The sequence below is a fragment of the Scophthalmus maximus genome, chromosome 10 (assembly GCF_022379125.1).
Source record: "Scophthalmus maximus strain ysfricsl-2021 chromosome 10, ASM2237912v1, whole genome shotgun sequence".
Taxonomy (NCBI): domain Eukaryota; kingdom Metazoa; phylum Chordata; class Actinopteri; order Pleuronectiformes; family Scophthalmidae; genus Scophthalmus; species Scophthalmus maximus.
The window spans coordinates 22,290,039-22,403,248 of record NC_061524.1 but is presented as its reverse complement, the minus strand read 5'-3'; the positions used below and the strand labels follow the sequence as shown (position 1 = coordinate 22,403,248).

Below are 113,210 nucleotides of genomic sequence, written 5' to 3'. Positions count from 1 at the left end.
TGATCAACCTAATTTAATAATTACTCGATATGCGAACATCAAGCTGCACAAGTGAAGAATATTCAAACTGGAGTCAGGAAGAAACTGTTCCATTCTCACTGAGACAGATGCTGTAGATTCACCTTGTTTGTCCCAAATTAAATTATGGGGCTGATTGAGTGATTGGCAGGAAACATTCTCCAACCAATGGACGAAAAAAAATGTAAAGAGTGAATACCCTGGAAAGTATTCCCCCACCCACCTCCATACCTGCCTTTGTTGTTTTTCCCTTTTTTAATCATTACATCTTCGTCTCCTTGATTTATATGTTTGATTATTTTTTTCCATCAGATTGTTTTGTTTGAATAATTTCAGAGGCTTTAATTATTAAAACTGTCCAGTTTTCACAAGAAAATATGAGAGAAAAGTCAGAAACCACTGTGATTTGTGTAGGAATCGTCTGAGGTTTTAGTCCATCACAGGACAAAAGCTATAGGTTGGCAAACACAACACTAGCACATGTTGAATCCTCCTCCTCCAGAGTTCGTGGCTATGGGAGTTTTTGAATGAAATAAACACAGGTCACGTCTTCAGACTGTGTAAATGCCCATTTTTGTATTTTAAAACTGCATTAATCCACGTTTTGTTTTGGCCACTATAGGGGACAGATGGACTCAACTGAGAGCTGCCACACACCGTTGGTTGGGGCGGCTGTGGCTCAGGACGTAGAGCGTTTTTCCACCAAGATGAAGGTTGGCGGTTTGATCCCACCTCACGCCAGTACACATGCCGTTGTGTCCTTGGGCAAGACACTAAACCCTAACTTGCCTCTGACGGCTCTTCCGACAGTGCATGAATGAGTATGAATGTGACAGAAAAATGTGTGGTAAATAGCACCGCTGTGTGAATGGGTGAATGTGACTTTCCTGTAAAGCGCTTTGAGTGGTCTATATGACTAGAAAAGCGCTATATAAATACATATGTAATCCATTTACACCCTGACATGTTCTTAGCAAACAGTTGTCCACCTCCTTTTCCAGTACACAAAGAGCAACATGGTCAGGCTAACTGAAGTGGCATAGTTGTCCACCAGGTCAAAGTGAGTCCGACATTCAATCTCCTTTTAGGTCTCTACCAACACCTGTGCAGTTGTTCAGCTATGTTCACCAGTCTCTAACTGTGTGTGTCTGTTGTGTGCTGCTGAGTAAAGTCCAAAGTAGGTTTATCAGAGCTTGTTGGATGCCCACCTGCTGCTGAACCATTCATTAAATGTGCCAGTTGTTGCTCCATTAACGTCTGAAAAACATCCGCACAGGGCCGGCCCCAGGGCGCAATGTTGGTGCCCTAGCCCTACCCCCCCCCCCCCCCAATTAAAAGTCTGTTTTTGTTGATAATGTTGTTGTGTAACAATGATTAATAAAAAAATGTTACTGCCATTTTCCGCTGCAACAGAAAAGAGAGGGTGCAATTCCGCTGAAAAACAACAACAAAACCTCTCTTGCGGCAACCGCTTTTGTCGCCTATATCACGGGCCTCCCCTGCATCCGCGGAGAATTGAGCCTTAAAAAATCATGACCACCTGGACAAGTTAAGATGATACAACCTCCAGCATCATACAGAAATCCTGGACCTCACGAACACTGATATCAATCTTGTGGATGAAGAGAGAAAAATTTGAATAGTGGGGGAAACAGAAGAGATGTGGCTGAGAATTCTTTGTGTGCGCATTTCACACCCGCTGGTTCAAAAAGGACCTAATGAAAACAACAGCGAAAGCCTCCAAAATCCTTGCCTGGCGAGCAACAAACAAAAGGCACAGCGTTAACAGAAAAAGAAAGAAACAACGAGGAGGGGGGAGCAAAGATAGAGGGGAAAGGTGAAAAGTGTGACTGTCAAAAGATAAAGAAAGATAAGACAAGAAAGAGAGAGAGAGGAAACAAGATAAGAGGATGGGGAGTCAGACTGAGAGAAAGTCACAGAAAGGAGACCATTTTAATCTTAAATGAGTTCATGCTTTAAATGTGGCAGCTTGTTAGTTTTGCCGTGACAGGAGCAAGAATAATGCAAACGAATAAACAGTAACAGACACTAATGAGAACAAGATATTAACGATGTAGAGGGAACAAATTCCTGATGAATCTTCAAAAAGCACTGTGAGATCACTGCTAGAATCACCTTTATCCTCTCTCTGTCTCAGCTGATAGTTATCTGATCTCTTGTCATGATCTTCTTCACTAACATGGAATATCACCGGAATATCGTTATGCTGGAGTCTCCCCGGACTCCTCTGGGCTGTTCATGTCATTTTAATTTCATGGACGTCAATGTTGGTCCGTCAGTTTGGTCCAAACTGAAATATCTCAACAACCATTTAAACTGTAAACCGTGATTCCATTTCGAATCGATTCGATTGTAACATGTTGTACAAACTGGAAACGCCATTAACATCGGGAGTGTTTCCATGGACTTCAAGGGGGCCACAATCGTCTGTACATGGACAAATATAGAATTCAATGGGGCTGTCACAAAATTGCATCAGCTGTTCTTGGGGCCCCATGAAACTGCCTGCTTTGCCTACCCAGTTGCGCTGCCCCCGAAGCATGCAGGGGTGCTCCTGGCCTGTAATGATGTTTAGGTAAGTGGATGTCCACATGGGGTTTACCAGAGCAGCACACTCCCACCACTGGCTTGTCTTCTTCCCACAGTGTATGGTGGAAGGTGGACACGTACCTGCCCATTTATGTGACGTAGAGGAAGACGGGACCCGATGACCCTCTTCCATAGCTCACATGCTCGCTGCAGGTGCTTTAGATGGCCGAGAGGGATCAGCACAGGGCCTGGTCTGCGGCCACCGAGACCCATATGCAAGGTGTGTTTCACTGTGTGTGAATTCTTCCCATGATCATCATGAAAATATTCTGCATCTTGTGACACAGTAGCTCCTCTGTCGGTTCGGACAGCATAGAACAGCTTTGGTTGCCCTCGCACATCTATGAGCCTTGAGCGCCCAATACCCTGACACGCCGGTTTGTGGTCTCTCCGTCAGAGGTCCACTGTCGGAGTTCAATGACCTTTCTGTTGTGGAGACGCTCGATCCCTGTTTTCTAGATTTGGACTGTCAAAGTTAACACACCTTTTAAACACATTTCTCCCACATCCAACACACTGACTTTTCAGTGACTGTTCACATACTGTCTTTGTCAGAGCTTCACATGTGCCGTTTTAATGAGATAATTGACTTTATTCTCTTTATCTGTGATTGGGCGAAATGTTTTGGCTCATCTGTGCATACATCTCTCTCTCTCTCTCTCTCTCTCACACACACACACACACACACACCGTTGCATCAATTTGTCAATGTATAGAAAGCCAGGTACAATACAGCAAGATGCCCGACTGTTATATACATTACATCCATAGCATTACGTTTCCTAATGCTTTTTCTCCCTGTAAAATAAACCAACACACACACACACACAGATTTATTACATTTTGTAAGGACATTCATGGCCTCAGAGGATCAATAGTTGATGGATTGCCAGAAATGTGAAAAACAAATCTTTAGAATTTAATAAAATACAAGCACAGTTAAGCCGTAGAGTAAATAAAAAATAGATATATATGTGGAAGCTGGATAAAGCCGTTGCAGAATGAGTCTTTGCACTCATTCAAGTTAGAGGTCATTCTAATACAAACACTTAAATGTGATGTTTCGGTCAGAGGAGGTGGAGTCAGACGCACTAGTGCATCTTCGCAATGTCCAGATGAAAAAAAATACTAATCCAGCCGCTCCACATTCGCAGAGCTGCCGGTCCCAAATGGTGAGGTCACGGCCCTCGTGTGAACCGACAACACGGATTCCAGGGTCACGGCTTAAGTGTTAGATTTGGGTAAAATAAATGTACATGAAGGTCTTTGTGGTAGCAGAACGTAATAGCGGATGTGTGTTGTTGCAGTTTAGACCATTTTTGAAATGCAATACTGCATGATTATTAAAGTGCTCGAGGATTTCAGCTTATGGAATTTTGAATGTACAAATGTTCATCATGCAGCGGGAGTTATGAAGCCATTAGTTTGCCTGCATGCACATTAGTTTACACATATGGATGCACCAAAAAAAAGGCAGTTAAAATGGTTTACAAGTACAACTGAGTCTTGGATCATTGTAAGGAAGCAAAAACAAACACGTTCACTCCATAACTTCTGGACTCAAAGCCTGATATATCTGATTCCTCTGTGCTGTAGAGCTCTGTAACTCACTGTTAAACTTGGTGACATGCTACTTTGTTACTATGAATACAGTTTATTTTGACTCAACCCCTTGTGCACTGGAAATACTCAATTGGAGCAACACATGTAATCCCCACTTTTGGCCAATTTTCGTATTTCCATAACTTTTCATAAGAAAATGCATTTAAACGTACAGAGCCAAGATGGCGACAAATAAGGTTGTTTTTTTTGTGAGGAAAAAAAAGGTTTTGGAACCATGGATAATGTGCAAAGACTGAGTTGGCTGTTTATTTATGAAACAGTTAAATTAAAAAAACTTACTTACTTTTTTTTTGTGTTCCAGATGTTTTGTATGTTTAATACCAGAAGGTTTTATTTTTTGGTGAATGAAAGGTGTCTTGTATTCCCAGAAAGGGATGACCTAATGTATCGGCCAATTGAATGTGTCCTTCAGACTCTTGGTTTTACTTTACGTTTAAACAAAATAGCACAATGAAATATAAAATAAAAAATCATCAACACATTTTCTCAGCTGTACAGTGAGGTGACACTTCACTGTCTGCAAACTTTACCAGATGAGCTGCCGTTCACAGGGGAAAATTATTCTGCAGTTCTTCAACAGGGGGCGCCAAACAGTTACCATAGTAGTTTTTGATTGGGCTGAATGAAAAGTCCTGCACATTGACATTGTTTGAGCCGAAATATGAAATTAAAAAATATAAAACTAAACTATATATTAACTATAGCAGGACACAGGCTGCAGGTTGTTGTAGGTTCTTTATTACTCCAAACTCGATGGCACTCCCATGGCATTTCCCTGACCCCTAGGGCCAAGTGGCCGGCCACTGGACTACTCAGCTGTACACGCAGGGCGGCACGAGAGGAAATTAGTGGGACGTCCATTTGACTGCTGCAGTTCTCCCTCGAAAAAACCCCGTCGCATAAGCTTCTTACGTAAAGCAGAAAACAACAGTGTAATCTGTGTCTGTGCTGTTCTGTCTCTCAGTCTCTGTGTCTGAGCTGTTCTCACCACTACTACTGCACCACCAGTTTCTTTATCACACCCAGCTCCTCACAGCAGGAACTGTTCTCCGTGGCCTCTTCCTCCTCAGTAGGTCAGGTTCCTTATCTTATCATATCTTATCTTGGATCTGATTTCATGCAAACAAGGGGATTTGTTTTTGACTGTGCAGAGTCACAGAGTCCTGCGAGCCCCTTCCCGATGTCAGAAAAGTTGCACATCGTATCAGTGAAAATGTGGGAGCGGAGCCAGCTGTCCGCTACCTGCTGCGTGCTGCTGTTTGCACATGTTGTATTGTGTGACAGGGCAGCACACACTACGTGCCTGACGCATTCCCTGATGACCACACATCACAAGCAGGCCTGTGTCAGTGCACAAGCTAACACCAGATGCATGGATATGAGTGTGCACATGAGCTGATATTAAGACAAAGTTGTGTTTAGTGGAATATAAATTTAGGCCATTTTCTGATTTATACTCGTTAGTAACAACAATGACCACCAAGCTATTGTTGGATGTTTTAACTGTTCGTGTTTAAATGCTTTAAAAAGTGTAAAATCAAAGACAATACGAGAGATGTAACATCGTTGCAAGACATCTTTGGAATTTCAGGAGACGCGACAATGCACAAGCAGTGAACCAATGAACGAGCTCATCCTTACTGTGTTCTCAGTACCGTGTTTTCGGCCTCAGGTTGGATTGGGATTATCCTTCCTCTCGTCTTTTCATATCTTCTATTCCTTGACCTCAATGGGAAATGTCATGAGGTCAAGGAAAGGTGTAAATAGGACTTCGAGAATTCGACTCCACTTACACTGTACTACGTCATTATGGGACGGCGGATGTTATTGTATGCGTCTGCCGTTTTTCTGAAGATGGACTACAAAAACATCTCCTAGGTGACTTGGCCTTGTGCGTTCTTAGTGGGTTGATTCATGCTAAACATGCACAACACAGTGAAAAATATTTATTCATTACCAAGGTCGAAATTGAATTACTAACATTACATTTACAAGCTATGCGAAACTGAAAGGAAAAGGTTGTCACATTGAGAATGTTTGCTTGTACACAAATCATGATGACTTATGTACCTACAGGGTCATATTCATACTCTTCTTTTTCTAGTTCTACTATGGATTTAATCGTATGCATGGCGCATCACGTTAAATATCGCTGCCACAATGAATTGCCAGCAGCTATTTCTCCTTTCCTTTCTCATAGGAGTTGAAAAAGACCAGAATTATAAAGAATGTGCCAAACTCAGCAACTTCTTTCAAACAAGCTTGCGGCTTCGTGGAGGTGATCGATAATTTAATGTTAACTAAAGTAGGCTGGTCAGAGGTATAAACTCCCGGGCTGAACATGAATCCCACTCTTGCCCTGGTCATCATCATTTCATTTTTTATTCTGCTTTTATCATCTTAGCAAACTCTTGTATATTCTATAGTGAGTCTTCATCATGTTTTTTCCTCTTAGGTTTGATCCGAGGTAAAATTCTTGATTGCTTACGGCCATACCGCCTGGTTCACGCCCGATCTCGTTTGGTCTCGTAAGCTAAGATAGATTGGGCCTGGTTAGTACTTGGATGGGAGACCGCCGGGGAATACCTGGTGCTGTAAACTTGGGGGCGGCTGTGGCTTAGGACGTAGACCCGAAGGTTGGCGGTTCGATCCCACCTCCCGCCAGTACACATGCCGTTGTGTCCCTAACTTGCCTCTGACGGCTCTTCCGATAGTGCATGAATGAGTATGAATGTGACAGAAAAATGCGTGGTAAATAGCAGCGCTGTATGAATGTGTGTGAATGGGTGAATGTGACTTAGAAAAGCGCTATATAAATACAGTCCATTTACCATTGACCGGAAACAGCTCAAGTTGACCCTGCACATAACGAACGCTTTGGACAGGAAAACTGTCGTGAAAATAAAGTGAGCATGTGCAGCTGAGTCTAACTTTACAAGTTGACGGAAAGTAACTCTACTGTGAGTATTTCCATTTTATATGCCACTATATATATTTTTTTTACTGAACTACATTTGTCTGACAGCGGGAGTTATTGTTATAGGCCTGCCCATATACGAACATACTCCTAAAGTTTAAACTCTGCGATTTAGTGCTTTTGATTTTTATATTTTATATATGAATTTATATATGTGAATATATATATATATATTCACATTGAAATAATGCCAAGCCATTAGTAAAAACTGGAGATAATAATAATATTTAGGACAAACTTTGTGCCTCCGCTGCTTACCATGATGCTTCTCAAAAGCCCGAGCTCGTGTGAAAAGTGAATTTTGCAACATGTGCTGCTCTGACACGCCGACTCGCTCGGTCCGTCACTGCGACGTCACTCCTTCTCCCTCACTGTAAACATCGTGTTCCTCCGCCGACGGTAGACAAAGTAGTACCGGCGGGCGCTTGCACTTCATGCTGCTTTGACATGGAGTGAGAGAAAAAACCTGCGACGGTGACTATTACATATTCAATAACAAAATGTGAATAAAAAGAAAGAGTAATGTAAAGTAATGTTGTGGTGCTCATGCGTGTGTGTCCCGCTGGGAAATGTACAACTTCCATGTCGATATGGGATCTACTTTCTTTTAATTCTGATACATAAATGTCCCAAAAAATAATTCATATAAATGTTTTTTACAAAGCAATATTTGAGGTTATTTCCCACAGAAACAACAGACTCGCTTGATGTCAGAGACGCCGTGAAAGTGGACTCACCGCTGTCAAAACATGACAGGCGGAGGGATATAGAGTCTTAACACATGATGTCGCCGTCAGCCCTTCCTACCTCGCGGCTCACCTTCCGCCAACTCTGCGCCGACAATGCGATTGGTCTAAGCGGCGCGGAGCGCTCGCTTCCATTGGGCCTCACTCCTGTCAGTCGCGCCGCGGTGCCACTCAGGACAGATTAGGCTCCATTTGCCACAACTAAATAGTTACATTGTACATCAAGTAGCAAGGTTTTTGTCCTAATTGGCGCCTCACCGCGCGCGGCGGAGAGTAACTGTTTGCGAAAACCTCGTCAGTGCGATTTGAAGGCGGCAAAGTGCGACTTGATCGTGTCATCGAACAGATGTGGAGAAGCTGCTCGGGTAAGTGACTCTTCGGCGGCTTGTGTCCGTCGTTCTTTTTAGCCTCTTCCTGCGTCCGGGCAGCGCTGACAGCTGCGAGTCCACGCACCGTGGCGGCGTTTGCGTGTTCGCGCCGGAGTTGAGAACCGGCTGCGGGGACTCTCCGCCGGGGGCTGCGCTCGGTGCCGTGGAGGAGACCGTGATGCCAAGTAAAATCGCTGGAGCAGTCCGAGCTTTATTCCTCACTCACGGTCTTGTTCGCACGTTTCTCTCCCACGGTCCTTCCGTTAATAACGTGTCGCAGCGCTGTGCGTGATGCCGCTCCACCAGGAGATGTCAGGGGGCGATTAACGTCAAGTGTCAAGACAGTTTCTTTTATTTCTTTTTCACGCCATCTCCCCCCAAATTCTGCAAACGGATTTCATCCCAGCGAAACGGCACGTCGAGTTTATCTGCAACTTTTATCGCGTCATCAATCTCCTTTACGCGTTGACTGGCAGATTTACATGCAGCTGAAAGTGCAGAGAGGAGCGCGGAGTGATTGGAGAAATTGTTTATACACATTGTGTATGTGTGTGTGTGTGTGTGTTATGTGTGCGTGCGCGCGCGCGCGCTTTTCCTCATATCCTTTAAGCTGTTGTGTCGCCGAAATAATTGTATGTCTCTTTCATGAGCCCATTTCCGACAATTGTTCTCTCATCGCTGCGCGTAATTGCTTCTCTCCCGGGAGAGAGTGACATCAAACTTCTAATTTCCTCCTCAAACCCGGAAACCATTTTGCTCGTGGAAGCTGCTCTGTAATGATGATATCAATAAACCTCCTGTCAAGTCAGCTCTTATTTTTTAATTCTTATTTTTTTCCCTCCCAGTTCCTCCACATGCAGCTCCTGTTTTTTTTTTGTTTTTTTTTGGCAGTGCGACTGGGATTAGAGGGGCAGCAAGACAATGAGAATGTGTCTCTGGAGAGAAGTCTCACATGTCAGGAGGCAGCAGGAGGAACTGTTATCTATTACATCATTATCTAGTGCAGCAGAGGGATGTGCTGCGACATTGGGCAGACGAGTGCTTCGGCAGCGCCTGCAGGTATAAAGTCCAGGTTTGCCAAAAAGATGTCACCGGATCTCGTGGGAGATGGGGTGCTGAACAGAGCAGACGGGGCCGAGCAGATTAGTGGTTCTTCGTGGGTGTTTGGCAGTGGGACAGGTTCGCCTGAGAGGGTCAGGGTAACCACAGATGAGTGTTTGTCCAGGTAAGGAGGGTAATGCAGAGATGTGGCAGATAAGTGGCTGATGGACAGGATGGCAGGATGATTGTGTGATCCAGGACGAGGTCTCAGATTTTTAGCAGAAATGTTCCTGAATCCCTCATATCAGAGTGCCACAATGTATCCATGAAAGATTAGTGATCACAATCCAAGATCAGATGATAAACCTGTGTCATCGCGGCTTGCTTAGCAAAGGGAAGAGTTCAAGCTCAGACTTCACATCAGGACTTTGAGAGTCAGAACTTCCATCCAGAGAACTCTTCAAACTCATACCCGAATGTTCAGTCTGCAAATTCACACTTTAGGTTGTGTGGCGACATAATTCAATGTGGGTGAAGTTACATCGAATGACGGTATTCGGGGGTTTGCAACGTCTCTGTTGGAAGTTCATAATCTTGAAATAAATTGAACAAAGCTTTAAGACCATGAACCTTTTCCCTTCCGTTCATCTCATGAAATACTAGAGCGATGGAAGACAGGGTGTTTATCACATAAATCTCTCCTTTTTACATCACACTCATTCTTCACACTCTCCCTTCCCTCCTGTACTCGCATAGCAACACAATCCATAAATTTAAAAGAATGTTGTAACTGGACTTGTTCAGTAAAAAAAGTGGCTTTAAGTGCCAGAAATCTCATGGGCTCAGCTCCAGCTATGGGCTTTTGTGTCTTTGCCAAGCGTGACTGCAGGCCAAGCTGAGTAAAGCACCATGCCAGGACCAAACTTTACATGTCCGTTATCATTTTCAAGTGAAAATCATCTTGGACGTCATCCTGCAGAGGAGCATCCGTCCGAGAGTCAGAGCATGGAGGTTTGTGGAGAAACGGGACCGGGTTTTGGTTTCTCCACACGCTGAAGCTCAGCCATGTGCTGCGTCCTGTGCTCTGCTGGCTTCAGTCAAACATCCCCCCTTTCCCTCCGCCTCCTCTCCCTCACTTCTGCTAATTCATTTGAGGAAGTACAATCGTTCCCTCCTGCTGCAGCTTCCTGCTGAACTGCAAACACAAGCCGTGGTGCTCTCCAGACATTACAGAGAGCGTCAGTGTCTGTCGGAGGCGTGATGAAGTGGCAGAGAGCGCCAGAGTGCACAAAGAGTATGTAGTTTCTTGTGTGTGACAGCGTGTACAGTGTGTACCTGTGTGTACAGGTTCAGTGTGTGGTTGTTTCTTTTTAGTATTTGTGCGTGAATGTACAACAGCTTATTTTCATGATCGATTCGCCTCCTGATCGACTGATCATTTCTCTGCTCACACTGATTGCCTCAAGTGTCTTTAATTGACTTTTATATGTGACAGAGAAAAACTTAAATTCCTCTCACCGGAGAAGCTGGAACCAGAGAGTGTTCGACAGCTTATTTGACTTCAACAAGTCAATCACATGTCAAAACTTTTGCTGGTTGATTTTCATTCAATTGATCATCTTTAAATCTAATCGCTCACACACTTACATTTTTTTACATGTAATAGATTGTTATAAGCATTTACTTTTGGGACAATCATTTTTTTTAACGAGTCTTTATTTTATCAGAAAAGGAGGGGGGACTCCTCGGTCTCACCATTGTCTTCGTCAGAGGCTGCTCTCGAGCTCTTGATTCCACCACATCAACTTCTTCTTCTTCAGCTGTCAGTAACTTCCAGATGTTCAAATTTTCCATTTCCTCTCCCACGTTGAATGCAAATATAAAAAAAAGCCAATCAGGACAACATGGACAGGAAGTCCGTAAGAGGCCCCTGGGGGAAAAAAAGTAATGTGATGTGATTGAAAGCTCCAGTACAGCTACTAAAGGAACTTCCCCTGTTGTATCGTATTCAGGAAGTTGTTTCCATTTTAGGTGTTTAAGTTAATTTCATTCCCGTCTTTTATTCAAAATATCAAAATAGTGTAAATACAACAGAAAAAAGGTGATCAAAGGTAAATGATCATAAGCTCCTCTGAGTTTATGTTTTTTAGCAGGATTACGCAAAAACTACGGAACGGATTTCCACGAAACTTGGCGGAAGGATGAAAAAATCATGGATCATGATGGAAAAAATCGGCGTATTAGTGTACTGATATAGACAGATGGATGTACTTTATTGATCCCAAAATGGGAAATATTTAGTAGTGTGTGGATCCAAATAAAAATTGTTTTATTTGAATGTTGTTTCATAAGGAGACTGTTGGGCGTTGGCGGAGGTTTGAGCTCTACTGAGTGGTTAAGTTGTTCTTCAAGCAAAAGTTTAAAACAATCAGTTACTCAAATGTTTGGTTTTTGACTCATGACAATGACAATTATAATTTCTGAGTCTGAGATTTGATTAAACGGTATTAGGTCCCAGCCCTGCACGCTGGCGGTGTTATAATGAATTGACACTCAAGTAGTGATGGTCTGTGGAGCGCTGAGTAAGGTCCCAACTAAACCTTTCATAATGCTAAAGAGCGTAAGGAGCAGTGGCGTATGAATTCCCTGACAGTTTCCAGAGCTCTCCATTAGTCAGGAGCCTTCCGCACTTCCACAGTGGAAACCCAGGACTTTGGCTTACTTTGTAATTCTAACGGGTCTAATTTTCACTAATCAATGTGTTTGTCGGCCAGGCTGAGTATTGACGGGCTTTAATCACAGATGAGGCCCATGCTGCATTAATGAGTGAGAGCAGAAAATGACATCAATTTGTTTTATATTCCGCCACCAAAGGGGAAAAAAGCTGCTGGTGCTGAACAGAACCGAGCTGTGCCACTGTAGCTGTGCCACTGTAGCTGTGCCACTGTAGCCGCCTCATTGTGGAGGGCAAGTCTCCTGCCAACTCGTTGATATGGTTGTTTTAACCTTTACGATGTGTTTGCCGTGTGCTCGCCTTAAGCTGACCCATGCTCTCGTCCGGTGATGGCGATGAGAAAAACCGGGCGAGCCCATTTGGACAAGCCTGCCCCCCTTCACTGCCATCGAACTGAAAGCTTCACATCACTCCTTTTGAAACGGACGCATCATTTCAGCAGAAAGGAGCAATTGCTACCTGCTCCGGTCATGTTGCTTTCACGGCCTCTTTGTGCGGCGATTCCACGGCAGATTTTGTCCACGGCTGTTCCCACACTGAGCGAGGAGAACAGGAAGAACTCAGCTACACAGCAGGCCTCTGCCTTCTGCCATTATGGCGATGATTCAATCATGGCAGGGCAGCGCTTTGCCCCTGCACATTGAAAGAGGGAAAGAAATGTCCTACCTCCCTCTCTGTTAATGGAACTTAAAGGGTTTTTTTTGCAAAGAAGAGACCAGCAGCCACTTAATGTGGGAAGTGGCAGCAGCGAGCCTCACCTCACAATCCACTCTCCAACCTGCTGCGATTTCAAAATGGCCTCCCTCCTGTGCCTGCAGCCAGAGAAGTACCACACAGGGTGGAGTAACCAGACAACCCTGTTTGTTTTCTTTGCCCTGAACTGGAGAGGCAAAGATCAATGTCCGTTAGTTTTAGATTTGATTCATTTTCACTTCCACATGCTAAAAGCAAAGTAGAAGCAAAGGCTACTAACTGTACAGATCACAGGTTTAAAGAGCTCTGCTGTCAATTCTACTAAGAGAGCAACAGAAAATTACTTTGCAGCAGTTTTATCCTCATTAATCATTTGACACAAAAAAATACTCTTGGGAAAACCGCCTGTTAATGAAGGCCACAAGATGTGGGTGAAAGCACTGGGAAAAAACAAGTAAGCCGGCAGTGTGAGAGGAATGTTTTATCAAAACTACAATTTCTAAGGAAGTTCATTTCACTAGTAGTTTGGATAATGGCTCTTTATCAAATAAGGGTAGCAAAGATTTGCAGCTTCCAGCCTCTGAACTTGCTGCTCTTTTGTCTTTCTTATCATCGTAAACTGAATCCCTTTGGATTTCTGGAGCCAGTCCCAGCGGAAATTTCGGCGAGAGGCGGGGTTCACCCTGGACAGGTTGCTAGCTCATCACAGGGACGTACAGAGTCACACAACCATTCAATCTCACATTCACACCTATCATCAATTTGGAGTCTCTGATTAGCCTAATCTGCATCTGTTTGAGCTGTGAGATGAAAGACGGAGAGAACTGCACACAGAAAGAACCTTCTTGCTGTTAGAGGACAGTGCTAACCACTGCACCCCCGCGCCGCTCGTCCATGAATTATTCCCTGCAAAATTGGTGAATATGTTAAAAAACTTTTTATCTCAAACTTAAAAATGTGAAAAAAATTTCCTGGATCTGCCCAACATTTATTGGATTCTTTCCTGGTCCATGTCCCATCCTTCCACAAAAATTTTGAGGAAAGCTGTACTTTTTGCTTAATGCTGCTGACAAGCAAACAAACACACAACACAACGTCCTTGGCGGGGGTAAAAATGTCAAAATGCCCAGACCAACATGGTTGGTGTGAAGTCGAAACCATGAGGTATTTGCCAACATGGCATCCCTGCTACGACCCCTCGGAGCTGGAATGAAGAAACAGGATCCAGAGAGGTCATGGCTGAAAGGCAACAAACCGCCTTGCGTTCACGGGACTAATCCCTGTCCTCCAGCAAGCTCTTAATTGAGCTGCTCATCAGCAGCTAATCTACGGGTTACACATCAATTAAGGTAATGGGCAGATCGAGGGAGGAGGAGGAGGGGCATGCTCTTCAGACCAGGGACCAGGGAGGTGATGCAGGCCCATTCTGAGGAGGAGGAGGAGGGGCATGCTCTTCAGACCAGGGACCAGGGAGGTGATGCAGGCCCATTCTGAGGAGGAGGAGGAGGGGCATGCTCTTCAGACCAGGGAGCAGGGAGGTGATGCAGGACCATTCTGAGGAGGAGGAGGAGGAGGAGTGAAGTGTGTGTGATGTTGGAGCCGTGGAGTGGGAGCAGTGCTGATCACGGCGGAGCAGGACGGAGGCTACTTCAAACAGCCTGTTGTTGGTTTAGCTGTGTTGTTTTTGGACCGGCTGCAGCCTGGGTGAGCTCCTCAGCTGCTGCTGGACACTCACCAGGATCACTACCTGATTTCATTCTTTTTTTCCCCCTTTCTCTGTTATGCAGTGAAAAAAAATCTGATCTTCAGTCGACGTTGAACCTTTGCAGGGATCATCAGTTGCCATGTCTCCATTTTGTTGTTTAGGCATCAGAGAAATGTACAAAGCATTGCGTTCTTATTTTTCCCCCATGCAAATAAATCAGTTTCTTTAATCTCCGTCACCAAGCACTTAACTGATCACGCCTTCGAATAAGTGAACAATTGCTTAGTTACTAAAACTGCAGAAAATGTTCTGAGCTCAACGTGACTTCTTCAAATAGCTAGTCTTGTCCAATTTGTTGAATGAAGAGTGATATGAAACAGAGAAATGCCGCTGAACGTTTGGCATTTAAAAAAAATCTGAATCCATTGAAGATGTTTTTGTTTTTTAAAACTTGTTTGATCCTGCTGCATTTCAATGAGATTATGAACATGATTATTTACCAATATTTTCAGATGTCATTTAACAATTGTCATATAAACATCTCATAATACTTTCTGAGGATTTTTACTTGTTAATTTTCTCTTGAAATCTTACTCAGTTCTAAACACATTAGGTCAGGAAGCTTCTGTTTATTTTTTTCAACGGGAAACTTTGTTTTGAAGGAATATATGATGCGCTCTGTGTTTCTGGATTGTTGGTGTGTGTGTGTGTGTGTGTGTGTGTGCGTGGGTGGTTTGCGGTTGTTGAGACGAAGGGAAAACTAAAATCCTCAAACGAAATTGCGTCGCTGCTGCCCACACTGTTTGATTGACAGGTGATCTGGAGCAGTGCAGTCACAGCAGTGAGCGCTGAGCCACACAGACTGAGACCAAATTAAAACGCGGTCTTGTAGATTACCACTTGAAATTTCATTTTTCATCATATCATATCTGTTTTTTGTTTTTTTTGCTCTGAGCATTTGCAGAAGTGGATAATTGAGTCTTAAAAGCCTTTCCTGCAAACAAATCACACTTGTCTGTGAGGAGGGGTGCGTTTAAGGAAGTCATCTTTCCTCCGAGAGCGTTGCCGTGTTGGTTTATTTAACCAGCGCTTGGTGAGGGTTGGGAATGGAATCGTCAGACGGCCCCTGGAACTTTTTTGTTGTGATGACAGAAACCACCATTCGATAACATTACTTCATAATTATTTCATATCGTCATTAGAGAAACTCATTAGGGTTTTGATGCTGCAACACATTGCAATTAGTCTTTCTGCTCATTTTTATTATTCAGAGATGCTGTTGTATCTGCATCTAAGGGGTCAATTAAATGTCAAACATGTCCGCATGTACCCGTTTGGAAATCTTCTGCCATGTTAAATTCATCATTCAGTTATTACCAAACATAGAGGATTCAATCTATACATACAAACATCTTGTCTTTCACATCAGCAGTCATTTCTTTCGGCTCGACATCCCATCGTTCAAAGAAGAGCCATGTTTCACTTACAAAAAAGACTTTTAATTTATATGGAGTTTGTTGGGGGGAGGAATGTGTATGCCAATTTCCGTGGTTGTTTTTTTCCAAAACTGATCACAAAGAAAGAAATATCCAGGTTATAGTTGAGCTTTGAAACTTTAAAGGGCTTGAGGTGGCTACACTTGTACTGTCTCCATTCAAATACAAACTGCATTAATCAACACATAATTCTTGAAATAAGATATGATATTTAGGGCTGAGTAAAGTAAATGCATGTTGATCGTCATGTAATCGACGTCCAAATAAGTATTCAAATACTAATATTATAATTATAATGTAAAAATATACATGCTAATATTTTTTGGGATGAAATCCCAAAATCCATTGAAGAACAAAATATCAATACGATGTTATTAATAACTAATCAACATTCGAGCACTGTCAGACAGGGGCATTTTTAATTTCATTGATAGTCTTGTGCTTCTCAGAAACATTAGGAAGTTGTGTTGCTGTGAAAACAACCTGACACATTTTGGCACGGGACGCTGGAAGCGAAAGTCGGATCCCGTTTGTAGGAGTTTGCTCTGACCGTTGAATGTCAGCACAGGCCTAAATTATGACCAACCTTCTGTGGTCGACCACAGACTTTTCCATTCATCTTCCAGAAAAAAATGAGAGCAGCAGAGAATTCCTCTGCTCTGTCCTCAGACGGTGGATCCTGGAGAAGTAGGGCAGCAGAGTGGCCTGGACTTTAAAGAGAATGTCTTGTCATACGAAAGGTCACAGGATGAGTGCAGCCGAATGTTGCGCCAAAGTGCCCTTGAGCTTGATGCTGAAGTCTTACCTGCTCACTCCAGCTGAAAAAAAGACACCCCTCAGATATTTACGTAATTATGGAATAATTTCCGTTTGGCCACACGGCTCACCAGAGCTGTTCACTGTGATCATTCTGTGATCACACAGTTACATAAAAGTCAAACAGAATGAGAAAAAAAAAGACAGAGTGGTAAATCCCTACTCGGTCGTTGATTTTTGCTAAAAATATCTTACCCAGCGCACTAAATTTATCCGATCCGCCTCGGAAGAAATTGCTGAAAATAACCGGCTTTGGAGCCAAAGTGGAAATCTGGGCTGACCTCGTTTTTTGCCATGAGGTGGAAATGGATGAGCAAATGAAAAGAGTGAATGCACATAACATTTATTTTGATCAGGGATTATGGAATCTATAGGGATCCGGCTCTATTATAACATTTCATCTCCGGTTGGTTGTGTTTGCTGTTTTGTCATCTCTCTCTCTCTCCTCCCTTTAGCTTGCAGCACTTTATCCAGATTAAGTTGTATTTTCCTTCTTTAATAAACTCTTTACCAACCAAAGAGGTCATCCGATGCAAAGCTAGCTAAATTGACATTGTACCGAGTGTGTGGTGGGATCAGAGGCCAGTGGTCCTGGATCAAGACACAACCTATGGCCTCTATGTAGGTTAAATGCAACTTAAACCCGACACAATTTGTAGGATTAACCTTGAATAACAGGAGCTTTGAGTGGTGAGTCGCAGCGCTGCACAAAAAACAGGCCCGGTGTGACCTTGAATGGGCTGTGGTGTCAAAATCCACTTACATTCAATTTGAATCCATTTAGTTCAGCTTCTGGTAACCTTCAGCTTTATAGCCCTTTTATTTAAAATTCCATTAAGTTCTCGGTGGACTTGGAGCTTTTAAAAGAGAGCGAGAAGAAAAAAAAGCGATATAACTAAATGAGCAGCACTGCAAGTAAAAGCAGAAATGGTCAGAGAAGCATCCCGAATATTTCTCTAATAGAAATACCATTTCTGCTCCCATTATACTATTCATTCATCGTAACATATGCTGCACCGATTCGTACGCTAAGAAATCATATGCTGCATGTGCAAATACACATTGGTTTGAAATCTGCATCACAACCTCCTGATTTACTTCAGGAAGCCTTTAACTCTCCCTCTTCAATACGAAAGGTCAAGGTCATCTGGGCTCAGCTACAGTAACCTTGAAGGTCGGGGGTTTAGCGTCTTGCTTGAGGGCAACGGACGACTGATGCTTCAATGAATTTTTTTTACATACAAAGTCAATTCAAAGGCGCCGCATGACACGGGTGACACAAAATACACGTCTACTTGTGCTGGGCGACGCAAATAACGCTTGAAATATTTGAAGTCAAGCAAAATATTTGCGTGACGCGATGAAGCCAATTAACGCCGACATCCTGGAGGATAAAGTCATTGTCGCTCTTTGTGTGGGCAGCCCGAGCTTTTTGGCACAAGTTGCTATTTGTAACGACACAGGGCGAAGACGGGTCGTGGCCGAGGAAGTTGGACACTAGCCCCAGTTAACACAACCGGTTTGTGTATCAGCATTCTTTGTCCAGAAGAGGTTTGTTGGAGAAAGTGGAAGGAAGTACCAGCGGATATTCGCGGGTTGTGATTATTAACGCGAATAAGCACAAATGATCCTGCTGCCAAGCCCGTGTGAGTAATGTCGCGCGAATATTCGCTTCGTGTTTGCTGTGAACACAGCATTACGGTTAAAGATGTTTAACCCGCTGCTCATGTTCGATAGAAACACAAGCCTTTTTTATCATTGCATCACTTGCACAGTATGTGAAACCTACAGTATTTCATAACACAGTTGCACTCGAAGGTGACGTCCATTGCCAGAGATCCAGTAAGAGAACCCCGGGGATTATTGAGAATCAGAATCACAACGGGCAGCAATCGGCAGCATTATATTCAGCCCGGATTAAGCCGCCTCTGTCCAGTGAGTCAAGCCGCAGTCTCCACCGTGCACACTGAGGGTTCACTGGAGGAGCTAAGAGAACGATTTAATGCTTCGTAAAAGATCACGGAGGAAGAAGTGAGCAGAAAAAAAGGAGATGCTGGGATGAGGGTCAGGCAGTGCTGAACACCTACAAGGCAGGAGGAAGCTGCGAGAGAAAAGAGATGCAGGAGAGAAGAAGTGTTGCTACCTCAGATGCATCCTCCAGAATTGAAAAAACCTGGAAATGTTTCATAATCAAAGCTCTTCTCCAGAGTCTGAACTCGAACAGTAGCACGTACCTTGCCAGATATTGTTTTGTTGGTGGGACTAAAATTCAACTAATTAATTCAACTTTAATTAATTCAAATTAATTTTATTTTTTATTTTTTTTTGACCCCAGTGATGCTGAGAAATTGGATTGGCACATACGAGAAATCAAACACGTCATGTCATTGTCTGTAGCCTCAAGTCCAATACATTTTAATAAGTGACTCAACACCTTTTTTCTATCCACGATTTGTCTGAATCGGGGCGTGTCTCCACGAATACCAGACAAACTTTTTTTGGCCTCCGTTCCTGGTGTGTTTGCTCTTTTTCTTCTGTGCCAAAGTGTATGACGATCATCAGATGAATGACGTGAGATTAACTCGGCCTCCGCGGTGCTTTTTGAGCCTTCCGTTAAGTCTCATCGAGGCTTCGAACTCTGCCACAGGTCCACGTGGTCCAGGTCTGACCTGAGGACAGAAGACGCCATGAATCCAGTCAATGACACGGAGGAGGAAAAATGAGATCTCTGTGAATTTGAGGGACGAGGGGGGGTGTTAAGAATTGTGAGACTTTCAGCTGCGGCCCAAGTGCCGTGCCACCATACTGACGGGGTTACAATGCCGTGAGAGCAGGGGCTGCTGGCCAGTTCTCCAGCACAGCTGAAATAGCAAGCAGCAAGAGTCAGGAGCTGAAACACTACACCCAAGCTTCTCACACTCCTCCCCTCCCCTCTCTCGCCTTCTCACTTCTCTCTCTCCCTCACCCTGCCTCCCTTTGATCTGAGGACATGGCGTCTTCTTGCTCATCGTCATCATCAAGCCTTCATCCATCCCCTTGCTCCCTCTGGCCCTGTCTCCCGTCGAATTCCTCCCACACCTCTCTTCCCCCTCCAGCAGAGCGAAGCGCGGTGGAGAGGTTACAGCTTCATTTGAATATTTGAATGTATATCACCCTCCTCCTCGCTGGGGCGTGGCGCCGTTTTACGGTTGCACAGCTGTGGCGGCGTTATGGGACCATCTGCGCAGGGCTCATTAAGTTAGCTCGGAGCTAACATGGAGACAGAGAGTGTAGAGATGGGGGGGGGGGAATGGGAAGGGAACTTATTCCTATTCATTCTTCCTCTGTTGTAGAATAGCTATTGGCCTAATGTTTCTAGGGAGAGAGTGCTTTACTTTCCGGAATATGAACATACTTTTCACCTAAATGATTTTTTTTGCGTTGACCAAATTTAAATTTAGCCTGAACATAAAACAGCCTCACACGGAGATATAGATTTGAAGGAATTCTAAAACATTTTAGAAAATTTGCTTAAAAAATTTGGCTTAAAATAACCCAAAAATTTAAAATTGACGAATAACTTTTCCCCGATAGAAATATAATACATGGTCGATATGACGTCTATAAAAAAATGTTTTGACCCGCAACACGAACAGCCAAACGGATTTATTGCTGAGGTGATGTTGCGTGTCCACCTTTTTGTCCTAACCAGGTGCTGTCGGCCTTGTATTGCTGTACTGTAATGGCTCCTTCACACACAGGATGTGGTTTTTTTTTTACGTTTTGAGCCAACTGTATCTATGCTTCTTGTCTTTTAAGCCATGGAAATAGTTTTTCTTATTCGTTTGGAGCTATTAAAAAGGTCTGACAAGTCGTTGAATCTGTGCTCGCAAAGTGTGCAGATACACTTACGGCTCTTTAAAGTGCTGTTGAAATCTCAGATCTCTGCTCTGATGTACGAAGCCAGTTCAGCGCATCAGCGAGGAGTGTTTTTCGTGGCCAAAAGCGCAGCTGCGCTTTCAGTCGATGGAGAGTGTTCTTGTTTTCTGGCGGGCCGTGTCAGCGCAAGCATTAGATAACGTTTTATTTGATGGTGTTCAATGGCTGACTCGTCCTCACCTCTCGCCCAGGCCTCTCCCGCTCTCCAGCCCACACACACACACACACACACACACACACACTCACACACACACACACACACACACACACACACACACACACACACACACACACACACACACCGACCGACACACTCTCATGTAAAACCAAAACGCACACACCAACATCCACCCACTGACTCATGTACACGCTCATCAACACACACACTCTCTGAGCATCCTTCCTCTGGAGGATTCTGGCCGATGTTTATGTTATTGAACTGGTTATCACATTACAGCTGGAGCAGCACCGAGCTCGGAGAGAGAGAGTCCTCCAGTTTTCTCAAGAAAGGAAATGAAGGCAAAGGGAGTGCAGGGAAAAAACAGATAGACGGGAGGACAGGATAAATATATGCTGAAATGTGTTTTGCACAGCTTTGATCAGCATCATTGGGCTTCTTTACTTATTTTGAAAACCACGCAGAATGTTCTCCTCACTAAAGAAGTCAGTTTTTTTGCATCTTCAGTTCTGCACATTGACCAGACACAGTCCAGACACTGAAGTTTTGACCCAGTCTTGTTCATCTGTTTTCTTTCTTTCTGGCAAACAGAGAATAAAACCTCTAACCCTCACGGTGTTGTGCCTGAGCTCTGTGCTTGGGCCAACTTGGGACAAATGCAACAACGCATCGGTTCAATGCCTTTGTATATTGAGTTATACTATGCTTATGCTATGCTATACTTTGTTTTCTATTTAATGTTATTTTTTGTTGTATTTTGTACATACTAACCCTTTTTTGTAAATTTCTTCATATATTCTTCTGTCCACTTTGCAGCTGTAATGCCCAAATTTCCCCATTGTGGGACGAATAAAGGTATATCTTATCTTACGGAATGTAAATGAATCCTTTGCCACAGCGGTATCCTGTGAACGACGAAAGAAAGGGAAGATTTGGTGGTTAGCAAGTCTGCACTAGAACTTATGGAAACTTCTTCCGTCTTGTGCTCTGTTTTGCACACCCGGCAAGAAAACATAATCCAAAGATGTGTTGTTGTTGTTTTTTTTCCATTTCACCCCATGGTTTTTCTCTTCCGATCCAAAGAAGTGCTGTGCTTTCAAATCCCCTCTCTTCTTCCCAGCTTTGCTCCTTTCTACAAACCGATAGTCGGTGGCCTAAAATATCCCGCCCACGCTCAGCCACAATTCACTTTGCAGGAAAACTTTGTCTGACAAAAGCATTGAGAGAATGTTCATGGGGGGGGGGCACAAATTCCTAAATAATACTTCAGTGACGGAGCCTGTTAGGCTCCATCAAAGGAGCCGTCGTGCTGTGTTGCTGCAGAATCTGACTGGCAAAAAGGTTTTACTCTCGACGGTCGAGGAAACGCTAAAAACATGTGACTGTGAAACAAGTTGACTAAGAGGTCAATTATTCCCTGACTCAAGCGTGACCTCTAGATTATTACATCCACATCATATGGTTTAAACTGTGACAGTGATTGTACACAGCGGTGATTGAAGTGAAAACCTGGGTATTGTGGGTTAAAATGATTATGGATTATCATGACGGCGTGGTTTTCTCCTCGACGTAATGCCGCCACCGGCTCCGCTCAGGCAAAGCAAAGGAGCTTAGTGCTTTTAGCCCGTACTTCTGTGCTGCGACAGCATCTGTTGTTATAGTCGGACACAGCATACACACTCGTGAGCCACTCAAACACATGCTGGAGGGTCATAAAGCCTGGTTTTAATGCACTGAAGGGAAGTGTGTGTGTGTGTGTGAGTGAGTAGGTGATACAGTATGAAGGAAGGCTTTTCACAGAGAACAATTCCTCTGGAGTCACAACAGGTGTGTGTGTGTGTGTGTGTGTGTGTGTGTGTGTGTGTGTGTGTGTGTGTGTGTGTGTGTGTGTGTGTGTGTGTGTGTGTGTGTGTGTGTGTGTGTGTGTGTGAGAGAGAGAGGAGAATTATGAGCTGGGCACTAAAGGGAAAGGGGGGGGGGGGGGTTGGAGGCTTATGAAGAGTCCCCTCTGCCCCACCTGTAGCCTGTCAGCTGTTGTAAGCCTGTTAAAACGTCAGCTGTTTCTGAGGAGAAGTGTGTGCGTGTGCGTGTGCGTGTGTGTGTGTGTGTGTGTGTGTGTGTGTGTGTGTGTGTGTGTGTGTGTGTGTGTGTGTGTGTGTGTGTGTGTGTGTGTGTGTGTGTGTGTGTGTGTGTGTGTGTGTGTGTGTGTGTGTGTGTGTGTGTGTGTGTGTTAGTCAATGTCAGGGAGCTTGTGGAGGATTTGGGGGGGCGGCTCCGTGTGGCCCTCGCCGCCCCATTGCACATCAAACGCCTCGTCGCCTTTGGGGATTCGTTTGTGCACAGAGCAGCACCTCGTTCCTGCGCTGAGCACCATTACAGCCCGGTCTCGCTTTGCCTCTTTCCTGCTCATGTAGCAACTCAGGCTTAAAAAAAAAAAATCATACCTTCAGGACACGGAGCTAGAAATTTGTGAAAAACACAGAACTGTTGAATTTCGTCAATTTATCTCTTATCTTAGTTTGATGTGTGATAAGTTTCTCAAATTATTTGGTTTCACCTAGGGCTGCAACTAATGATTATTTTCAATTATCGATTAATCTGTTGATTATTTTCTCGATTAATCGATTTGTTTGGCACATAAAATGTTGTGAAAAATGTCGATCGTGTTTCCCAACCCCCAAGATGATGTTTTGTTTTGTCCACACACCAAAGATATTTACTGACTATGTTTACTGAGGAGCAAAGAAACAGGAAAATATTCACATTTAAGGAGCTGAAATCATAGAATTTGGACTTCATCAATTATCAAAAATAGTTGGCAATTAATTTAGTAATCGAATACCTACCGATTAATCGATTAACCGGAATTTCTTTCTGTACTATTGTCAGGACCGTATCTTAGTCTGTGCGCCTTTGAGTATGTTACTCTACCAAACCTGAAACTTTTCTCTATTCATCAGAATGTGTGCCAGAACTTAGAAAAATAGAATCCAAAATAGAATATAAAGAAATAACTAAAAGATTTGATGACAGTCTGAAGTGGTCCAAATGTTGATTTCAGTTTAAATCTGAATATGCCTGATGAATGAAACAAGACGGAGAACTCAGCCCCGGCTTTCAGCTGTGGATGCTTTTCAACATTTGGTGCTAGGGAAACTTTTTGGCTGGTGCAGCTAAAGAGGTTTCTTGTTTCTGGAAACGAGTACAAACAGCTGGACAGTTTAGCAGCAGCACTTGCAGATCTGGTGAGGAAAGTTTGACTCGTGGCATCAACGCAGGATTGAGATCCAGCAGGAGACTTGGTGGACTCCTTGTGTCTACAGCTGTTTCTTCTGTCTTCAGACGGTCGGCTTCATATCTTTTCTCCTGTTCTACAAATGATTTTTATGGACTACTGCTTCCGATTGTTGAACGAAAAAAAAGACCAAGGGGGCATCTCAGGACATCTTGTCTTATCTGACCGACAGTCCAGATCACAATATAATAAAAAGAACTCTTATATGTGACAACAGAAAAGCAGAAAATCTTCACACAGAAGAAACAGAAAATATGTTTGTGTGTTTGAGTTGCTGAGTCATTTTCTGTCTGTTGAGTATTTGACAAATTGTCTCAAATCTATATCATGGTCAGGGAAAATATACTTGTTTAAAATATCTATTCTATCTGTTTAAACTCCACTGGACTTCAACTTGGTTATGAGCAGTTTCCCTTCATTTAAAGGGGTTGAAGATATGTTAATATTCTACTACAGTGTTGAGAAAAGTCAGAATAAAATGATTTTTATCTTATTCCTTAAATTGTCTCCTGACCCATAATCCAGGGGCTTGATGGGGGATCCTGACCCCAAGGCTGGGAACCACTGGTTGCAGTTTAACCACATTTCTGAATTAAAAGTCACAGTATATAAAACTGCTGAAAACCATAGCAACAGAGCCTCTACGTTGAAAGGTGACTGACGGTGGTGAAAAAAGCTTAAACTTAAAACAAATGATCTTTCAAAAAATTAGACCCAGCTTCTCTTTCACCCTGGGATTTTTTGCCAAACTAAACTTTATTTGATAGAATAGAATCAATCAATCAAAATCAGAAGTTTTCAAATATGAAATGTTGTCTCAGGCCAAGCAGCTGTGTGTAAAACTACATTATGTATATATATATATATATATATGTAATTTAAAAAAAACTATTTTTGTTCGCGTGAGCGAAATGTCTCTCTAGTCGATCATGCTGCTGTGGGAGCCACAGGTGTTGAGTGATTTATGGCTTTAATTTACTTGATAAATTATAATATAATATAGCAACAAGCAGAGCATTAATTACAATACAACACTGATGTACTGTTTACTGCTCCAGTCGCCTGGCATTGAGACCGAGAGAGCATATTACGAAACTTGACACACTAAAGTAGTAAGGTGTTCACAGAGAGGCATGTAATCAGTTTAAAGATACTTGTTTTCCTCATTATCAAGTAGAGAAATCAATGGACGTTCATTGAATTCACCTTAAACAACCTTTAATCAGAAATTAAAAGAATAGGAGAAAAGCTTAAATGAGTATTTTGAAACAATGCGAGACAAAGATTCAGACAAAAAAAGTGTCAATGCCCGTCTGGACGCTAATACTCGGTCTGTGAAACTGTTCCTGGCTTGTGGAGGGGCCGGAGCCTTTGTGGTGGCAGCTGAGCGAGGCTGACAGTTGAAGGGAACAGGTTGCTGCGTCTGTTAGAGCTCGTCTTGCTGCTCTTGACCTTTAACCTTTAGCTGTGACACCTCTGGGGGACGGCAAACCTCCCCAGTCAGGCTGGGCGACGTGAGACAGAGTCGCACAGTACTTGTTAATGCCATTAGATAAAACTTAATGGTATTTTTTTTCTTTTTTTACAGTTATGTTGTGTCACATCTTCCTTTTTGAACAAATGTTATTGGCTTGTTTAATCCTAAAAGTTCCTAAAACCAATACTTGTCATTTCATAGACAAAGTTCTTAAATCATTCATTTGGAAAGTAGTTGGCAGATGAATCAATTTGGATGATTTGGGTGTCTCACTGTAGTGAAGTTAAATATTTTGCTTCTCTGTGTTTCCGAGTGTTTTTGATTTGAAATGACAGGAAGTGGTGAGGAACAGAAAATGAAAGGTAAGCGTGAGAAAAGTAGATTTGTCTAAACTAACCTGAACATTAAAGGTAGATGTAGTTTTTATTACCCAATGATCTGAATGCCAATGAACTGTGTGCGCGCACCAACCATTTGCGCTGTGGAAGTGGCTGGTCACATCTGTGGATTCCCACCATGTTTAATTGTCAACATGCAGAATTGTCTTGTTTTCCGTGTAAGACAAGTTTTGGTTTTAAACTCGTGACTTTTTGGCATTTACACCTGCCGTCTACACTGCTCTGGAGTTCTCCACCCACCACAACATCTGCTTGACTTTAGTTTGAAACTTTGGGGGTTGCATTTTAGTTCGAACAAGCAAACATTTTGATTTATAAAACACATTCGCTTCCTTTTTGGGTTTTATCAGTCACGACTTGTTGCTCACACTTAAAGTGGCGGTAAGCGATTTTGGAGAAAGCTGGCTGGACCTCGAACCCGCAGCATTAGGCTATGAGAGACCGATGCGCTCACCACGAGGCCGAAACCCCTGAGATGTAGCGGTATCCGCTAGCACGTCTCTTAAGGTGTCGGGGAGTGACGTTTGCAAACTGCACACATGGTGTTGTGTGCTGTGGTCTGCAACATTTTTTTGGTTTTCGATTTAAAGAGCCAGGGCTGAGCCGAAAACCCAGATTTTTTGGGGGAGCGCACACAGAACCGACAGTTAGGGGACGGCATGGAAAGATTTGCTGGTTTTCACAAAACGTGGATTGCTATAGAATCATTTACTGCCCCTTTAAGCCGTTCACATTAGACGAACGCAGCGGGAGATTGTCCGAATCCAGACAAGTTCACATAAAGCAGTCATCTGGGATCTGGGATAACTGGGCTGAGGAAAACAGTGTTTTTGATCCGCCGCTTTGTCTGTAGCCACGCCAACATTATATACGTTCTTACTTGGCCCATGTCCCGTCCTTCCCCCAAGTTTTGTGGAAATCTGTTCTATAGTTTTTGCATAATCCATCTGACTGACAGACAAACAGTCGGACAGGGGTGAAAACATGACCTCCGTGGTGAAGGTGATGAGAAGTAGTTGCCTCCACAGATGACCAGGACCAGACAAGGAGAACTGATGAGTATCAGACCTTGTAGCAGCATTTTAATAAACCACAACCTTAAGCATTCATACAATTTTGCAGAGCCACAGCGATTAATAGTTGTATTCATCAAGTGTGTAGGTGTTTGTTTTTTTAAATTCCAGGCCAGTTGACTCATTAAAACCCCGCTAGCAGTCCTGTGTTGATATCGGATCACAACGTTGCCTTTGAGGCCGCAGACTTAAGTAGAAGGCAGTGGGTGAAAACGGACTGTAAACCAGTTCGACCAACTGGAACACGAAGCACAAGCAAAATGTTAACTGTATCATCTTTCCAGACATTGTGGTGTGGCACAGTCACGCTGTTAACGTGTTGATTAAGAAAAAAGCCTGGACAGGCATCTGCTCTGACTTCTCGTGCTGTGAGCTCTTGTGACGCGACATTTGTCAAGAGTGTGACAAAAATGTGGAGAATTCCTCAATGATGTAGGTCACACAGCAGCAGAATCTTTTTAAATCTGCCCCATCCTTGGGAGGGAGGCAGATTTGCACAAGCAGGGGATTCACTGTCAAACCCTTGAAAAGCATATTGTGTTTATTCACAAACTCTTCTCGTACAAAGTACCAAATAAGCTTGTCTGTAACAAAAGCTCGAGTTTTTCTTTGTGATGGCACGACACTTATGTGGCACCAGAAACACAAATCTTTTTGCCTTTTCTACAACTGTTCCCAACTTTTGGCCTCTATGTGGATGGAGGTTTATCATTGCGAGACTTGGGCTTTGTACGCTTGTGTGTTTCCTTTCAACATAAATACACTTGCCTCTGGGCAAAGTAGCTGCTTCCTCTCACTGCTCTGTTGAAGAATAGAGAATAGATTTCCTCTCGCTCAGTGTTTGTGCCTCCCCCACCTCTCTCCTCGGTGCCGGATCCCCACCGCATGTACCACACAGTCTTGGCCAACGCTCGTGTTTGTCTCAGGAAGAGCGGATCCCCATTTCAGGCTGCGGGCCAACACCGTGTGTTCAACACGGAGGGCCCACATGCAGCCGCACACACGGACGACAAATGTGGATGGAGTGGGGGGGGGTCCGGGGGCTTGTGAGAGCTTGTGTTTGTTGTGGAAGTAATTGTGTCATCGGTGCTCTGACATTAGGATTGTTGTCTTTAGTGGTGTTGTTTATTTGTCCCATCCATGGGCAGATTTCCTGCTCCAGATAGTTGGAGGCAGTTAATATTTTTCCACCCTACCCTCACAGATTTATCCATATAAGTTACTGCTTCAGGACGAAATTGTTCCTCGGAATTTTCGCCCCTTGTTTAACCCGCAGGGCTCTGGGCACAGACACGCCTGCACCCATACATACAGCAGCACTGTACAGTCGCTGCGTTGTGTGGAAACTCAATGACACAACTGTTTAGCGGACTCCTGGCCTCCCATTTCCCACACACACACCCCATCCGCCCCCCAGCCCCCTCGGAGATTTCAAGGTCAGGAAAGGGCAAGGGCTGGGAATCATTCCTTGGGAAGCAGGGCGACTGTCTCAAGCGGTCATGGACAGCGAACCTCTCCTTTTACAGTCGTCTCTGCGGTCATCTTTCTGCGTCTCACCGAGTTCAGCTCTGTGAGCGTTTAGAATTCATCAGCGGCGTTCCTCTTCGGAGCCGACGGGGACGGTAGATGTGGCGCTGCAGCCGGCTAAGGTTGGTTGACAGCAGAGGAGTGGTTTTAAAGTCAAGTGTTGGGGGATTTTGACTGAGTGGCACGAGACATTACCAGTGTGTTTAACTCTCTGACAGCTGAGCATGCAAATGTATGTGTGTGTGTGTGTGTGTGTATAGATGTCGGGGGTGGGAAGGGGGCCTTCAAGGGTCCACTGGAACAAAAGGTATGCAGGCAGCTGTCGTCCCACTGCCAGCAGCACATGATCCAAATGTAGGATGTACACTCGCATGTGCGCAAGGGACAGTTTGGTGTCCAACAAGGTTCAGACATCCTCAGCTAGTGACACACACACACACACACACACACACACACACACACACACACACACACACACACACACACACACACACACACACTCACACACACACACAAGGTCAGACACACATCACATTCTTGTTGAATATTGTCAACTTCATCCAGTATAGTTTCAGGTTCTGTGTGGTATTTTTCCCTCCATTCCTCTTAGTTTCCATTCATTTCGGTACAATAATACGTCTACTAGTCCAAACTTGATTGAGTTAGTAATCCACCAGTGTATGGCTGCACCAAATGATTATTATTAATCTATGTACATTATTTAATTTGTCAGTTATTTTGGTTACAAAATGTGATTTTGTTTTTACAAGTTCACTATAACCTCTGCGGAGCTCGGGAGGTGACATGGGCATAATATTTTTTATAAACCAAGTGTGTGCTTTATAACTCCCGTGGACTACCAATTCGCACTTGAGACTTAACAAGGTGCATGCCCCCCTTACCATCAGCATAGCGGTTAAAAATTCGCTAGCGCTTGGCTGCAGTGATGTGTACTTTGTATCTAATATGTATATAAAACACAGGTAGGCTGTAAGTACCCCTTACTGTTTTCTTAAGTTGAGCTGCAGCCAGGCGCTAGCTAGCGCTATGAAGCAGTTTATAACAAAATTATGCCCATGTCACCTCGCAGGCTCCTTGGCCCACAAAGTCCAGTGTGAAGTCTTCAAATGTCCTTCATCTGTCTGAACAACATTGCAAAGACCAAACATATTTCATTAACAATGATAGGAAAAAAAAAATATATATTCACTTGAGAAGCTGGAACCTAAATGCCTTTTGCCTAAATAAGTAATTCAAATGAGTATTCGATCAATGAAATTAATGTCTTCACTTGGTTATCTCCATAATCATTTAACTTCAGAGGTCAAGGGATTTTTCAAGAGTCTGCAAATACATTTTCTTCTCACATGAATTAATAGAAGCAAACAATTTCAGGTGAAGAAAGACGTTATTGTCCATCATGAGTAAAATAATTGCAGTGCTGTAAATACAAGAAGAGATGTAAATGCATGGCTTGTAAAATGATCAGCCAAGACGTTGACACGTGATTTGTAATAAATGGGCTGAAAAACAACAACAGCACTGGGACTTACGTGTCAAAGAGACGATCAACAAGCAACAGGGCAAAACAGGGACGCCGATGAATTGGTGGCAGTTGCTGAAGGCATATTAGGGCAAAGAGTGACCTGGGAGGGGTTTGCTGGTGGGGAGTGTACTGAGTGAGTGTTAGGATGGTGGGGGGGTGACAAGAAGCAGGAGCATTAGGGAGGGGGTGTCCAGTGAGAAGGGTAATTTGGGGCGTCCAGAGTAAGGCGTTCCAGCAGCAGTTGTCACTTGAGCAGCCGATAGTCGAGTGGCACATGTGCTGCTCTGAGTGGGACGCTCAGTTTCCCTCTGTGATCAGTGACTTGGACTATCTTGTACGTGGACGTCTTTTCAAAATCGACTGGCCTAAATCCAGAATCCAGACGTTTTTCCCCCTCTTCGCGTCAGAGATCTTCCATAACGCCTTTTGGTATCTTTAACCTTTGACGGTAAGAGCGAGCGACGGGGAGATTGTGTGCCATTCCCCTGCCGTGTGCTTTACTCAAATCCATAATTGTTTGAAGTGAAAATGTCATTCTTGATGGCTGTTTTTAGGAGTTCACACTGCCTGGCTAAAATTAAGCATTGTTTCCCACATTGCTCATGCTTGGTTTAAGCTGAGGTGGCATAGAGGAGGTCTCAAAAATGCTTTTAACTTCCTCTAATCAGTCCGGTGAGTGGGGTGCCCTGCTGGCGCCTCTGAGGACTTTTCAAGGCAGATAGCGAGGAGTGCGAGGCGACTTTGTGTGTGTGGCCTGTTCTCTGTCGTCAGCCGCCAAGCTGACACCTTACCCCAGCCACGAAATCGTCTGAGCGAGGGGGGGGGGGGCTGGACTGTTGTGAAGATTTATGGCGGATAGCTTGTGTTGTCGTGAAGCTCATAGCATCACACCTGTTCTTTTTCTTTCTTCAATTGAAGGCTTACGTGGCCATTAATGTGTGGAGTGATCGCCCTTGACACATGGTAAAAGCATGTCTCCAGTAGAACCACAGATGTGACTCGTTGATGGTTTACTTTGACTTTCCTTTTCTTTTTTTTTGACTTTTCTCTTTTCATATCTTGTTGGGTTTGACGTCAGTCGGACAGGAGGTAAATAACAGGACGTATTTCTATCCATGTTTGCTGACCTGGGGTTATTTTCCTTCAGAGCTTCTTCTTCATTTTTACGTATTTGAAAAATAGTTTGTCTGCCTCGACAACTTCCATAGAAAATCTCAGGATCACTATCTCAACCTACAGATGTGTGAGAGAGGGTTAGTGAATCTTCTCCCTTCAGAGTTATAATAGTGCTCCACAGGCCGGTTTCTACAAGTTCATCGGCCTGCCTCATTTTAAATTGCTCAGAAGTCGGGCGGACGGACTCGCTCGGTCTCCGAGCAGCTGCTCGACTCTTGTTTTGAAGGGCATCTTGACAACAAAGCTCTCGATCTCCTGTGGCCAGATAGATAGGAAAAGTGCCTCTTTGTGGGAGCTCGTGCCTCTAAACGACCACACGTTTAAACAGTCATGACGAGTCGTTTCTTTCAGTGTCTCGACCTGTTTTCTTCAGGGATGGTTGATCTGCTGAGAGGTTTGCAGTTGGCTTCTCAAAGCAGCGGAGTGGGAGCCATACTCTCGGCTGAGTGTTTATTATTATTATTAAGCTCCTTCAGCATTACTCGCGGTGCCCACATTTCATAGTTAACGATGGATAGATCGAACAAAACATTTTGTAGTGCGTGCCAAAAATAGAAAGGTTTTATTGTGCTTAAAACGACAGCATTCCTCCTCCCACTCACCTGTGTCCAAGAAACTAAACCTGATGGCTTTGTCGTCGGGGCCTCGCCAATGAGAACGTGTTCGACTGGTGGTGCCAAACTTTCACATACGCATGTCGACTCCGGCATGCGCAACTCGTGTCCTCCCATGTCACATTGATGTCATCAGTGTTTGGTCTTGAGGGCATTTTTCTCTGTCGCAGATCTTTTGTTGTTGCGCCGCAGCAGATTTAAGACAAAGGGAAAAGCTGTGTGGGAGTAAAATCCATCCCAGTAAGTTCACTTCGCCTCTCAAGAGGTGCATTCCGAAAACAATGTTCTGTTTGTCCTAAGGAAAAACATTCTAGAGATTATATATCATCTGACAGCAGGATGATGAGTAGTTAGAGTAAATACAGGAACTTGTTTAATCAAATTATGGTTAAGATAAGATGAACCTTCATTGATCCCTGTAGGGGAATTTAAAAAATTGACACAGCACATGAGTGTAGCAGCACAGGGGAAAATGAATGAAATAAAGTAGTATACAACCAGAATCTAAGATAAAATAGAAATATATTTAATGCAATAACAAACAATATATACAAAAGTGATTTATTGATTGAGCAGTTGTTTTTTTTATTGGTTAAATATTTTTTAGTCTAACATGGAGCTAGCACAATGACAGAGTTAAAGACGAAACTATTAGTCAAACCAATGGTAGGATGTAAAAAAGAATTCATGGCTGCAGCTAAAAAAATATTCATAATATCAATTTATCTGGCAGCTAATCACACTATGTTCAAGAGCGTAACTTCGTCCAACCAACAGTCCATGACCCAGACATATTCAGTTTACAAGGACAGAAAAAATAGAACAAATTTCCAATTCCGATATATCAGCTGATATGTTTATTTAAAAAAAATGGCGTAACAGACCCTTATGACAAATAAATGTCACTGAGGCTTCATATTTTACACTTAACCATAAACTTTTTTGTAAATAGAAATAGATGAAAAAATAAAACAACATGAATTAAGAAAATAAACAACATGCAACAAACATATATGCTCATATCGATTCAATTTAATTCAGTTTTATTTGTGTAGCGCCAAATCATAACTCCAGGCTCTTTACATAGTGAGGTCGTGACCTCACACTATTACAGAGAAACCCAACAGTTCCCACAATAAGCAGCACTGAGACTGTGGAGGAGAAAAAATCTCCCTTTTAACAGGAAGATATCTACTCTTTCACATGTCTGTGAAAGGGCCATACAGGCCAATTTTTATCGTCAGCCATTAGTTAGACTCTATTTGAGACACTATGAGCAGTGATTGATCCTCATTAAGGATAAAATGATTAGTGATGATTTTAAAAACGGTTGACTTTAACTTTTCTATAAATTAATAAATTTCCTCAGCACTAGATTTGACCAGATTATTGACCGACGGCAGGTTTTCGCTGAAGTCCTCTCAGCTCTTGGTGCTGGGGACAACTTCATTAATCTGAAAAATAAACAATAGTTTAATCGATATTGAGAATTCTCACTAATTTACAGCGCTACACAAGTGGGACAAGCGGATGCTGCTGGGATTCAACCTGGGACCTCTCGAAACACACAAGGCCTCCCGCAAGAACCAGCAGCAATGGGACGGGATATGGGTCAAGAAAGAACCCATTACTAAATTTTGGGGCACAAATATTTTCACTGATTTCCCCAGGGAATGATTCATGTATCTTGATGAAACAAATCAGGCATTTTTAGGTGATTTGGTGCGGCAGAGGTTTACGCTCTAATGGAAATGTAAAAGAAAACGTGGGCAGGTGAACCACTGTGGTGACAGTGAACATAAAAATCTTTCCGTCTCATTGTTCCACTGGCTCCTGCAGTCGTCCCACACCTCTCTGGGATGGGCGCGCCTCTTCAGTGCGTTAAGTGCGTCTACCGCCGGCAGTGATGTAACCTGACAGGTCAAACCACATAGTCCAGGCTGGTAATGCAGCACGGACGGGCAAGTCTCAGAGTCAACAACTAAACACACTACAAGTATTGTGAGTCCTCTCTGCTCCACATGCTTTCTGAGCCGATGGACAAAAGGCACCATTCTCTGTTTGTGTGTGTGTGTTGGTGTGTACACGCATGGGGGTATTATGGGTATTTTTGCTGTATTCAAGCTGGAGGCTATGAGCACAACCGGTAGATCAGTGACAGTTAGGGCACGCTGTGTTAAGTGTATGTGTGTGTGTGTTTTTCTTTGCGTGTGTGTGACTGTTTGTTTTTATATTTTGTGTGTGTGTGTGTGTACGTAGACTGCGGTATTGACAGCGGCCCAGCAGCGCGGGCGTGATTCACGAGCCGAGAGGTACACATCTCTTCACCACACCACCCATCCCGTCTCAACCCCCCAACCACCACCTTAGAAGTGCTGCCCTTGCACTGCATCAGCCTTCCCCTCTCTCCCCCACCGCTCCAAAGTCTCACCCATGATTGGTTAAGAGGAGGAGGGGGGAGGGGAGATCATATTCCACTGCCTGGGTTGGCAGCGCAGACGCACAGGCACAATAACAGTCAGACTTCAGATGTAAGGCCAGCAACTCCGTCCGCCATCTTTCCCCCTCCTCCACTGTTTGTCAGGGAGTGGCTTCACCCCACCTGCTGATGCCTCTACCCCAATATCAGCATTAGGGTTTTGTTGATATAGCGGAGATGCATGCTGGGTCACTGCAGCCTGGGTGTGGCAACAGCCGTGTCCAATGGTTGCCCGGGAACATGAGGCAACAGGCTGTAAATATCACACAGCTGGTGCTGGCAGAACACCCTCAAGGTTGGGCCGCAAACCGAGCCTCGCTGGGTCACATTAGGGAATTCAGCGGCCCAGTTAGACGCCAACCCCCCCAGCCCCAAGCCCCATGCCCACCTGTGAGCCAATGAGGAACAAGCCCATTCGATTTTTACCTCCTCCCTTCTAAAACCTGATTCATGATGCCAGTGAACTTCGACGCTGGCAAGTTGTGTATGAACCTTGGCATGATCAAAGTAGCTGGAAGACGTACTCCAGCAATTTGGTTTTGTTCCTTCATAAAGTGGAGTTACTTAAGATGCCCTGTCTGTCCTGGAAAAAAACTAACAATAAAAAAACATGGATCAGTGAGGCTGTTTTGTTTCATGAGATCCATGAATTTAAAAGTTCATCAGATGGCAAAACATAACATACAGTAATGATATTACAGGAAGAGATTTGAAGACTCTGGATGGTACTCGTGCAAATTTGGCCGCCGGATGATTTATATTTACTTGTGCGAAGAAGGCAGGTTAACACAACCCGAGACTATCCGCCCTTTCTCTGTTGGACGTTGGGAGGATCAATCACTTCATTGGCTTTCGCACAAATGTTCTGCTTGAGTTTGAATATTTCAACTCGAGCATGTGCAGCGAATGACACGAATCGTGCATGTAATCTTATCGTGCATAAAAAATTTGCGTTGTGTTTGGCTAACGCAGCATGAAAGTGTGATTTTCTGCCTGAATGTGACTTCATTCATTAGCTAGCTTGCTAACTCTTGAATCTACATAATGAAAGCCGTGGAGCATCATTTCATCAGACACCTCGCAGCCTGGTAAACTCGTCCACATTTCACCTCCACAGTCCAGGGTTTCTCTTATGTAACTGAAATCTGATTATTATTGTCATGACTGATCAATATGACGATTATTTTCATACTCAAATAGTAAGTCAATATTTTATTATTTTTGTCAGACGAAGAGACTTGTGATGGTTGAAGATGTCACAGACACCTGCTGATTTGGTTTCATGTGATTCCCAGTTGAGCGGAGCATCATTTGTCATCTCCTGTTTCGTCCAGCGCGTCAGGCCGGTTTGAGTGATGAATGGATATTGGTGAAGTATTGATCTGCCCGGACTTCAAACTGAGGGGCAGATCAGTCATTTTGATAGCCTGCTGCAGAGGTCATGACTCCTGCAGCTACATGCAGGCAGGTTGCCCGAATATTGAAACCCGAAGCCTCAAAGTCCTCTACGGATTCTCGAGGTGACTCCTGTGATATTTTGCCAATACAGCGTGCAAACCGATATGATAGTTTTCCATACACGCCGTTGACGGGTAACATGATTTGTAAAGATATCAGTTAGCAAATGATGTGATATGTTTTTTGCTGGGGTCTGTACTAAACAAGCATTTTCTCCAAAACCTTGCGCCTGATTATATAGCACCACAATGCTTCAATTATAATTATATAAAAAGTTGCATCTCCTGCAATTTAAAAATTCCACCTGCCTATATGTTTTCACCCCTGTCCGTTTGTTTGTTGATTTGTTTGTCATAAGGGTGGGAGCAATAATCGATTCTTAGATGCATCGCGATTTGCTTTTGAAGGATGTTTCAATGCAGAAAACAATTATCGATTTTCAACATTAAGACGCAACTAAACACCACCGAGCTTCAGACTGTATGGCGGAAATAAATGTATAGAAATAAAAATATAATAGAACATTTTTGGGAATATTCACAATACTTTCGGATTCGAATCTTGAGGTGCTTAAAGATTCCTACCCCTAGTTTGTCAGCAGGATTAGGCGACAGATTTCTGCGAAACTTGGTTTCCCAGGGAATAATTCATGGATCTTGATTGGGAAAAAACAGACCTATTGGCCTAACTGATCCAGGGTTTCGCTACATTCATTTCGTAGCAGTTACCTGCCGCAGCTCCTACAACATTTTATGAAATGTCATGAAGTCACAATTTGACGACTCTGCGAGTGCTTTGATATATATATATCTATATAAAATCCTATAGGAAACACTGTGATGCAAATAAAAAATGGGAATCTAGCAAACTTAAATGTGCTTTTATAATGTGTATGTGCTCTAGTGCCATTCTAGTTTCAATGATATTTCAGTTTCAGTGTAGCCCTCTGCTATTTCTTGGTACACTTTCATCCGCCGTTCCTCACAGTATCGAATATTTTTAGCTCGGTATGATTTGGCTCAATAACAGAGGGTTTTCCTGAACTCCTCTCCTTTAAGCAACACTATCAGCAATATTTATGTATGCGTCCATTCTTTACTCACTTCTCAGTGAGTAAAGAATTCACATTACATGGTCTGTAATTGTTTGCTTCAGCAAATGATTAAAATTTGATTTGGATCAAGATTCATGTATGAATTAAAATACGTGAGCATTTATTGACAAAGTTAGTTTTTTGCAGTAGTATTTTGGGATATTAAAATGTAAGCCAAGAGACAAATTACCCCACAGTTAGGGCTGGTACGTTGAGGGTCTGCAGTGCAGCTGGTTGTGGCCAGACTTGGCGCAGATGTTGGTGCTGAGTGGGAAAAGTGATGGATTTCCCAGCAGTCCCCTGGCATGACTCCAGCAGCCGAGGAACCATCTTCACCACCGCCCTCCCCTGCAACTACCAGCCCCCTACCACTGAACAACTGACCATTATCTCTCTGCTCCAGGCTCTGCTCTGCTGCCACTTGACAGACCAGGGCAGGACAACAAACACACACACACACATGCAAGAGCACAAACGAATAACAAACACTTGTACTGACCAATATATTGATACTTCAGTGATGTTGTAGAGACTTATGTTAGCATACTGACAACGCTCCTCTAAAATGATTGAAAATGAATGGCGGACTCAGTGGAAGAGGACCCTCTCCTGACGTAGATATAAAGGCTCATTCCGAGGAAACGAAAACATGATTCTTTGTTTCACCTCATTATACACTGATTAAAACTGAATATTATATTACCTTGAAAACATGCCACCCTTAATTAATGTTAAGGTTTATTTACTTAATATCGTAATGTTAAGTTTACCAAGAGTGTAATTAGTTTTTACTTTTAGATTGATACAAAATAGAAATATTTGAAAAATAAGAACCTTGCTCTCTCCAAGTGTCGGCAACCTAATGGCTCTGTTTACTCAACGTAATTTGGCTCAAATGTTAGTCAGCAGGGTTTCTCTCTATTTCAGGAAGATGTGATTCAGTGTACCTGAAGACAAGACAAGTGAGGCTAGTGTTTGTGGAAACAAACCAAATTATGCAATGAAAGCAAAACTATTTTGACACCTTTTGAAATGTATTAATGCAGGATGGTTCAAGTTGAAGGAATAAAGGGGAGTTGAAAAGATGAGCCAAACATTATCCAAGCAAAAACCTTTGGCTATCCATGCAATCTTTTTGAAAATTCGGACTGGACAACGTCACAGGACATTAGTCCACATTGCTACCAGATCATAGGTAGATCATAGGTAACTCTGCAACAACACATACATTTAAAGGTGACTGCAATATTCGTGTGGATTCATTGATAGCGTGTTTTCAAGAACACATTTCCATTTGGATTTGCAGGCTGTAATCTGAAGTAACATGGTCATATACAGTATACAATTCAATTTTGTTTTATTTGTATAGCACCAAATCACAACAAACGTCTCAAGGCATTTTAAGTGGTGAGGTCGAGACCTCACAATATTACAGAGAAACCCAACAGTTCCGACAATGAACAGCTCTGAGACTGTGGCGGAGAAAAAAACCCTTTTCAAAGGAAGAAATCTCTAACAGAAACAGACTCATTTGTGGGCGGACATCTGCTGTGACCGGTTGGTGAGAGGAGAGAGATGGGGAGAGAGAGACGGAGAAATATGCATGATGGGAGTTTCCCCCAGCAGTCTAGGCCTATAGCAGCATAACCAAGGGTTCAGTAAACACCTGAGCAGCTATACTACTATGAGCTTTATCAAAGAGGAAAGTTTTAAGTCTGATGTAGAGAGGGTGTCTGCCTCCCACAGTACTGTATGATTTATGAAAGCACGAGTTACCTCAGAGAGTGCATGTAAGCTGTTTGTTTCCTGTGTGTCATGAGTCAGTCACAGCGCTGTGCCGCTTCCCTGCAGGTTGTGACACATTGAGCCTGTGGCAGAAACACTGGTGCCGATGTATCAGTAATATCGAGGGCAGCGGTAGCCAAGAGGACAGAAGGGCAGGTTGTCAGGAGAAAGGTCAACAGTTCACGAACCGGCTGGGAAAATCTGGGGGACGTGCTCTTTAGCTAGTCACTTAACCCCTGATTGCTCAAGGGAAGCTTCTTATTGTGCAGCTGCAGAAGACTGTGGTTGTACTGGGGAGCTTCCGGGGGCAGCTGTGCCCAAATGTGAAGCCTGTCATATCTGAAAAATAAATCCCTGTTAACGTTCTCCTTGTGAATTAATGTTACAATCCGAATATTGCCCTTGCAGCTCATGGCTTTCCACCCACATGTTTGGAAAAGACGATTGCAGCTTTGAAATATTTAATGGCCGCAGCAACAGATGTCATGGATAATGATGCCATCATTTTCTAACTGTTCTTTTACAGACTAATGTTTGATGCAGGCAGACCCGAGACTATGACCTTATGTGGCCTCTCTAAAGCTTAGTGCACACATTAGTACATTCATGGTTTATATTAAATTTTTATACCATTTCTGATGCTAAGTTATATGCTGACATACTATAGGCTGTTATGACTTGTAAATACTATCTTTCTAAAATAAAATGTATGATTATTCTTTTAATTTTTTACCAATTATGCGTCTGATATTTCATGCTTGAAGACATTTTCGTAGATTTAAAGGTTCCTTGTTTTGTCCTACACAAACCCAAGATACATTTTGTATAGACACTAGAGGCTGTCCAAAAATAAGCCGAATCAAATTCCAGAAAATGGCTGAAAAAACTTTGAAAGTATGAGGAAGGTTTTTTTTTCTGCATGAAAACATGTCTTATTAGAAGGCGAAGAGGCATCAAAGAGCTTTATCAACATAGAGTTGCCCGTTCATCCACAGGAATCATACATTTTTCATAAAAGCCGTAACATTTTAGCATCTGTACTTAAAAGTGTTGAAATAAAGTGGATGTAGCAGCTCCTCTTTTAATGTTTGTGCAATTTCCCCAAAAGCTCTGAATTCCTCTACAAACAAGTTGAGCTTTTATGTCATTAATCCCAGTTATAAAATGTTAAAGGAGAACTTTCCATTGGCCCCATGGGAAATAGACGTTTTAGGTGTTCCCCAGGGTTCTAATCTGGGTCCGATGTAGACGCCTAATTATCAGCGTTTATCTTTTCATTGTCCAGAGCCTCTCTGTCATTCTTGCCTGCTCGGCGAGGCAGCAGACACACTCCAGGCCCTCCGCTTCCCATGTGAGAGCAGAGACTCTGCCTGACATCAGACATGGGAAGCAAGCTACGACAGCGTGAAGGGTAAAAGGTCGAGAGTTTAGCACCCCAGGCAGATAAAGCAGCCTTTTCATGTGCGATCAGCTCACAGCCTAAAGACAAATCCCTCAGCACGCTGCCTTTGAGCTTCACCACAACTCCAGCGAGTCCGCTGCTCCCTCTGTGGCTAATGAAGGCTGTGAGAGTGTATGAACACACACCTTGTTATTATTTAGGTAAAATACATTACTGACATCTCTTCACTTGTCCAATTTGAAGCTGAATGAAAAGAATGAATGCACAACATATTGGGAACACCTGTTCCTCTCTAGAGGTGCACTAATGAGGTGATGTAGGAAGAATTCATTATCCTTTACTGACATCTTATATGAAATGTGTGCCAGTCAAAAGGGAGGAGATGCAGACGAACAGCCGAGGAGTTAAAGACAGATAAAAAAAAGAAAAATGAATAATGGTGAAGGGGAAGGAACTGAATATTAGACTGAAGTTGCCAATAGTGTACATTCAGTTCCTGCAGCTCGCTGTAGAAACCAGGCTCAGGCTCAGGCAGCCTCCAGTTCTTCATCAAGCTTTTTTACAAAACAATTATGACACTCATAACACCCTCTTTCTTTAAACCCCCCCTCCACTCTCTTCCATCAGTGCATTATTCATGAGCAACTCATCGCCAAAGCTAAGTCAATTGCATCAACTCTAACCGAGTGTGCAGCGCAGCGCCCACAGCAGCACAAAAGGACTGTCAGTCCCATGACGGACAATTCTGCATTCTTTGTTTCATAAGAATAGATGTAAATGGAGGGCGTTCTTTTTGTGCTGCTCTCCCAGGTAGATGGAATGCAAACAATGCTGGAGAGCTGGTATGGAGTCTGTACTCATTTGGGCTCAAAGTGGGGTTGATCAGATTTGGAAGTGACGTCAACATAGTCTGCAGTGGTGTGATGCGACTTCATCCACCACCCAGGTGGGTCTGCAGACATACACATTACATCTTCCATTATGTTTCTATGACATCATCAGACATAATTATTCACACTTGGTCCCGGAATAGCCGTGCTGTCGGCCATCTTGTAAATGTACCTCCGGCAGAGATGAAGGCAAAGGAAGCCACTTTGTAATTAGGTTGTCATTGTCCAGTCAGGTTCAGGAGCACAGACTGGGTCAAAATTGCTATTGTAGCGAATGTGGGAACTTTGAGTATTACAGTTTTCTAATTTGTATCCGTACACAGATATTCACAAAATCATTTGTCACTGCTGCCAAGGTGGTTACAATATGTTTTCCCCTGGTTGTTTGTTAATATGTTTGTTCGTCAAAAACTCCTGAACAGATTCCCTCCAAACTAGGTGGAAGGATGGGACATTGGTATAGGAAGTTTTGGGGACAATTTCATAGATTTTCCAGTGAATAATTCATGGATAGTGACTCATAAAATCCGGCATATTTATAAAGGTTGATTTACAACTATCACTTTACAATCTCAAAATCGTATTGACCTAGATTTGAGCCCATGTACTTTCGTGACGATTCAGCTCTCATGCTGCCACTTGGCTCCCACTGCCGTGTGTGTGTGTGTGTGTGTGTGTGTGTGTGTGTTACGCTGTACTGTGTGCACAGACTGTCTGTATGTATATATAGAGTGCTATTTTTAAAGCTGAACTGAAATAGTTGCAACAGGGCCTAAAACAGTCCTCGTCTGTGTTGCCATTCCTGCGCTGCGACTGCCTTCTAATTCATTCATGAGTTTGCATGAATTTGCTGAAACACTCTTTCTTTCTCTTGGCTTTGCCAATTTTGAAATTTGAAATTTTCCATCTTTGGGTTTTGATCAGGCATCGTTGCGTATTGCAAACCACTTTTATTTCATAGTTAGTTAGATGCATGGCTGAATCAGACACACATTTTTTTTTTCTCTGTCACGGGGCATTAGGCAGTGTTCAGGTTAGTTAATAAGGCATAATGTTATTGCCATAAACAACACAGCACAGGCCAGCCAGTCTTTAGTGGTGTCATGGGTGGAAATCAGCTTTGCTGACATGTTGGGAATCCATCTTGAGAGTTTGGAAAACCTGAAAATGGCTAATTGCTTTTGAATTCCAATGTGTTTGGATTATTTAGTGTAGTTGAATGTGGAATAATTTCATCCATGTAGGGACTATGTCAACTGTGTGTCATGTTGAACCCAGACTAAAACCTGTTTCCTGTCAAGAAACGTGAACACACCAGGACAGTATTAGGAGATGGAAAATATGTAATCCACAGACCTAGTGACTCCTCTCCGCACTGCTTTCGATTGGGGGGATTCACATTCGGCGTGTCAGGCGGCCCCGGCCGGGCAGTCGGCTGCCGCGGGCGACCAGCAGATCAGTGATGTGGCGGTGATGCCTCTAATGAAGCTGACACAGCACAGCCTCCCTCCTCGCGGGCCCCTGAGGGCCTCCTGCTCTGCATGTAGCACCACAAACACCCCCACCCCTTCATGTTTCAGCCCAAAGTGCCTCTGATTTGATGGCGCCTCCGATGCATTGCTGCATCATTTATTCTCTCTTATATGAGGGGTCAAGGCAAAGACTGTTTGTAGTAGCTTAAGTGGGTCACGGTAGACAAAACCCTCAGAGTTCTCAGAGTTTTTCGCTCTCAGTCCAATGAATGCCTCTGTGTTGTTTTCCAGGAGCTGCCCAGCTGAGGTGAAGGGGAGGGCAGAGAATCCCAGTTAAGCCTGAGTGTGGATGACCTGCTCCCCGGAAAGAGGACCATGATCTGAAGAGGGCGCCGCACACCGAACCCCATTTTTCCTCTCCTCCTCCCTCTTTTTTTTCTTTTTCTTTTTTTGTTTTTGAATCTACACGGTGACATCCTCTCCACCCAGCCGCCTCAAACGGAGTCAGCGTGCACGGAGAGACTAAACTGAGAGACATCAGGAGGAGGAAGAAATACAGCGACCGTCATCTGCGACCTCTGACCTCGCCACTTCCCCTGCTCCTCCCACCACAACACCGGAAACATGGGGAGGAAAAAGATTCAGATTCAGAGGATCACAGACGAACGCAACAGACAGGTCAGTACACACTCTAATGCTAACCGCTAAGTGAACCAACAATAACTGAAAGTTTAAAAACTTCCTGCTTTGTTTATTTCTATTATTTTGTCCTCCCTATGTGTACCAACGTGGGCAGGCTAAACAAAGAAACACTAACAGCAACACAAACGACCTTCTCTAAAACTGAACATTATAACCATGGTTTCATTGCAGGCCTTCTGTATGTTGCACAGCATTTGGTAGGATGTCATTTTATAGACTTTCTCTCAGCACAGACTTCCAGCGTCCCTGTTTAGTTTGCAACCTGCAAGTCATTTCAACCTGTGACACGAGAGCGGTCGTGCCATTGACCTGCTCTCGACCCCAATGTCGAATGCCTCAACTTTTCAGAATGCCTTAAACTTTTCAGACGCCGCACATCCCATAAATACACAATGCAGCAAACACACACACGGGTCCAATGTTGCATGACAACATATAAGCTTTTCTCTGAGCAGTTCCACAACAGAAAAGTACAATAGCATTGTGTTTTATGAGACTTATATGAGCAATCGTAGGGTTTCTCAGCCCCCCCCCCCCCATACTACCTACAGTGAAAAAGAGCAGAAAGTATGATATTTCCCCTCGCCTAAAAAAACAGCCTCAGTCCCAATGATTACATCAGTGGCATTGTCAGAGAGGATGAAAGGGTAAATGATCCATCTAGAATGAGTCAACTGGTAAATGGGCTTCACTCCATTGAACAGATTGAGTAATGGATTTGACGTGCCCACCTTCAAAAGCGGAGCGAGAAGGAAAAACAAGACGGAGGGAGGCAAACAAGGTGCCCGGCTGAATGAGACCTGAGCATTGTGAGAGCGAGGCGGCCGCAGGGTCTAGAAAATCATCCTCACTTTTCTCCTCATCAATCCAAGCAGGTCGCGTCTCCATAAAGGGGAGGAAACGCAGGGGGTCAGTGGAGTATGATGTTGTGTTATTCATCAGTAGACAATTGGACATAAAGGAGAAGAGGTTGGGGGGTGGGGCGGTGGGACGCAGCTATTTCTAGTCTGGCAGCATTTGTATCAGGTGTCAAACAGTTTGTCAATAAGGTGACGCTCTCTGTGGTAGAATGTGGTCATAGTGTCAGAATCAAAGATTTCTCATCGACCGCGATCGGGTGATTAACAAGCAGCGATTGGTTTCGTAGCAACGACTGCCATGTGATCGGGGTGTTGACTTGTTGATGCCCATATTCAACCAAAATTTCACTCTTATATCAGCAAAAAGGCTGCTTGTGTTTGAGGTTGAACATAGTGTTGCTGCAGCTAATGAACAGTGCAGCTCCTAATCAAATGAATTTTTTTTTGGGAGTACATGCAGCCCGTCACCCTCCTACGTGTTGATTCAGAGATGCTGCCATAAGCTCCGCAAAATAAACACCGTTCAGCGTGTGGGCCCCGGCTGGAAACATGACAGCATCACATACACAACATTTCTTACAGAGACAAAGACACGAGGCAAGAGAAAGAGCAGGACTGGAAATGTTGGACAACTTTGCTCCTGTCCGTTTGTTGGTTGGTCGGTGAGTTTGTTAGCTTGTGTATTTGTTTGTCATCAGGATTACGCAAAAAGTACTGAAAGGATTTCCACCAAATCTGGTGGAAGGATGGAACATGAGCCAAGAAAGAATCCATTAAATTAGGGACGGATCCAGGATTTCTTTTTTTATCACTATCTGTAAAGGTGACATATTATGCAAAAACAACCTTTTCAGTGTTTGTGCACACACGTGGGTATCTGTGGAGTCTGCCGGCCCCAAAAAATGTGAGAAAGACCACCCTATCTTTTATTTTGTGAGCTGGCTAAATCCTACAGCCTTGCTCCGAACAACTGGTTCAGATTTCTCTCCCACTCTGATGTCACAGTTGGATTCTTTTGGGGTAACCCCATCTGCAATCTGAGAATTTCCACTTTTCTGGTGAAGGGGCATGACATTTCGTACACATTTTTAAAGCGGTTGACCAATCATAATAGACTGGGCCAGTTGGCCAATAAGAGCAGACTGGGGTTTATCGGGGGGGGGGGGAATAATTCATGGATCTTGATTTAAAAAAATAAAAAAAACATACATATCTAGTGGACTGATTCTATGAGTGCGGAGTTTTGCGCTCTACTGGGTGACATTCTGGTTTAAAGATAGTGTTTGTCAAATCAATGTGTCAAAGTGTTGCCTTTTAATCAACACTTTTCAGCAGGAAATGGTCAGAGGAAAAGGTTTTTCTTTCCAGAAATCAAAGAGCCAAACCAGATATTTACGAGCACAGTTCTTTGGTTTCATGTCCATTTACACCTTGGAAATGCTTCAATCTATTCGGTCATCTAGTCAGGAGACTGAAACAAATCTCTCTCACTAAAAAAAAAAGAAAAAAGATTGAAGCAGTAGTTAAGAGAAAATGTTAAAATTGAAATTTATCAGAAACAATCTGCTTATTCTGTCCCCTGTGTGCGTGGCTCTAATCGTGTGCAGACAGCTAAACAGATGCTCTCTGCACTGAAAGGTTTAAATGTTGACTCAGATGAGGAAGTAAACTGTTCTTAACATAATTAAAATACTGCATGATTAGACAGATGGTCACACGACACACATGCGACTCAGGTAGTTATCTACAAATTTCTCTGAAAATGAATTAAAACAACGAAATATGCATCAATCCTTATCCATAAAGATACAACCTGCAAACAAAGCAGACAAGAGTTCTGTAGCACCTCACCGTGCGAGCCATGATTTTGGCCCTACATGTGTAATGTGATTGGTTGTCAAATTGGTTGATTTGTAGTTTTGTTTAATTCTTATTCTTCTTCGTTTTTAATGGGGGTTGGCGACCAGCGTGATAGGTGCATTATCTGCTCCCCAGTTTTTGGTTTCCTCTGCCAGTGGCAGAGTGAAAATGAGGCGGAAAAGCAAAAGTTAGTTAGAGGCACCGATGTTAACTTTATAAAGATGTAGTGATAATTTATTTTAAATACCAATATATTTGTTATTTTGATAGCTTCTTCTGATGTTCACTTAGTCTGCATTCCAGGAGACGTGACAATACACATGCATAAGCCGTGAACCAATGAATGACCTCGTTCTTATCGTGTTGTCAGTACCTCAGACATACCTCCACTGCACAGTGATGGCTAACAACATGGCTGCTTTCGAACTATGACCCTGTTCTAGTTAAATGACCAGTAAAGAACAACATAATTGAAAGCTACGGTACATTGAGCTTACCGCGGTCTTTAAAGTGATCACTAGGAGCTGCTAAAACACATTTCAATTACATGTAAAATCACAACACCTCCATGTAAAGTCTGACAAATCAGTACATGAAATTTGGCAGTTCACAGAAAACTAAGGTTTAATGTAACCGTAACGATGTAACTGAGCAGAGTTTTTCTACTTGTCTGTCTGTCATTCTTTCTGTCGTCCCTCCTCCCCACACTGAGGATGTCTTATTCTTCAGTTGCCATTGGTTACCCAGCAATTCTGCTCTTTATGTCAATTACCTCCAGCTTGTTTTTCCTTTGTGGAGATCGAAAGTCGGGGCCAAAGTTGCAGCCACGCTACTTTTTCTAAGAACTGAAAAAAGATGGAAAAAGAAGGGGTGGGGGAGTTTGGGTGTTTGGACCCATTCTGGTTATTTTCAGCACTAAATGATGACCTTATAATTCGTTTGTTTTCAGTGGCTTGTCTTTTCATCACCAACCCAACTTGTCATCGTACACAGCCGTAATTTCCTCCCTTTCCACATAATTTATCTGCTCATTCTGTGTGTGTTAGAGAGGGAGAGAAAGAGGAGGGGGAGATATGTAGATGAGCAGAGAGATAAAATGGGGGGGGTGAAGGGAGGTAAGATGATGGTAGCAGTGTGTGATGAGGTGGGAAATGTGTGGGGGGAGGTGGAGGGGAGTCCGTTGCCCATGGATACGACCCCGATATAATTTGATTTGTGGCAGCAGGAAGCAATGAGTGAGCGAGCGCGAAAGTAGGGGAGGGGAGGGGAGGGAGGATGTGGAAAAAAAGGCAAGAGAGGAAGAGAAAACAAGGGCTAGAAAACAAGGGGTGATGGAGGACGAGAGAGAAGGAGGGATGAGAGAGGCACAAACAAACAAAGCAAAAAATGATGAGATAAGAAAGATGGAGAGACCCATGGTGTAATATGACTGCGTTTCTCACTTTCATCCCCCGTGTCTCCATCTTTTCTCTACGTCTCTATCTTCCTCTCGCTTTTTTTTTACTTACCGTATTCAATTCATTGCAGTTACGTTTAGCCCAGTGCAGCTGTGCGCCCTAGAAGCAATATCAATATATAATGAGTACATTGATTTGCAGACAGTATTGTAACAGTGCAGAATAATTATCAGATCCAGGAAACCTTAAATGCTGTCTTCATGTTAACTGACACCTGCCTCTAAACTCCTTTTGACTCCCAAGTGAAATCTGCTTTTTGCAGGCAGTAAAACTAAAGTATGATTTCCCTTTTGCCCTGAATGAAGATGGAAAGGAACAGGTGCATTTAGTCCTGGTCTGCACTTCAGGACAACTTTGACACATTTTGGCTGTTTGAAGTTTGCCGTTTGCACGGTCAGCTCTAGCAACACCTGATTCACAGCTTTACACCAGTGCTTTACATTTTAGGAAAATCAGTAATTAAGATTCTAATGGTGCCTTCACACTTAATGTTAACTTAATTCTTGTATGAGCCTTTTCACCTGGAGTTCAGTGAGTTTTGTAGAATCTCAACGCTAATTTGCTTTTGCGACATCACGCCCCTCGCGAAGTTCGAGTTCAAATATTTCAACTTTTTCAACTCGAAAGTGTCTTTGCATTGACTGTTATGTGATGTCATTGCACAAGAAATTGATAACTCCAGGGTTGTGTTTTAGTCTGGACCAACTGAAAGTGAGACTTTTGGAAGCAATGATCACCCACAATCACTCCCTGTGTGGGTGGAGTTATTTGGGTGAAACTACTTTAAAGACATGTTATCGAATCAGTACATAGATTTGCGTATTCAATGATTCCCAGTCTGGCATTTTTGGTAGTATCTAAGACATTTTCGATACTGGTATCATAATTGGGACATCTGTAGCCTTAAAGGCTTTAATGTGTCTTGGCATAGATTCTATTCAAGTCTCTAAACTCTTCTGGAGCTGGAGGCGTGACCAACTTTCTTCTAAAACATATTCCCTCATTTGATGATGGGGCTGGAGTGCGCTGTCGAACACTTAAGCCCGAGAATCTCCCGTACAGTAGATGTTGAGATCAGGCCAAAGCATATGATTCACATCATTGTCATGGTCCTCAAACTGTTCGGTGACCCCTGATCGCCCCCTTAAGTGATGTCACAGGAGGTGTTATGGCTTTTACGTCAGGTGAAAGTGTTGCGTCACTTATGGAGCAAGGAGCCGCATGCTTCAAAGCTTCGTGCCTTTTCCTAACACCTTCGGTTAACTGCTGCATCCCATCTGTGCACACATTTACTTTCCATTATAACCGAATCAGACGCCAGATATTGTACCAGCCACTGAAGGTTTTCCTTCTTTTCTCTTCACTTAATGTTTCCCTCCCCGTGTGTGTTTGTGCATTTGTGAGTGTGTATTTGTGTGTGTGTGTGTGTGAGTGTGTGTGAGTGTGTGTGCGCAATTCTGTGTTTAATCCAAACAAAGCCAAATCTCTGTGGATTGTAAATACCAGTTGGTTATACCAGGGAAGCACTTCTGAAGCCAACCAACAGACAGCGAGGGAGCCTGAGCTACAGCAACACTCCCAGCTCTGTTCTGCTTGTTCACAACTGAGGGGCTTGTGTGTGTGTGTGTGTGTGTGTGTGTGTGTGTGTGTGTGTGTGTGTGTGTGTGTGTGTGTGTGTGTGTGTGTGTGTGTGTGTGTGTGTGTGTGTGTGTGTGTGTGTGTGTGTGTGTGTGTGTGTGTGTGTGTGTGTGTGTGTGTGTGTGTGTGTGTGTGTGTGTGGGAAATAACATGTGACAGAAGGAGAGTGTGGAAAAGAGAGCAGGATAGAGTGTGTGACATAGGAGAGCATGGAAAAGAGCATAACAGTGTGAAAACCACGAGGGGAGTGAATGTGACAAGAGAGGTGTGTGTGTGTGTGTGTGCGCGTGTGCGTGTGTGTGCGTGTGCTTTATAGAGAGCATGTTTTGACACTGTCTAGAAGTATGTTTCCTAAAAATGTCTCTATGTTGAACACAATTCATTTCCATACAGTCGTTTACATTTCATTCCCATAATATTAATACATGAGTATAAAATGGTGACAGCGGCTAATCAATGAAAAACAAGCTCTAAATATACAATATGTTATGTTTAACTGGGGAAAAACTGGTCCCAGTGTGTTTGAGACCAGAGTCACAGAGAGTGCATCTCAAGGGGCTATCCTCAAATAAATTAAAATCAGTGAGCAAGAGGTTTCCACTGCTCCTGAAATACTAATATACAAATGTTGTTGTGTTATTGGCTGCAAAAAAAGGGAATGAGGGGTTATTGATTTACTTTTTCTCTCTGTGAGGTGTAAATTTGCCAGGTCTGCGTAATTCATGAACGTCTGCCCATATGTGAACATATCCGCCTACAATAACAGATGTTGTATTCAAATACTCATGTCCACTGTCCAACCTGCTGTCAGAGACTAAGGGAACTCAACTGATGATGATGATTGACCTAATAGCGTTTTGCCAACCTCAATCAAATTGTGGTTCTAATTCATTATGTATCTGGAGTTTTAAATGGTGGTGTGGTCGTCTGACAACAGGAGCAGAAAAACATGTCACTGACAACACATGAAATAATGATGATTTATTCATACTTTTTTAATATAGAGCACTTTTCCAAATCTACATTACAAAATGCTCCACACAAGGCAATGGCTTCATAACAAGCAGATCATAGAAACTGTTGTGTGTGTAATCAGCTCTGCTAAAACACAGACAGTTGGCTTCTTTGCTGACATGTCGTGAAAAGGCTTCACGTCTTACTTTGTCTGTTTATGTTTATTTAGTTTGGAGGGAAGTTTGAGGGGAAATGAAGATGGCTACCAAGTCAGTCATTTCTAGATGTCTGCAACTTGTCCGTTTGTTAGATTCGACACTCTGCAGTCCCATGAGAAATGCTTAGCCCCTCCCAGAAAAAACGCTCTCACAATTATGACAAAATGTGTGATCCCCTATCATTGACACAGGGGCCCCTTCAAAATTTTTCTTTAGAAGAACATTTTCTTTAGAACAATGAAACCTGTTAAGAGGGAGATAATTCCACTCACCATTTTATTTTATTTTATTTTATGTTAAATTAAAAAAGAGTTAAAATATGTATATTATTATCAACATCTTGAGCCCACATAGAATAAAGCAGATACCTACGGAGCCCTGGAAGGTACATAGCGGGGAGGGAAAAAAAAGGTTGACAAACAAGAGATGTTCTTTTTCCTAGAAAGCAGATACAAACCTAACATGTGCACATCCGTGGGAGAGGTTTATTGAGTTTCATTTTGAGATCGTCCTCAAATATAAGACGTTAAATCAGTGACTGGCAGTAGACACGATTTTAACATAAGTGAAGGGACATCTGATGAGACTCCGTGCTGCTCCCTAGAGTCCTGTACTAGCAAACAACACTTTTTCTGGTACTTAAATATGGAATGTAAATGTCTCAAGACTTTGTTAATTCCAATTTCTATCTTGTCTTGCCCCACCTCTCCGCCAGGTGACTTTCACCAAGCGAAAGTTTGGTCTGATGAAGAAGGCCTACGAGCTGAGCGTCCTGTGCGACTGCGAGATCGCCCTCATCATCTTCAACCACTCCAACAAGCTGTTCCAGTATGCCAGCACAGACATGGACAAGGTCCTGCTCAAGTACACGGAGTACAACGAGCCGCATGAGAGCCGGACCAACGCCGACATCATCGAGGTAAAGCGCGGGAGGTGGGATGCTGTGTCTGAAACAATGGGAAACAACTGTGCCTGTATTTCCAGACCAAAAGAAACAGTTGTGCGACAGCAGTGACAGTGACTTGTTTCTAGTCACCTCTTCCTTTTCTGTCTTACATTATGTCTAAATGTTGAAAAATGAATTAGTTACTGTTCCTGGTCTTTGTTGGTGCAGCCTACCAATACTTGGTACTGGTTCCCACTTTTCCCAGTGGGCTCATTAAGATTTAATCTGATTTGATCTAACGTAGTTCCCTCCAGACTCATTGAGTCGTAATTAGGTCAAGTCCACTTTATCAAATCCAGTCCAGTTCATTGTAGTCCGGTCGTCAATGTCTTTGGTCCAGGACGATCTGAACAGCTGTTGAACGTTAAAACCCAGTCTCATCCTGTGGATGAATCTTTTATAGTTTTTATTGATTTTTCTGTCGCGTGTTGTTGCATGTTGTTTCCTCCTACTAGAAGAATCCGATTGCCATCGTTTACAGACATTTCGGGCCCGTTGACTTTCTTGCACAGTTTTAGGTCAGACAATTGATACCACTCGCATCTCTAAACTGCGATGAGAGGTGGTGTCAAGAGTTACTTAGCTTGGGGGCTAAAAAAAAAACCCCCAAAAAACAACTCACTAATAAACCTGTAATTTTTTGTTGTTCGCTATGCACAAATTCGTGCTAGCTGTTTCCCTCCTGTTTCTAGTGTCTATATTAAGCAAAAAATAAAAATAATTTGTTTATAATTTATATAAACATAGATGCACATTATTTGTGCTTTGTTTATTCTGTACAATGGAAGATTTCATATCGGTAAACATAAGCGCTATGTCTGTGACAGGCTTATCGGCCGATGTTATTGGCCAGCTGATATATCGGTCGGGCTCTAGTGCAGTGTATTAAGTTCACTCTAGTCCGGTCTGCTCCAGTCCCGTCCAGTCCAGTTTATCCCAGTGTTGTTCATGGCTATACTCTACCTGAGTGCCTGCTAGCTTACAGGGAGGGCAGCTGGGCCTCACCCCTCTGGCATCAGCCCCTCCGTTACCCAGAGACCTCTACAACAACAACAAGAACAACAGCAACAAGCCAAAGTCACCCACCTCGAACCGATTCCACCTCGGCACAAAATGGCCACCAAATAGTGGAAGAGCCCGCCGACCAGCTGGGAAGGAGAAATACTGTTTGTTCCTTTGCATACTGTCTGGAAGAGAGGTCAGCGGTGAGGTTAGAAGAGGAGTTATGAGGGCAATCATTTAGTTCTGTTTTTATTTTGCTGTAATAGGAATAATTATTTTTTTCCTAACGTCTTCACTCCCTGTGGGAAATAGCCTTACTGGAGCTCGTCAGGCGAACGCGGAGCACATTCACTCGCCTTACTGACCTTTTTATACATAATGGCCCTCTCATGAATTGAACACGAGATGGTTGGGTATGATTCAGCGAGCCGTGTGCGCTGCAGTACAGCACTTAGGCTTCGTACGGAGCGTCGACCTAAAGCTGTTTTTACACATATAGCTGCAAGAGATCATGATCGGTCTGCCACAAACACTGTCAACATGTAGACATGAAGAATCGTCCATGTTTGGGAATTTTCCAATCTGAAATTCCCTTCGGTCTGGGAGTTTTTTTTCCCAATTGGCCACATTATTTTGGAAGGCTTGCATAATTTTCCTATTTTCTGCCAGTGCCCTCAGCCACATTACTGTACATGTTGGCATAATGTCAAATGAGAACTGCACGATTACCCGCTAAAGCAGTGACAATATTCCAACAGAATTAAATATCAATTTCAAACTTTTGCCCCCTACCAGTTTTTTTTATTCACACCCTCTAAGAACAAGGCAATAGCTGCTATCTGTGTCCCAGGAGAGGTGAACTTTGACTCTGACTGATGAGTGCTTTTTCCCCCTTTCAGGATTTTTATCAAATGTTGTATGTTATTGGAAGAGGCCCAGAAGCTTCAAAGATTGTTTGATTCATCTCCTGAACACCTAGGAGCTTCCTCTGACCTCGAACAGCTGCCATAAGGCATCATTCTTTATTCCAAGTCTTCTGAAGCTGTCCACACACACACACACACACACACACACACACACCTTGGAAATCGGTTGCTTGCTTGTGTGTTGTGTGTTTCAAATACAGCTGAGAACATTTTTTTTTTCAATGAGCCCAGTTGGTTTTGACCAGTTTGGTCCAACAACCCAAATATTGAGTTCCTGGCCCCCCAAAAGGTCCCAGCTCTGGATTGGTATCATATTGTATTGGATGATTATACCCTGGATATAAGACGAATACACCCCCCTTCCACTTTTTCATACATGTTTGAATGAAGACTTTTTGATGATCAACACTCTTTCAGACGAGTCCTGTCAGGAAAGTTGAGTGTCCTCACCCTTGTAGCCGTATCCCTTGTAAAAGTGAAACATGATATGACGCACCAAATTCTAAAATAGATAGAATGTCACTGAGATTTCCAGCCAATCAGGGCTGAAGTCCAATAACTGCTGAAATCTCAATGCGAGTGTTGGTGAAGCAGTTTGGGATTTGAGTGGGCTGTAGGCAAAGACAGAAGGAGCAACAGTTCGATGCCATATTTTCCACCTCCACCTCTCTCTGCCTGTCACGTCCCATCTTCCTTTCACTGCTCTCCCGCTCTTTCCCTGATCCTAATCTCCCGATTCGCTCGGTCACGACACTTTTCTCCTTCTTTCCTTTCTCCCTCTGTCTGTCTGTCTCAGAGTGTCAGCAGTAAAGCCTTTCTGTGGGCTGTATCTCCAGCTGCAGATGGCTCGAGTGTAGTCAGGGCGTTGGGCTGCTCCAGGCCACATCAGCTCAAGCTCCACTGGCCCTGTTTGTGTGCGCACATGTGTTTGTGTTTCCAAGTGTGTCACTCTGTCTCTTTCTTTCTCTTAATGTGTATTCAGTGTGTGTGTGTGTGTGTGGGTGTGTGTGTGTATTTGTGTGTGTTGGTACATGTGTATATGTCTCTCTCTGTTTGCATGCTCTGCAGTGGCCCATGAGAACGCCTTATACAATATTCAGGCCTGCTGAGCCTCTCGGTTGTGTGTCAGCCTGCATGTGTGTGGGTCCGTGTGTGTGTCTGTGTGTGTGTGTGTATGTGTGTGTGTGTGCGTGTCCTACATGGGAACTTCTCTAGTATACCGGCCTGGATACTGCCCACCCCCCACTCAACAAACACACACACACACACACACACCTCACCCTTCGTCCCTGCCGGCCGGGAGGCATTAAGCAACTGTCTCCAGCGTTTGTCCTCAGCTGTCCCCTTTGCCAGATGTGCTGCAGCACACACACCTCCTTGCTAAGCGGGTGTCAGCATGGTCTGCCCCGACCATTTTCCATTAATCCTTTTTATCTTGCATCTGCACTGGCATCAGACTGCCCCCCCCCCCCCCCCCCCCCCCGGCTTTTAAAACCTGCAACAACTACGCCAGAATGCTCAAAATCAGTCTCAAACTGCAGCAACACATTTGATGTTTATATACGTAAAACTTAAATGTACTCCGTAAAGAGACAAACATAAATGTCAGGGAGAAACGTCTATCATGTTGAGCTTTGATATTGTGGAGAATAGGAAACCACAAATCTCTATTTAAAGGATAAGGCCGGTATTATTTTATGTTTTTCTTATTGTCAACAAATCCTTTCCAAAAGACCAAAACCAACGATATGTTAGTTCGTCACTATATGCATTCGCAATACATAATTGTGTCTGTGGCTCCAAAACTCATGGGTTTCTACTGAAGACCTAAATCGGCTCACAAATAGATAGTTTCATATACACAGTATATAAATAAGGTAATTTCCTGAAACATCGAGGAAAACAAGGAGGAAACCGTTACACTTGTTGAGGACTATTTTCAGTGGCAGATTGATCCACATTTACAGTGCTAGTATTTGGGGCAGCAGGAAGTGTGTGTGTACGCATGTGTGTGTACGCGTGTGTTCGCATGTGTGTTCATTCATGGTAATTGAGGAACATGTCAGTGCAGCAGCTCACTGATGTGTTTTTAATAGTGTTTGCACAACAATGGAGCTCTTTAGCTCAGAGATAAGATAAGACTGTATATCACACACACACACACACACACAATACTTGTTAGTAGGAGACATTCAGTGTTGGTTTTGTGGGGTTTGTTGACAATAGGAACATGTATTTACAGTAAAACACGTACTTACCATAATTTATTGTGACCTTTGATTAATAATAAGGATTAACTGGCTGTTAGGGAACAAACAACCCTAATCATTTCACTGACACATTTGTTTTATGCTTGTTTCAAATCAAGCAGCAACCTTCTTTTTTCTTTGTATGTATTTTATTTTTTTCTCTGTTATGTTTCTCTGTCCGCCTCTCCGTCACAATGAACGCTCATGTTGTACTTTGAACGGGTGGTCACATTTACATGAGGCCATGTTCAGACTCTCTGGAGAATTCAGAGCCGATCTGCCAGTGTGACGGTACGTAACGAACTGTGCGACCATTATGAAAATCGTAAGATTATCTGAGCTTGCACATGGTGTGCCGTCAGTGATGAGACACAGAGAGAGAGAGAGAATTGGAGTCACAGAATGTGCCCATTTGCCGCTCTGCCTCTGTGAGTCTCTCCAAGCCAAGTGCTTTTGAGTATGAATTATGAAGTGTGGATCTAGTCACGCAGGCACACTCACGCATGCACACACACACACACACACACACACACACACACACACACACACACACACACACGCACGTACATACACACGTGTGTGTTGTGCTTTGTGCACGTAGCCCTGTATGTCCCTCTGTGCCTTGCAGCACTTAGGTCCAAATAGAGGCTCTGGGCTGTTGTTGGGGTTTGGTTTCAGGGTTCAGGTTTGGATTATGTTTAAGTTTGCGTCAGGGTTAAGGGGTTAAATTGTTGTGATTGAAGATGAGGGCCAGGGCAATACTCAAAGATGGAGGTGTGTGTGTGTGTGTGTGTGTGTGTGTGTGTGTGTGTGTGTGTGTGTGTGTGTGTGTGTGTGTGTGTGTGTGTGTGTGTGTGTGTGTGTGTGTGTGTGTGTGTGTGTGTGTGTGTGTGTGTGTGTGTGTGTGTGTGTGTGTGTGTGTGTGTGTGTGTGTGTGGACTCTATCAAAGACATAGACATTCCCTCACTCTATTACAAGGGCTGAGAGGCAATGCATATGCACACACAGCCTCTCACTGAAATGCACGTGCTGCTAGAAAAATAGTTTGTGTGTGCGTGCGTGTGTGTGTGCGCATGGGCAGCCTGCCTCTCCTGCCAGAATGTATTAATCCACTTGACTGCAGATTCCAATCAGGGCAAAGGAAGGAAGAGAGCGAGAGACAGAAGGAACGCAAGCAGGCGAAAAGCTAAAAGAGCGCCGATGAATAACAGAGGAGGGACGACAACATGGGCAGAGAAACAGGGTTTGCCCTTTTTTCTCTTAAAGCGACTCCAGGAAGGCAGATCTCTCCGACGAGCCTCTCTGCAGGGTCTTAAGAACTTTGGGCACTGCCCCAATCATGTTGGGCCAGGGGGAACCTCATGTATCACACAAAACCTCTTGACAGGACTCATCCCTGAAGTAACTGATTCTGTTAGCAGTCGTAACAGCCTCGGTACACCAAACAGAAACATTCCACCCCTCTACTGGCCCATATACCCGTCTATCCCCTGAACCCCAGGTTAGAGGTGACGCCTCGGTTTGTCCTGGAGATGCTCCATCTCAGATTAGCCTCCTTTGCTGTCCGAACTCTGTGGGACTTGTCATGAGTCGCCTAAAAAACCAGAACATGAAGTGAGATACGGGGTTCACAGGAAGTGATTTCCTTTTTTTCTGCAGCTTTTAAAAAGTTTGGAAGCCACAATGATGTTGTCTGTGTAGAACAGAAATCTTGACCGTACTTACAAAATGATTAATAGCTGTACATTGAAAAGAAGCCAGGACTCCATTAAAAAGAGATCCAGCACTGGGAGTCCTTGACTGATGAATTAGTTACTCATTTCCAGACTCATTTATATTGTACAGATACTGAATGGTGAATGATGACAACCCCCCCCCCCCAAACAAAAGCAGATAGCCTTTTGTAAACCAAGAGGACAACGTTGTTCAGAGCTGGAGGGGTAGCAGGGCCACGTGATGCGTTACCAGTTCGGATGATAATAATCCAATTTGATAATCCAACGCGTTAAGTGGAAAACTACTGTCACAAGTCAATAATCAACAAATCTGACTAAACTTTCATTCAGTTTTGCATAGCAAATCACTGGTTGATGATGGGGACAACACTGGACATGTACAACTCAGACACAGGTGACCTCAAAAGTTAATTTAAGGCATTTCACAACAGCGAGTCAGCGTTGAGTGGCAGACCAGGAAGTTTCCTCGCGACTCACCGCTCGGTCATGTCAGCGACACGAGAGACAACAGCAGTGGATGTATAATACAGCATCTGAGGAGCTGAGGCTGAGGACAGGACGTCCCATGTGACACTTTGTGCGTGTCTGTTTGCGTATGTGTCTCTCTGCCGCTGCAGTTCTGTACGTGACACGCTTCGCTGGGACGTCACGTGACAACACGCTGCGCTTTGTCGACCTGAATCGGAGAGCAGGGACTCTGCACGCCTGCTGCCTCAGTCCGTCAGTGTCCCGATGAAGCACACAAACAAGACACAAGGAGAACTTCACCATTTATTGAGGATATAATGGATGATAGGATGATTTCTCTGTAAAACATAAATCAATACATTAGCATATGACCAATTGCTGAAGAAAATAATAAGTGGCAGTTAGAGCTGCATCGGTTAATCAAATAATCAATTAGTAATCATTTACTAAATGAATCTATGAAACTATTTTGATTTTCGATCAATCGGTTCAGGGTTTTAAAGGGGGAGGGGGGTGGGGAGTCAAAATTCGATGATTTCAGCTTCTTAAATGTGAATCTTAAATTGTCATATTTGTTTTTTTAGTTCCTCTATGACCGTAAACTGAAAATCTTTGGTTTGTGGACCAAACAAAATAACATCTTGGGCATTGGGAAACACAATGGACATTTCTCACCACATTTTGACATTTTTATGGACCAAAACAACTAATCGATTAAATCGAGAAATGATTGACCTAACCCCCTAATATAACAGTTCCAAAATTTAGGGGCAAAGATGGCAACTGGACAGTTTCATGCATACATACTTTCAGTCCCAAATATACACTGATTTGCACACATACAGTCCGGTAGACCAAGCTGTTGACACTCACAGACACTCACAATACCAGCGAGAGCAACAATTCGTGATGACTTGGAAATATGTTCATATGTTAATAATGTTTACAAAAGTTGCTTCTCACTGCGTCACAATTTAAACCCCGCCCCTTTATCACATAATCGGTTGTGATTGGACCGGCAAGTTTTCTGCCGGAGGCAAATCAATTCCCAATGGAGGAGATCCCGATCGAGTCTGGCAGAGCAAATGAAATGAGCTCCCAGAATCCGTCTGGGTCCCAGGCTACGATCCAACACAAAGACCAATAGAAAAAATAGATTCAGAGCTGACAACAGAAGGAAAGCGAAACGGAAGCCAACGGTGCTGAGTAAGTTTGAAACTTTCTGTGGCAACTGCTGATGCTTGAGCGATTCGCTGGTTTTTGTTCTTTGAAACAAAATGTTCTCAAAGGTGAAATCCTGTCTCAGCGTAAAATACAGTCCAAAAAATGACAACGTTTTGATCGAATCCAGGAATTATCTCATCCAAGAACAAGTCGCAAGATGATGAATTTTGACCTGAAATTTGATGCAAACTTTCTTCACAGTGCTGTGTTCAATAGCTATGCAAATCAAAAAGTGGTTAAAAAAAGAGCTTAGATTGTCAGCCCAAGAGGAGAGTAGTGGATGGGGATAAAGGGATGAACTGCAGGAGCAGGGAAGAGAGAGAGGGAAAAGCTCTGGGAACAGGTCGAGAGAGAGAACAGGGCAAAGGAGGACAGAGGATGGGGGAGGCGTGGAAACTAAAAAAGAAAAGAGCAGGAGGAGGATGAGAGGAAATGGGCAACCAGGAAGAGTCGCATATGGAGACGTTACCAGGAAAAGGGCGAAAAAAAACACAGAAGGACGAGTGTGAGACTTTGCACTAGGGAGCGAGAGCTGTTAAAGGTGGTGGGCAGCGAGATGAGAGATCGAGATAGAGACAAAAGGGGGAGAGAGGGAGGGACGGAGGCGGCAGCGTTTCACAGAGAGCTGGAAACAGAGGGCGGGCGGACAGGCGGGTGGGCGAGCGAGTGAGTGAGCCAGAGGGGAATGGAGGGAGGTTGGGAGGGGTGGAGCTTGTCAGCAGCTGCAGCCAGTCAGAGGCTAGCGTGGTGCTCTGCCGGGTGAATATTACCCTGGCAACACAATAGAGAGAGAGAGAGAGAGAGATGGAGGAAGTGAGAGAGATGGAGGGAGAGATGGAGGGAGAGAGAGAGAGACGGTGGACAGGTGAACAGATGGCTGACTTAGAGACAAGCTGATCAGTGGACTACAGAGTGTGTGTGTGTGTGTGTGTGTGTGTGTGTGTGTGTGTGTGTGTGTGTGTGTGTGTGTGTGTGTGTGTGTGTGTGTGTGTGTGTGTGTGTGTGTGTGTGTGTGTGTGTGTGTGTGTGTGTGTGTGTGTGTGTGTGTGTGTGTTGCACAAAATGTTCACAGTGAGAGAGAGCAGAGAAACAAACAGAGACTTGGACAGTGAGGATGTTATCGTAAAGTTGGGGGTGGGGCTCTGACTCAGGACGTAGAGCGGGATGTCCCGTTCATGCTGTGGAGTTTTGGGATTAATTGATAGATTGTTTAAAATAATTGCGATTTAAACTCTCCTATTGGTAATAAAAATATGGTTTTCTCTGATTAACAGCTGAGATGTGAGATCATTGCGACGTCGTTGAAAGATAGTCAAGGGCGAGCTCAGCGAGGATACATTTGGAAAACACGTCAGTCTCTGATTTTGCAGAGAAAAAAAAGGTGAAGAGTAAACTTCTGTCCAGCGTGGCTCTTGGGGCTTTTACAGTTTACAACATAACTTCCCTGTTTCAACTTTGATGTGTTGCTAGTTTTTCTGCGCAATGAAAAATAGTTTGCAGCATTGTCACTTATGTCTTTTGTTTGACTTGCAAAAAAGTGGTTTAGTAACGTGTTGGCTTGCTGTCTGATCAGGAAGCTGTTCGTGTTTCTCGCCATGTTAGCCTATCTAGAGCAAAGATTCTAATGTTTTCTACCCAAATAACTCAAAAAATAAGACCAAAGTTTTGTAACAGAGGAACTGCTTTACATTTGTTCGGTTGAGATTATGTTTGGGGTTAGGCGTGAAGAGTTATGTTACTGTCTGTCCCCAACAAGCATACTAGTACAAATTTGTGTGTACCAGTCCATGTGAACGATGCACCAACATTGTTCCAGTTTTGTTTGCAGGCTCTTTATCTCTTTGTGTCCTGACAGTCGGGGCCAGGGTGTCCACGCCTGGATCACGTCCTCCTCGCATCCCCTTGTTAACATTTGGAAAATGGTTGTATTTATATAGATATGTATATTTATATATATATTTCTTCACATTTGTTTCTTTTGTTGTCTCGAATTTTTTACTTTTCTTTATTTTAGGTCAGAGCACGCACACACACACACACACACACACACACACACACACACACACACACACACACATCCACAAACCAACTACCACTACAGAGTGTGTTTACTATGAACTGCGGACAACAAAGTGTGCGGCATCCTGCGCGTTAAATTTGCAGTGAGCTGCAGATCAGAGCCCTGACTTGTTCTGGTGAGCCTGAGCAGCTGTCTGCGCGTTGGAACAAATCTGTCTAATAACCCGTTTCTGTCGATAGATAGAACGGCGCTTTGACACCGCGATGATAACAATGGCTTCAAGTTTTAATGAGATTCCCACCAGAGACTGCTGTTGTTATTAAAACTGAAAGTCTCTTTACCCTGACATCCTCGTGGCATCATTACCCTCTTGCCCTCACCTGTTGTTTTTTTTTGTCTTTTTGAGCATTTACAGCTAGTTCATCCTAAATGAAAAGAGTCTCTGTCTCTGGCTCCTCAGTTCAGTCGCAGGTACGAGTTCCCCGCCGGCTGCACTTTCGAGGCTGAATTGCAGACAGTTGAATCATCCTCACTTAGCAGTGATTGTGCACAGTGGGAGTCGTGGAACATGTTCCTGTGATTTAATCAGACCACTACTACACTGCAGTCAAAACTTGACTCTGCAGGTGGTTGTTAATTAAAGAAAATATAGTGTGTGGGAAATGTTGAATATCATCTTCGAGGACTGTGTAGCTTATGGATAATACACTTCAAAAAATACCCCCCCTCTGTAAAACAGTGTTCTGTTTACTTTTTTTTTCTCACCTTCTAGATATTTGAAAGTATTTACTCAATCATTTTACACATCACACACGGGCAGAAACTCGCCGGAGTCTTGTTGTACATCACAGTGAACATCAAGAGAATTGTTACCATTTCTTACGTTTCTGAGTGTGTCAGCATCTTTTAGCTCACTATTTTGGTTTTCTGGCATGTTTGATAAACTTACCCTTGGCTCTTTTTCAGGGATTTACCCAACTAAGAGTTTTGTCAGTTGAATCCGATCTGGCTGTTTATAAAATTATTCATATAGCCTACCAAGCAATGGTTATATGTATTTATTTCAGGTAGTTTTTTGAGTGTGTCTATACTGGACGTTCAGGGCGACTCGGGCAAGCCGTGCAAACTACACTGCCGGTAGAACGGAAATTGTGTGGAAATAAATAAATAAATACTCAAGATTAAATAAATAAGATTCAAGAGTCTTTATCGTCATTGTATACAAAACTAGTGCTGTCATCATTAACGCGTTAATCTTTGCGTTAATTGTGAAATATTTAGTGCATACATTTTTCTTACGCCATTGTCACATTTTATTTACTTCCTGTGGCGGTTGACCTGTGTGACGACGTGTGCCACATAACAGTTAGCCATTAGCCATCCTGGCCAAAGATGGATACAGACAAGGGAGGAGTTTAAAGTACGTTTTATCACGTAAACACGCGAGACAGGAATTGTTTGTCACTTTCACAATGTACGTCAAAAAGATACTGTGATGAATATATTGCAGATAATAAGGGTGAAGAGTGTTGCCTGTCACATCACAGCTCACAGAGGAGATGGGTTCCCCGACATGTCCAGATATTTAGCTGCTAGATATCTGGACACGTCGGCGAGACCTCGGTGAGTCATATTCTTTGGCGTTTTTAATGGCGTTTGGCAACCAGCATAATAGATGCATCATCAGCATTACCCCTAACCCCTAAAACTAACCCTGTGCTCTGGATTTTTTCCGTTTCCTCTGACAGTGGCAGAAAAGCGAAAAGACAGAAAAAGAAACCTACGTGGACGTTATAAAGATGTTGAGATTATTTGTTTTTAAAACCAATGTATTCTTCATATTGATAGGTTCTAAAAAAAGTTGTCTTTTTTTTGATCACTTAAGTCTGCAACGACCACGAACCCTGACCCGAATGAAGTTAAACGCAGCATTTAAATGCTTTAAAAGTGTAAAATCATAGAACATACGTGAGATGTTACGTCGTTGTCCGCCATCTTTGGAGTTGTGGCAATACGCATGCGGAAGTGGTGAACGAATGAACAGCTTCGTTCTTATCGTGTTGTCAGCCCGAGGCGTTGCTCGATTGGAGAAAGGATGTAATATTCCTCTACTGCATGGGCATATTTTTTCAGTTTTAAGGGAAATAAGGTTTTTAGGACTTACTCACCAATGACGATGACTTTATGATAGAGTTTTTTTTTAGTTTTTTGTAGTGAACTATACTTTATTTATTAAGAGAAGGAAATCTCTTTGCCTTGAAATCTATCAGCAAAGGGATTTTCTTCCCTTTGCCTCGCTCCGGCCTAAAGCTTGTATTTGGCCCGCACAAAGCTCTCCAGCTTCAGTTATAGATCCATTTTGCTGCGAGGATCTATCTGCTCGCTTGTCTGGTCAAGGACCCATGAGGCAAAGCTACTTAAGGGCAAATCTTGTTTAGCAGAATCCTCTCAAAAATAAGAGTCTCTGTCTTTATCGCTCTCCCTCTTTCTCTTCTCGCCCTCTCCAGACTGTGCTAACACTGACACATCCTGACTGGCGTTCGCCGCCGCGCTGACACCGCCGTGTGCTTCCCAACTCACCCTTTACCCTTTTGCTTCGCTCAACCGCTTTCCTGCAAAGCTTCACACCAATTATTAACACTGTTGATTAGCCGGTGTGTGCAGAGGTGTGACGCCTCGGTGTGTTTTCCAACTTGCGGCTCGGGTTTATACATAGTCCCTCGCTCTGTAAAAGTGCCACAGGCAGCTACAGCACATCCCGTGCACTCGGTAGAGCTGGGGTCGCTTGTTTTCTCCGGCCGCATCCTTTGATTTCGGAGCTTTCTCCATTTGGAATTGGAGTCTTGTAGCTTCTGCCCCCTTTTACTCCATGACCTCCAGAGAGCACTCGCCGTGTGAGCGAGTGCAGATTCTGTGGTGATGACTCGCTTTCACGTGGGCGGCAGCAGCGGCGGTTACTAACGCCGACCTCACCAATCGATCGAGAATTATCAGAGATTGAGAAGTGTTTTCTGAAATGCCCTTTTTCTGCTGCTAGGGGAAAAAAACACAAACTTCAAGTACAGTATGTCATCACCAGGGTCAAACTCTTCCATCTCACTTTTACTGCTGCAACGGACCAGTGTAGGAGTCGGCACATTTGGTGGAATCAACGTGGTCATTCGACAGTTGAGAAGCACAAATGGTCTCACGATGCGTGTCTAAGAAATCAGTGGTGTGATCCCAAAATGTGCATGGAAACATGAAATGTAAATGTGCCTCCTCCTTCTCCTCTACCCCTCTCTGACCGCTTCAGACGTTGCGAAAGAAAGGCTTTAATGGCTGCAACAGCCCCGAGCCTGACGGAGACGACTCCATCGACCAAAGCCCGCTAAACGACGACAAGTACCGCAAGACAGAGGACCTGGACAGCCTCTTCAAACGCTACGGCGTGAGTACCATCACACTTTTGTCACCTTATCTAACCTTCCCTTTTTCTCCTCCTCCTTCTTCTTCTTCTTCTTCTCTATCTACCTTTCTCTGTCTGCCCCCTCCTACTTCTTCTTGTTCTTCTTCTTTTGTTTGGGGAATGAAGGCTCTGAACAAGAAAGAGCACCGGGACTCTGAGAGCCCAGACCCCGAGGAGCCCTTCTCCCTCACCCCCCGCACTGAGGAGAAATACAAAAAAATTGACGAGGAGTTTGATAAAATGATGCAGAACTATAGGCTGTCAGTGAGTACACCCCCTTCCCCCGTGTAACACCCCCTCCCTCCTCATGTTGGTGGCCTGCGCTGCCGCTGACCAGACAGCCGGAGGTTTTCCTTCTGCAGATGGCGGCCTGACTACTCACAGAGCACTCGCCTTCACTATTCCTAAACCCCCTCCACTTCACCCCTGACCAACACCACATCCCCACCCACCCACCCAATCTCCTCTGACGGTGTGTCACTGAGCAAGTACGGAAGGGCAGAGTGGCCGAGCAAACTTTTAAAACCAGGGCCTCGACTCACAACTGTTTTCATGATCAATTATCATTCTGCCCACGACTTTCTCATTTTATTAGTCAGATATTGAATTACTTTGGTCTGGAAAATATCAGAAAATGGTTAAACAAGTTCACTTGTCTGACCTGAAAACAAAAAATCCACAAATGCTCAGCCACAAAAATATAAAAAAACATAAAAACCCTCACATTTGAGAATTAAAAATTGTTGAGCTCATTTCCTATTCAACTTCTGACGGATGATTAAATCCATAAATCTTTACAGCTTCACTTGTTCAATAATATAAAAAAAAAAAATGTTGTGAGTTGAAGTGAGTTTCATCTTTAATTTCAAATTGTCCTCAACAACTGCGATGCAGTTTTCATGTACGATGGAATCTGTGTGACATAGTCCTCCTGCAGTGGCAGTTAAAAAAGAAAAGAGAGAGAGACTTCTAGTTTCTTCTAGTTAAGAAAATGTCAGTTCTTTGCAGTTCTGCAGACGACGTGTAACTTTGTGCGAGTGAGACATCATTAGAAAGAGGCAGTAAAAGACCCTAACTGTGATTATCCATGGAAAGTTAGTCATCACACTAAAGAACGTCCTCAGGAGTATTACGGATTTAATACACTGTTTCTGATGCATCCGCAAGTTCAGTAATGTACAAGAATAAACAACAGAGGGAGAGGTGTGCTAAAGTAGGTCCCTAGCTTTCACAAAAGTTGGCATAGCAACTGATATTGCAAAGGGAAATCATGCTTTATGGTAATAATCAACACATTTTGAGCATGCCTTTGAGCAGTTGGGCTGCTCGGCTGAAAGTGCCAACACTTAGGAAACAAGCGTGCAATGGAAGACGAGCTGTGTTCACCAGGGCTGAGTCTGCTCCCGACCCGCGGGCCAGGTTCAGTCCCTCTGTCCTGCTTCCTCTGACTGGATGTGCTCCCGACATTATCCAGGTTCTGCCTCCTGACTGGCGCTCTGCCAAACCCCCTTTTTACCGCTGCGCTCCAGTGCCAATTTCTCTGTGATTCATTTTTTTCCCTCCGCGCTCAATAATGCCATTAATGTCACTTTAATGAGTAGCACTCAATTTACAGCCTGCCGGCTCCTCCGATTGGTCACTGGGGATGTGGGACAGTCACGTTGAGGCGCTGCAGGAGAGTTAGACAGCGGTTATTCCTGATATCTTAACTGTAAATGTGGTGTTATACCTTAATGGATTTTTTTTTTTTTTTCCCACTCTTTACGACTTTGGTCTCGTTTTAATAGTTAGTCAGATGTCACTTTATCACCTTAATCAGGCTACACAGTCAGGAAATGAGAAAGTTTGGAAACCAAACATGTGTTTGACCTTTTTTTAACAACAACTGCTTTGCCCATGAGACACAAACTCGATGTAGAACTTTTCTGACAAACTTTCACAATGTGAAATCCAGCTAATCTGTCTGAGGACAAAGAACACTTTGTCCTTCAATTGATCAAGTAACAATGGGCGGCAGATACACGACTGAAACTTTGAATAAAACATGTTGTTTTGTTAGTCTAAGTGGGTTTTTCATTTTTATGAGTGAGATGAGGGTGAGCTCATCCAGAATGTAGGAGCTGTGACTTCGTGGTCCAAGAGATCATAAACAACAGAAATGTACTTTACTTAAATTCAGTTTCATTCTATACAACTGCATTAACTATATACAGCTGCTTGGTAAAATGAAACAAGACCCAATAACGTTTCTGCGGCTCAATGCAATGCCCCGATGTTTAGGGCACACACCACATGGGTGCATATGTCTCAAGCAGCAGGTCACAGGTTCGACCCCCAGCCGCCCCCACCATTTACTCTCTCACTCCAGTTCCCCACCAAGTTATCAAAATAAAGGCAGAAAACTGCTCCAAAAATATTAAAAGTAATAATAATAGTAACTTTTTTTTATCAGTGATGGTTATCAACAGTCAGCTAACATGTCATCATAGCAGGCCTTTGAATTGAATCAGCTCAGTGACTTTCTCTCCTCCTGAGTTTCCCTCAGACGCCGTGTGAGCTCGCAGCTCAAATGGCTCTTAAAAGCTTTGCTCAGAAAAGAAAGCCGCGGCCGAGGAAGAATAGAATTCAATCTTCCACCCCTGGAGAGCCGCGGCTCTTGGCTCTCGTCAATTGTACGCCAGCCGAACGCCGTCGGTGGGTTCCCCGCCCCCCCTACCATTGCCACAGCTGCCCCTCAGTTTCTCAGCCAGCCGGCCTGACTACCTGCCTCGTTTGCCCAGCACACCTTTCACAGGGCACCAGTGAACGGAAGCATACAGCACCACCCACCTCTCCTCCCCACAGCATCATAATCCCCAGCATGACAGCGAGGGGCCGGGATATACAAGCTTAATCCCACTTGTACTAAAATACCCCCTGAGGTAGGGAAAGCGTGGCGAGGGAGGACGGGCAGGACACTAGACGAGCCCCAAGCTAACGGATCCGTTCCCGTTACACTGGCACTGTGTTAGGCGAAGGAAAAGGGACTGCTTTTTTTCTTTTTTTTATAACTGGAGGGTCCCTGTTTTGATCCTGTTTTGGCTCTGAGATTTTGGTTTGGGAAGTTGAATGAGAAATGGATTTCCTCCTTTAACAAGCACCTGCGTGGTGCCCTTGAGCAAAGAGCTGAACATGTAGAGGCTCAGGATGAATAGGGAAAAAATTACATTTTTAAAAAACTGTCCGTAACTGAAAATGCTGCTTCAGCTGCAAAGTTGACTGCATCTCACTTAGTTTTCAGAATTTTAAACAATAAACTAATTTCACTCAAAGTACCACATACCACACTAAAAATAATCTCGATTTTTATGTACATTTCACAGCAGGTCAGTTTGGGACAAATATACATTTAATGCAGAAAGTAAAATATAATATAATAATAATAATAATAATAATAACAATAACAATATTAACAATAATAATAATAACAATAAAACCCAATTTAATTTCATACCTTATTTTATATTTAGCTTTTAAATCACAGATTTTGCATTATTGGTATCTATTAATAGACCTCATTATTATGTTATCCATAATCATAATGCAAAATTGTAAAAACACAACCAGTAACAGGGCACACATTTGCTGTAAAAGTCGCTCAAACTCCAAACTCCAATGTGACTCTGTGTCCAGCTCCACAAATAGGATGCGACAATTCCGGAGTTGAAAAAGAAAAGTTACTTTCAAAGGCTTTGAGGACAAGGGGGAGATGAGGAGAAACTAGGCCATGAGTTTAATTCATTCTGATTTACCTTTGCATCCAGGAAACGCAACCTTTTTGAGAGCGTGCTCCTCCGAGGGAAAACAGGTTAGTTTTCTCCTCCTCTCTCCACACTGAAGAGGCCTTGAGCGTCCTCACACGAGCCTCTGGTAAAGCTCCTAGTCAATTATTTACCTAACAGGTTCTTGTTATTAATTCATTTATTTCTATGGTTCTTCTCCTCTGCGTTGAATTGGCAGGACGGCGGTCGGCCAGCGCACAATTAACCCCCCTGTCTGGTATTAAGAGCGTTGTTGATAAATGGAATCGGGGTGGGTGGATGTTAATTCACGTGTAATTTGCCAGAGACACGTATTAATGCTCAGCGGAGCACAGAGCAGAGCAGGGTGACGACGAATTTAAAATTCATATTTAGAGAAGAAGACGTGAAGAGGTTTTGCAGTAACAGTGTGGCGCCAATCCTCCCGTGTGGAGAATTATAGTCAATCTGAAGAAAGTTTTGTATAAATTAAAATGGCAAAAAAACTTACAGGATATTCAAATCACTTCAGATGTAGCGTCTTTACAGAAAATAATGCTGAAGGGCTCGTATCAAGGATACATTTTTTTAATGCTATATCAGCATTTAGATTTGTTTCCTACCTCTTAGTTTATTGCAATGTAAACAGACAAGAAGTTGTAGAAGAAAGTATGAGTTCGAAGTCAAAGGAAAATCACTTTTCATCTTTGATTTTAAAAGTAAAAGTGAGTAAAAGACAAACGTTGTATTGAAATAAAAACATTTGCAGAAAACCGGTATGGATTGTGGGGGGCCGTCACTACTGATATTAGGGAGTAAAAACCTTCCGATACCATTAACGTTATTAAATATCTATATTATATAAATAAACACATAAATAGACCTTTAATTAAACATAAATGCACATCTTTTCTAGACGGTTTATTCTATAAAATATAATTAAAAAATTCATACCAGCGCATATCGGCAAACATAAATGCCAACACAGATAGGTTTTTGTCTTGTTAGTTGAGTTGGGTTTGATGAGCAGGACAGTAGTTGGTCATCTAAAGTAATGGTGATAGGTTAGTTTTCATGCTCGTTCTATCAAACGAGAAAAAAACCCCGCTTTCCCCCCTCGGCCCCTGTGAGGATAAATCCCTTCTAGTGCTGTTTGCTCCGTGTTTACACACCTCCATCCCCTTTGCACTAACCCCTTCACCCCTCTCATCCCCCCCTCCATTTATCCACACCCATCCCTCCACCCTCTGCTTGGCCGGTGTGCAGTGGTGCAGTGCTGTTAGCTGCTATCTTCACCACCTACAGCTCAGTCAGTCCACCTAGCCTTGACACGGGCGGGAGGTCGCAGGGACAGACTCATCTCCTGTGCCGGTTCAGCCTCACTTTTTCTTTCTGCTGGAATCAATTTAAGGAATAAACTTTTCACATAAGTTTCCTATAATCGCCAAGACTAGACTGTTTGTCAGAGCTTGAAAATGAGAAAACGTCAAATTGCACTTACTTAAAGGGCACAACTCAACATTTACGGAGAATGATTAATGAGTAAGATATGATAATTTTGCTTTGAGCATTGCAGTAAGAGGCAAATGCACAGTTCTTACCAGTGAATAAATCTGACAATAGAATGACACTTAGTAGAGCTCAAACCTCCACCAAGACCCAAGAATCCTTAAATTCAATCAAGCCGCACCAAGTTGCAAATTGCATCCGTGAATTTTTCCCAGGGAAATTGTGGGCGGGAAAGCCCCTATTTCGCAAAGTTAAAGAAAATGAGAAGAGATTCCTGGATCCACAACAAAATGCGTCGTTCCACCTAGTTTTGTGGTAATCTGTTCGGTAGTTTTTTTTTCGCAATCCTGCTGACGAACCAAAAAAGAAACAAACAGAGAGGGGCGAAATCAGAACCTCCTTGGAAGAGGTAAATGTTGACTTGTAAAAAATGATCAGATAGCATCTCCTTCAGCCATAGTCTCACTTAATTCTCACTCATTGTATTCCATTTTTTCATTCTCGCTTCCCTCCTTACTCCCTCCAAACGAGGTAGAGATCAAGGGCAGGAAGGTGCCCTCGTCCTCGTCTGTGTTAAACTGGGTCTCAGGCATTTTGAGCACAGTACAGTTCAGCACTGGCCCATATTCTATATATAGAAGTCCTTCTTTCAGATTCAGTTGGAACAGGGTGAAATGGGTCGGGTGGACAACCCGAGGTCCTTGCCCTTGAGTTTTGTATCCTCATGACGCTGGTCTGTCTGGAAATCCGCTTTATCTCCGCTTTCAACTCAGGTAACAATTTCAAAATTTTAAAAGATTTTAAAAAGGCATCATACCCTGGAATTTCAGCTATCAGACGAGCAAATCTCACACAAGTATTTTAACATGGAGGGTAATCTTTCACACAGTGGGATTTTTTCTGAATGTTCCCGGTAATGAGCACATATCAGTGGGGGGGGGGGGGGGGTGCAGCTGGAAATGTGACATGCACGCTTTGAAAATGTCACCAATAACCCGCTGCTGCGACAAGAGTTTTAACCTGGCATGAGGCGTGAGAGGCGACACAAGCTTTCTTTCTTTTCACCAAGTCACCTTGCATGCTGACACTGAGCAAGCGTGTGCGTGTGTGTGTGTGGAAGAGAGAGATTGACATGTGTGTGTGTTCTGTCATTGGAAGAGTTCATTTCCAAAACCCTCCGTATTTACGTTCTGGGAAAAATGAATGCTTTTACCATAAAATGGCCCGTTTCCAATGCGTTTGCATGTTTCAGCCCACTGAATACAAATTACAAGGATCGGAAATGTCTGACACTTTGAGATTGATATCCTGTCATAATCATAAACCGTGACAAGAAATTTGAGGGTGACAAATTGTCCGTGCGATTCACGACCGATCTCAAGTCATTTAGGTTTGGTTTTAAAGACATGAATTAAAACCCTGTCACCGCCTGGAAAGTTGTAAATCAATCAGAAAACATGCGTTTAGCTTTGGAACAGCGATAACAGAACGCATTCGCTGCAAAAAATAAAACCATTGAAAACCACTTATGTGTCCTTTTCAGTCTGCAGGATCCAGTTTGGATGGATTTTACATTATTTTAGGGATTGAGGTTAAATGAATTTCCTCAAGAATTTACGCTAATGGTAGAAAAATCTCCTCATCAGGTCGTTTTTGTCTCGTAAAACATGATTTTCTGTAATTGCAGTAAGAATTCTGGACGTTTCTGACTAATTTCCCTGTCAATTGAATTCAAATTTGAAATTCTTATCTACTGTACTGGTTAAGAGTAACAGTTGAAATAGAGCACAATTTAATGGGGATCAGAGCATCTGCAGGTAAACATAGTGATCACCCTGCTGATTTTGGATAACCTTAGCACTGCTAACACCAGCACCCTTTTTTCCTTGCAGGTGAGCATCCACATGCCACAGTGCTGAATGTGGTGACGGTTAAATCAAGCCTGTTTATTCTGACACAGCCTATATACAAAACCTTCATTTTCATTCATTTCAGTTTCAAGACACAGACATTTATATTTAATATGTTATCATATGGTTATAAACATTTAAATTAGAAAGAAATTCTGATCCAAATTGAAATATTCACAGCACTTGCAGATTTTGCGTGTGCGACTTTGTGTTTTTTTTAGTTTTAGCTTTGTTGATTGATAGTGATAACACAGCATGACTTCAATTCCAACTTAAAACAGAACAAAGTAAACAATTTTAATTGTGTGAAATTGTTTACAAGACACAACTTCAATTTTTTCAAAATATATATGGATATGTATATGCAAGATTACAAAAGTTACATTTCACATCTTATGACATAAGTATGTTCTGAAAACAAATGTAAATATTTCAGTGCAGGAGGACTTTTCCAACATAGATTCACTTTTTAAAGTTTTTTTTTTATTAGTGTCTATGTTTTGTGCAGATTGCACCAGAACTAATTTTAGAAAATTCTTGAAATAATTAATTTGTGTTAGAAACGGATTTAAATTACTTCCTCGCCTGAGAGGCAGATATTTGTTTAACTTAAGTTCAATAAAATGAGTTTCTTTAGGCTTCAGTTACAGAAAAATGGACTTCAGGTGAAGAGTTTGAATGTGCAGATCAGGTTATCTTCCTGCGTCCGTTCACTTCATTAGAAAAGTTTATTTGAGTTAACATGGTTCTGGAAAAACTCTTCCGGTTGTGATTGTTTGGTGTGACTGTGTTATTTCACCTGTCGGCTTGTTTGCTCTGCTGCTGATCACTAAATGATCACCTGTCCATTACTGTGTGTGTGTGTGTGTGTGTGTGTGTGTCAGGTTAAACATACACACAACACACTAAGCACACCCCTCTCCTCCTGTCTCTCCTTCAGTCTACGGTCCCACAGCCCACCTTCTCCATGCCAGTCACCGTGCCAGTATCCAATCAAAACGCAGCAGCCCTCCAGTTCAGTAACAACCCTGGTGGCGCCTTGGTCACCACCACCTCCTTCGTCACCTCCACCCTCACAGACCCCCGCCTCCTGTCACCACAGCAACCGGCTCTGCAGAGGAACACCGTGTCTCCAGGGTTGCCACAGCGACCTGCAAGCGCAGGTAAGAGACAGCTTTGGTTAAAACTGTGTTTCTGTGCAGTGCCATGGCACGTCTGCTGATGTGTAAATCAATAATCTGTGCAATGTTTATACAAATAAATATCTAGTGTCAGTACTTTCAGCCGCTTATTGATCCATCCAGTTTATCATAGCTTTTCCATTTGCAGCTCTAAACACCAGGTGACTTGGTTTTATCCTCTTCTTTAGCAACTGACGAGTTAAGCATTTTTGAAAGCATTGGCAGCAGTTTGAAATGATTATTTTTTTAAATAAAAAAAAACATTGACAAAAACGTCTTCAAAAGAAAATCTCAGGAAAAATCACTTTGATGACAGGTGTTGCACCTACCAGTCCACTATCTCCTCACCACAGAAACACATTAACAAAGTTTAACTCAAAACTATACAGCACCCAAAAACACATGGTCTCACAGACAGAACACAATGAAAGCAAAAAGACAAAGACACAGGATCCTGAGGATGGGTCCTTTTTATGGAGCACACCACATCCGATTGGCCTGCTAACCAGGTGGAACCCAATCAGGTAGTTAGCACCTGTGGAGAAAAAAGAAGAGAAGGGGGTGGGGACACACACACAACCAGCCCTCTGACTTTACTTGGCACATAACACATCGCACTAGAAACTGACCGATATGGATTTTTATGACAAAGAAATGTAACTGATTCTTGACATTTTATAGTTTAACCATAAACTTTACTATAAATAACTATAAATATAAAGACAAAACAAATACAACCAAATATGTAGAACTAGAATTAAGAAAGTAATATATATTTTTAAATGTATAGTGTAATAGTTTATTATGTAAAAAAAAAAGTTTTCATATCAGCACATTTCATCAAAGGCAAGGCAATTCAAAGTGCTTTACATAAAACATTAAAAGCATTAAAATTAAAACATAAATCTTTTTTGGGGAGTTTGTTCCAGATATGTGGAGCATAAAAACTGAATGCTGCCTATCCATGTTTAGTTCTTACTCTGGGGACAGAGAGCAGACCTGTCCCAGACGATCTGAGAGGTCTGGATGGTTCGTAGCAGAGCAGAAGATCAGAAATGTATTTTGGCCCGAAACCATTCAGTGCTTTGTAAACCAACAGTAGTATTTTGAAGTCATTTATTTGACCAACAGGAAGCCAGTGTAAAGATCTGAAGACTAGAGTAATATGATCAAATTTTTTGGTCTTAGTTAGGACTCGAGCAGCAGCGTTGTGAATTCACTGCAGCTGTCTGATTGACTTTTTAGGGAGACCTGTAAAGACACTGTTACAGTAGTCAAGCCTGCTGAAGATGAATGCATGGACAAGTTGTTCCAAATCCTTCTGAAACATTAGTCCTTTAATCCTTGATATATTCTTGAGGTGATAGTAGGCTGACTTAGTAATTGTTTTAATGTGGCTGTTGAAGTTCAGGTCTGAGTCCATGACCACACCCAGATTTCTGGCTTGGTTTGTGGTTTTTAACATTGCCATTTGAAGCTGGGTGCTAACTTTAAACCGTTCTTCCTAGGTCCAAAAACAATTATTTCAGTTTTGTCTTTGTTTATTTGAAGAAAATGCTGGTGCATCCAGTCGTTGATTTCCTCAATGCATTTACTCAGTGTTTGTATTGGACCACAGTCCCCAGGTGATATTGTTATATAAATTTGTGTGTCATCTGCATAATTATTGTAACATATTTTGTTGTTTTCCATGATCTGAGCCAGTGGAAGCATGTAGATGTTGAACATAAGTGGTCCAAGAATTGAGCCTTGGGGAACTCCACGTGTAATTTTTGCCCGCTCAGATGTGTTATTCCCAATAGACACAAAGTAGTCCCTGTCTCTCAAATACGATTCAAACCAGTTTAATACTGTGCCAGAGAGTCCCACCCAGTTTCCCAGTTTTTTTGTCGGTCTAGTAATATGTTGTGATCGACTGCATCAAACATAAATTGATATGTCTGTGAATATCGGCAGAGAGTTATAGGACAACAATCAAAAGTGATCAGAGAACAGTTTGGAGACCAGTCTTCTGGCTTCTTCCAAACATGTTTGATTACTGGATATCTGTTGCCACTTGCAATATGTGAACTACCTTTACAGAGAATGTTGTCATGATGATGTACCAACTTGAGGACCTTTTTTTAAGAAGTTGTCACAGGTGTTATTTTTCTGCCTCCTTTAGGTCAGAGGACAGTTTTTGTAACGAATTTCTCGAGAATTTTCTAAGTCTGAGTCGGTGTGTTGATGTTCTGTCCACCTGCCGCTCTCGATCACTCAGAAAAGAGTCCACTGCCTAATAAAGACAGAAATCTCGTCATGTCTTCGGCTGCGGCTGCTTCCCTCCCGTGTTTGCCTACTGCTTCTGTGTGGCAAACCAATCCTTCGCCCTCTGACTAAAAGGATTTGTGACCCAATTTTTTTTTGCGTCTCAGACAAGGCTACTCATCAAGCTTTATTCCGAGCAGCGTAATCTCATTGTAAGTCAGAATTAGGTGATGTAACGCGCAACAAATGCATTACAGCATCTTTCATAACATGCCGTTCTGTGAGGCGAGATGGTTTCACGTAGCAGTAATGGACCCTGCTATGCAGCCCACATTACCAGATATGTGTCGGGTTCATCGTGTTTGCTTTTTGGAGTTTTTCCATGCGTCGGTGCAGCCAGATATTTTTCAGTCACCCAGAATGACCCCGAGTTTCTGCCTCTCTCAAGAGATTTTGAGCCAAAAACTGAATCTGCACCACAAGAGAGGGAAGAAAGTGTCAGCAGATAGAAATGCAGCCCCAAAAAAGTGTGCATAAGGTTTAAAGGAACATACAGATGTCTTGGGCTGTCCTGTGGACGGACAGAGCACATTAAAATTGACATTTTCAAGCAGCAGTAATTGATATTTATTGATTTTTGCCATCGGAAAAAGCTGTTAACACATTATCACATTATTAAGGCTCATATGGCAAAAGTTTTATATTTGCCTGTTTAAACTTCTGGGAGATACATTAACGACGACTGAAAATCAAAACAATGAGCTGAAAGATACTAAAACACCTCCTAAAACAGGTATATGCAGAGTTGTCCGATGGTTCTCTGAGGGTTTAAATTTATTGTTCACACTGATGAATTGGTTAGCACAGGTTTAAAACATAGCCAGCATAGCTCAAATGCTAAGTTAGTCATAGTTGCAACTAGCTTTGAGTTTTTTCCCCCAAAAGCTGTGTCCCAATTCAGGGGCCAACACCGTTGGACACATAGACCGTGAAGGCCAAACAGAAGTGACACGGTCTGCTCGACTGGCAGTTTCCTGTTTGCTGTCACCAGGGTGTTTCCCCCCTTCACGCTTGTAGCCTCACAACGGAGTGGCAGTTGCCCACATTACAAGAAAGTTTGTCACCGGCGGGGCAAAGAATCCTGCGATAGATCGATCCAGGATTTGGAATTGAAAGAGGATTTTGAGCCTTCGAAATGGCACAGCCGAGCTGAGCTGCTGTGACGCTGTTGGCCTTCGACCCCTGAATTGGGTCACAGCTATAGATACAAAGATGGATGACATGTCTCCACTTCGTCCATCCACCATCTTGCGTTATTGAGCATGACTTTTTAGTTTGGTCGATGTCCCGTCTGCTTACATGTAGGGGGCGGGGTTTATATTGTAGTCAGCCACTAGGGGGCGATCCAGTTGATTTGGCTTTCGTTTTTTGAGTCATCATATGGTCCATCTTTAAATACAGTTTTTCTACCTTAATACTGAAAGACTACTGACATAAATGTGTCCTCAGTAAAGAGTAAGTATATGATGAGATGCTTTAGCATGTTTACTTTTTAAAATCTCATTCATTTGACAAATGTTCTTCAGTGGAGAAGATGCATTCAGCATTTTAAAGTAGCGATCACGTTGGCCAATCACTGTTTACTGTCCCTCGAGTCTGACTGTTCATCAATTTGCTGTAAATCAATCAATCAATCAGACTTTTTCTGTATATCACTTTCATACAAAGTGCTTCTCAGAATAAAAACAATTAAATGAAATAAGAAAATGCTAGAAAAGGAAAATAAAACATAGGGAATTTAATGGGAAGACAATTTTCCTGCAGTTTACAATGAGTGAGAGGATTGTTTTTGCCTCCAAATATGAGATAAGCACCATTGAGAAGTGGTGAAACCGGCTCTTATTAAAATTAACTGTAATTGACAATTGAAACTTAATATAGATATTAAAGTGATTTTGTTTGCAGTTGCACTTTTTTAATGATGCATTTGTGATGATTGCTGTTGATTCATGTATGATTGATTTGTTATCTGATTTGTGAAAAGAAAAGAAATTTAAAAAGAAAGGGATGGCGATCTGTATATATGTTATTTATATGAAAGGGGCAGGAAATATAAAACATTTTTTCTTCCCTCTCCGTTTTTGTACTTGGGATGCCTATGTTTGTTGTTTTGTTTTGTTAAATATTTTTGGGATTACACTTAAAAGAACATAATAAATTATTATGAAATGGAAAATCGTGTTCATGGTGTGTTTTCCCATCCCAGGTGCTCTGTTAGGTGATATGGGGAATTCAAATGGAGCCTGTCCGAGTCCAGTCCGTAAGTAAATCTTGTCCTTTCTCATGCCTCACATTTTTGTGTAGAAATGGGTTTGTGCTGATACAAACAGTCACACACACACACACACACACACACACACATGCACGTAAACAAGCATGAAAACACCTGTTGGCTGACGACAGCTGAGGGTCACAGTACAAGCTGCTTGTAAACAGTCCAAAGAACAGAATGGGTTTCAGGTTGTGAGAGAGAGAAACAGGAGGAGGGAGTCGAGGGGGGAAAGTAGAGAGTAGTGATTGAACAGAAAAACTCCTCAGCTGTTTTTGGTGTTTTTGTTTTGTGAACTCTACGTTTTTATTAAAGACGATTTAGTTTGAGCCGTTAATATCCCCCGATATGAGCCTCTCACAAACATATCATTTTCAGAGTTCAGGTTTGCCATTATGGAAACTTTTATTTTGGAGAATAAAAAAGCAGGATATATGAGCATTGATGTTTATATATATATATTTTTTTTTAAACCGTGTATTTTCTTAATTCAAGTTCTATAGATTTGGTTGTATTTGTGTTGTTTTATTTTTATTGAAAGTTATTTATAACAAAGTTTATGTGAGAGAGATCTCATTCATGGCTGAAGTTTGTTATTGTTCAATTCCCCAAACACACACATGTTGAAAAAAAAAAACACGTTGGAAGAAAAAAAAATAAAAGAATAGTCTGACATGAAAGCTGAACATTTGTTGTTATCAGATTCATTCAGTCTGACTGGTTTATAAAGGAGGATATTTCGTTTTTAGCCCCAACCGATGAAGTAGCAAGTGACATGTCTTCACTCTAAGCCCCCGAAAAACGTAAAATCAGAAGCAGAATGTATTTATCATTATTGATCCAATTAGATATCAGGTATTAATTATGAAAACCGTGGCAGAGAGAAAAAAACAAAGACATTTTCATGTGAATTGAACAAAAACCATGTCAGAGCCCAGAGAAAGAAGCTGGTGGAGAAAATGGTGAAGTTTAGTATTTGTTGACTCAAAGGTGCTGTAGAGCTGCGTCCGACTTCACGGGCATTTCTCATGGATGCAGTCACTAATGTTCTGATCGTCCGACTGTGATTCAGGAGTCTGACAGCAGGCAAACTCAGACCTTTGTACCATTAGTCACATCCTGAACCAGCGGATGAGGTTTGACAACAACAACACCAGGAGTCAAATGTCCGTCAGTTTTTCACTGTAACAATGATACCGAGGGTATAAACCCTAATAATCCTGACAGCGGCCAGTTCGTCTCTCCTCAGCTCCTCCCTCTGTCGTGTGCACCCCCCCACCCCCTTTCATCCTGTCTCCCTCAGCTGTTCCCCCTCGTCTCCTCTCAGGAATAATCTAAGGCCCCACCCACCAACTGTCCCTCGTCTTGGCACAGGACTCTCCTCAGAGGTGACTTTGACGCTGGCCAGAGCTCTCCCCTTAAATCCCATTAGCCCGGACAGATAGTGCCAGCCTGCCTGTAGTAATAGATATGGTGGGAAGGTGTTGTTTTTTTCTCTCTATATTCACTTGATCAACGTATTGTTTCAGGACAGGGTGAGCCAAGATACATCAATAAATCAATCCATTTGCATTAACTTCCCTTCACTGTGTCAGGGAATTGCCAAGATTCAATATTGATATTAGTTTTTCGAGGTTATTTATGAAAGAGTCTCTTAATAGTTGGCTGCTGCTGCTGAAGAACCAGAGAGAGATTTAGTTTTGAATTTAGTTTAGTCAAAGAGAGGACGGACAGACCAGTATGGAAGCAAATCTTTCTCACCAGACTTCTTTGAATTTCTACTGAATTATTCAGCGTTGAAATTGTATATGGGATTATTTTATGCCTTTGAATTCAAAGCTTCAAAATTTCAATAACTGATTTTCACTTTTGGAAAAGTGAAATTTGGGTTCTGATGTTGGCTCATCGAATTTTGAACGACTCAAATAATTTTATAACAAAAAATTTAGATTATTAACATTGAAAAACAAAAGTGAAAATCAGTTAACGCAGTGTTGAATTCAGATACCAAAAATTCAGATGCACAATTTCAATGAAAAAAAACCCTAACCCTAACCCAGTTGTAGAAATGAAATGCCTTTTAAAAGTCTGGTGAGACTTTGCTTCCATACACAGGTAATCATACTTATTGAATATAATTTTACATACAAGCTATACATAGAAAAGTAAATATAAAGTGAGTTCAATTGTTTGAGGAGAATTCCTTGGCAGTTTTCCAGCTCTCTGTGTTGATTCTGTATCCTGCGAAGGAGACGACGAACTGTGAGAAACGTCTGACTGGGAAAGAGTCCAACAGGCTTTAATGATGTTTGGACATGTGGATTTTGCTTGTTTGATTTTTCAAACACTCACAAAGTCTCGGCCTGATGATGACGCTGCAAAAACTCTCAGCACGAAACACTTGAAATTGAACTGACCCGTCTGACGAGAGCCAGAGATTTCTCTCATGCCGCCAATCTCCAAATAACATAACAACGATGAATTTCACTGCAAAGTTTGATAATCTCATGAAACTAAATCACACTTGTGGGATGTTTTGTGCCTTCCTCCATTCTAGTTCAGAACAATCTGATTCATTTTGAACAGGAATTGTGTAAATCTTGGCAGAGTTACAGTGTAGAGCTCCTCCCTTCCTCGTGGTGGAAGAAACGTCGGCTGCCTCTGTTCCAAAACTTTTACTTTTGGCTTTTAGCCAAACACAGGATTCGTGTTCCTGAGCAGATAGAAAAAAGCTGGTTTAAGTGATTATTGTCATCTGAAGCAGTGAAATATAATGTGTTTGAAAAAGCGAGGCTGTTCAGATTGTTCGTTACCATCAGGTCCCTGCAGCTCACTGGCAACCGAGTCACGACTTCGCCGTCAAAACACAACGCAGGTCACCTGCTTCCCTCTCTTCGTTCTCTATTTCTCATCTCTGTCTCCCTCTCTCTCTCTCTCTATCTCTTTCTCTCTCTCCTCCTTCCAGTTTTTCTCCATTTCCTTCGTCTCTAACCTTCCCCTGCCTTATTTCTTCTTCTCTACTAATGTCGCCTCTTTTTCTTTTTTCTTCCTTTCCTCTACACTTTTTCTCTCCCCATCCCAGTAAATTTTCTTCCCTTTCGTTTTTCCTTACTTTCTCCGCCTGTCTTTTCCCACTGATGCCGTTCATCACTTCCCCTCTTCTTCCCTCCTTTGCTCTATTCTCCTACTCTTCACTCCTTCCATTTCATTTTCAAACTTTTTCTCGTCTTCTCCTTTCCTTTGCCGCCCTCCCCTGTTCTCATCTTCACATCCACCCATCCCCCCCCCCTCCCCCCTCTCTCACTCTCTCTGTCCCTGTCTCCTCCCTTGGATCTGTCGTTCTCAGCTGTTGTCCAGGGACTCGGGGCTCCGGGAATGTCACCATTGACGTCACCCGGCATTCCACACATTCCCACGCCCAGCCTCGCGTAATACGAGACATCACACACGCACGCACGCATGCACACACACACACACACAGAGGAGCACATGTAAAGGGCACAGAAAAGTACAAACCAACAGTGAACATACATAAATGCTGGAACAGGAACATAAACATGTTTCTGTGACTCACTGAAACGTTTTACTTTGGAATCGCATCACAAACGCTGCTGGTCCCCTTTCAGTGTGAAAACTCCGGGTTGTATTTTAGTTTGTAATGATGACGCGGACGCCCACGTCCTCTTCCTGATTCTTATCCGTAACGACTCGGGCGACCAGCTGTGAAGGCAGAGCGTCGCTAACACTTCCTGTCGCGGTTCCACCTCGGCGGCGTCCCCTGCTCTGACTTTTCACCATCGCTGTTCTTTGTTCAGAGGATTTTCTTCTAACTAAGCAACCAACTGCAGAGGTGACGAATCTGCTTCCTGTTTGCACCACAGGACCAGTGTACGTGAATGGCCACGTGACATGTGTCTGCAGGTGTGTTAGTGTGGACGGAGATCCACGCTAAGGAGATCTGATACGGAGCGAAGTCTCTTTTTATTCTTTTTGGTTTTTGTGCAAAAAACAAATACTACAAACTCTTCAACGAAAAATGTTGAGATTCAAAAAACATGTTTACTCTGGATAATCGATCCATCGATCGTTTTTGTATTATTTCTTTCGTAGAGGTTTCGTAGTTCTGCTAAAAATTCTCAACAGTGAGGTCATTCCCTTCCTCCTTGCTTCCTTTCTGCTACTAACCCCTTCTTTCCTTTATCCTCTTTTTTCTCTACCTCCTCTTGTTCTGTGCCTCATTTCTTGTTTCCATCCAAACATCCTTCCCTCCTTTTCCCTCATCCTTATTCCAGACCTCCTATTTCTCTCTCTCGCTTTTCAATCTTCTCGTAGTTGCTGTCTCCTTCCTCTTCCCCCTACCACCCCGCTCATTATCTGCCTTGATTTCTTCCTTCCTTCCCTTCACCGTTCTGTTCCTACGTTATTCCTTAACTCCAACCTTTTTTTCTTCTTCATCCTATCCCTTATTCTGCATCTTTTCCTTTTTTCCCTCCTTCACCTTTTCCTCCTATTTGTCTCCTTCCCTTCCTGCTTCTTCAATATAGCCAAACCCATCTCACTTTCCTTTCCTCTTTCCTCCTCCCCCTTCTCTTATTCTCTACTCTTTCCTTCCAACTCGTTTCACTCCCTCCTTTCTTATTCCCGAACTTCTTTTTCATTCTCCACCCTTTTCTGCTATTTAACTCTCTTGAATGTTCATTTATTTTATTTTAACCAACAGATTACAGATTATATGTTCAGTTTTTTTTACTATAATTAGTTAACTAACCAGCGAACAGCCCTTCAACCTTCTCTCAGTTCTCCTTTCTTTCTTTGTTTATATGCTTCTTCTTTTTCCCTCCATCGCTACACCCTCAAACCTCTCCCTCCCTATGCCTCCCTCCACCCCATCCTCCCTCCATCAGCCCCCTTTCACATTCTCCTTCCCACTTAGCTGATGGCAGAGGTAGTGTTCCCTTGTTGTTGTTGTCAGGTTTGGCTTGTGTGCGTGTGTGTGACTGAGATGAAGCAGAGTCACATGCCACTGTCGTCTGGAGGCGGCGTCATGGAGAAATGCTATCTGCTATCACATACACGTGTGTGTGTATGCGAGTGTGTGTGTGTGTGTGTGTGTGTGTGTGTGTGTGTGTGTGTGTGTGTGTATGTATGCGAATGTATGCGACTGTGTGTGTGTGTGTGTGTATGTATGCGAGTGTGTGTGTGTATGTGTGTGTGTGTGTGTGTGTGTGTGTGTGTGTGTGTGTGTGTGTGTGTGTGTGTGTGTGTGTGTGTGTCTCAGAGCTGGGAAAGTCCCTGCTGTCCCCCTTTTATTCACCCTGTGACTGAGTCTCTTTTTGAATCAAGGTCTTATTTTAACCTAAGCATCACGGACAGGCTGCTGTCTGCTGGAGTCTTGTTGTCATGACACCAGGATCCCCCGCCCCGACTGTAGCTTAACTGAAAAATCATAGAGCAAAATATAAAAACATAGCAGGAAGCTTTAAAACTTATAATACAGAGGTAATTTATACGTAGATATGATAAAGAAAGACCGAGATACACGATTAAAACTAAAGGAAAAATATAGTCAAACTTAATAAAATACTAAAATAATTTTCACCCTGCAATATTTCTCTCACGCTCTGAGGTTTTGTTGTGGGACTGAAGCGTGTCATGTGCCAGGTGTTGTTGCACCACAGGAGTTTGGAATGTGACAGGTTCATCAGTTTACCTGAGGACGACGCACTCAGCAGACGTAACGCTCCTGTCATTTTGTCTGTCACGTTGCAGGAATCCTCCCCTGCAAAAAAAAAAATCTAATTTGATGAAAAAAGAAATATAACCAAAAAAACACACATATCAATGAGTCACACTTTTGCACAGCTGTTGTTTATTTTGACTCAGTCCCACAGAACACCGCCCTGCTGCCACAAAGTTCTCACTGGAGCAACAAGTGTGGATTAATCCGCAGCAGAAAATAGACCCCGACAAAAATGCTATTTTCTCCTTTAAGAGTTTTGTTTCCTAAAAACGAAAGAGAGCAGCTGTTTGGAGACAATACTGTCTTTTTTTCAGCCCAGAGACACAGAAAGGTGGTCGGTTGCTGGTTGTTGGTCGTTTGATGAGGTATGTAACTATAGAATATCTGCGAGGGATGTCCCGATCAAGTTTTTTTGTCGAGAGTCATAATTGTATTTTCCTAGAAAATACAGTTGCACGGTGCACACTTCAAGTACATTAAAGTTTTTAAAATCAATCCAATGTATATGCTTGGCAATTATTTAGCTCTGCGATGCATTAAGAAAAAACATTTACTGATCCTAATGTTTTTTTAATTTTTTAATTTTATTTATTTTTTAAACCAAAAAAAACACTAGCTTATGCATTGAGTCTATATTTTCCTGTAGAAATTGTAAACTTTTTTATTTTCATATTTCTCATTTACTTCGTGGATCATATAAACGGCTGCTGACACACGAAACGCCTTTTATACATGTTGTTTATTCATTTCCCTGACACATCCCTGATGATCCTGCCCCAAGAGGGAGGAGAGAAGAAGTACAGATAGCATAAAGCGTTCCAGTGTTAAAACGTGAGATGAGAGAGAGGCGAATCGAGTACAAATCAACAGATACGTATATCTGAGCCCAATTCGGTCTGCTTCCAAGACCCTGACACACTTCTATAGTGAATTCTTGATTTGGATTGGAAATATGTTTTTAAAAACAGAAAGCTAGAGAGGCAAGAATCAGAGGCCCCGCATGCTTCGGTCCATGTTTCATGAAAAGCCTGACATTCAAAAGCTCAAGCAGGTGCAAATGGGGAATGACCTTCACAATCGTCTAATAACTTAGGTGGTAGGATATTATTTTCAGTTAAAGATGGGAAGACTCCAGGGACAATCGCATGTGGGTTTTTTTCATCAAGCGCAGGAACACTGAAACGGAAGGATAGAGATGTGGAGAATTAAATAGTTCAGGAAAGAGAGTGACACGATTTTGATGTGTAGGAGCTGAAGACAATCAAAACCCCGCCAGCGAAGGCCGTTCGAGCTGCAGGAAGATGGAGGAGCAGGTGGTGCAGCACAGCAACCCCAATCGCTAATGAAAACACACACACACACACAGAGCTGAATGTACACACCCAGGCAGACAACCACAGACAGAGTTCACAGGAAGCTACAGATACAAGAAACACCAAAACAGACGAGCACACAACCTTTTCCCTCCATCCTTCCTTATTTCTCTCCGTCTCTCTCTGTCCCTCCAGCGAACGGCTACATCAGTGCCAGGGCCTCCCCGGGCCTCCTCTCCGTATCCAACGGCAACAGCCTGGGCAAAGTGGTCCCGGCTAAGTCTCCGCCTCCGCCCAACCCACAGATGGTTAACAGCCGCAAGCCGGACCTGAGGGTCATCACCTCGCAGAGTGGGAAGAGCCTCATGCAGCTGGTGAGGAGAATTGGCACCACAGCAGCCTCACTGCGACGAACAGGGGACAGGAGACGGTCCCATGAAAGTGCCTGGCCGACAATCTGATGGCTTGTGTCTGATTAAAGCCAAGTCAGTACTATGGCCACATTTTGGAGTGAAATTTGTCACTTCAATTGATTTTCTCGTCTCTAGAATTCTTCCTGGCCAGTCATACTAGTTTTGTGCAGGTAGTCTGTCTCTGTTCCACTGGGGAAAACACCCGTCGGACATAGAAGTGAAATCGCTAGCTTTTGAATCTTCGACCACAAAACTTTGGACCGTTGCGTAGTTGTATGATAGATTTAGATATTGTAATCAGAGTCTAAAAGCGTTTGTCATGGGACAGATCCTCTGTTGCGGCCGGCAGTGTAATACCACGGAACGCATCAACATGACTGTGACTCCCATTTTAGTAATGGGTCACTTTATTTTAGCAACAGTTCAGTTTTTCTGTCTGTTGCAGTGTGACTTTGTGATGACAGTGTTTTTGTTGTTGTTGTGGGTCAGACTTCTGACTCTGATACATTTGCTCAGCAATGATCAAAATAGTTTTTCTATCCCTCTAAATGAGACCATAACTCGTCACCGATTTAGAGACGCCGATTGTCACACATTGTGTCATCTCACAAACTTTCAACCAGGTGGCATTCACCAACTTTATAATTTACAACTAGAATGGCACTCATTACAGGCCACATTTAAATCCACTAAATCCACATTTGTATTCAGAGCTGCACCACATTGCTCAACACTCAGTCCCCCAAATATGCCAGATTTTTTCCCATCAAGATCCCTGAATTATTCCCCAGGAAATCGCTCTTTCTTGGCCCGTGTTCCATCCTTCCACATAGTTTTGGTGGAAATCTGCATGGCGGTTGTTGCGTCATCCTGCTGACAAACAAACGGATGGGGGTGAAAACGTCGCCTCCTCGGCAGAGGTGCTGGTAGAGAGTTTGGGGAATTCAACGTGGAACACTCTTAAGAACAAGAAGTTTAGGATAAGAATGAAATGAACATGTGTTTACATTATGTGGCCCATTATGTGAAATCTATCTGATTTCAACATATAGTACTCTGCTCCCATTGGATCCAGGTCATATTTACCCTTAGCTGCATTAATATACAGAACAGTGCTGCTCTTCAGACCCTAGGTTCTTTATTTAGCTGTACTCATGGCTCAGGCTTAATGATTGGGCTCGTTGTCGCGCTGTTGAATATATTTGGAAGCAATCAGATGATTCCCTGATTGTATTGCATAAAGGAAAAGAAAACGAAAATGATAAAAAAAGAAATAATCTGAACATTTTTTGCGAAAAACTTGTGTATAGTGCCACATATCAGATTGGCATTAGAGTTTAGGGTTTTTAGAAGGATTCGTCATTATACAGAATATGTCTGGCTTCTCTAGATGTGCCTTTTCGATTTCTGCAGCTGGGAACCCTGAAACAGAAATAAAGATAAACTTAGAAATGACATATTCATAGACAAATCCCCACCAGACTTCTTGGGGGGATTTTGAACCATTTCTCATGTAGATGTTTCTTCCCTCTGTTGTGCGATTCAACGTCTGGATCCAGTCGTTCTCCGTCAGTCGGCCGTTCATTGGTTTGGCTGCATTTGGACTGTTTTCAATACATACTGTAAAAGTAACACAACAGGTCTCACCGTGAAAATGACTGTTGACCCGATGATGTTCATGTTTAACTGCAGTTGGTAAAAAACATAACCGTCCTCTGTATTTCACTCCCCCCCCCCCCCTCTTTCTCCACCGGCCTGTGGCAGACAGAGGAAGAGCTGGAGTTGGTGAGTGAGGTGAATAGACTTTTAGACTTTTTAGCCTCAAGGCAAGGAAGTGGTGTCGATCTCAGTGTGATCTCACCGAGCATGAGTGTGACGCCGTCAGCAAAGTGCATCCCATCGGGGGTTGACTCAGCGGCACAATTCTGGCTGTGACGCCGGCAGAAGCAAAACGTCAGAGCACACGGTGAAATCGAAGCAACTGTCGGACGGCTGACGAATCAGCTGGTTGCCGTGTTTACTGCACGACTCAGGTCACTTTTACATGAAATTACTTTGATTCGACCAATTCATGATACAAAACAACTGACAGTAAATCCATTCAAATTATGAAGGAGTAACATGTAGATATCATCCAAAAGGTGATGATACTCCTGACACTTGACCCTATTAACGAGTTTTTAAATATAAAACTAAATAAAACTTTAGTCCTAATACTTTTACATTTTTGACAAAGATTAACATCAAGGTGGAGAAGGCCAAATATAGATATCATGTTTGTCTCCTTTTTACGACAGAGTTTTTGAGGGCCACACTGAGGAAAAAAATAATAGTGAGAATTCCAGCATAAAGTTGTAATTTTACAAGAATAAAGTCGTAATATTATGAGACTAAAGTTATAAATTTATGTGAAAATAATAGTAATATTATGAGAAAAAAGTCATAACATTACAAGAATAAAGTTGTGATTTTACTAGAAAAAAATTAATTTGATTTAATATTATACTACGGAAATGAACAGCAACATAGGAAACAGGTGTGAGCCCTGGAAACAGCTTTCTCTGGTGTCGTGCCACACTGACAACATGAACGTTAATGTCATGTTATCTATGTTAAACATTTATTAAAACGCTTTTGCTCCACCTAGACTAAAGTGGAGCTTCACATCGTGCTCCACGTTCCTCATTTTAACACATGGGACTGCTCATCTGACCTTTTATCCGGTAAATAACACAGAGACTAAATTTACGACTTTAATCTAATAACATTACGACTTTATTCTCATAAAAATGACAACTTTATTCTCATAAGATTGACTTTTTTCTTGCAATATTATAACTTTTTTTCTTGTAGTAGTACAGCTTTATTTTTGTAATATAATGAATTTATCCTCTTAATATTATGACTTTATTCTCATAAATGTACGACTTTATTCTAAAAAAAATTCTCAATGTGGTACTATACTTGTACCTTTTAGAAGCTTCATATCAGAAATCTCTGCCCCAACATCCAGTTTCTGTTTGATATATTTAACATTTTAGAAGCAAAAATTGTTGCATCACATTTAAAGAATAAAAAGCTAATTCTTTTTGTGGTACAGTGGAGTCCATCTTAAAGGGAACCGGAGCAACCAGCTGATTCTTCGCTGTGTGTGAAAGCTGCTCAGCATGTGCATGTGTGGTTTCATCTGAGTGTCGATGCTCTGAGGATCAGAGCGAAGAAAGATCACAGAGCCTCCAACGTGGAACACAGATGGACATGTTGGAGTCTGACAATCTCGCCCCCTCTGCACACACACGATACACACACACACACACACACACACACACACACACACTCATGCATGCATGCTAACGTCATGTCTCTGCGTAAAAACAAACACATTCCTCAGAACAAACACATGCTTCACATTGTGTCTTCATTCATCGCATACCTTTCTGCACATACTTCTTCCATACAAATACATTCTTACACACACAAACACACACACAGACACACACACACATCTCCTCCATCACCCCTGTCGATGCATGTGTTACTGTCAGCATGATACTCTAGAACAGCGTTGACTTTTCACAACACCTTCCTCTGTGACGCTACATCACACAAGCACTCGGTGCCGGCGACAGCGTTGCCGTGCCAACGCCACCTTAAGATGCGAGACACTAGTCAAGTGTCACTGAAAAGTTCAGCGAGGTGCTTGGATCTTCTCGGAGGGAGCGGAAACGCTTTCGCTTTTTCTGGCGCGATGGATTAAAAAAATCCTCCACCACCCTACACAGACGAAACAAAGTGTTTATGTTTTAGAAAGTTAATCAGCGTTGCTGCGCTACTGCTATGCAAAGCAGAAAGTGCAATTAAGTCATGGACAATTAATTTTGTTGTTATTTCAACTAGAACATCAGAAAAATCTGTGTTCATAATAAAAATTTTCAGTCGTAACCGTGTAATCAGATTGTTCGCAGTCACTGTACAAGGCCTCTGCATCCACTCTGCTATACAGTGGAAAGCACATGTTAACCATTATCATTATTTTTGTTGAGAATGAATGAAGTCATGTGCCTTGAACGCAGCAGTGCCTTATAGGGAGGAAGAGACGCGATTAGCTGTGGAACCGGACCAAGTTTTCTCTCACAACACTGAGTTGAAATACTGGATACAAAGATCCAGGCAAGAAAGAGTTGGGTTGTAAATCTCACACGGATCTTTTCCAAGAATCTTAGAACCGTTATGGAGATTTCAAGCCCTGAATTTGTTAAACCAGATTTCCTTAACATTGGTACCAGAAATTGCACCCAAAAAAACCCTACTCTGCATGTAGAAGAGATGTAGATGATTGTGGAGTTCATAGTATACGTCCTTACATTAGATGTGTTTTTTTAATACAATTAAATCTCATGAGATCCAACTGTTCCTCATATAGTTGTCGACCTCTAGAACACCCCCTCTGCACCCCTGAAGGCCCCCAGACCCTATGTTCATAACCACTGCCGCAGTAATCGCCTCTTTCACTTCCAGTCTCCTAATGTTAACTTGCTCTGTCCATCTCTTTGTCCTCCCAGAATGCTCAGCGGCTAGGTGGATCCCAGGCGCTCACCACGCCAGTGGTCTCCGTGGCAACACCCAGTCTCCTAGCGCCCTTCTCCGGCATGCAGACAGCCTACAACACTGGTAAGACAGCAAAGGCAGCACTAGCCCCCCCTGACCAAGATGGGGCATTTTAGCAGCTCAAGGGACTGAAATCACAAAATAACAAATTTAACTGGAAAAGATATAACATCAAATCAATTGATAGTCTGATATAAGATATCATATGCTTTATTGTATGTCAATAAAATCTTAAGTGTCGTTTGTAGAAAAACTTGAAAACCTCGCTGTGTGATACCAAAAAGAGCTATGAATATTCACTTTGTTCATTGTGTGAGAGCTTCTGAAATGATTCCACTTCAAAGGTCTCCATTAATATGGATTAGCCCTGATTAATATTGATGCACCAGTAACTTGTATGATGTAAAACAATCCCATCCGCCCCCGCCCCACGCCTCTCCACCTCCTCCCTCTCTCTCTCCCTCCCTCTCCCCTGTGTGCTTCCCCTCTTCCACCCTCCTCTTCCTCAATCTCAGAGTACCAGCTGACGAGTGCAGATCTCACAGCGCTCCAGACGTTCACACCACCAGGGCTGGTGCCTGGCAACATGGCTGCTTGGCAACAGCAACAGCAACCTGCAGTCTCCCAGCAGCAGCATCAGCAGCAGCATCTGAGCTTGGCGTCGCTCAGTAACTTGGTGTAAGCTCCTCTTTTTTTTCCTTCCTGTAACAAAGTCATACATGGGATTGATTTGCCAATATACTGACCTTTAACCTTTCCATATAAACTACTGGGCAGGCGGGTTTTTTTTTACCGTTTATCGTGTCAGCACACCAGCCATAATACATGCACATAAAACACTTGAAGCAACTCTACGTGAGACTGTAGCAATAGCATCACCCCGGCTGTAGTTGATTCATCTTCATTCTTCATGTTGACCTAGATATACCCCCCAAGCCCCCCTCCCCTCCAGCTCCGACTCCCACTCCCATAGCTCCTGGAAGAGAGGCTAGGCTGCTTACTGTTTTATCAACCTCACAGATTCACAATATTTGAATCTTTTCAAGCTGGACTGTCTCAGCCTCAAATAAAAAAAGTTTTTACTTCAATACCCTTCTTATTTGGCCAACTCGTGAATTATAGCAAGGGTGTGATGTCCGTTTGAGAACAAATATACCTTCGAGGGCACAAACGGGACAGCTTCAGCTGTTTGGTTAGCCCAGGTGATCAGTCTGAGAACACAGTGCACCTCTGGCCAGCTTTGGAAAGTTTCCTCTGCTTTGACCTTAAAGCAAAACTAGGACAGGACTACAGACGGTGATTTCCCTCATTTTAGAACCTGAAACCATTCACATTTAGCTTGAAAGCCACAATAAACAATTAATCAATTATATGAAAACCTTTAAATAATTTTATTTCAGCTGACTAATCATTGCAGTGCCACTGTGAGCCTTTGTGGCAGTGACAAAGATTAGATTTCATCTCTCACATCCATGATAATTATCTGTGACTATGGAGACACGGATAAATGACCAAAGGTTTTGCCAAGATGGAACTGTTCTTTCTCCCTTGGGATGATTACGAGCGTTGCCTCTCAAACCTTCATAGTTTTCCCAAAAATCGAGAATCCTCTCGTCAGTCTGCACCATAGACTCAATAAATAAAGATGGATGACATGACACCTCCCAAAATGAAGGCAAATCATCTTGATCGCCCCCTGGTGTCTGGCTGCAGTATAGGTCATTAACCCCGCCCCCTCCATGTTAGCAGATGGGACATAGACCGCACTAAAAAAAGTAGACGTTAAATGAATGTTTCTTAAAGATGTTTTTTGTCATTTAAGGTAGTTCTATCCCACTGATGTATGTTCAAGTGTTTATGTTTGCTTTTCATCAGTTATTTGATGATATAAAAACGTCATGATTGGCAGGTGAGACTGACTCACGATTGGGCGACCACGTGTATCGCGATACCACAGCTCCACATCACGATCACCACTGCACATACTCTGGCTACAAATTATGTCAACAGCTCAAGATGGCGGCGCCCGTATCCAGGGTTATTTATAATAAAAAATGGATACATAATTTTTTTTTCTTTTTTGCAGATTTTCTGAAATTTAGACCCGTTTCAGTTTATCTCAATTTGTTTGCTGATAAACTCTGCTAATTGTTAAAATAACCCACATGAATATTTTTTGATCAGAAGGTTCTCTCCATGGAGGTGTTTACATTATTTTGTTTTCTCTCTGTTGGCATGTAAGTTAAAAAAAAGTATTACATTTTTATTTCAAAGGCAGTTTAGCCATTAGTGCTAAATCTCTGTGTGAGCAGTCTGGCTGTATTGAGCTAACCTGTGGATGGGGGAGCAGCTTGTAACTGCCTATTGTTTGTCCCCCCCCTCTCCCCCTTTTCTCCACAGCATGTGGGGTGCAGAGAAACAGAATGCAGAGATGGTTAACTGCATCTCCAATTTCGCTGCTAACCTGAGGTGAATGACATGATAGCATCGACGATTAGTGCTCAGCAGCTCCGCCATGCCTTTTATCTGTCAACGTATTATTCCGCTCACAGGCTCAGGTTATGATCCAAAATAGCATAATAACCCCAAAGAGATTAGAAAATAGATGCAATTACTTGACAAACTTGATATCAAACCTTCGTGTCTTTCCATTTGTGCACTGGATGTGATGCCAGTTGTTGCGTTGCTGTGTCTGTACTTCATTGCAGTTCGTGTATTTTTTATTTTTTTTGGGGGGGGGGGGGGGGATCTGAAGCTCTTTGGAAGTGTCACCAACAGAAGAGGAAGATGCTTCAGTTTGACAGTGCCACATTCGGGGCCTGAGTCTCTCCGTGCTGCATTCAGGCCAAGACACTGAACCGGTGCACAGCTGTGCGCCACTGGCAAGCTCACCTCATTAAAATTTTACTTTTCATCCATTTAGCTGTCACTCTCCGGTGACAGTCGCACATGAGCTTCAATTCCTCAGATACATGTCGGCCACAAATGCCTACAGTGGCACGACCAAAGAGAATAATTTAGATGTAGCTCAGCTGTCAGAGCTGTTTAGATTTAGATAACATGAAATACAGTTTGGTATTTGATGATCAGTTAGCAGCGTGTAATGCATTAAACATTTTACAAGCCCCTTAATGCTGATGTTCCTTTTTTGTTAAGAACAATCACAGCTACTGATTTGTCTGGACAGAAAGTTAAATAAAGAGATTGTGCGGCGGCTCAGTGTTTAAAGAAGATAAAAATAACAGCAATGTGAGGCAGCTGTCATCAGAGAGACTGTTATTTGTTTTATTGTCTGACAGTGTGAGAATTGTCCATGAGAATATGGTAATAGGTTGTTCATTATTGCGCCCAGCAGCTGTTACTCCAGGGGGCTCAGCAGGATGTAGTTAAGACTCAGCACCAGCTGATATGCAGCACAACGCACCCTCGCCTTGTGAACGTTAGCAAAGGGCCGACTTGATTTCATGACAAATGGATCTTTTAAGTTTGAGTCATTTGACCAGGATCCTGAAGATACTATCGGTGGACTACAACTAATGATCATTTTGGCTTTGAATAAAAAAAAAGAATCCATGTTCCCAAAGTCTGAAATAACATTTTAACCCTTTAATACTCAACATGGGTCAAAAGTGACCCGACACAATTAACTTTCCGATCAACATGGGTAAAGATTTTATGGTTTTAAACTTTAAAGTGTAAATATTTTCTTATTTCTCTGTGAATATCTCATATTTGGACTCTAAGTTGGACAAAACAAGACGTTTGTGGAGGACGTCACTATAGACTTGTAATCTTTACCCATCAAGAAATAATTGGTTGCATCCCTAATTGTAAGCAATAAATCAGATTTCTTTAGAATTTCTGTTGTGCTTAAAAATATCTAAGTGATAACTCAAACATCTGGGATCAAATTAGCCTGGCGTAGCCAGAATAATCCTCCAATGAGTATTAGTCTGGGACCTCTCAGCTCACGTCATGGTATAAACTCCGCCCATTATCAAATAATCGGTCGTGATTAGTTTTCTGCCGGGGGGGAATCACTTCCCAATTGAGGAGATCCAGACCGAGTCACGACTTTACTGAATGAGCAGGGTTTTAAATTTAGCCATAGCGGCGCTTCCCAGATGTCGCGGGGGCGGAGTTTTCCTCGTTCCCTCCGGTGTGACACTAGACTGAGCACCAGGCAGGTTTCCTGTGTAGTGCGTGGGAATCTGAATGACAGAATAGCAGCGTGAAGCGTTCCCCCACGCACACCAAACTGTTCCCTCGGCAGAACGGAGAGATCGCGCTGTCCCCAGGACAGCATTGGGCAGACGTGGGAGCTTGTGCAGCCGCGGCAGCTGCTCCGGTTTTGTTTCAGATTTCATCGCGCACTTCCAATCAAACAGTGATCGGCGGTCTGGCAGCGGGCCTTGCCTTCGCTGTCGTCCACACTCTTCCCCCGCCGCAGGCTCCACGACGAAAGGATTTCTGTCATCCTACCCTCCCTCAGCCCCCTTTTTTAATTATTCTTCCTCCACTACTTCCGCCTTTCTGCTTATTTCCTGCTCTTTTGTCAGGCTCACACCTGTTGCCTCTCATCTACCCCCTCACTCACCAATCTAAATGTTAATGTCATGGCTGCCTCCCTATGCACTCAGCCTCACTGTGACTGCTGACTGTTGTAACTCGCCTCTTTATGGAGAAGTGCACTCTGGATGCTGTTTGGTTTTCGTTGGAGGACATGTCGTTCTTTTCTCGCCGAATCGCTGTGCTACCAGCAGACGTGGCCTCAACTGTAAGACGCGTTTGTCTACCTGTGCGTCAGTGCAGCTTTATCCATTTGCTTCTTCCATTTGCTATCGGTGGCTGAAGCCGTTCCCCAGTGCTCACTTCCTCTTTTTCACTCTTTTTCTCCCTCAGTCTGTCCCTCTTCTGCCTCTTTTAGCTTTTTGTCAGCTGTGGTTTAAGAGAAAAAAATAGAAGAAAACAGTGCAAAACATTGCTAAATTGCTTACAGGAGACAATTGAACACACACACGCTATCAGAGGCTTTTCAGAAAAACCTTCCGGACGAGTCAGTGTTTTCCCTGAAACCCCGGAGGTTCAGATTAGAAACCACAGATGCAGTTTCATCAAGTCTAAGTTGTATTTAGTGCCAAGCGTATAACCTGTCTATGATTTCAGCCTCAGACAAACCTCAAACTAAAAAGCAGGGATTGAATAACGGCCGGGAGAGGGAAGAATCTGTCCAACAGTCGCACTGAATTCTGTAAATGTTTTGTTATTAAACCCAATAAATGGGAGCAGAGCAACTAATTGGAAGTCTGTTAATCAATAGCCTGTCTCAGTTACACTATTTGAGAATTTTGCCATATATTCCCTTAATGACAGTCTGCGCTGAGAATTCCCACCGGCCTGATCCTGTGTGAGAGGAAGCCATAGATTTCAGATTATTTTGTGCTGACTGTGAAAAAAATGCGTGGCGTGTGGACGGCTGTCAAATCTGTGTCAGCGCGGGCTTAAACACTTCCTGCCCCTACCGAGCGTCCTAACAACATCTCAGTGTGACTGAAGCAGCTGTTGGGTTTTCTGAGTAACAATGTGCGGACGAGCCATGAGCGGCCTCTGTCCCGCTGTTTCCTCTGCTGTCTTGGCTTTTCTGAAACTCGCTTGTCTCTTTTTCCACCTCCCTCCACAGCTTGGCCTCTCAGTCCAACTTGCTCTTTGGCAGGGAGGACGGCCTCTGCTGGTACTGTACTCTCCACACGTCCATCACACAGCTGCTGCACGCCTCTTTCCCAAAATATCTGCTGAATAGAGGAACCTCAGCCCAGTGTCAAAGCTGCAAACTCTGCTACTGGAAAGAAAAAAGGGACAATAGTCAAATACAGCAAAGGGACATTTTAGTTGAGAGTAAACATAAATTTAGAACATAACTAATCATATTTTAGAGAAATTCGTATTCCTGTTATTAACCTCAGTTTTTGAATGGGAATCAAAATTTGAACAAATTGATAATTTGATCGTTGTGATGAATGTGTTTTAATTTTCAACGATTTATCGTCAGGCAGGTTTAAAGGTTAAATGACACCCACATGTATTACACAAAAACAAAATTTGAGTTATAGAGTTATATGAGTTATAGAACAAATTACAGGACTTAGTCCTGAATTTGTCCAAAAGAGTTCACTTCTAAGAATCTGGGAAACTTGTCTTTCTAGTTCTATGTATTCAGTTCAAAGTTGTAATCAACGTGGGGGTAAATCTGGTAACTTGACAAGCAGAGCTATGCAGATTTGATATTTGAATTTCACAAATTTGAAGTGCTCACAAGTGACAGATGGTCAGAACTGAAACAGACACATTGGTCAAGGTCGGCTGACGTTTCAGTAAATCTGTCGGATTCGAATTTAATAGAATTGAAGCAGAGCATTTTGGGAAACACGCCCGAATCTCAGCACACACTGCGCTGTAACTAAGTGTCTGCTTCTGGCTGTGCTCACTGTTTTGTTAGCACTGTGTGGGGGGTGGGGGGTGGGGGCTGTACCCTGCCGCTCTCGCCTTCATCACTGTCTTTCGGCCCGCTGACTCGGCCTTTTTCACTCGCCATAGCGACGGAGCCCCTGTGGCACCGTCATCCATCTACCTGCAACCAGCCCGAGCTACGACGCGCAGGTTTGATGAAGTGGGTGAGACGACGTGAGCCTCACCACCGCCGAGGGATTTGTGTGCGTGCGTGCGTGCGTGTAGGTGGGAAGGAGCATTTGTATGTAAGACGGCGAGAGAACATGAGTCTCGGAGAGTGTGTGTGTGTGTGTGTGTGTGTGTGTCAGACGGAGGAGGAAAGCAGGCACACCGAGTGTCGCAGACACAGATCGCCTGAAGGGGACTTATCTTAAACTTCCCTCTCAGTCTGCCAGTAATTGAGGGAGTAAAAGAGATCCGGTGCTGCAGATGGTTCAGGATATGACATATTAGAACACACCTGGGGGGCCAAAGGCGGTAATTGGTGAGGCTTCAAATTCACATCGGCCGTGTCAAGCAGGGGAAATAGAGAGCCTGTAAAGAAGCACAACCTGAACAACTTCCTGTCGACATCGTCAAAGCAGAAAGCCACAGTGTAGCGTCACCAGCCGCCATCTTGATCAGTGACGGGTTCCACTCAGCCTCCAGCCATGGGGGGCAGGGGGGTGTCTGGTGTGAGGGTGGAGGCATTGATCAAAGAGTGGTGGCAGGTAGAGACAGACTTTTTGGCTCATGTTGTTCGTCCCGAGCATCTAAACCTCTGTGCAGTTATTATTTTTTAGCATCTGTTAATCCATAAAGCTCACGCATGTGTTACTCAAACTGTATGTGTTTATAAATTATATGATATTTCAGTCTCAGTATCTCTAGGCAACACTCAGTGGAATCACCTGTAAAAGGCTGATGATCCAGGTGGTGATGGGCTGTATACACACGTCCATCCATCAGCTGTAATACTTTTATAGTGTGGTATATTGACGTGGGACACTGGGCGAGAGGCGACGTTACACCTCGAACCGGCCTGCAGTCTGTCACTGGCCGGAAACACAGAGACAAAATACATTTCACAGCGACGGGACATTTAGAAATTGCCAATTTACCTAATCTGCACGTGTTTGGACTGTGGAGGAAGCGGGGGGTGGGGGGGATTGTCACCATCCCACTTCAGGAAAAAAAATCACATGGCGATGCATGGAACACAGACAGCAGCCTTTCATTATCTAAAATCCACACAGTCTGTGATGAAGAGTCAGTAAGTCTTCAAGTCCTTTGAATTCTTTATTGTTTTGATAAAAGACAGAAAAAAGAGAACAATCTCAGGGTGATGTGGTTCAAGCATGAGGAGAAGGTGTTCGTCTCACCTGTGCTTTATTTGTGTACGTGAAGAATAGAATTCAGTTAAAACTCCTCCTCCAGTGGAGCTATGATGCAATTCGTTTTGTTGGTGAGACGTGATCCAGACAAACTATTGGAAAAGATCTGGAATCGAGTGATTGAACCTGCAAGAAAAATGTTGAAAAGTTGACCAAAGCAGCCAATTTGTGATTTCATATCAAATATTCTATGTCAAGCCGTGACTGGTTTAGAAATGCGTTGTGTGAACGAAGCAAATCCCAAGTGTCAGGGTGTTTGAGCTGCATGGCTTACGGACTGTGCATGTATGTGAACGGAAATGTCCTCCTATTTGTTTTTGTGTGTGCTGAGGTCCACCCGTGCCGACATGTTCCCGGTGTGTCTTGGCTTATTAGCTCATCAAAATTAAAAGTCCGGTTTCTGTGATGATGCATTCAGTGTTTCCTGACTATTGGCTGAACTCTTTGTTTTAAACTTGCAAACTGTTGGCGAAGGTCTGCTCTCATGTAACGCTCTACGGGAACACGGGCAGTTCTGAACCTTCTGTACAGGATGAACTCATTCTTGACATGTTGATTTAACTTTTTTTTTTATTTCCTTCCTTCTTTCTCTGTGTCCTCCTCTTTCTTTCTCCGTTTCTCCAGGCCGGTGGGCCACATATCTCAGGGCGCCGCACTGACAGTCAACACAAACCCCAACATCAACATCAAGTCCGAGCCCGTCTCACCAAACCGCGACCGCAGCACTCCCAGCTCCATCAGCGGTGCCGGGGGAGGCGGCCTGGGTCAAGTCCAGGGACAAGGTCTGGTGTCGGTCGCCTACCCTGGTACCCTGCGCCTGGAAGTGGGAGGTCAAGGCCGCTCGCCCGTCGACAGCCTCAGTAGCAACGGCAGCTCGTACGACGGCAGTGACCGGGACGATGGCACCCACGGACGAGCCGGGGGTCCGGACTTCCACCAGGCCGGGGCCCAGCAGCCCACCATGGTCCTCCTGCGGCCCTCGTCAGCCGAACCCCAGGAGCAGGACGGGACCAACGTCAAGAGGATGAGACTGGACACCTGGGTCACATAGAGAGATGACCGCCGAGGGATGGATGGATGGATGGACAGATGGAGGATGGAGGATGGAGGAATGATATGTGTACTTGTGGCTTGTGTACATGCCCCCACCAGCCCCGAACTCCCTGGCTCCCTCCCTTTGTGCGCACACACAGACACACACACACATTATACCCCATAACCGACCGTCCACACAAGAAACCACACATTCATACAAATACAACAACCACAAGCATGCTAACACTCTCATGTTGCACGTGTGGACCCTGACATGCACTTGGATGACAATGTGCATACACATTTGAACTCTTTGAGCCATCCACACACCCACACACACACACACACACACACACAACCACACACAACCCTGAGGGGTTAAGCCACCAAACCAGGGACTTTATTCAGCTGTTTGAATAGAAGTGAATGAGTTTTTAAGTCAGGCCACAGTGGAAAGTAAAAGCCTAAATTCGGCCACTTGGACGTTTTTTACAAGCAGGCAGAGCAGCCGCCGGCGTCCTCCCACCCTCATGTCATCTTCGTCCGTTTATCCACTGGAGGTTTGGTGAGACACGACAGCGCTGTATCAAGTGTCACAGTGCAACGAAAATGCGTCCACATCATCGCATACGTCGGCCCGACCCACGGGTTGTGTTCCTGTCGCTCTAGATTGCTGTTTCTCTTCTAAGAGCCTGGGCAGGCTTTTCTTTTCGTTTCTGTTTTTTAAAGAGTGGAGTTTTGTCCTTCTTTCTTGACTGTCGATCTTTAGAGTTTGGATTCGTTTCGGTTTTTGAATATGAAGACACTAAAAGAAAAACTCGCCTCCCCTCCCTCCCTCTCTCGCCGGACCGGATGATGTGGTCATGGGCTCGGCACTTTGGCCGTGCACAAGACTGATGACCCACCCCCCATGCAGTTTAGCTGTAAAAACGAGGAACATGATTTGTTGCCGAGGTAAAAGACTGCTTTTCTTTGAATCAGGGATGAGCTGCGACAGCTCAGCGAGACATGACACAGATTATACTTCTTTCGCCCACATCGTGTCAACTGCAGATGCTGAGAACAACGTGTGTGTGTGTGTTTGGTGTGTGTGTGTGTGTGTGTGTGTGTGTGTGTGTGCGTGTGCGTGTGCGTGTGTGTGTGTTTTGTTACCTCAAGTGGTTGTGTGCTTTTTCTTTTCTTTTCTTTTTTACAAAGCAGTTTAAGCAAATATGAATTCATCCTTGATCACACCTGCAATGCACACAGCAGAAATTATTTTTGTGAAGCGACTCGTGTTTTGGATAGAAAGCTGATGTTCAAAGAGGAGAATGGTGAGGTACCATGTATATAAGCAATCTGTAACCTTTGTGGCTTTTGTGTGACAGGGATAAGGTGTTTTGAAGGTTTAAAACTAAATTAGATCCTATACAAGTATATATTGAAAGAGCTTCAGGCAGCAGGAGACGACGACAGGGATTGTATATATAAACTATATATTCGACAGGATGTCCCTTAACGAAATAAGCAAACAGGTTGATTCTCAGTGGATCGGGCTCTTTTAAAAAATAGAATTATTTATGCGTGTACATGATGTGTAATATGTCCACGTGAGGCCAAGAGAGGGCGCTTTAGAGGCAGAAAGGGAAGGAGTAGCCTGGTGACTCGAGACTGTTTTGAGTGAGCATTGGTTCGCACTCTGTCACAGATGGAGCGCACTTTACCTTACAACCCCCCACCCACCCACCTTAACACACCTGACCCATGGATACACACACACACTCACAGTATACATGCTCACTAGGGTAAGACTGATATACCTGTCTGGCTTCGAAAAACATGTTTTAACAATGAGCTAGAATAGACACATTTTTGCACAAAATGAAATCCTCCAAATATAATTTTATAGTAGTTTATTTTGAATAATTTATCACTTTACGTGAGAGCTCCCATTAGTGTGGCGCACTGTTTAAAAAAAACTAAGAGATTTAATTTAACGTAGTTTAAATACAAAACAGTAAACCTGAACATTAGGGCAAAAATCAATTGTAAGACGGGAGGATAAACAAGTTGATATAATAACTTGAATGGCTTTTCAGTGGAGCGCAGTTTTATGAAACCACATTTAAATGTGCTTATTTGTACAAGGATCTGCACCAAATTTCTCACACTGAGATATCAGTCTCCTAGATATGTCTGATTATTATTTTTTTTATCAAGATTCTTGAATTATTCCTTGTCAAAGAAACAACCTATCTTACAAATAAATTCTGGGATCCTCCTCAAGATGTCATGGATTCTTTTTTGGTCCATGTTCCGTCCTTCCACCACCAAGTTTTGTGTGAATCTGTTCAGTTGTTTTTGTGTAATCATGCGGTTATAAAACAAACAAATGGGACAGGGGTGAAAACAGAACTAACTAATTGTATGACCGAATATGACAAGAATATACGTAAGTAAGCAAATATAATAACAAAAAGTACAATCTAAAACCCTTTGGAAGGAGGATTTCGCAAAAGTTATTGAATAATTTATCTCTTTAAAAGAGAGTCGTGGCGTAGAAATAACTGGAGCATTTCATGAACATTCGATAATGTTTTTAAGATCAGTTAAAAAATTGTGGATTATTATTTATTTATTTTTTATACATTAACAACTGAAAAGTTCATAACACAAAAAAAAACGTCACTGAAGATCTGCGAACCCTGTTTCATCACTTTGCTGTTCAGGTTTTCAGAAGCTGCTCTGCTCTATGATCACTGCTTATTAGTAAGTACGTTTTTTAAACATATCAAAGTGTTTTGAGTATTCATAGTGTCAGAACAAAGGTCTCACAGAAACATCAGTCAAACTCCAGAACACACAAATAGTAAATGAGCCAAGGACCCCTTATATATATATATATATATATATATATATATATATATATATATATACACACACACACATATATAAAGAGTCTATGAAGGCAGAAGAACTGTGAAGGAAGTCATGTTTGTACTTTACAGAAGTGGTGAGGGGCTGATTAGGAGGTTTAGTGGGTAGATTTCTAAAAAACACAGCGGTCAAGAGAGCAAACGCGCTCTCCGCCTTGATTCCGTCGCTTGTTGAAAGCTTCGGAGGCTGAGTTTTTTTTTCATATCGTCTGTCGTTAAGCCGGAGGTTTCAGAACGAGTCCTGATATTTTAATGACTGTGCCTCCCAAATCCAGCGCAGACTCTGGTTGTTACTACATCCAGCCTCCACGTCCTTCTGATGGGCAGACCCTCATCACCTCCCCGTCAGCCCCCCCGTCACTCACCACCACCCCCTCCACCCACATCTCTCGAAGCTTAATGTCAAGAAGACACACACAAACATACAAACACATCTCATTACACTCTCCCTGTCAGTTGACTCCGTCCAGACAGCGAGTGTCAGGGCTGAAGTTTGACAACAAGTCAAATTATCTTTGGGTCATTTGAACGGGTAACACGACCCAGCGCCCCCACCCACCTTCTTCTCCTCTCCTCTCCCCTCCAGCCTCCTCACACACGACTCCAATCATACTCTCCCCCCTCCATCTCTTCATTTCTCTTTCTCTGTCGCTCACCTCTCAAACTCTTGTCCACTCTCGAGTCTGAAAAAATGGATTTTCTGAACGTATAAACACTTAGACTGTTAAGACTGTTGTGCCCTGAGCTTCGCACAAAAATCAACCCTACATATAGGGCCGCAAGCCATAGGCTCATCCAAATACGAAACAAAATGCCGTCCTTTGCCACGGGACACGCAGGACTGGGAGGGCAAGAGCTCAGAGCAACACTTGGTGGCTCTGTGATCACAAAACAGAAAGACAATCGTGCTGAGAAATAGTTTTAAGAACCTGAATCTCCCTCCCACCCCCCAACCCCCCCAAGGAAAAAAGAAAAAAAGAAAAAAACATACTGGCTCCTGTATAATGATGTTTAGACGTCTCACTCACTTTCCAGTGTTAATATGTGCTGGTGACAGTCGGTTTTTATTGTTCTCTGAGAATTAATATGAGTATTCTCCTCATTACCACAGCTGTCACTGATGGTAGCTGTTATGATGATATAGAAACCTGCGTTTTTGTTTGTTTTCTTTTTTTGGGGTGTAGGTTAGGCATCTTGTTTTATTTGGAATTTTGATTTAATTTTATTATATGAAAATATTCTATAAATATATATTTTTTGTTTTCCTTGTTTTTTCTTCAAAAAGGGTGTGTTACTGATATGTTGCACGATTTTTAACGACACAGGCGTCGTGACATTAGCGCGTGTGGCGGCGGAGGCGCTGAGCGAGTCGACTGCGACAAAACGCTTCAATGCTGCAACTTTGAGTCCAATGTACAAACCACACACGGTAACAGGAAGTTGGGGGGTACGGTTGGGGCGGGGTGGGGTCGGCAGCGTGACACATCTAACTTATTTCTGACCAGACACAATGATGTCAATGCATGTGCGTTTCAAAAACAAGAGAAGAGTGAATCATGTTATAGGAAATCAAATGTAATATCGACACAAATATACATCACACACAAATACATTTAAGGAGAAAAAAAATTGAAACTGAAGAAAAAAAAAGTTTAAAATAAATTATAGCTAATATATTGTGTTCGGCTAGTCTGCTTTTTTTGTTGTAAAGATAAAGATTTTTTTGTTGTTTTTGGAGAATGATATACAATTTGTGTATATTTTCATAAATAAAGTATGCACTGATATGTTATTACAAATTCTATACTGCTTTTACAAAAAAAGTGTTTGTTATTGTACCAAAGTATCCATTGGTCCCCTCTTCCCCTCCTCCCCTTTTGCGTATGTTTTACCGTATTTTATATATTAAATAGACAAGTTGACCTAAAGAGACGTTTGACTTTGTGTCGTTCATGGTGAGCTCCAGTCTGTCTGCCCTGTCACCACTAGAGTTCACTATAGTTTGGTTTTGGTGGTTGTGTATTTTGCAGTTGAGAAGAAGCTCGGTGGTGACGCAGTGGAAACTGCCAATGGGCCAAGAAATATCAGCTACTTTATGGAATAATACATGATTTTTTTTTTCAAACTAATTTTTTTAACCCATATCTGACACTTTCTCACGAGGTAACCAAAATATTTTTTTAGAAAAAAAGTAATATAATAAATGCTCAGTTCTCAAGACTCCAAACAAATGAAAAATGAAGTGCATGAAATGTAGATACAAATACATGTTCTCTATAATGAAAGGTTCTTTTAAATTATAGATATTTTCTTTTGGTTATATTTCTAAACTATATAATTATACAGATTACTTTTGTGGTACTACAGGAGGAAAAACAATAGAAAATGGCAGGTGATTTTTTTCTTTTATTTTGAGTGTTAGCATACCATTGCAAAATTACAATATTACAGGAAAACCCCAACAAATCCCACAATGAGCAGTACTTGGCAACTTTGGAGGAGAAAAAAATCCCTTTTAGCAGGAAGAAATCTCTGACAGAACCTGACTCAGTTTCTGGGCGAAACATCTGCCTCGACCGGTTGGGGAGAGGAGAAAAATGGGGAAGAGAGGAGAGGTGACTTTTAATTACAAAAATAATACTGACACTTATAGATGCCATTATGTTGTTATTAATAATAATAATGACGGATTTGGATACTACACCTCTTGAGTCAGAGATACACTAGGAGAGAAAGAAAACACAGACAGAGTTATTGACATGTAATGCAAATACATTGGGGGAAAGAGGAGTTGTATAACTGTTGCTTTAATCTCTACCAGACTGATACGTAAAATTACAAAAATAATACTGGTTGGGGTGAGAGAGAGAAAATGGCGGAGGGAGAAGAGGTGGTCATAAAGAGGGGAAGCGAAGAGAGAGGGAGGAGAAGAACGATAAGAGGAGAGGGGAGGGGGATGCAAACCGTGGTGCGGGTATGGTTTAGGGTAAGGGAACCCATTCAAAGTCTTCAATCAATAAAAAGTATAATAATAAGCTTCATTTTTACAGCACCTTCAGAACACAGTTACAATGTATACAAGTTAAAAATGAAGAATTGAAGGCAACCAATAGCAAACAAAAGATTTTTGAAGATTAAACAACATTCACTTTAGGGAAGAAATATGAGTGAAAATGATTAAGGTGAGGAAAAGAGTAAAAGCTAAATTGAATAATACTTTCAAACATTATAAGAATAGTCACAAAGCTCAGACACTGGATGGCGAGCGAGGCCTTGGCTAAGGACCTCAGGTCACGACCCAGCACAAGCTCTGAAATTCACTGAGGTACACCAAATTAATCAGATTCAAAAAGAAGAAAGAAAGAACATGCCTTTCCATGTAAACTACTGTATTACATGTGTGTCATCCAGCTGACGCTGATACATGGAGCCACTTAAAGCACAAATCAATGAAATGTGAGACTCCATCGATCCTGGGAAGAGAAAATACTCTCTTGTTTCCCTCCTCGTCTGGGCTGAGGAGCGATGTTGTTTCCATAGTGTGAAGCCGACTGAGACAAATCAAGGATTCATAGATGTATAAATTAAAAACATGGAGCTGGATTCTGAAATATAATTTAAAAAAGGGATACAATAAACACGATTGATCAGCTGGAGGCTTTGCACTAATATGAAACACAACCCCCCCCACACGCACACACACACACACACACACACACACACAGTACAGTACAGTACAAACAGTATGCAGGAGATCTAACATGTCACAGATAAGATATTGTTAAACACAATTTTTTTTGTTTTTCCTCGAGATAAATCCTGTGGAAACAGTTTGTCCTGTTTCATTAACATAAGTCAGTAAATTATTCCTTCATCACATTCGGTGTCTAAAACTCTGAATCAAAGAACAATTATTTCCGTGATAATGAGTAAACAAAGCTCTGCAGTACGTGTGGAAATGAGAATAATTACTTTGTGACAAGGACACGGTGAATGTAAACTTTAATCAGCTGCAGAGAAATTACAACATACCCCCCACCACCCCCACCACCACTGCTCCGCCCACCCCACCACACCCCGGCCTGTTTGTTGAAGTCTATTTTGATGTAACACTGGCTGAGCAGGAACACGTTCATTCAGTTCAATGTGTATCAAATATACACCTCAGGGTTAATACACGGGAGTAGAGCTGGAAAGTAACTAAGTACATTTACTCAAGTATTATTAAAGAACAAATTGAGGTCATTCAGTTTTTCAGTTCTATACTCCTATCATCTCCACTACATCTGTGTCAGTGATAGTTTCAAAACCAATAAACCCATACTGTATTCTCTGTCATTATCATCCTCTGTACTTAAATATTAGTCTATACCGTGCAATATTCTATTGTCCTGTGCAATATATACATATATATTTATTCATTTGGGCCTGAGCGCCGACCAGCAGGAGGCTAGCGAAGGCCCTCTTGTTTTATTCATGTTTTACTTCAAATCCAAAACACTGCACATTTGAGTCTTCTTTCACAAGGGTAATAAAATGTACAAAGCTTTTTATATCTTTTCTTCTATTTTGATTGTATTTTTTATTTTGTTATACTTTCTTTTTCTGACTTGCTGCTGCTGTAAAGTAAATAAAACATTACCGTTATTACTAAGGAGTATTAAGAAGAGCTAAACCAGAGTTACTATAAGAAGAGACTTGACATTTTTTTATCAACTATTTCCTTCATGTTAGGATTATACAAAAAAATACTATAGATCACCAAGCACTTATTAGACTCCCCACAGTGCCTAAAAACGGAATAAACAAATAATGTAAAACACATGTACGTACAAAAAGTGGGGGGAAAGGGGTAAAGACAAAAATGAATATACAAATAGAAAATCTCAGATGTAAATGTAAAACAACAACAACAAAGATTTCTAGCTCTTTTCGTTAGCGCACAGCAGCCGAATAAAGCCTTTTCCCTGTGACACAACGTTTAAAATCAGCTGCATCAACATTTTCATTTAAATCCACACCAAAATGCACAAATCGTAGATATCAGTCCTCTAAACTATGCCAGATTTTTTTTCTCTTTTTTAAATGAAGATTCCTGTATTTTTTCCTGGGAAATGCCGAAATTGTAAAGAAAAAGAAAAAAGCAATGTTAAAATAAGAGATCTTTAAAAAATAATCCTGGACCCGCCCCTCTTTCCAGATCCAAGTCAAAATGTAACGGATTCTTTCTTGGCCTAACATAACATAACCACAATACGTCTTTCACAACTGTTTGCAATATTTTTTTTTATGGATATTACTGTATGAAGTTGTTTCACCAAAGACTAGATTGTGAAGTTGCATATGATTAATTGCAGCAACTCTGAATATGAAGCCGGAGCAACATGTCCGGTAAAAGGAGAACAGGGTCATTCTTAATCTCGGTTGTCCAGGGCCGTGCACAGACATTTTTTGTGAAAAAAAGGCACCCCTCTCACAATTATTAATGAAATATACACTAACATACAGTCACACATATTTTGAAAATACACATTAACTTATTTAAGCACCCATAAACTTTGGCGGTTGTTGAAAGATAGTCGAAGAGGAAGTAGCAGCTGCATGTGGGGTCTCGTAGAATTAGAACTTATAGAATTGAATTTGTTATTGAGATATATAAAGACAATGTAAAAACATGGATATGAAATTAGAAAAATAAATTAGAAAATTGTCTCAGGTACTTTAGTAACAACCGGGGTCTATGTAGGCCCGGACTGCAGAGAGAAGACATGTCAAAGGAGTGTGGTTAGTGGTGGTGGTGACTCCTACGCCTGAGCTACCCAGGACGGGACTGCGGTGACCCTGTGGGCCGTCAGCTGGCAGCGGCAGCTGGTTTTGTTCACAGCAGCTGTTGGGCTCACGTTTCAGACAGACACACACTCGTGGCTCAACAGGTCGCTAATAATAACCACATACGCTGTCACAGGGCTCAGTGAGATTCTCCAGATGGACAGTCCAGGCAAACGGTCATCCCGTTTCCTGCCGCTGAGTGATGGAGTGATGGAGGTAGCCTTTTTTTCCGCGGGTGATCTTATCAGTGCTGTCACTGTGACTCAGACGTTGGAAAAAAAGGTGTCATTTTTTCCCCCATATGAATGTGTAATACCTTTAAACACTTAGAATAAGCGTTGACTTCGGGAAGCAGGGTCGGTGTTAATATATCTGAAAATAACCCACATGTCACGGAGGTGATCTTGATTTCTAGGTGTTGATGTTTGCAGTTGGCCTGACGAAGGCCTGTGCTCGTGGTGGTGGATGCTGACAGAGACAGAGAAGTGGTGGAGGGGTTTTGACTCGGTATCCTCCTCTCTCTACCTCCCTTGTGTCTGCTGTGTTCTTGGGTGTGGTCTGTTACATCGCTAACTTCATTTCCACAAACTAATTCGATTGTTTTGGACATACTCTGGCAGACACACACAGACAGAGGAGCTAACCTCGTTGCTTACATCTGATGTAGACAGTTTTTATCATACATCAAAATTCTTTTAGGGAAGATGTATTCATATTATATGAACAACTGGTGGGAAAAAACTAAATTCCTATTTGGCTGGTGGTTGGTTGGGTTTTGATTGGTTGGTTGGTTGGTTGGTTGGTTGGTTGGTTGGTTGGTTGGCTGGCTGTTTGACTGGCTGATTGGTTGGTTGGTTGGTTGGTTGGCTGGCTGGCTGGCTGGTTGATTGGTTGGTTGGTTGGTTGGTTGGTTGGTCGGTTGGCTGGCTAGCTGGCTGGCTGCCTGGCTGGTTGGATGGTTGGATGGTTGGTTGTTTGGTTGTTTGGTTGGTCGATTGGCTGGCTAGCTGGCTGGCTGCCTTGCTGGTTGGCTGGTTGGATGGTTTGTTTGTTGCTTGGTTGGCTGGTTGGCTGGCTGGTTGGCTGATGGTTGGTTGGGTTTTGATTGTTTGGTTGGCTGGCTGGCTGGTTGGTTGGTTGGTTGGCTGACTGGCTGATTGGTTGGTTGGTTGGTTGGCTAGCTGACTGGCTGACTGGTTGGTTGGTTGGTTGGTTGGTTTGCTGGTTGGTTGATTGGTTGGTTGGTTGATTGGTTGGTTGGTTGGTTGGTTGTTTGGTTGGTTGGTTGGTTGGCTGACTGGCTGGCTGGTTGGTTGGTTGGCTGGTTGGTTGGTTGGTTGGGTTTTGAGTTGGGTTAGTTGCCGTTTGAAAACAGACATGCTCCAGCCATCTTTGAGTTGTCTAAAGACTCCACTGATCTTTTTTAAGGTGGATTTCATTCAAATGCCCACCATCGCCTCCCAACCTTTTCCCTCCTACACGAGTCAAATGGTCAAAGCAGGAACCAAATTACACTTTTATCTTTAGATCCAATAAAACCCAGACTTCTGGGAGTGACTGAAGACCTGAATCTGTCGTATAGATTATGGGTGACACAGCAAAAGCCCTTGTCAGTAATAAAACAGACGACTAAGAACTCAGACATCCAGGTCACGACCTTTGCTAACATTGTTCTCATGAGCGAGTACAGTCCTAATTTTCTTTTAACGAGCGGTGCCCAAACTGACCTGCAGCTGTTGTTAATAGATTGCACACTGCGGTGCAACCTCGACTCTATTTCAGAACAGGCGGGTGACCGATGACTCGATGGGCTGGATTCGATAGAGTTGTAATACAGTGAGATGTCAGACAGTCAGACCTCCCCAGTGCAAACATGGGGCCTGTAGAATGAAAAAGGCTTCAATTAAAAACAATAATAGCATCATTACAAAACTTTTTGCAAGTTTACACCCCGAAATAGAGGTGTAATGATACATATATTGTATTGAGCTGTTCAGTAGGGGGCTTTCGGTTCGGCACACGTCACAAACCGACCGGTACGTTGTAATTCTAAATACAGCTTAAATTGTGTGAAATATAATGTTCTCAGAGCCACTGCGCTCAACCAAGCAGCCCACACTACGTAACAGGCAGCGTGCTGTCTGCTCCTCCCCAAAGCAAATCATTGTTCTTCAGCGCGGCCAGGAGACTACGTTAAGCTAGCTCATTGCAACATGGCTAATAATGCCATGAGAACAACGGAATGTCGCATCCTTCACATCTGTCTCAGTGGTATTAATTCAGACATATTGTGGACATTCACTTGAGTAAAAACCTGCGTATATACAGTCTGTGGTAAAAACACAGTGAGTTATATAAATAAACACGTTTCTTTTGTACTTTTCTTTTGTTTGCATTTGTTCACAACTACTACAATACTACACATTTTTTTATAAAAAAAGATCTGCTTTTGCTGCTAAGAACACACCCCAAGAAGACGGGGTCAAAAACATTTAACATTATTATATTAGTTTTAATAAATGTAAAAATCAAAGACGTTTCTCTGGTATTTCTTTTTTGCTGTATCGAAAATGAACTGTATCCGTGAATATTGTGAACCGTTACACCCCTACCCCCAAACTTGGTTCTGCTGATCCCCCGTGCTTTACCACCTCACCTTCCTGCAGCGATGCTCAAGTGCACGGGTGGGTGTGTCAGCATGCAGTGACATCACTGCTGGGGTGTGGTCAGAGTTGCAACATATAAATTAAAGCTTCTTCATAGGGATCGCACAGCTGCAGAAAACAGTGAAATGGCAATGGCCAGAGATTTGGAAGATGGAATAAACATGTTAGATGAATGAATAAATATAAAACTACACAAATATTGAAATATACTATTATAAAATATTAAACATATAAAAATATAAAGTTATAAAAGGAGATACTTAAAAATATTTACTTCAGAAAGCTCAGTCTGGATTTTTAAGTAGAAGTCAAACGTATGTAAATGTAAAGCATGTTTCTATTTTATGATCTGTGAAAGACCATTGGAAGGACAAAATATTCACCATTACACTCAAAATGTACGGTTTACACTTGTGTTCAGATAATAGATCCTTTGATTCATCATCAAGGGCCAGAGTTCTCTATTTGTATCTTATCAATTCTCCCATTGAAATAAAAAACTAAAAACTCTTTAATTTTTACTTTTACTGGATCCGCCCCTCTGTCCGGATCTGCACCAACATTTTATGGATTCTTTCTTGGTCCATGTTCCATCCTTCCACCAAGTTTACTAGAAATCTGTTCAGTAGATTTTGTGTAATCCTGCCGACAAACAAACAAACAAACAAACCAACAGACCGAGAAGAAAACATAACCTCCTTGGTGGAGGTAATGAAGTAAGTGTGAGTAAGAGTGAATAAGAGACTTTGAATTAGTGAAAAAACACATTGATGAATAGAACACAGAGTCATTATGAAAGTGGCTGCAGTCATACGCAATACGCCCATAGTCAATCACATGCAGAGAAGTTGCTGCTCAGCATTTAAAGTAAAAAAGATTTATTTGTGATAAAAATAAAAGCCTAGTCGCACTTGTCCATGTATAGGAGGGCACCAGGCTCTCAGCGGATTAATGACCAGACGGGAAATGCTCAAATCATCAATCATTGTTTGCTTCCGCTTCAAAACGAGGAAGGGATGCAACACGTTAATGGGTGTAATTCAGCCTCGGGCAGAGATTTAGATTTGTTACTCAGCGGGACCAGATGTTTTTTCTTGTACTATTCTGATCCAGCCCCCATGTGCCCCGCTCCCCGTTCTCAACAGCTCCTCCATCATTCACACCAACAACATCAGGGGTAAATCAATGGAGATGGGATGACGGACAGCAGATGTCTATTGGAGCAAGCATGTAGACACACTACCACAAAGTGCTAGAAGAGGTTTACCTCTCTCCAATGGACTCCCTCTCTCTCACACGCACGCACGCACGCACATACACATACACACCTCCCCCCATGTTAATTGAAAATAGCCAACACCCATTGGTCACGGCTGGAGCAGTGGAGCATGTTCACACTCAATGTACCGTCAGCAATATCACTTTAGCTCAATTTTTATTTTTGCCGTAAAATGTTGCATAAAATTATGGCGTCAAGACCTGAGGAATGCGTCAGTGTTGTGGTTTGCAAGAGATTCAAACATCAAAATTATTATTATTATTATCAGAAAAATTTCCTGTCAAAAAAATTGAGGAGCCCATTCGAACACCAGAAAAACAAAGTCTAGTCCATTGTTCTTATTCAGATTTTTATCTTCACCATTTTTCCGCCCTTGTCCGTTTGTTGGTTCGTCAGCCTGATTACGCAAAAAATACTGAAGGGATTTCCATGAAACTTGGCGGAAGGATGGGCCAAAGAGTACCTGTTAACTTTTGATGCGGACTCGGATAAAAGGGTTCTTTAACATTCGTGTTTTTTGACATTTCAAGCGATTTCCCAGGGAATCTTCCTCATGGATCTTCATGAAAAATAACAGAAATATTCAGTGGTTAATACTTGATTTGCAGCTATGCCAAGTTTTGTGGTAACCAGGGAGCTTGTTAGTGAAAACTTGGCTCGTAGTGAGCGCAGGTGGTTCTCGGCTGGTTTGACCCTCGGTTACAGGGTTTTACTGCGTTAAATTGCCAAGGAATAAACTGATTCATGCCGTCATCAAAAGATTCTTCCAACCTCCAAGATGACTTAGTGGCAACTACTAATTTTGCCAAATGTGGCCAAATTTTGAGCAGTCCGCCGGATTATTGTTAACTCCACAAACACTAGTACACATCATAAAAATCTATTAGAAATACAGGTTCCCTTGATACTCACAGGCTTGTTTACATTAGTTTAACCTTTAACATTAACCTTCAAAAATTGACATCCTAAATAAAACATTAAAAAAAAAGCATTTGTGCCAACATTTCATATGTGAGGATGAAATCAAAGAAAAGTTAGCAGCCAGAATTTATGATGTTAAAAAGTCATTAGGTTAACAAACATTTCATATTATTATGTATCAAATTTACTTGATTAGTATCTGTCTGGAAAAGTCATTTTACTTCATTAATATACTTTATTTCACTTTGGATTTCACATGTTGCTTCCACAGTCCCTCTTATCACAGTTGGTGAGTGTGGAGAATGGGGACATGCCAGACAGCTGCCGTAATTCCATTCCAGCCCTTCAGCCTTCCCACAGTGACTAAGGCTGTGTGTGGTTTCCTTCCTCACTGAATCCGTCTTTGGGCAGATCTGGCCAGCGAGGAGGCGAGCGTTAGCTGAAATACCCATCATTGTTTGGTAAACTAATGAATGACATGGGGCGGGGAAGGGGGGGGGTTGCAGGGTTGTCACACATTGTTCCCTCTTTCGTTCTTTGCCTTGACCGTCTCGTGGGATGGCCGTTCGCCTGTGCAGGGCCCCGGCGCTGCTTTGTTAGCTCGCCTCGCTTTGAGGTCAGTGAAGCTGGGAAGTGGCCAAGTCCAGGCACAAAGTGTTCACGAGTACACAACCACACACAGCTTCAGAGCCTTCCTCCATGGAAACCCCAGAGGAAACAGGGATGGTAGTTGCTGGAAGGCAGCAAGCAGGTGGGTTTGTTGACCTTTGTCTTAAAGATACAACTGTGTTCTGGGTTTAAGAAAAAGGTTCACAGCTTTAGAGGCCTGTCTCATCAATCATCCCTCACCTAAAAACAATACAGAAAGGAGGAAACCTAAATATAATCTTTTCCAATTGAGTTACAGTGTATTGTTGTACAGTATGTTGTTGTATGACCTGAAATTCTTTATTGTATTGATGTATGCTGTTGTATGGCCTGCATTTTTGTATACAGTATATATACACATATTTGTTTTTATTCTGTAAAATAAAATAATAAAATATAAAATATTCAACATGATATTGTAAAGTTGGGGCAGGACTATATAAGCATTATGCTTCTGCCTTGTTTTGTTCTATGATGGAAACAGAGTGATTCATCTGTTTGCTTCATTTTTGTATTTTTATCAGATTTTTTTTATTGTTGTTGTTGATTGTTTGAGATAAATAAAAATCAAATAAAATCAAAACAATTTCCTCTTTTAAATATTCATCTGCTTTTCAGCTCTATAGTTACTAACAAATGGCTCATCCTGGTATTTGTTAGCAAATGTACTGCATGACTCATTCCACATTAC

General features: G+C 42.7%; 1 protein-coding gene and 1 pseudogene across 12 annotated transcripts; both read left to right on the top strand.

Moving 5' to 3' along the window:
• Positions 1–6,733: 6,733 nt before the first annotated feature.
• Positions 6,734–6,852, top strand: LOC118285601 (annotated as a pseudogene).
• Positions 6,853–8,069: 1,217 nt separating this feature from the next.
• Positions 8,070–103,106, top strand: mef2d (myocyte enhancer factor 2d). 12 transcript variants are annotated; one of them, XM_035607414.2, is made up of 14 exons: positions 8,070–8,339; positions 42,900–43,286; positions 51,013–51,216; positions 64,165–64,299; positions 64,444–64,581; positions 72,456–72,678; positions 77,210–77,263; positions 84,521–84,699; positions 86,503–86,523; positions 89,301–89,409; positions 89,862–90,024; positions 91,747–91,815; positions 95,027–95,077; positions 97,851–103,106. In XM_035607414.2, exons 2-14 carry the CDS (start codon positions 43,233–43,235, stop codon positions 98,275–98,277), a joined length of 1,827 nt encoding a protein of 608 aa, XP_035463307.1. In that variant the 5' UTR covers positions 8,070–8,339; positions 42,900–43,232; the 3' UTR covers positions 98,278–103,106. The 12 variants fall into 12 exon arrangements, with proteins under 12 accessions (XP_035463307.1, XP_047190709.1, XP_047190714.1 ...); XM_047334753.1 differs by having other exon boundaries at positions 86,503–86,532; XM_047334754.1 differs by lacking the exon at positions 8,070–8,339 and adding an exon at positions 30,454–30,687 and having other exon boundaries at positions 86,503–86,532.
• Positions 103,107–113,210: the final 10,104 nt, after the last annotated feature.

Bases quoted from the DNA above. Each gene is read 5' to 3' on its own strand.
- mef2d (XM_047334753.1), top strand. From the start codon at position 43,233: ATGGGGAGGAAAAAGATTCAGATTCAGAGGATCACAGACGAACGCAAC. The intron at 86,533-89,300 runs GTGAATAGACTT...TTGTCCTCCCAG, and splicing joins AGCTGGAGTTGGTGAGTGAG to AATGCTCAGCGGCTAGGTGG. The intron at 89,410-89,861 runs GTAAGACAGCAA...CCTCAATCTCAG, and splicing joins GCAGACAGCCTACAACACTG to AGTACCAGCTGACGAGTGCA.